This window comes from Heterodontus francisci, chromosome 4 (assembly GCF_036365525.1).
Source record: "Heterodontus francisci isolate sHetFra1 chromosome 4, sHetFra1.hap1, whole genome shotgun sequence".
In the NCBI taxonomy this organism is placed as follows: Eukaryota; Metazoa; Chordata; class Chondrichthyes; order Heterodontiformes; family Heterodontidae; genus Heterodontus; species Heterodontus francisci.
Genome location: NC_090374.1, coordinates 42,934,078 through 43,078,256, shown reverse-complemented (window position 1 = coordinate 43,078,256; position 144,179 = coordinate 42,934,078). Strand labels below are relative to the sequence as shown.

Below are 144,179 nucleotides of genomic sequence, written 5' to 3'. Positions count from 1 at the left end.
ACTTCCTGAGAAGCAGGCACACACCTGCAGGTGGTCACATACCAGTTGAAAGTTGATTGTATGGAAGCCCTTCCTGTTGATGAAAGCGGTTGGATGTTTCATGGGGACCTTGATGGCCACATCCGTACAACCAATTACACCTTACATCTATTTATTTACTTATTTTATTTAGAGATACAGCACTGAAACAGGCCCTTCGGCCCACTTAGTCTGTGCCAACCAACAACCACCCTTTTATACTAATCCTACATTAATCCCATATTCCCTATTACATCCCCACCATTCTCCTACCACCTACCTGCACTAGGGGCAATTTACAATGGCCAATTTACCTATCAACCTGCAAATCTTTGGCTGTGGGAGGAAACTGGAGCACCCGACGGAAACCCACGTGGTCACAGGGAGAACTCGCAAACTCCGCACAGGCAGTACCCAGAACTGAACCCGGGTCGCTGGAGCTGTGGTGCTAACCGCTGTGCCACTGTGACACCCAAAATCCAGTTATCACCCCAAATCCGATAGTCCTCTCAGCCTGACTGTCAGGGTCTGCTAGTCCCTCACATAGTTCCCGACCCTCTTGAACATTGGTCACCTCCTTGATGCAGCGCTGTGTTGCGGCCTGGAAGACCCCACACATGGCCTCAGTGGATCCCTGGAAAGATCCCAAGGCATAAATGCTGAGCACCACGGTTATCTTTAGGGCCACAGGCATAGGGTAACCACCAATTCCCATTGGTCACAAATCATCCTGCAGAAGGCTGCACAGGTCTGTGATAACCTCCTTGGACAGGCATAGCCTTCGCTGACAGTGTCACTCGGACATCTGCAGGTAGATAACACAAATCCTGTAGACTCTCTTGCGTACTTGGGTCCTTCTTGGTCTTGCCGGCTGTTGCTGTTCACGTCTTGGAGCTTCAGGCTGAGGCGTTGCTGCCTCTTGGGCCCGCCTCCATTGGAGGCACCTCAACACGCCAAGGGGATCCAGAAAGACAGGATGAATGAGACCCATGGAAAGTGCCCTGGGTCCTTCAGCTCCCTTCTGATGCAGAGATGAGCCTGACTAGCCAAATATCTTTGTAAATCTTTGCTCGTCTGGGTCCTGCTGTGGCTCAAGAGTACAGGTTACTGGTGGTCTATCATTTGTGTGAGACATCGCACACATAAAAACATCATTTATGATACCCTCTAATGGCCCCCCAACACACACAACCGATATGCTTGCAGAGCTCCCCACAATCACAGAACCCCCTTGCAGAGCTCTCCCTATTCACCCCCCACTGTACTGCTCCGCCTTATTCACCCCCCCTTGCAGAGTTCCCCCCATTCACACATCCCCCTTGCAGAGCTTCCCCAATTCACACATCCCCTTTACAGAGCTCCCCCCATTCACACATCCCCCTTGCAGAGCTTCCCCAATTCACACATCCCCTTTACAGAGCTCCCCCCATTCACACATCCCCCTTGCAGAGCTTCCCCCATTCACACATCCCCCTTGCAGAGATCCCCCCATTCACGCATTCCCCTTGCAGAGTTCCCCTCATTCACACATCCCCCTTGCAGAGCTCCCCCCGTACACAGAACACCATTGAACGCTCCCACCCCACCCCCCACTTCCCTATGTTGCTATGGTCAGATCACCTTCCCTTTCACTGCACCAAGGCGTCTTGCCGCAATGCTGCTAGCTTTTCAGAGTGGCGAAACTGGAGGCACGTGATTGCCACATGTCACCCACAAAATTGTGGGGCATTCATTGAATCGCAGACATTCAAATTAATGCAAAACAGCATTTCAGGCATTTAAATTACGATACCATTGCGTTGGGGCATCAGTATGACCACAGTACTTCCCTGCCACTGATATAAACGGAACACTGCAGCACCAGGTTTCGAGGTGGACAACTTCACACAATTCTCCATCCGCCCCAGCATTTATTACACACCCCTAATTGCCCTTGAGAAGGTGGTGATGAGCTGCCTTCTTGAACCACTGCAGTCCATGTGGGGTAGAGACACCAACATTGCTGTTAGGGAGGGAGTTCCAGGATTTTGACCCAGTGACAGTGTTATGCTAGACCCCCATCTGCCAAAAATGAGGCATATTAATTTCGCCATATGGACATTAAATTTCAAACTGTTGCTGAAGTGAAGAAAGGACTAGTTTAAAAAATCACCAGGTCCTTGGCTGGAAAAACATTTTTTGCGTACAAACAGCCAGTGCTTGAAAGGACAAAGGGGCTATTCCCTGCTCCTATGTAACCCACAATGGACTCTGAGCAGCAGGTATTGTGTGTAAGAAGAGACATTCCAGTGTCTGCTAACTCCAGAGAATCCAAAAACAGATGTGGTCAGACCAGCTGGTCACATGACTAACCTGCTTGGCAACCTGTTTTTTTTTCTGAATTGTACAAACAGTTTGAACTTAGAGTGTCTGTTTACTCCTGGACTGAAAAGACCTCTCCTGGCTGGCTCGCCACAACCTCTCCTGTCTGTTCCCATCTCTTTCTCACGGAACTCCAAATCCACTGAAGACACATGAACCCCAAGAGAGAAAAGTCTCCTACAGTGAACAAGGTTTAAGAAGAATACTGGGCCCCAATGAAAAGCAAGATCTGCCTACAATCAAGGACTCTACAGTAAGCTCGAAGAACCGTAACAAAAACCCTCTTCAGAGATTGCCTCAAACTTTTCCACTTTATTCCTTCTGCTCTGTTCTGTCTCTATCTGCATGTGTGTATCGCGTATGCATGCTAGCATGGGCGCATCGTGTATCCATAGGTGCTAACAGAATTAGAGTTTAAGTTTAATAAATTTCAATCTTTCTTCTTTCAACCTAAGAAAACCTGTTTGTGCTTGTTTCTTCACCTTACAATTGGAAAGCAGTGAACAAGTATTCACCAAGGGGGAACTAAAAACACAGTGTGTTTAAACTGAATCCCTGTTTTGGTAAGACCAGGTGAAGGCTGAGAGGGAACCCTGGACACCTTTCTCACCTGGTCGTAACAACAGAGAAGGAACGGCGATATAGTTCTTAGTCAGGATTGTGTGTGGCTTGGAGGGGAACTTGCAGGTTGTGGTGTTCCCACACATCTGCTGCCCTTGTCTTTCGAAGTGGTAGAGGTCGCAGATTTGGAAGATGCTGTCTAAGGAGCCATGATACATTGCTGCAGTACATCTTGTAGATTGTACACTTTACCGCTACAGTGTGCCAGTGATGGAGGGAGTGAATATTTGTAGATGGGGTGCCAGTCAAGCAGGCTGCATAGTCCTGGATGGTTTTGAGCTTCTTGAGTGTTGTTGGAGCTACAGTCATCCAGGCAAGTGGAGAGTATTCCATCTGGCTTGTGCCTTGTAGATGGTGGATAGGCTTTGGGGAGTCAGGAGGTGAGTTACTCGCCGCAGGATTCCTAGCCTCTGACCTGCTCTTGTAGCCACATTATTTATATGGCTATTCCAGTTCAGTTTCTGGTCAATGGCAACCCCCAGGCTGTTGATAGTGGGGGAAACAGCGATTGTATTGCCATTGAATATCAAGGGGAAATGGTTAGATTCTTTCTTGTTGAAGATGGTCATTGCCTGGCACTTGTGTGGCACAAATGTTACTTGCCACTTATCAGCCCAAGCCTGAATATTGTCCAGGTCTTGCTGTATTTCTACATGGACTGTTTCAGTATCTGAGGAGTCGCGAATCATGCTGCACATTGTGCAATCAACAGCGAGCATCCCCACTTCTGACCTTATGATTGAAGGAAGGTTATTGATGAAGCAGCTGCAGATCAATGGCCCTAGGGCACTACCCCGAGGAAGTCCTGCAATGATGTCCTGGAACTGAGATGATTGACCTCCAACAACTACAACCATCTTCCTTTGCGCTAGGCGCGCCTCCAACCAGTGGAGAGTTTTCCCCCTGATTTCCATTGACTCCATCTTTGCTAGAGTTCCTTGATACCATACTCGGTCAAATGCCAAGAGCAGTCACTCTCCCCTCACCTCTTGAGTTCAGCTCTTTTGTCCGTGTTTGAACCAAGGCTGCAATGAGGTCAGGAGCTGATTGACCCTGGCAGAACCCAAACTGACGTCAGTGAGCAGGTTATTGCTAAGCAAGTGCCGCTTGATAGCACTGTCGCCGATGCCTTCCATCACTGATGATTGAGAGTAGACTGATGGGGCGGGTTGGATTTGTCCTGCTTTTTGTGTACAGGGCATACTGGGCAATTTTCCACATTGCTGGGTAGATGCCAATGTTGTGGCTGTACTGGAACAGCTGGGCTCTAGGGGCGCGGCAAGTTCTGGAGCACAGGTCTTCAGTATTATTGCTGGAATGTTGTCAGGGCCATAGCCTTTGCAGTATCCAATGCCTTCAGTCGTTTCTTGATATCATGTGGAATGAATCGAATTGGCTGAAGACTGACATCTGTGATGCTGGGACCTCAAGAGGAGGCCGAGATGGACCATCAACTTGACACCTCTGGCTGAAGATTATTACAAATCTTTCGCACTGATGTGCTGGGCTCCCCCACCATTGAGGATGGGGATATTTGTGGAGCCACCTCCTCCTGTTAGTTGTTTCATTGTCCGCCACCATTCACGGCTGGATGTGCCAGGACTGCAGAGCTTAGATCTGATCCGTTGGTTATGGGATCACTTAGCTCAGTCTATCGCATGCTGCTTATGCAGTTTAGCACAAAAGTAGTCCTGTGCTGTAGCTTCAGCGGGTTGATACCCCATTTTGAGGTATACCTGGTGTTACTCCTGGCATGCCCTCCTGCACTCTTCATTGAACGAGGGTTGGGCCCCCGGCTTGATGGTAATTGTAGAGTGGGGTTATGCCGGGCCATGAGGTTACAGATTGTGGTTGAGTACAATTCTGCTGCTGCTGATGGCCCACAGCGCCTCATGGATGCCCAGTTTTGCATCCTTACCTACCTCATGGGCATGCTTGTGTTTAAACTCATATTTGTGAACTTTTTTCTGTTTTGTCCACTAGAACGTGTCTGTTTCTTTTTGAGCTGTGACTTGCTGTGGCTTCTGACTGCTTCTTCATAACCAGACCATCTGCACAGTCTTGCCCAGTCTTGCCCAATGCCCCTTTAGACCGCATGCCTTGCAGGCATCTCTGAATACAGGACAATTTCTTGGCTGGTGCATCAGACTGCACTTGCTACATGCCTAGCCCTGTCTTGGCTGCCTCGCCTACGGTTGTTGCTGCTCTAAGCGCTTGTCCGCACTGACTGCTTGCAGCTATGGGTTTTTTACTTCCTGCCTTCCTCAAGGAGACCTTCGGTGTCGTATCCTTTTTCTTTATCCAACAGATCTTTTTCAAATGCCCCTATTGGGGTTGATGTAATAACTAGCTCCATGATCCTCTTGGAAAATTCTGCATCTGAAAAATCACACACTTCCCTTTCTCCCAGCAATTGCTGACAAATTGATCAATGGTTTCTTGGGGCTGTTGTCGGTATGCCATCAGCTCCAGTCGATGGAACTGAAATTAACCCTCACCTTCAGTTGGTTTTCTAACATTGTCCAAAGTTTCGATGGATCGTTCTGGTCTGCTTCCGACAGTCCAGAAGTGTTGATGCGATGGAGTTGCCAATCACAATTTTTATCTTAATCGCTTGTTTGTCAAGAGATCTTGAACCTTCCAGTTCATCATTGGGTATTTTGTGGGCATGGCACCAAACGTCCTGTGTACAAGACTTCTCTGTGAAGCTTTCCCGTTTAATTGCTTTTATTTTTAAAAGCTTTCCTTGAAGGAAAAAACAGTGCAGGTTTGCTGTCCCTGTAGCCCTGGACCTCTGCCACACCCTGAGCTCTGTGTCTGCAGCACTGGACCTCTGCCACACCCTGAGCTCTGTGTCTGCAGCACTGGACCTCTGACACACCCTGAGCTCTGTGTCTGCAGCACTGGACCTCTGCCACACCCTGAGCTCTGTGTCTGCAACACTGGACCTCTGCCACACCCTGAGCTCTGTGTCTGCAACACTGGACCTCTGCCACACCCTGAGCTCTGTGTCTGCAGCACTGGACCTCTGCCACACCCTGAGCTCTGTGTCTGCAACACTGGACCTCTGCCACACCCTGAGCTCTGTGTCTGCAACACTGGACCTCTGCCACACCCTGAGCTCTGTGTCTGCAGCACTGGACCTCTGCCACACCCTGAGCTCTGTGTCTGCAGCACAGGCTTTTAGCCTGTGATTGGGGAGACGCCACCCATGAAGTTCTTTTGGCAGGAAAACCACGACACGTCATGGCAGAACCGTACCGCAGCCGCGACTCAAACCGACTCTCTTTCTGTTTTGCAAGGCCGATTCTTCCTGATTACAGCTTTTCCTGCTGGCTACTGTTTGCACAAACTGCCCCCTTCACGTACTCACACTCTCCCGGAGTACTGATTTTTTTGAGGATGGTCTTCAAATCTGACCCTGTGTCGCACTGCCGCCATATCCTTCAACAATCTGTAGTGTTGGTCCAAGCTTTCCACTGGAGAAACTGTCATCCTCACCATCGTGCTGGTGATCTCTGACCCGCATTGAACACCGTTACTGGCACGTTCAGAACTTCTGCATCGCTACTACTCGGTTGTGTTCTTCTGCTACCATATTGTGTTATTGATTTCTCAACACAAACATACCAAACAATCTGAGCCTGAATGGTAATTTGAATGAAGGGTTTTTTATTGCAAAAATAACAGAGTTACAGGAGACCTTTAAGATACAGTTGCTGACTGTTGATGAGCACCACTCCAACTGCTATATCACATGGTGGCTTACATCATTTCCTGTGATGATGTATATGAAACTATTTACATATTCAACAGTATGTTAACTAATACTCAACCAGTTAAAACAACAACACAACAGTTACGAAACGTAGATGTATCTTCCACCTGGAGACTTAAGGCATGAAAAGTACAGAGTGTTTCATCACATACTTGAATGCAGCTGCGTTAGTTGGCTGTTAAACAGACAATGTAATTTTACTGCAGCATAGATTTTATCAGATTAGAGACCGATGTTTGCCAGTCAAGGCAATTAAAGGAGGTTTCTGCATTTCATCAACTGAGAGAATGGTATTACAATGATATAGTAACAAAGATAGAGACAGAAAGAAATTGTGAGCTGTTCCTGTGACTATGTAGCAGCTGAAGTAAAAAGGGAAGCAAAGGTAAAGAGGAATCTGCATTTATAGACATGCAATTAGCTGTGTGCCAGACTTGAGAACACCTTTCTATCAAAACAGATTTTTCAGTTTTCAAAATGTGTAGGCAGTCTGGCCCCCCACACACCCACACACACATCCTCTCTGAACAGCCATATGTCACTGTGGTTAGAGTGGAATTTTGTTATGAGGGGTTACTCAGTCATTTCACTCCTGAAATATTTTTGCAATAAAAGGTGGAGAGACACATTGGAAAGTACTGACTCAAAGATTACAAAGTCCCAAACCTGCTCTGATTCCTCAGTCTCTCCCCATTGCCTGTCTCCCTCCAGCATAAAGAATTAAAATATTTAAGGGGCTGAAAGCTTCAAAACGTTGAATAGAATTACAAAAAAAAAGCACAAAGTAAAGGCCATTTGGTCCAACCAGTCTGTGTTGTTTATGCTCCATGTAAGTAATGGTCCTAATCATATGTGCCTGCAGTTAATGCCCAGAGTTTCGTACCCAGGACATGGCAGCAGTGCTGAAGGAAGTTTAATGACCTCACTCAGGTGGTCAAGGTGAATGAATGTATCTGCTCACCACATATCAGACCCATCACACTGTCCACCTGTCCCACTGCTCAAGGCACCACAACCCCCATCACTCACCCATCAGCACTCCCTAACACTCAGGATTCACCTCTAACATCCTGACACTACACCTCACCTGCACACACCTTACAATGTTGGCAGCCGCACACACACCTCTACATGCCTTCCCAAACTCTCAGCTATTCAGCTATGACAGGCACATCACCCAAGCACAGTGACACACGGTCACTGACATTCTGCCCTCTCTCTTGCATGAGAAGATGACCCACAACATGAGGGAAGGGCAGAGGACCAGAACACCTGCATCCCCTCAGCACTCTTGAGGCGATGGTCCATAGAATCATCGGGACCAATGTCACAGAGTTAGTGGCACCCGGCACTCCTGAGGCCAACAAGGATGATGGCAATTTGCTGCCTTATGGACCTTCTCCACTCAGTCCTCACCCTCATTCTGAAAGGTGCCAAGACTTGGAAACTGCAGATGGAACAACTGTAGACCTTCTGCTTTCCTACCCAATCCCCCCCTTCTTCCCTCACCCCTCCCCTCCCCTTATGCTGTTGTGCTTTCAGATAGTCAACAATTGCCACCTGGCCAGCCACTGCAGCATCCTGAGGAAGGGGGAGAGCAACAGCAGACCTCTGAGGAAGAAGCACCATCACTTGGCTTTATACTCACAGCCACCAGCTCAGATAGTGGCACAGAGGATAATATAGAGTAGGGATAAGCACGTGAAAAGTCACTGGCACCAGTTGGTTGCATCCAGGCCAGGGAGATAGGACAGCTCATGTGCAAACTCCTTGGAGGGCAAGGTCGCAAACCGGTTCTGCTGCAGGGGAGTCAGATTAGGATCTCATTGGGGTGGACTACAGGAGAACACTAATAACAATGCACACTGAAATGCTTGGTGCATTGTCTGACTGCAAGGCCTATCAGATAGCCGACAGTCACTGACTGGGAGCATGGAGTAGTCTAGCTCCACTCTGTTACAGGGCATCTCGCAGAGGTTGGAGCCCATCCTTTCCACCGTGGAAGTGGTGGGCACCTCCATAGCAGCACTTCCAGGCTGAATCATGATGGAGTGTTTGCTGACTGCTGTCTCAGCTTCCACTGCACAGGCTGAGGCCTCTGGATGTCTCAGTGCTGCAGTGGAAGCTCAAACAGAGGTCACAAGATCCCTGGCTGCTGGCATGCAGGCTCAGACTGCTGTCATCATGGGTGCGGATCTCAGTACTCAATACAGGCTCTCACAGAAGTCCAGCAATCTGTGCTCCAGCAAATTACAAGGATTGCTGAAAGGCCGCCCTGTGGGAGTGGCAGTGGCACCTTGGGACTGAAACCTGCTGTCCTCTATCATGATGACAGCATTCGTGCTCCCACCACTGCCACTGTGCCAATACTCATGCTGTTGTCTATCAGCCAGCCATCCCAGGCTGATGCCGCTCATGCTGAGGTGGTGCAGTCCAAATCTGGGCCCAGAGCTGCTCAGGGTGTCCTGCAAGGCCAACTGCAGACTCCCCCAGTGAAAGTCAACTGCCTTCCACAAGCCATACTGAAGCCACTGGGGTAGCACTGCATAGGACCACTAGGCCAGGCAAGGGCACCTGCAAGATAGGTACGAAGGAGATGCATAAGTGTGATTAGTTCTGTTTTTTTTCTATTAGTGATGTTTTGCTGGATAAAGTTATTGAGTGAAGCTTTTTGCTGTTGGCTTTTATTGAATGATGTTGGTCAAGGAAACTTTGTGATGAGGAGTCTGAAATGGTTGTACTGTTTTAGAATGGTGGGTCCATATTAAGGATGGGACATTCATTTCAACTCTCGGTCTGTCCAGTTGCATGTGGTACATGTGGTCTCCTCCCTTCCTCTTCCTCCTCCTCCTCCTCTTCTTCCCGAAGTGTCCACCTGATCCCAGGAGCTAGTGGCTGGGCCTTCAGAATTGCAAGGCGATGGAGGATGCAGAACACCACTATAAACATGGAGACCCTCTCGGGTGTGCACAGTGGGGATCCCCCACTCCCAAACCTGAGCGACATAAGCAGCAAAACCTTTGCTTCAGGCAACTGCTGGCTTGCTCCATGGTGTTGCAGCTGGCTCCATGAATTTTATTGATGACCTCCACCCTCACATGCTGGAATGGTGGAAGAGGGTCATGAGCTATGTGTGTGGGGTGGGGGGTGGGGGGGGTGGGTATCCCCTGTTGAGCAGCCATCCTCCTGTGCATCACGGAGGCCTGAAGATGGTGGATATTACATTCTGGAGCAAGACAAAAGCATCCTGGTGCTGCCAGGATAGCAGGCATTCACCGACATGAATTTCTTGGTCAGGTCGCACACCAGCTGCACATTGACGGATTGGTAGCCCTTGTAGTTGTGGGGAGTCATGTGTGTGCGGGTAATAGCACCCTGTGCTATTGGGAAGCCCACTACCCTGGTGAACCCATGTGCTCTTTCCTCCTGGTGTTTCCCCATCAGCAAGAAGAGGATGAGGTCCCCTCTACTTCTGTACAATGCCCCCGTGACCTCCCTACTGCTTCTGTGCACGACAAATTGTGATATATCATTGATGTCACCTGCTCCCACTGGGAAGTATCCACAGCTGTAGAATGCAAGGGCAATGGTGACCTTCACGGCCACTGGGAGGGCTGTCCTCACCCTGCTTTGAAGCTTTAGGTTGGTGTAAATGAGGTAACACAACTCCGTGATGACCTCCTTCATGAATCATAGCCTCCTCAGGCACTGCCCCGGTTCAGTGCTAAGTAGAAGTGGTGCGCCCAGAGACCCTCTCAGAGTAGGGCTTTCTATGGACAGCTCTTCCTCTCCTCCCTCCTCAATGAGCTTCCCTTCCCTGCCTCCTCCTCTGCCTGTCCTGCTCATGTCGCAGAGCAAGTGGTACTGCAACAACTGCCCCTGTACCTGTGCAAGGCACTGATCTTTCCTCCCTTCCTGTGGTCAGCAAAAGCCTCCAGACTGCTCCAGCAACTCACCACAGTGTTTTCACAAACTTTGCCTCAGCAAAAGTAAGTCAAAAGCACACATCAGACAACATAAAGGACTTATTGCATCAGCCACAACTTGTTTCATGGCCTTTTAAATAGCCCCAGAACAGGGCCCATCTTGCTTCATGGCACTTGTTGTTTCAGGAATGAATAACAAAGACACTTTCTTTGTTGTAATATGAATTACCCAAATTTGGGATTCTGGCATTGCATCAGTCCGTTCATGTCACTGCCATCATGATATCGCACATCCAATGTCTTGGGGTGCACACAAGGACCTACTTGTGTCCGTCACTCCACTTCATTAACTTCATTGCACCGCTTGCAACTGAATTTTGCACCCATGATCTCTGCCTCAATTGTTAACTCTAGTCATGCTATATCTAGCAAAACCCTCTGTAGAAAAAAGGTTACCCCTGCTCTCTGGCCTAAATCGCTTACCACTAACCTTATATCTCATTGTAAACTTACTGAAAACAGTCTGTTCCCATGATCATGTCCCATTCTCTTCATAATTTTAAACATCTCCATCAAATTACACTTTAATTTGCTCTGTTCTAACAAAAATAGCTCCAATCTTCCAAGTATTTCATTGTAAGTGAAACCTCCCAGCAAGGATGTTGGTCCCGTTTCGGTTCAGGTGCAACCCGTCCAACTTGTACAGGTCCCACCTTTGCCCGAAACAGACCCAGTGATCCAGGAAACTAAAGCCCTCCCTCCTGCACCATCTCCACAGCCACGTATTCATCTGCTGTATCCTCCTATTCCCATACTCAATAGCACATGGCACTGGGAGTAATCCAGAGATTACAACCTTTGAGGTCCTGCTTTTTAATCTGCTACCTAGCTCCCTAAATTCTTGTTGCAGGACCTCATCCCTCTTTCTACCTATGTTGTTGGTACCAATGTGTACAATGACCTCTGACTGTTCACCCTCTCCCTTCAGAATGTCCTGCAGCCGGTCTGACCCGAGCACCAGGGAGACAACATACCATCCTGGAGTCTTGTTTGCAGCCACAGAAATGCCTGTCTGTTCCCCTTACGATTGAATCCCCTATCAGAATGGCTCTCCCACTCTTTTTCATCCCCCCCTGTGCAGCAGAGCCATCAGTGATGCCACGAACTTGCCTGTTGCTGCTTTCCCCTGGGAGGCCATCCCCCCCAACAGTATCCAAAGCAGTATAATAAAAAAGCTTGCAATAGCATATTCAGAATAATTTATTAGCTCATCTGTATTAGAAACAATAATGGTCGTAACCATAAAATCTGTTCCTCGAGCCAATCGCATTATCTATAACCATGCCGTAGCTATAAACCCAAACAGGTTTATTTAGAGCAATATGATGTTTTTCATTAAAATAATCATTTGAAACCATCAAGTGCAGCAGAATGTTTAGCCTTTTATCTCAACAATAAAAACACGGCTCATTTTTCTTGACTTAATTTTTTTCAGGCGTTTTTCATGTTAATGCGATCCAACTGGAAAAGGTTGATGGCTGCAAATGAGATGTTAAAAAGCCACAGATTGCAGAGCCCTGCCCTAGTCTCTAGGAAAGAATCCAACCAATCCAAGGACTGGCATTTAGATGGAGCAACACCCCTTTCTTTACTAACAGTGGGTAGAAAGACTTCTTACTTCATTTTGTATCCATTTTCCAACCTCAGAAATTGATCCCCCTAGAATTGAAACAGATTCACCTATTGACAAGAAAAAATAGCTGTGTATCAATTGGCGCACATTGCGGATTTGTGCTGATCCCTATTAGGAAACTTGCCTACTGCATATGAGTCTAGCTACTTTGGCTCTTTGGCAATACAGGCTATAGTACCTCAGTCTCATTTGCTGAAACTGTTCACTACTCCAGGATCATCCTCGACAACAAAGATACCCTCAGCTTCCTTTCGTCAATATCAACAATCTTCTTAAATCTATTTTGATGATGTTCATTGGGGGATATATTTAGGTCAGGGTCACTATAATAACTCCCTAGCCTAGATAATGTGTTCAAGACCTCACCCTCGATTTCCCTCTTGGAAGGTGGAATTACATCCACCACCTCAATCCTGCTCTGATCCTGACTGTTTTCTGAGCCAAAATCATTAAATAGCAGGCTTCTGGCAGAATTTGCACCAGAAAACAGGAGCCCATCAGTGGCCCCAAGCAAAACCTGCATGGCGTTGTAGCTATATTACAGGAGTAAAAGAGCGCCTAAGTCTTCAACTTATCTACCCTTGAAGGCCTCGGACAAGACCAATTTTGGTCAGGATAGTGGAGGTAAATATGTCCCTTCGAGAACTGCTTGAAGCCAAAACATTTTAACTCAGAGGTAAAAAGTGAGCCAAATGTGTGCCAGACACAGATGTATTTATTGTAATTACTTCAATACGAAGCAGTCATTTCCTGTTACTGTGAAAATACTTTGTAGTTTTGCTGAAAATACCCAACCAGCCCGTGCTGGCCAAACTCAAAACATAGTGTCCAACATTAGATGCGATTCTGCGATTGGACAACATTTGCTAAATAAATCACAGTGTGCTAAGGATTACACTGACAACCAATTTAAGATTGTCAGTAGGGCTCGCAGTGTGGCGCATTTGCGCGTACTGGAAGCTACATATATTAATACACAGGGCCCTGTTCTTTGCAAACAGAAAGAATATGTACAAACATTGCACATGTTTCAGCTGAACAAAATAAGTGACAGCCATTCGCTGGTTCATTTCTCAGGGCAATGCCTTGACCAATCAGAGTCGAGCTGCCTGGTTTAAATTTTAAACAAAGCTTGGCAATTAACTGTCAGTCACCGTAAACTGGTGCATTTGCCATGGCGACGCCTCTACCAATCAGAGTTCACTTGCCAACCAATCAGCATTCTCTTCTCATGCAGTATAAGTTGTTGTTTTCCCTTACATTGGTTATTCTTGCGATTGTCCTGATGAGTGTAAGACGAAAAGCTTCGACAGCATGTCTCTGTTTTCAGCAATACTCAAGTTCTGTACTACTAAACGACTTTGTAGTTTCTTTAACATTTTGTCTGTGGAAAAGCTCTAACAGTTCAGCATATGCATTTCAAAACAGAAACACAGCAAAATGCTGAAAGTAATAACTTTTATAACAAGGTGTGGGAAAAATTTGCACAATTTTGCCTTTCAGGAAAACCTTGTTTTCTTGTTAAATTTTGTAGACTGGGCACTAAAAGGGTGCATCAATGTTACTTATATGAAGACAAGCAAAAGAGAGTGTTTAGGAAATAGATTTCTTGAATTCTGTCAAGACATTTTTTGCACAAGAGATCATGGTGTTGGAGTTAATATATTAGCATAGATAGAGGATTGGCTAACTAACAGGAAGCAGAGAGTCAGGATAATGGGTCATTTTCAGGTTGGCAAACTGTAACTAGTGGAATGCCACAGGGATCAGGGCTGGAGCCTCAACAATTTACAATCTGTATTAATGACTTGGATGAAGGGACAGTGTGTATTGTAGCCAAATTTGCTGATGATATAAAGGTAGGTGAGAAAGTAAGTTGTGAGGACACAAAGGGCTGAGTTTTATGAGCCCTCTGGTGCGGAGATTGTGGCGTGGGGCCCGGAAAATACTTCCAGGAGAGGCCCGCCACAACCCCTGATGCCGGGAAGGCCCCGCTGCACTTTACCAGCCGTGGCGAGATCTCGGTGCAGCAACCCCCCGCCCATGGCTCGTCAGCAGGGCCCTCATTTTCATATGCAAATAATAGTGAAATTAAAAAATAATGACCTACCTGGTAGCAACGGCTGTCCCATGTCGACATTCCGGCCGCCGCCCAGAACTCCCGCACCTTCAGAACTCCATTCGGAGTTCCGAGGCATGGCACTGGTGGGGAGTGGGGAGGAGTGAAATCTTCAGGTCGGGGGTTGGGGAGCAGGGAAAACTCTATGGATTGGTGGGGGGGGGATGGTGGGAAGGGGTTGAGGGTTAAAGTTATTAAAGGTCGGGGGAAAGGTCAGGATCTGAATAAAATATTTTTTTGGGGGGGTGGGAGAATGGGCTATTAATGAATAGATTATTCCTTGGGGGTGTGGGTCGGGGAGTGAAGATGTAATGTATAACTTTAATTTCACACTTTCGTTCCCTTTGAAATTCAAAATTCTACTTAGGTCTTGAAGACCTTTAAAAATGGCTCTGGCGCCTGCATAGTGGCACCGGACGCCATTGCCTGGGACGGAGCAGCCGCCCCCTCTACGTCATCAGGAGCAGCCGCTCCATCCCCTCTATTTAAATGAAGCCTCGCGCAAAATATTGAGGGGGCTCAGCGGCGGCTGCTCCACGGGGGTGGGCCGTCAAGATCAGAACGCGTCACCACAATTGGCGGCGTGCTCATAAAATTCAGCCCAAAGTGTCTGCAAAGACATATAGATGGGTTAAGTGAGTGGGCAGATGGAGTATAATGTGGGAAAATGTGAGGTTATCCACTTTGGCAGAAAGACTAGAAAAGCAGAATATTATTTACAGGAGGAAGACTACAGAATGCTGTGGTACAGAGGGATCTGGGTGTCCTTGTACATGTAGGTACAGCAAGTAATTAGGAAGGCAAATGGAATGTTGGGCTTTATTGGAAGGGGACGGAGTATAAAAGTAAGAAAGTCTTGCTACAACTGTACAGCGTGTTGGTGAGAACGCACCTAGAGTACTGCATTACAGTTCTGATCTCCTTATTTAAGGGGGGATATACTTGTATTAGAAGCAGTTCACTAGGATGATTCCTGGGATGAAGGGGTTGTCTTATGAGGAAAGCTAGAACAGGTTGGGCCTACATTTGTTGGAGTTTAGAAGAATGAGAGGTGATATTATTAAAACACATAAGGTTCTGAGATAAAAGCTAAATACTGCAGATGCTGGAAATTTGAAATAAAAGCCAGAAGTGCTGGAATTACTCAGCAGGTCAGGCAGCATCTGTGGAGAGAGAAACAGAGTTAACATTTCAGGTCTGTGACTTTTCATCAGAACTGGCAAAGGTTAAAAAAAAAGGTTTTAAGCAAGTGAAGGGGGGTGGGGGCGGGTGCGTGGGGAAGAGAACAAAGGGGAAGGTGTTTGATAGGGCAGAGGGCAGGAGAGATTAAATAATAAAGCTGTCCTGGGACAAAGGCAAAGAGTGTGTTAATGCTTGTGGTGAAAGACAGAGCATTAATCCAGAGAGAGTGTTCATAGCAGAATAATGAGCAGCTCTGACTACATGTAAAACAGGCACATGGTTAAAAAATAAAATAAAATATTAAAAAGGGCCAGTCATGCTCTGAAGTTATTTAACTCAATGTTCAGTCTGCAAGGTTGTAGAGTGCTTAATCAAAAGATCAGGTGCTGCTCCTCGAGCTTGCATTGATGTTCACTGGAACACTGGAGCAGGCCAAAGACAGAAATGTTGGCATCAGAGCAGGGGGGTGTGTTGAAATGGCAAGCGTCCGGAAGCTCGGGTTATGTTTCCGGACTGAGAGGAGGTGTTCCGCAAAGCAGTCACTCAATCCCACTGTAGACGAGACTGAATTGTGAGCAGTGAATACAGTATACTAAATTGAAAGAAGTACAAGTAAATCACTGCTTCACCTGGAAGGAGTGTTTGAGGCCATGGATGGTGAGGAGAGAAGAGGCAAAAGGGCAGGTATTACACTTCCTGCAATTGCATGGGAAGGTGCTGTGAGAAGGGGACGAGGTGTCGGGGTGATGGAGGCGTGGACCAGGGTGTCGCGGAGGGAACGATCCCTTCGGAATGCTGACAAGGGAGGGGGAGGGAAGATGTGTTCGGTGGTGGCATCACGTTGGAGGTGGCGGAAATGGCGGAGGATAATCCTTTGGATGTGAAGGCTGGTGGGGTGGAAAGTGAAGACAAAGGGAACCCTGTCGCGGTTCTGGGAGGGAGGGGAAGGGGTGAGGGCAGAAGTGTGGGAAATGGGTCGGACCTAGTTGAGGACCCTGTCAACCACAGTGGGGGGGAATCCTCGGTTGAGGAAAAAGGAAGACTTGGCAGAAGCGCTGTTGTGAAAGGTTACATCATCAGAACAGATGCATCGGAGACGGAGAAACTGGGAGAATGGGATGGAGTCCTTACAGAAAACAGGGTGTCTCTTCCCCACACTCCTCCCCACTTCACTTGCTTAAAACCTAATTCTTTTCTAAGCTTTGCCAGCTCTGATGAAAGGTCACAGACCTAAAATGTTAACTCTGTTTCGCTCTTCACAGATACTGCCTGACTTGCTGCGTAATTCCAGCACTTTTTGTTTTTATATAAGATTCTGAGGATGCTTGACAAGGTAGATGCTGAGAAGGTGTTCCCCCTCATGGGGAATCTAGAACTAGGGGGCACAGTTTCAGAATCAGGGGTTGCCCATTTAAGATGAAAATGGGGCGCAATTTCTTCTCTCAGAGGATTATTAATCTTTGGAATTCTCTACCCCAGAAAGCAGTGGAGGTTGCGTCATTGAATATATTCAAGGCTGAGTTAGACAGATTTTGATACGAAAGGGAGTCATGGGTTATGGGGGGAGACGGGGGGAGGGGGTCAGACAGGAAAGTGGAATTAAGGCCACAGTCAGATCAGCCATGATCTTATAGAATGGTGGAACAGGCTGGAGGGACCGAACGGCCTATTCCTGCTCTTATTTCTTATGTTTATGCTCATGTGTTCTCACATGATCTTCATTTTTGAAACACGTTATTAGTTGGGGTCACTTTTTTTAGGCCCTTTTGAGGGTGAATAATCAGGGACAAATCCATTGCCACTCTTAATTATTTCTTTAAATATCTAAGAAAATTTCACCATACCAGTTGTGGCAATTCAGTGTTCCAGAAAACCTAGGAGATGACTGTTGGCAATAACAGTGGACTGATGCATAACACATTCAAAAGACTTTCTTGTGCTCACTATTTTACTGGTTATTTTATTTTAGGGCACTAATCTAAGATAATCACAAAAGGAATTTAAAAGTTTGGGAAAATGTCTTTATGGTTGTTGGTGGTTATGGAGTTCTCTGCCACCGAAGGATCGTTACAATGTCATTGAAGCAGAGTTCATAATTTCAGCAGTTCTGGTGAAAGGTCATCAACCTGCTGTAAACAAGCCATTAGGAAATAGTGACCACAATATGATAGAATTTTACATTAAGTTTGAAAGAGATATAGTTCATTCTGAAACTAGGGTCTTAAATTTGAACAAAGGAAACTATGAGGGTATGAGGGGCAAGTTGGCTATGGTGGAGACGGAGGTGGAGGGGCGACATGATAGAGGTTTACAAAGTTATGAGCGGCATGGACAGAGTGGATAGTCAAAAGTTTTTTCCCAGGGTAGAAGAGTCAGTTACTAGGGGACATAGGTTTAAGGTGCGAGGGGCAAAGTTTAGAGGGGATGTGCGAGGCACGTTTTTTACACAGAGGGTGGTGAGTGCCTGGAACTTGCTGCCAGGGGAGGTGGTGGAAGCAGATACGATAGCGACGTTTAAGAGACATCTTGACAAATATATGAATAGGAAGGGAATAGAGGGATATGGGCCCCGGAAGTGCAGAAGGTGTTAGTTTAGGCAGGCATCAAGATCGGCGCAGGCTTGGAGGGCCGAATGGCCTGTTCCTGTGCTGTACTGTTCTTTGTTCTTTGTTCCCTGGTTTAATTTCCCAAAATACATCACTTCACACTTGTTTGCGTTAAATTCCATTTGCCACTCCCTTGCCCACTTTCCCAGTTGATCTATATCCTGTTGTAACCTTAGACAACCTTCTTCACTGTCCACTATACCACCAATTTTGGTGTCATCTGCAAACTTACTAATCATGCCCCCTACATTCACATCCAAGTCATTAATATATATGCCAAACAACAGAGGGCCCAGCACCGATCCCTGCGGCACACCACTGTTCACCGGCCTCCAATCTGAAAAACAATCCTCCACTACCACCCTCTGCCTCCTATCACCAAGCCAATTTTGTATCCAATTTGCTAGCTCACCCTGGTTCCCATGTGTTTAAACCTTCTGGACCAGCCTATCATGCGGGACCTTGTCAAAGGCCTTGCTAAAGTTCATGTAGATAACATCCATCACCCTGCCCTCGTCAATCCTCTTGGTCACCTCCATTTAAGAAGGGAGCGAGAGAGAAAATGGAAAACTATATTTTGGCGTCAGTTGCAGGGAAAATGTTAGAAGCTATTATAAAGGATGTGATAACTGGCCAAGAAATGTTATGATTAGGCAAAGTCAACATGGATTTATGAAATGGAAATCATGTTTGACAAACCTGTTGGAGTTTTTTGAGGATGTTACTTGTAGCATTGATAAAGGAGAACCAGTGGATGTGGTGTATTTGGATTTTCAGAGGGCTTTTGATAAGGTCCCATACAGGAGGTTACTAAACAAAATTAGAGCACATGGGATTGGGGGTAATATACTGCTATGGATTGAGAATTGCTTGACAGACAGAAAGCAGAGAGTAGGAATAAACATTCTCAGGATGGCTGGCTGTTACTAGTGGGGTACCGCAAGGATCAGTGCTGGGGCCACAGCTGTTCACAATCTAGCTGTGGGGACCAAATGTAATATTTCCAAATTTGCTGATGACACAAAACTAGGTGGGAATGTAAGTTGTGAGGAGGATGCAAGGAGGCTTCAAGGGGAATTGGACAGGCTGGAAAGTGGCACATGGAATATAATGTGAATAAATGTGAAGTGAACCACTTTGCTGGAAGAAAACAGAAAGGTGGAGTATTTCTTAAATGGTGAGAGGTTGGGACATGTTGACATCCAAAGGGACCTGGATATCCTTGTTCATGAGTCACTAAAAGCTGGTGTGCAGGTGCAGCAAGCAATTAAGAAGGCTCATAGTATGTTGACCTTCATTGCAAGGTGTTTTGAGTACAGGAGTAAAGATGTATTGCTGCAATTGTGTAAAGCCTTGGTGGGAGTAGCATAACCACTAGCAGGAACAGCTGGGCTAAATGGCCTGCTTTATGTTCATAGTCCAAAAGAAATGTGCTTCTTTTTCCAGCACCCTCACATCATTCATGTTTTCCCTGAGAGCAGCAATGAACCATCACGAGATAGGGGCAGTAACATCATCCTGACTCTTACAGCTGAGGTGGGTACTAAGTGATTCATTGGCGGTGTTATCAGTACATGCCTTCACTGCAGAACATAAAGCATGCTCAACAGTAATTTCATTGGAGGAGGGAAGCTCTGACACTGATGTTCTTTCCTTATTTCTTTTCATGTAAAACATGCCCTTGAGAAAACAATCCTTGAGACTTAAGGACAGCATTCAAGCAACAGAGGCAGTGCAGGAGAGGACACAAGGATGTGCTGATTCCTGCATCTGAGGTGGGTAATAAGTGCTTCATTGGCGATGTTATCAATTGGTGCCTTCACTGCAGAACTTAAAAAGGTGTGCACAACAGTAATTTCAGTGGATGGAGGGGGGAAACTCTGACACTGATTTGCTTTATTTCTTTTTATGTAAAACATGCCGTCGAGAAAACAATCCTTGAGACTTAAGGGCAGCATTCAGGCAACGAAGGCAACTGGATCATACTGCGGAGCTTGTCACGATGTGGAAAGGAACCTTGCATTTATGGATGAAGTGGGAGTGCACATTGGGATGCGTTTGGGGAACATTCACCAAGAATAGACTGAGCTCAGACTCTTGTGACTTTGCCTTCTTCACATGGACAATACATTAGTGGAGTAGAGAGCCATGCGTTCATTCACCACAAGGCTCTCCAAGAACAATCTCTTTAGTTCTGCAGAGACTCGGCCTGTCTGTCTCACGGGAATGCTGGCGACACAACACTCATGCACAGCAGTGGCTCGAATGTTTAATGCACTTAATAAAATTTCTCAATAATTAAACCTGGAATTGTTGAGGTTTTTGATGCTATTTTCCTGACTTTGCAACTGCACTTCAGATATCCAACTGTGGGGTGGTCCTTGGGAGGGGGGTGGGGGCAGAGGGGGAGGTGGGGGGGGGGGTTAGAGGGAGAGTTGAGGGGGTGGGCGAGAGGGGGAGGTGGGGGGGTAGGGGTAAAGGGGAGTGGGGGGAGAGGGGAAGATGATTGGTGGGGGTGGGGAGGTGGGCGGTGGGGGCAGAGGGGATAGAGGGGAGTGAGGGGGTGGGGGGAGAGGGGGTAGAGGGGAGTGGGGGGGTGGGGGAGGGGGAGTGGGGGAGAGGGGGGTAGAGGGGAGCGGGGGGTAGAGGGGAGCGGGGGGAAGGGGGGCAGGTGGGGGTGGGGGGAGAGGAGGGCTTGTGGGGAGAGGGGTGGGGGGATGGGGGAGAGGGGGTGGGGGTTTGGGGAGAGAGGGGGAGGTGGGGTAGAAGGGAATGAGGAGGGGGGTAGGGGGTTGTGGGGAGAGTGGGTGGGGGGAGAGGGGGGAGGTAGAGGAGTGTGGGGGAGATGGAGGAGGTTGGGGGTGGGAGGTAGAGGGGTGTGGGGGAGAGGTAGAGAGGGGTTGGGGGGGAGAGGGGGTGTGGGGGTGTAGTGGGAGGGAGTTAAATTCAGAAGCGCCTAAAGGGGGGGGGATGCAAAAGGCAGGGGATAGACAGCTGCAATGCCTGAAGTACAGTTGAGAAGTAAGGGAGAAAGCGGCTGGATGGGGGATCTGCAGCTAGAGGGAACGGCTGGATGGAGGGGGCCGGAAGCGAGAGGCCGTAGAGAGCTGCGGGTGTCGCTGGGTGCGGGGACCGGCCGGTATGTCTTTTGCTCTTGCAAGTTTACGGCGCATGCGCAGAAAAACACACTCCTCCTCCCTCCCTCCCCACTCCCCCCCCACCCCACCCCCCCGTCTCCGGCCGCTCCGCTCCCCCACCCCCTGCTCGCTGCTCTCTCCGGCCCACTCCCCTCCATCACCGGCCCGCTCCACTCCGCTCCGCTCCCCCACCCCCCCGGCCCCGCCCCGCTCGTTCGCTCTCTCACTCCGGCCATTGTGTGCTGCCATGTGTTTGTTCGGTTGCCTCCGTCTGATTATTTGAGCAGAGCCATCTTTAGTCCTGGCAACTGCCTAAAGTCACAGACTGTGACGTTTTAGTGGCACATGCTGCATTTGCACATGTGCCACAGCAGCGCCACCTAGCGGTAGCGTTGTCAGCAAATGCAACCTTCAAAGAATGAAAGGTGATCTCATTGAAACTTACAAAATTCTTTACAGGGTATGACAAGGTAGATGTAGATAGCATGATTCTCCTGGCTGGCGAGTCCAGAACCAGGGAACATAGTCTCAGAATAAGGGGTAGGCCATTTAGGACTGAGGTGAGGAGGAATTTCTTTATTCAGAGGGAGGTGAATCTTTGGAATTCTCTTCCCCAGAGGTCTGTGAAAGCTCAATCATTGAGCATATTCAGGACAAAAATTGATAGATTTCTGGATACTTTAACTGTCTTTTTCTCTCTGGTGATCTTTCTGTCTCATTTTGCACTGAACTCTTTCCTGACTGCTTTCTCTGTCTCTATCAGAGTAGTTGAGCCAAATAACATAATGCATTCAAGGGGAAGCTCGATAAGTACATGATGGAGAAAGGAATGGCAGGATATATTGATAGGGTGAGATCAATAAAATGGAAGGAGACGTGTATGGAGCATAAACACCAGCATAGACCTGTGGGGCTGAATGGCCTGTTTCTGTGCTGCAAATTCTATGTAAGGATCTTTTCACCTCTTTTCTCCATGTTTTATCTCTCAGTATACCAAACTGCTTCAATTTGCCATGAATGGACATGTGCTTAAAGAGGCTAGGGCTAAAGGTGTTCACACAGACACCCATTGCAATTCCAGCAGATGTTCACTGGTACAATCACAAACTGAATAGAGCAGGCCCCAGACTTGGGTGTTGCATTTCCTGTCAGGCCTATACGTGCCATTGTGGAGGCCAGTGCAGCTCACATTTTCTTAATCGTTCGGAGGATGTGGGTGCCGCTGGCCAGGCCAGCATTTATTACCCATTCCTAATTGCCCTTGAGAAACTGGTGGTGACCTGCCTTCTTGAACCGCTGCTGTCCATGTGGGGTAGATATACCCACAGTGCTGTTAGGAAGGAAGTTCCAGGATTTTGACCCAGTGACAGTGAAGGAACAGCAATATAGTTCCAAGTCAGGATGGTGTGTGGCTCGCAGGGGAACTTGCAGGTGGTGATGTTCCCAGGCATCTGCTGCCCTTGTCCTTCCAGGTGGTAGAGGTCATGGGTTTGAAAGGTGCTGTCGAAGGAGCCTTGGTGAGTTGCTGCAGTGCATCTTGTATATGGTACACATTGCTGCCACTGTGCATCGGTGATGGAGGGAGTGAGTGTTGAAGGTGGTGGATGGGGTGCCAATCAAGCGGGCTGCTTTGTCATGGATGGTGTCGAGCTTCTTGAGTGTTGTTGGAGCTGCCTCCATCCAGGCAAGTGGAGTGTATTCCATCACACTCCTGACTTCAATAGGCGTATCAGCTACCACTGCAGCACTGGGTCCCTTTCTGTGGCCAGGAGTGGATATGTACTTAAAAAAACAACAGAAGTATGGGAGAAAGGCAGTAGAATGGAACTATAAGTGGCTAGCTCTTCAGAGAACCAGAAGAGATCCAATAGGTCAAATGAACACTTTCTGTGCTGTAATGTTCTATGAGTCCATGACCTAATCTTATCTGAGTGTTCCAGGATTTCTTCCTTGGAATCTGGAATATATCTTGAATGAATTTCATTCAGAGAGCCAGTCATTCTGAAGACAGCAGTGACAGGGCTAATCAGTTAGCTGAGAGTCTCTTGTGCCTAGTAGCAATTGAGACAGTTCATTTTTTCTACTGCCGTGTATCCTGAATGAGATATTTTTAGGCTGATCAGCATATCAACTTGCCTTACATCCAGTAGATTGTGCTTTTCCACGTTGATGTTTATATTTGCAAGTCTGTAAAATAGACTTGTCTTGGCCAGAATATTACATTGGGCGGAGGCCCCTCCCACCAGCTGAAAAGACGGGGGTGTGCCCGCCTCCACTGGGCCTGGGGAGCCACACCAGGATTTTTCGCTCCCCAGGCCCTTAATTGGCCTTGGGCGGGACTTCCACCTCCTTGAGGCAGGAAGTCCCGCCTAATGGAGCTGCTGGCCAATCAGCGGGCCGGCAGTTCTTAGTCCCAGCAGCATCACCGGAAGCAGTGGCCACTGCTGGGACTGCACCCAGCCAACAGAAGCAGGAGGGACGATGGCCCAGGAACCAAGATAAGATTTTGGGGCCTCGCCAGGGAGAATCAGCTGGGCCCCGGCGACACAAGGTGGGGTGCGGGGGGGTGGGGGGGGTCGCTTAGGAATGGCCTGGGACTGGTGGGCAGTTTCTCGCTGCCACCACCCCGCGTAAAATTGCAGCGGGCGCAGGAAGGCATCAGGAATGGCACCCCCTGTCTGCCACTCAATTTTACACCCACCCGCCCCGCCCCTGTCACCAGCCCACTTGTGTGGGGGGCCGTAGCCCTTGTCTCCAGGTTGTTTCTATAATGGAAGGCATTTTTACATGAACATGAGCAGCCTGATTCACAACCCCCTACAAGGTGGACCATTTGACTTCCTTTAGTTTTTCTCCTACCTTTCGACCTCCATGGCTTGGGTGGCCTTACCAGGAGTTCTACGTCCACCAACATTTCTCTCGGGAGTCATGAGCACACATCAAGGTAAAGTATCTTGGGAAAGGCTAATCAGAGGCTTCTGTAATCATTCAGATTTAACACAAGAGAAGCATTTTTGATATTTTGACATTTTGAGAAGAACATCATTGCAGGATATTGCTGCAGGAGTTCCTCAGGGTAGTGTCCTAGGCCCAAACATCTTCAGCTGCTTCATCAATGACCTTCCTTCAATCATAAGGTCAGAAGTGGGGATGTTCGCTGATGATTGCACAATGTTAGGCATCATTCACAACTCCTCAGATACTGAAGCAATCTGTGCCTGCATGCAGCAAGACCTGGACAAAATTCAGGCTTGGGCTGATAAGTGGCAAGTAACATTCGCATCACACAAGTACCAGGCAATGGGCATCTCCAACAAGAGAGAATCTAACCATCTCCCCTTAACATTCAACAACATTACCATTGCTGAATTCCCCACCATCAACTTCCTGGGGGTTACCATTAACCAGTCATATAAATGCTGTGGCTACAAGAGCACATCAGAGGCTTGGAATTCTGCGACAAGTAACTCACCTCCTGTCTCCCCAAAGCCTGTCCATCATCTACAAGGCACAAATCAGGAGTGTGATGGAATACTCTCCACTTGCCTGGATGCGTTCAGCTCCAACAGCACTCAAGAAGTTTGAAACCATCCAGGACGAAGCAGCCCACTTGATTGGCACCCCATTTACCACCTTAAACATTCACTCCCTCCTCCACCAACGCACTCTGACAGCAGTGTGTACCATCTACAAGATGCACTGCAGCAACTTGCCAAAGCTCCTTCGACAGCACCTTCCAAACCCCAACCTCTACATCCTGGAAGGATAAAGGCAGCACATGCATGGGAACAACATCACCTGCAAGTTCCCCTCCAAGCCACACACCATCCTGACTTGGAACTATATCGCCGTTCCTTCACTGTGGCTGGGTCAAAATCCTGGAACTCCCTTCCTAACAGCACTGTTGGTGTACCTACACCCCAAGGACTGCAGCACTCTAAGAAGGCAGCTCACCACTACCTCTCAAGGGCAATTAGGGATGGGAAGCAAATGCTGGCCTAGCCAGCGATATCCAGATCTCAAGAATGAATATTAAAAAAAGTAATTCGGAGTTAGCGTAAAAATAGCATTTGTACCAAGCATTGGTCTTTTACCTGTTTTATTGCACTAAATTTTCTTAGTGAAGTAGAGAGGATTTTAAACTTAATAGTGGGGACAAGGGATCAAATTTGGGAAGATGTGGTAAATCAAAGAGTAGAGACAAGTCAAGAGGGAAAGGTATTAATATGGGAAAAGATAAACAGACTGTGACAGGAAAGGACAGTGATTACAAATCTAAGAGTAAATCAGCAGTCCAGGCTAGACGTTACAAAAATAACAAAAGGATGAAACTAAGGGCTCTGTATCTAAATGCATTTAGCATTCGAAACAAAATGGATGAACTGATAGCTCAAATAGAAATAAATAAGTATGATAGCCATTACAGTCTCATAGCTGCAGGATGACATAGATTGGGACCTGAATAATGAAGGATACATGACATTTAGAAAGGTCAGGAAGCTAGGAAAAGGTGGAGGGGTGGCTCTGTTAATTAATTATGGCATTAGTGCAATAGAGAGGGATGACCTAAGTTCAGGAAACCAGGATATAGAAGCAGTTTAGGTAGAGATGGGAAATAATAAAGGCAAGAAGCCACTTGTGGGCATGGTGTCCAGGCCCCTAACAGTAAGCACAGTAAGGACAGCGTATAAAGGACGAAATAATATGAGCTTGCCTGAAAGGTACGGCAATAATCTTAGAGGATTTTAATCTACCTATAGACTGAAAAAATAAGATGGGCAAAGGTAGCCTATATGAGGAGCTCATAGAATGTTTTTGGGATAGTTTCTTAGAACAGCACATTCTGGAGCCAACCAGAGAGCAGGCTATACTAGACCTGGTATTGTGCACGAGATAGGATTAATTGATGACCTCATAGTGAAGGCGCCCATAGGTAGAGTGATCATAATATGATTGCATTTTACATTCAGTTTGAGGGAGAGAAGAATGGGTCCAAGACTAGTATTTTAAACTTAAATAAGGGTAATTATGAGGGTATGAAAGCAGAGCTAGCTAAAGTGAACTGGTAAATTAGGTTAAGGGATAGATCAATACAGATGCAGTGGCAGACATTTAAGGGGATATTTCAGAATACACAGAATAGATACATTCCAACGAGAAAGAAAAATTCCAAGGGGAGAACCTACTATCCGTGGTTAACTACAAAGGTTAAAGATAGTATCAAACTTAAAGAAAAATTACATAATTTTGCAAAGATGTGTGGCCAGTCAGAAGATTGGAAGAATATGAAAAACAGCAAAGAATGACTGTTACGACCAGGTGAGAAAGGTGTCTAGGAGTCACTTAGCCTTTACCAAGTCTTACTGTAACAGGGTTTGATTTTTAACGCACTGTGTTTTGAGCTCCCCATTGGTGAATCCTTGTTCACCGTTTCCAATTATAAGGCAAAGAAATGAGCACAAACAGGCTTTCTTAGGTTTAAAGAAGAAAAGTGAAATTTATTAAACTTAAACTTAAACTCTAATTCGGTTGACGCCTACTGATACACGATGTGCCCATGCTAGCATGCATACGCAATACACACATGCAAATAGAGACAGAAAAGAGCAGAAGAAAAATAAAGTGGAAAGATTTGAGGCAATCTCTGAAGAGGGGTTTTTGTTACAGTGCTTCAATCTCGCTGTAGTCCTTGATTGAAGATATGGTCTTGCTTTTCACCGGGGCCCAGTATTCTTCTTAAACCTTGTTCACTGTAGGAGACTTCTCTCTCTTGGGGTTCACGTGTCTTCAGTGGGTCTTGGAGTTCCATGAGAAAGAGATGGGAGCAGACAGAAGAGAGGTCTTCTCAGCGCAGGAGCAAACAGCTTTCTGAGTTCAAATTCTCTGTGGTGAGTTAAAAAAAATCTGCAACAGCCAGTTAGTCATGTGACCAGCTGGCCTAATCAGTCCTGGCCCTTATGGATTTTCTTGTCCTAACAGACCTTGGCATGTCTCCTCTACACAAAATACCTGGTGATCAAAGGTTGTGGGTTAAATTGGAGCAGGGAATAACCCTATTGTCCTTTCAAGTACCGTCTGCTAATCTGCAAAAATGTCTTTCCAGTCAGTCGGCAGCCCTTGTAATAGGCCTTCTCTTCTTCCCAGGAACAATTTGAAATGTAATGTCCATGTGGCAAAATTAATATGCCTCATTCTTGGCAGGTGGGGGCCTGCATGACAATGACTAAAAGAATGAAAAGGAGGGAAAAATTAGAGTACGAGAGAAAGCTAGCTAGAAATATAAATCAGATAGTAAGAATTTCTATAGATATTTTAAAAAGAAAAGTTAACGAAGTGCGCATTGGTCCTATAGAAAGTAAGTCTGTGGAATTAATAAGGGAAAATAAGGAGATGGCAGATTAATTGAACAGGTATTTTGCATCGGACTTCACTATAGAGGATACAAGTATCATCCCTAAAATAGCTGTACTTCAGGAAATGGAAGGGAGGGAGGAATGGAAGAAAATTACAATCACCAGAGAAGTGGTACTGAACCAATTGTTGGACCGGCAGGCTGCCAAGTCCCCGGGCCCTGATGGACTTCATCCTAGTGTCCAAAAAGAAGTGGATAGTGAGATAGTTGATTTGTTGGTTTTAATTTTCCAAAATTCCCTAGATTTGGGGAAGGTTCCATTAGATTGGAAAATAGCATTCAAAAATATTCAAAAAGGGAGGAAGACAGAAAGCAAGAAACTACAGGCCAGTTAGCTTAACAACTGTCTTAGGGAAAATGTTAGAAGCTATTATGAAAGACGTTATAGCAGGGCACTTAGAAAAATTCAAAGCAATCAGGCAGAGTCAACATGGTTTTGTGAAAGGGAAATTATGTTTAACCAATTTATTGGAATTATTTGAAGAAGTAACATGTGCTGTGGATAAAGGGGAACTGGTGGATGCACTGTACTTAGATTTCTAGAAGGCATTTGATAAGTTGCACATCAAAGGTTATTGCAGAAAATAAAAGCTCATGGTGTAGGGGGTAACATATTGGCATGAATAGAAGATTGGCTATCAGGAAACAGAGAGTAGTCATAAATGGGTTATTTTCTGGTTGGCAAGATGTAATGAGTGGTGTACCATAGGGATCAGTGCTGGGACCTCAACTTCTTACAATTTATATAAATGATTTGGATGAAGGGACCGAAGATATGGTTGGTAAATTTGCTGATGACACAAAGATAGGTAGGAAAGTAAGTTGTGAAGAAGACATAAGGAGGCTACAAAGGGATTTAGATAGGTTAGGTGAGTGGGTAAAGATCTGGCAAATGTGAAATGGTCTATTTTGTCAGGAGGAATAAAAAAGAAGCATATTATCTAAATGGTGAGAGTTTGCAGAGCCCTGAGATGCAGAGGGATCTGAATGTCCTAGTCCATGAATCGCAAAAGGTTAGTATGCAGGTACAGCAAGTAATTAGGAAAGCTAATAGAACATTATCATTTATTGCGAGGGGAATTGAATACTGAAGTAGGGAGGTTATGTTTCAGCTGTACAGGGCATTGGTGAGACCACATCTGGAGTACTGTGTACAGTATTGGTCTCCTTATTTAAGGAAGGATGTAAATGCATTGGAAGCAGTTCAGAGAAGGTTTACTGGACTAATACCTGGAATGGGCGGATTGTCTTATGATGAAAGGTTGGACAGGTTGGGCTTGTATCCCCTGGAATTTAGAAGAATAAGAGGCGACTTGATTGAAACATATAAGATCCTGAGAGGTCTTGACAGGGTGGATGTGGAAAGGATGTTCCCCCTTGCGGGAGTATCTAGAACTAGGTGTCACTATTTAAAAATAAGGGGTCGCCCATTTAAGACAGAGATGAGGAGAATTTTTTTCTCTGAGGATGAGTCTTTGGAACTCTCTTCCTCAAAAGGCAGAGTCTTTGAATATGTTTACGGCAGAGGTAGATAGATTCCTGATAAGCAAGAGGGTGAAAGGTTATTGGGGGCAGGCAAGGATGTGGAGTGGAGGTTACAATCAGATCAGCCATGATCATATTGAATGGCGGAGCAGGCTCGAGGGGCCGAGTGGCCTACTGCTGCTCCTAGTTCAGATGTTCGTATGAAAAGGAGCCTGAATCTCACAGAACGTATATTCTTCCAACAAGTTGAGAAAATCACTTGGTGACATAAGCATACTAAAAACAGTCTTCGGTTCATTTACATTTTACATTTGCCTGATACTGGGCGATAAAGATGCACTCTGTGTCAGTAGCCAGTGACTATTTTCAAGGAGATATTTCGCATAAAACTCCACAAATGTAATGGTATGGACTTGTAGCTTTGCCAGGTTAATTGATATTGATCATTGATATGAATTGGTTAAGTTTGATTAATTATCTATAAATGTGATCAAAATTCTGAGTATAAATTGTCAGTATGTCAATCTACAGGCAATTTATTTTCTGTTAAACTGGGTTTGAATTTTAGTAACATCAAGCTTCACAGCCAAGAAGCCCTAGGTTAGATATCATATCAACTCCAGTGCAACTGGCAAAATTTTTGTGGTTTGATACAGAATCCTTATGATTAGCAAGTTTAGATTAGAGATACAGCACTGAAACAGGCCCTTCGGCCACCGAGTCTGTGCCGAACATCAACCACCCATTTATACTAATCCTACACTAATCCCATATCCCTACCAAACATCCCCACCTGTCCCTATATTTCCCTACCACCTACCTATACTAGTGACAATTTATAATGGCCAATTTATCTATCAACCTGCAAGTCTTTTGGCTTGTGGGAGGAAACCGGAGCACCCGGAGAAAACCCACGCAGACACAGGGAGAACTTGCAAACTCCACACAGGCAGTACCCGGAATCGAACCCGGGTCCCTGGAGCTGTGAGGCTGCGGTGCTAACCACTGCACCACTGTGCCACCCTTGAGAGAGCAAAAAGTTAGTACTTTGCATTTAGACTTAGAATCAAATCTCAGCACCAGACAGTTGCAACTCAACTCAAAAGGCTTGAGTAATGCACAACAATGATAACAGATATAGCTGACTATCTTTTTTTTTATTAGTTCCTGGGATGTGGGCGTCTTTATTGCCCATTCCTAATTGCCCTTGAGAAGGTAATGGTGAGCTGCCTTATTGAACCACTGCAGTCCTTGGGGTGTAGGTACACCCACAGTGCTGTTAGAAAGGGAGTTCCAGGATTTTGACCCAGCAACAGTGAAGGAAAGGCGATATAGTTCCAAGTCAGGATGGTGTGTGGCTTGGAGGGGAACTTGTAGGTGGTGGTGTTCCCATGCATCTGCTGCCCTTGTCCTTCTAGATGGTAGAGGTCATGGGTTTGGAAGGTGCTGTCAAAGGAGCCTTGGTGAGTTGCTGCAGTGCATCTTGTATATGGTACACACTGCTGCCCCTGTGCGTGAAGGGTGTGAATGTTGAAGGTGGTGGATGGGGTGCCAATCAAGTGGGCTGCATCGTCTGGATGGTGTTGAACTTCTGGAGTGTTGTTGGAATCGTATCCATCCAGGCAAGTGGAGAGTATTCCACCACTCTCCTGACTTGTGCCTTGTAGATGGTGGACAAGCTTTGGAGAGACAGGAGGTGAGTTACGCACTGCAAAAATTCTTAGCTTCTGACCTGCTCTTCGAGATACAGCATTTATGTGGCTGGTCCAGTTCAATTTCTGGTCAATGGTAACCCCCCCAGGATGTCGATAGTGGGGGACTCAGTGATGATAATGCCATTGCACGTCAAGGGGAGATGGATAGTTTCTCTCTTGTTTGAGATGGTCATTGCCTGGCACTTGTACGGCACGAATGTTACTTGCCACTTATCAGCCCAAGCCTGGATGTTGTTTTTCCAGGTCTTGCTGCATATGGACATGGGCTGCTTCAGTATCTGAGGAGTCGTGAATGGTGCTGAACATGGTGCAATGTTCAGTGAACATCCCGACTCCTGACCTTATGATGGAGGGAAGGTCATTGATGAAGCAGCTGAAGATGTTTGGGCCCAGAACACTACCCTGAGGAACTCCTGCAGTGATGTCCTGGGACTGAGATAATTGACCTCCAACAACCACAACTATCTTCCTTTATGACTCCAACTAGTGGAGGGTTTTCCCCCTGATTCCCATTGACTCCAGTTTTGCTAGGGCTCCTTGATGCCATACTTGTTCAAATGCTGCCTTGATGTCAAGGGGAGTCACTCTCACCTCACCTCTGGATTTCAGCTCTTTTGTCCATGTTTGGACCAAGGCTGTAATGAGGTCAGGAGCTGGGTGGCTCTGGCAGAACCCAAACTGAGTGTCAGTGAGCAGATTATTGCTGAACAAGTGCTGCTTGATAGCACTGTCGACAACCTCTTCCATCACTTTGCTGATGATCGAGAGTAGACTGATAGGACGGTAATTGGCCGGGTTGGACATCCTTCTTTTTGTGGATAGGACATACCTGGGCAATTTTTCACATTGCTGGGTAGATGACAGTGTTGTATCTGTACTGGAATATCTTGACTAGGGGCGCAGCAAGGTCTGGAGCACAAGTCTTCAGTACTATTGCTGGAATGTTGTCAGGGCCCATAGCCTTTGCAGTATCCAGTGCTTTCAGCCGTCTCTTGATATCATGTGGAGTGAATCGGATTGGCTGAAGACTGGCTTCCGTGACGTTGGGGACATCAGGAGGATGCCGAGATACACAATGCTTCAGCCTTGTCTTTTGCACCGATGTGCTGGGCTCCTTCATTTTTGAGGATGGGGATATTTGTGGAGCCTCCTCCACCAGTTGGTTGTTTAATTGTCCATCACCATTCACGACTGGATGTGGCAGGACTGCAGAGCTTAGATCTGATCCATTGGTTGTGGGATTGCTTAGCCCTGTCTATTGCATGATGCTTCTGCTATTTGTGTTGTAGCTTCACCAGGCATTTTTAGGTATGCTTGGTGCTGCTCCTGGCATGCCCTCCTGCACTCTTCATTGAACCAGGGTTGGTCCCCCAGCTTGATGGTAATGGTAGAGTGGGGCGTATGTTGGGCCATGAGGTTACAGATTGTGATTGAATACAATTCTGCTGCTGCTGATGGCCCACAGCGCCTCATGGATGCGCAGTTTTGAGTTGCTAGGTCTGTTCGAAATCTATCCCATTTAGCACGGGGTGGTAGTGCCACACAACACGATGGAGGGTATCCTCAATGTGATGATAGGAGTTTGTCTCCACAAGGACTGTGCGATGGCCACTCCTACCAATACTGTTATGGACAGATGCATCTGCGTCAGGTAGATTGGTGAGGATGAGACAAGTAGGTTTTTCCCTCTTGTTGATTCACTCACCCACCACCTGCCGTAGACCCAATCTAGCAGCTATGTCCTTTAGGACTCGGCCATCTCGGTCAGTAGTGGTGCTACTGAGCCACTCTTGGTGATGGACATTGAAGTCCTCCACCCAGTGTACATTTTGTGCTCTTGCTATCCTCAATGCTTTTTCCAATTGGTGTTCAACACGGAAAAGCACGGATTCATCAGCCAAGAGGGGTAATCAGCAGGAGGTTTCCTTGCCCATGTTTGACCTGATGCCATGAGACTGCATGGGGTCTGGAGTCAATGTTGAGGACTCCCAAGGCAACTCCCTCCCGACTGTATACCACTGTGCTGCCACCTCTAAGTCGAACAAAATACAATGGTTCAACCTGGTGGGGGGTTGTCTGTTTATATTTACAGGCAGAAAGGCACAACAGAATTACCGATAAGGGGATGCAAGAGCAGATCGACCTGGGGGTACATGTGCATAAGTCTTTGAAGGTGGCAGGGCAGGTTGAGAGAGCGGTGAATATAGCATACAGTATCCTGGGCTTTATTAATAGGGGCATAGAGTACAAGAGCAAGGAGGTTATATTATACTAGGATAAGACACTAGTTCAGCCTCAGCTGGAGTATTGCCACCAGTTCTGGGCACTGCACTTTAGGAAAGATGTGAAGGCATTGGAGGGAGTACAGAAAAGATTCACAAGACTGGTTCCAGGGATGAGGAACTTCAGGTGTGAAGACAGACTGGGGAAGTTAGGACTGTTTTCCTTGGAGAAAAGAAGGCTGAGAGGAGATTTGATAGAGATATTAAAAATTATGAGGGGTCTGGACAGAGTATATAGGGAAAAACTGTTCCCATTCGTTAAAGGATCGAGAATGAGAGGGCACAGATTTAAAGTGATTGGCAAAAGAACCAAAAACGACATGAGGAACAACTTCTTCATGCAGCGAGTTGTTAAGATCTGGAATGCACTGCCTGAGAGTGTGATGGAGGCAGGTTCAATCGAGGCATTCAAAAGGGAATTAGACTGTTATCTGAAAAGGAAGAATGTGCAGGTTATGGGGAGAAGGCAGGGGAATGGCATTAGATGGATTGCTCATTCGGGGAGCCAGTGCAGACACGATGAGCCAAATGGCCTCCTTCTGCACTGTAACAATTGTGTGATTCTGTGATTCTGTGACTATAGAGTGATGAGAAGTTGGCTTCCAAAAGAAAACTAGGTTACTGACAAAATAGACTCTGGTGACAAATGAAGGAGTCACATTCCAACCAGAAAAAGTTCACCTTAATGTGTTCAGTGGAAAAACACAATGCTGACTTTATGCTAATCCAAGTTAATAACAAAATGTTCTTCATCTCTAACAGTATCAGTGGAAATCCCCAGCGACATCATGAAGCATGATTTAGTGGGGGTGCGTGGTGTCTAAGCAGCCTATAAAGCTAATTGTTCTTCAGCAAGAAGATAAATATTGGTTTCCCTTTTCAATATATTTCAATATGTGGCATAAAGCTCATTAGATCAAAAGATTCCCTTTAACCACTTGCCTTCACTGAGTTAAGCTTCCGTCAGAAAACTAGAATCTGCTTAAATGGTGTGAAGAACAGATGAAGGAAACTATGGTGTGTCATGATGTGGAGGTGCTTAGTATTTCATTCTGAGAACGAAGATATTATCAATTTTTTTAAAATATGGACTTTCCCTGTCACTAGTTTGCAGAACTGCAGTGTTGAATGATCAAACCTTTATCTATGTAGCACCTTTTCATCTACTATAAATGCAAAGAAAAAATTACGTAAGCTTTTACTCTGTAGGTACACCAGGCAGAGAAATTGCTATTGAATCTTAACACATAGGTGTAAATGTATATAATGTTTTAATTCATGTCAAGCATGAAATTTGAACTGAAAAAGAGAGTTATTTAATTTTATCTGTTCTGTGAAACAGGCACTGAAACTTTCTCATAGGTATTAGTACAACCTGACATCTGCGAAGAATTCAATAGATAACATTTATCTTTCATCTAACCTAGAATCAACAAATGAGCATGAACAATCGAACTTCTTCCTTGCTTTTAGTCAGTAGTGCAACCATAAAACCTACCACCGGATAACATGTGTAAAGACTTAGGCCGGAATTATACGCACCCCCCCCCCCCCCCTCCAAAGAGTGGGGTTGGGCAAAAAATGGAGTGGGAGGCTCAGGGGGCCCTTCCCGAACCACTCCTGCCGCCATTTTACGCGGGGCGGCGGAAGTGGGAAACAGTCTGCCCACCCTAGGCCAATCAAGACTCCTAAGTGGTCAGTTAACAGGCACCTAAGGGCCTTCGCCTGCTGCCATGGGGATTTTACCATTGGCAGACATGCGGCCCAGACTGAGAAAAGCCGCCTGTAAAAAGTAGGCAGCCTTCTGATGGCTTGGAGGGGTTGGGGGGGGAGCCTCCTGATCGGGCACCATGTGCCCCATGGAGGGCTGCCCCCGATGCCCCAACCACCCCCAATGCCTAACACGCCCTCTGTCCGCCCCCGCCCCCCAATCGATCCTCCTTGCCTCTTCAGGGCCCGACCGATCATCCTGGGCAAGGCCCCAAAACTTACCTCTTTTCCATCCTCTCTGTCATCTTGATCAGCAGTGGCCACTGCTGGGACTAAGAGCTGCTGGCCTGCTGATTGGCTGGCAGCTCCATTAGGCAGGACTTCCTGCCTCAATGAGGTGGAAGTCCCGCCTAAGACCAATTAAGGGCCTGGGAACCGTAAAATCTGGTCGGGATCCCCAGGCCTGGCGGAGGCGGGATCGCCACCGACTTTTCAGTCAGTGGACGGCTCCCATCCGACAAACACAAAATTCCAGCCTTAAAATTTAAAATTGACCTAGCTAATTAAATAACATTGTAAAATGTAGGTTCTCAGTCTGGGTCCATGTGATCATCCACATTTCTTCAAATCTGGGAAATAATCTGTTCTGAAAGCACAGCATCTTGAGAAATCCATATTCTTTATTATTTTTCTTAACTTACTGACATATATAAATGATAACATCTCAAATGTTAGGACAGTGATTTCCTAGAAGTGTGCATTTCTGCAGGGAGTAAGGATTCTTAGTAGTCCATCTTTGCAGCGGACCTGTGGGACTGAGCCAATTTAGCATTACAATGTCAACCTTCCATTTTTGCACAATCATATTGTTCTTCATCACGGTTTGACGATCACAATTCTCTTGCCATAACATTCTCTGTTGTTGCATACAAACATTTCCTTCTCACTACTTCACTATTGTTCCTATTACAACAATTATTCATTCCTGTCTGGCGCAAAAATAAAACCAGAAAGGTGGCTCAACCGTGGCTTACAAAAGAAATTAGGGATAGTATTAGATCCAAAGAGGAGGCATATAAAATTGCCAGAAAAAGCAGCAAGTCTGAGGATTGGGAGCAGTTTAAAAATCAGCAAAGGATGACAAAGAGGTTGATTAAGCAGGGGAAAATAGAGTCTGACAGTAAACTTGTGTGGAGCATAAAAACTAACTGTAAAAGCTTCTATAATTATCTGATGAGAAAAAGATTAGTGAAGACAAATGTGGGTCCCTTACAGTCAGAAATGGGGGAAATTATAATGGGGAACAAAGAAATGGCAGAACAATTAAACACATACTTTGATTCTGTCTTCACAAAGGAAGACACCTCTCAGAAATGTTAGGGAACCAAAGGTCTAATGAGAGGGAGGAACTGAAGAAAATCAGTATTAGTAAAAAAAAATAGTGGTAGGGAAATTAATGGGATTAAAGGCTGACAAATCCCCAGGGCCAGATAATCTACATCCCAGAGTACTAAAGGAAGCGGCCCTGGAAATAGTGGTTGCATTGGTGCTTATCTTCCAAAATTCTATAGACTCTGGAGCAGTTCCTACAGATTGGAGGGTGGCAAATGTAACCCCCACTATTTAAAAAAGGAGGGAGAAAAAACAGGGAACTACAGACCAGTTAGCCTTACATCAGTAGTGGGGAAAATGCTAGAGTCTATTATAAAAGATGTGATATCAGAACACCTAGAAAGCATAAATGGGATTGGACAAAGTCAGCACGGGTTCACAAAAGGGAAGTCATGCTTAACAAATCTACTGGAGTTTTTTGAGGATGTAGAATAGATAGGGGAGAACCAGTGGATGTGGTGTATTTGGATTTTCAGAAGGGTTTTGATAAGGTCCCATATAAGAGGTTAGTGGGCAAAATTAAAGCACATGGGATTGGGGGTAATATACTGGCATGGATTGAGAATTGGTTGACAGACAGGAAACAGAGAGTATGAATAAATGGGTCTTTTTCCGGGTGGCAGGCAGTGACTAGTGGGGTACCGGAGGGATCAGTGCTTGGGCCCCAGCTATTCACAATATATATTAATGACTTGGGTGAGGGAACTAAATGTAACATTTCCAAGTTTGCAGATGACACAAAGCTGGGGGGGAATGTGAGCTGTCAGGAGTATGCAAAGAGGCTCCAATGTGATTTGGACAAGTTGGGCGAGTGGGAAAATGCATGGCAGATGCAGTCTAACGTGGATAAACAGAAAGGAAGATTATTATCTGAATGGTGATAGATTGGGAAAGGGAGAGGTGCAACAAGACCTGGGTGTCCTTGTACACCAGTCGCTGAAAGCAAGCATTCAGGTGCAGCAAGCAGTTAGGAAGGCAAATGGTATGTTGGCCTTCATTGCAAGAGGATTTGAATACAGGAGCAAGAATGTCTTACTGCAGTTATACAAGGCCTTGTGAGACGACATCTGGAGTACTGTGTGCAGTTTTGGTCTCCTTATCTTAGGAAGGATGTTCTTGACTTGGAGGGAATGCAAAGAAGATTTACTAGGCTGATTCCTGGGATGGCAGGATTGACATATGAGGAGAGATTGGGTTGACTAGGCCTCTATTCACTAGAGTTTAGAAGAATGAGAGGGGATCTCATAGAAACCTATAAAATTCTAACAGGACTAGACAGGCTAGATGCAGGGAGGATGTTCCTGATGGTGGGGAAGTCCAGGACCAGGGGTCACAGTCTCAGGATACGGGGTATGCTATTTAGAACCGAGATGAGAAATTTCTTCACTCAGAGGTTGGTGAACCTGTGGAATTCTCTACCGCAGAAGGCAGTGGAGGCCAAATCATTAAATATATTCAAGAAGGAGATAGATATATTTCTTAATGCCAAAGGGATTAAGGGATATGGGGAGAAAGCAGGAACAGGGTACTGAATTAGACGATGAGCCATGATTATTTTGAATGGCAGAGAAGGCCCGAAGGGCCAAATGGCCTACTCCTGCTCCTATTTTCTATGTTTCAATAATGCAAAGATCAGTAGTACGCCAGAAAATTGGGAAATGCAGAGGATGACTAAAACAAATGGAGAAATTAGAGTATGAGTAAACTAGCAAGAAATATAAAAACAGACAGCAAAAGCTTCCACAAATATATAAAAAGGAAGAGAGTAGCTAAAGCATTGGTCTCTTAGAGGATGAGTCTGGGGAATTAATAATGAGAAACTCAGAAATGGCAGAGACTTTGAGCAAGTATTTTCTATCTATCTTCACAGTAGAAGACACAAAAAGCATCCCAAGAATAGCAGAAAATAGAGGCAAAAGGGAGGAAGAAACCTAAAACAATCACAATGACAAGAGAAAAAGTACTAGGAAAATTAATGTGACTAATGGCTGTCAAGTCCCCTAGACCTGATGGCTTGCATCCTAGGGTCTTAAAAGAAGTGGTTGCACAGATAGTGATGCATTGGTTGCAATCTTCCAAAATTCCCTAGATTCTGGAAAGGTCCCAGTGGATCGAAAAACGTAAATGTAACACCTCTATTCAAGAAAGGGGAGAGACAGATGCAGTAAACTATAGGCCAGTTAGCCGCACATCTGTCATTGGGGAAATGCTGGAATCCATTATTAAGGAAGTAGTAGCAGGTCATTTAGAAAATCATAATGCAATCAGGCGGAGTCAACATGGTTTTATAAAAGGAAAATCATGTTTGACAAATGTATTAAATTTCTTTGAAGATGTAACAAGCAGGGTGGATAAAGGGGAACCAGTAGATGTGGTGTATTTGGATTTCCAAAAGGCATTTGATAAGGTGCCACACAAAATGTTACTATACAAGAGCTCATAGTGTTGGGGATAATATATTCGCATGGATAAAGGATTGGCTAACTAACAGTCGTGAGTCGGTATAAATGGGGCATTTTCAGGTTGGCAAACTGTAACTCGTGGAGTGCCACAGGGATCAGTGCTGGAGCCTCAACTATTTATGATCTATATTAATGAAGGGATTGAGTGTATTGTAGCAAAATTTGTGGAACAACAAAAAACAAAGAAAAGTACACACAGGAACAGGCCATTCGGCCCTCCAAGCCTGCGCTGATCTTGATGCCTGCCTAAACTAAAACCTTCTGCACTTCCGGGGACCGTATCCCTCTATTCCCATCCTATTCATGTATTTGTCAAGATGCCTCTTAAATGTCATTATTGTACCTGCTTTCACCACCTCCCCCGGCAGCAAGTTCCAGGCACTCACCACCCTCTGTGTAAAGAACTTGCCTCGCACATCCCCTCTAAACTTTGCCCCTCTCACCTTAAACCTATGTCCCCTAGTAACTGACTCTTCCACCCTGGGAAAAAGCTTCTGACTATCCACTCTGTCCATGCCGCTCATAACTTTGTAAACCTCTATCATGTCACCCCTCCACCTCCGTCGTTCCATTGAAAACAATCCGAGTTTATCCAACCTCTCCTCATAGTTAATGCCCTCCAGACCAGGCAACATCCTGATAAACCTCTTCTGTGCCCTCTCCAAAGCCTCCACATCCTTCTGGTAGTGTTGCGACCAGAATTGCACGCAATATTCTAAGTGTGGCCTAACTAAAGTTCTGTACAACTGCAGCATCACTTGCCAATTTTTATACTCTATGCCCTGACCGATGAAGGCAAGCATGCCGTATGCCTTCCTGACAACCTTATCCACCTGCGTTGCCACTTTCAGTGACCTGTGGACCTGTACGCCCAGATCTCTCTGCCTGTCAATACTCCTAAGGGTTCTACCATTTACTGTATACTTCCCACCTGTATTAGATCTTCCAAAATGCATTACCTCACATTTGTCCGGATTAAACTCCATCTGCCATTTCTCCGCCCAAGTCTCCAACCGATCTATATCCTGCTGTATCCTCTGACAATCCTCATGGCAACTCCACCAACCTTTGTGTCGTCCGCAAACTTACCAATCAGACCAGCTACATTTTCCTCCAAATCATTTATATATACTACAAAGAGCAAAGGTCCCAGCACTGATCCCTGCGGAACACCACTAGTCACAGCCCTTCATTCAGAAAAGCACCCTTCCACTGCTACCTTCAGTCTTCTAATGACCGAGCCAGTTCTGTATCCATCTTGCCAGCTCACCTCTGATCCCGTGTGACTTCACCTTGTGTACCAGTCTGCCATAAGGGACCTTGTCAAAGGCTTTACTGAAGTCCAAATAGATAACATCCACTGCCCTTCCTTCATCAATCATCGTTGTCACTTCCTCAAAAAACTCAATCAAATTAGTGAGACACGACCTCCCCTTCACAAAACCATGCTGCCTCTCACTAATAAGTTTGTTTGTTTCCAAATGGGAGTAAATCCAGTCCCGAAGAATCCTCTCTAATAATTTCCCTCCCACTGATGTAAGGCTCACCGGCCTATAATTTCCTGGATTATCCTTGCTACCCTTCTTAAACAAAGGAACAACATTGGCTATTCTCCAATCCTCTGGGACCTCACCTGTAGAGGATGCAAAGATTTCTGTCAAGGCCCCAGCAATTTCTTCCCTTGCCTCCCTTAGTATTCTGGGGTAGATTCCCATCAGGCCCTGGGGACTTATCTACCTTAATGCTTTGCAAGACACCCAACACCTCCTCCTTTTTGATAATGAGATGACTGAGACTATCTACACTCCCTTCCCTAGGCTTATCATCCACCAAGTCCTTCTCTTTGGTGAATACTGATGCAAAGTACTCATTTAATACCTCGCCCATTTCCTCTGGCTCCACACATAGATTCCCTTCTCTGTCCTTGAGTGGGCCAACCCTTTCCCTAGTTACCCTCTTGCTCTTTATATATGTATAAAAAGCCTTGGGATTATCCTTAATCCTGCTTGTCAATTACTTTTCATGACCCCTTTTAGCCCTCCTGACTCCTTGCTTAAGTTCCTTTCTACTGTCTTTATATTCCTCAAGGGATTCATCTGTTCCTAGCCTTCCAGCTCTTACGAATGCTTCCTTTTTCTTTTTGACTAGGCTCACAACATCCTGCGTTATCCAAGGTTCCCGAAACTTGCCAAACTTATCCTTCTTCCTCACAGGAACATGCTGGTCCTGGATTCTAATCAACTGACATTTGAAAGACTCCCACATGTCAGATGTTGATTTACCCTCAAACAGCCATCCCCAATCTAAATTCTTCAGTTCCTGCCTAATATTGTTATAATTAGCCTTCCCCCAATTTAGCACCTTCACCCGAGGACTACTCTTATCCTAATCCACAAGTACCTTAAAATTTATGGAATTATGGTCACTGTTCCCGAAATACAAGTTTGCAAAGAGATATATATCGGTTAAGTGTGTGGTCAAAAATCTGGCAGATGGAATATAATATGGGAAAATATGAGGTTGTCCACTTTGGCAGGTAGACTAGAAAAGCAGAATATTACATGTAGAGACTGCAGAATGCTGTGGTGCAGAGGAATCTGGGTGTCCTTGTACATGAAGCACAAAAGGTTAGCATACAGGTAGAGCAAGTAATTAGGAAGGCAAATAGAATGTTGGCCTTTATTACAAGAGGGATGGAGTATACAAGTAGGAAAGTCTTGCTTCAACTGTACAGGGCATTGATGAGACTGCACCTAGAGTACTGCATACAGTTTTGGTCTTACTTAAGGAGGGATATAGTTGCATTGGAAGCAGTTCAGAGAAGGTTCACTGGGCTGAATTTTGAGGAAAAGTTAAGCAGACTGAGCCTATACTCATGAGTTTAGAAAAATGAGAGGTGATCCTATTGAAACAAGATTCTGGGGGAGCTTGACAAGGTAGATGATGTTTCCCATCATGGGGGAATCTAGAAATAGAGGGCACAAATTCAAAATAAGGGGTCTCACTTTTAAGATGGAGATGAGGAGGAATTTCTTCTCTCAAGAGGTTATTAATTTTGGAATTCTCTTCCCCAGAGAGAAGTGGAGACTGGGTCATAGGATCATAGAAAATAGGAGGAGTAGGCATTTGGCCTATCCAGTGTACTTCGCCATTCAAAGAGATCATGGCTGATCATCTACCTCTACACCATTTTCTTCCACAGCCCCCCATATCCCTTGATGTCGTTAGCATTCAGTAATCTCGATTTCTGTCTTGGACATGCTGAATGATTGAGCTTCCACAGCCCTCTTGAGGTAGAGAATTCCACAGATTCACCCTCTGAGTAAAGAAATTCTTCCTAATCTCAGTCCTAAATGGCCTGTCCCTTAATCTGAGACTGTGTCCCCTTGTTCTAGACTCACCAGAGGAAACATCCTATCCACATCCACCCTGTAATAATTTTGTGAGTTTCAATGTGACCACCTCTCATTCTTTGAAACTCTAGAGAATACAGGCACAGTTTATGCAATCTCTCCTCATAACACAATCCCGCCATCCCAGGGATTAGTCTGATGAACTTCTGTTGCACTCCCTCTATGACAAGTATATCCTCCCTTAGATAAGGAGATCAAAACTGTACACAATACTCCAGGTGTGATCTCACCAATGCTTTATACAATTGACACAGTACATCTTTACTCCTGTACACAAATCCCCTTGCAATGAAGGCCAACATACCATTTGCCTTCTTAATTGCTTGCTGCACCTGACTCATGAAAGGTGCCTTTGGACATCAACACTTCCCAACCTCTCCCCATTTAAGAAATAATTTTCTGTTTTTTTCTACCAAAGTGGATCACTTCACACTTATTCACGTTATATTCCATCTGCCATGTTCTTGCCCATTCACTTAGCCTGTTCAAATCCCCTTGAAGCCTCCTTACAACTTACACTCCCTCCTAGTTTTGTGTCACCTACAAATTTGGAAATATTACAATTGGTCCCCATATCCAATTCATTTATATAGATTGTAAACATCGATGGCCCAAGCACTGACCCCTGTGGTACCCCACTAGTAACAGCTTGCCATCCTGAGAATGACCCATTTTTTCCTACTTTTTGCTTTCTGTTAACCAATTCTCAATCCATTGCAGTATATTATCCCCAATCCTACGTGCTCTAATTTTGTTTACTAATCTCCTGTGTGGGACCTTATCAAAAGCCTTCTGTAAATCCAAATACATTTGGTCATTGAATATTTTCAAGGCCGAGTTAGATTTTTGATCGACAAGGGAGTCAAGGGTTATTGGGTGCAAGGCAGGAAAGTGAAGGCCACAATCAGATCAACCATTAACTTATTGAATAGTGGAGCAGGCCCGAATGGCCTATTCCTGCTCCTATTTGTTTTGTTATTATGATGGACTCCTGCACATATTGCTTTCCCAACCCTCTTATTTCCCGATTTCTCTCACTACTCCTTTACTTCTGACTTCTCCCCTTCGCTATACTTACTTGCTACTCAACTTTTTATTATTGGTTTATAGCCAGAGCCACAAACAAACAAGGATATATACATATCTTCTGGAGTTTGCAGAGACCACTAACAGTAATCAAGCTTAACTCTGTGTTGGTTGTGATCAGAAATAAATAATTCAATAAATAAACCATTAGACAAAAGTGCTTTGTTTTTGTCACGGTTCCCATTTTGTTTGTAAGATATTTCCATAACCGATATCATTAGGGAACAGGATTACAAAGACATTGCAGCGCACAGTAATCAAGCTAAGCCATGTCGTCAGATGGAAAACAATAACTGATCAACCAGTTGTCTTTTTATTAATAGTTTAACTATATTTATTAATTTTATAACAATTAAAAAGAAACAGTTATACTAAATAATCACCAGCAATCTGTGACATTTTATAAATTGGGTATCACACAACAATCTTTAGTGCCACAAAGATGACTTCAGTCACATTTTCTGAAATAGACTGTAATTAGCAACTAACCCATTTGCAAGTTTTGTATTATGGTTCTTTTTGTACTATAAACTTTTAATGGAAAATCGCACTTCACAGTTAAACACAACATACAAATAGCATCTTTGCAGACTTTTAGAGCCTTTAAGTGCTAAATATTCCAAAATGTCAGTAAATATTCTATGTACCTCACCCTTCTAACACAAGGCATCTTTCAAAATATAAGCAGTACATAATACAAATGTGAACCACTAGCAAAAGAAAACATTGTTCACTTCTGTGTTATTAGATCAACTAAGAAATAACATTCTGTTGACATGAGGAAAAGGTTACTTTAACTATGGATGGTAATGTGTTAAGTTTGACAAGACTAATTGTTGTGTTAAGTACAGTATACTATGGTACAGTACTTGGACTCGATTATAGGTCTTAGTTTCAGAAAGAAGAGTACAAATCTCCATTTTCTTTAGCAGGAAACCAGTCATGTATGGAAAAGATGTTAACTGATTCCTGCTATATCAAATAAATCCAGCAATAGTTTAAGATAACAAGTATTACTAAGAACTAGTCAAATTACAGGTTCTAAAAGTAGACTGCTTGATTTTAGTTGTACTGTCCTGGGCCATGAAATAGGGTAATTAATGTAGTTCATTTTTTCCCCTTATTAATTAGGTCAATTGCCACTGAAAATAATGGGAATTCATGAAATAGAAATAAGAGCACTATTTTCAGAAAGTGTTCCATTAACTATATATAAATATTCTTCACTACATTGGTGCTCTGGCCTACAAAATTTCAGGGGCTGAGGTAATGCTTTCTGATTTCTTAAATATAATAGGTTAAAATGTAGAATTAGTTTACACCACTGCATCTTTTACCTGTTCAATTTTTATCCCTCTTCTTAAGGTAGTGGCTCATACTATGGTATGGTTTAATGGGCACCAAGAGTCTTCTAGTACTTTGACCCATGTAATTGCTAGACTTGGCTATTGTGGCCAATCCTCATGCATGAGCCTAGATAGCGAGTGTCGGCACTTGCAGACTTATGAGCAACCAAGTCTAATCTTATCCTCATTTAACATTTGCACCTGCTCAATTTCTTCCAAGGATCACTAACAGCAGTTAAAACCAGACATCTTGACTGCTTGTTTCCCTTCCCATAGCACTGATGTCATCTGTCACATCCCAACGACCATCTCACGCCTAATTCAGAATGATCATTGAGCATTGGACCTTCCTGATCAGTGTAGCTTAGCATCACTTCAAGTGATGTACATTTAATCACTAAGTCATTGCAGGAATTCTGTCTACTAAGCTGACAGTGAATCACATCCCCACATGCATAGTTTTTGTACCTTTGTTCACAAACTCTAAATTAGAGTTTATCTGTAATCAGTAAGATACCAGCAAGTAACAGCACCTAGATAGAATAATAATGAATAATGACTTTTTGGTAACATCACTAGGTATTTGATTTGTGTCCCATAAACTAGACAATAAATTAGCAGTGCTGTCAAAGTGAATAAGCCAATCTTTTAATATAATTAGAAAGCCATCCTGGATAAATTGAACAGTGACACTATAATTTCAGTGTAAGTATTGGTACCATTGCAACATTGTGACCTATCACATCATAAACCTCTCCCTCTCTCTGATGCACATACATTGAGAGGTTGATTTCATTTATTTACAAAAGCTTTAAAGTACAAACAGAAAAATACACAGAGAGTGGAATCATCGATTTTATTTCACATGAAAAACTTGCAATCCTCAATAAAATCGTATTCTGTCCAATCATGTATTTTTCTATATTTCAGCTCTCAATATCAATACATCTGCACATGGCCAAGGAGTGTAAGAATTCCAGATGGACAAATGGTTAATAAAATAATCAGAGGGAGTATGACATGGTTCCCTCCATTCATTAACAAAACTATCAAAATAATATACGTACATCTTACAGATTTAACAAAATTCTGTGAAGGCAAATGGGTGTATTGTGTGAGTTTAAAGAAAGTTGTACATATATTTACAGATCCTTCATGACAAAGGCACGACTTTGTCATTTCAGTCTGGGTGACATTACCCATTGTTCCATTCGTTCATTCTATGCTCACTGGTTCATGAATGAACACAGCAATGATTTTCATTACAGATTTCTTCCATTCTGAGTTTTCAAAAATTGAAGCAGTACCCAGTTCTGGAATCCATCAAAGATGTATAATTAGGTTCAGCTGCTAAGGACAGTCTACCTCAGCTAAGGGAACAGACTTGTTCTGCAAGTCATTTAAGTCCATAGATAACGTGTCTGGTTTTGCTTCCATAGATAACGTGTCTGGTTTTGTTTCTGTCGATAACGTGTCTGGTTTTGTTCCATTTTCCTCTTCAGTGATAACTAAAGGGATATCCTCAGACTTGTGTGCTTCTTCCGTATTTTGGTGGATTATGTTATGGTCACCATTTTCTTTAACATTGGCCAAGACTTCACTACTGGTTTCTGTGTTTTCTTTGTTTTTATCACTATTATACTCTTCTTCATTATTGCAGTCTCCTTCCATCTGGAAAAATATTAAATATCAATTAAAGAAACCACAAAAATCACAATTGATAATATTAATCTAAATAAAGTATGTGTGAATACATCATCACAACTTGGCATATAATTAAATATAGACAATACCTTTTAAGTACAAAAGGATAGACATGGGACTAATTGGACAGCTTTCACTATCCACTCAGTCCCATTCCACTGCTGTTACTGGGCTGAATGGCCTCCCTCTATGCTGCAAAAATCCAAAGATGGTTCTAATGCAACCACTGTATGAAGTTGAGTCTCTCTACAAGCCACTCATACATACCCAATGCCTACCACAGAGCAGTAATGGCAATTGCCATTATTGTATGTAAATGAATGTAGACAGGCCCTGTACTAGAACCTCATTGAAGGATCAACTACTGAAGAAGTGGGCCAAGAAGCTATACAACTTGACATGCAGATAACTTAAGTCTTTAAATTCTGCAGCTCCTGTTTTGGTGATGCACTACCATGTAAGCATGCTGTTGGTCAAATCCTGACTTAAAATTTAGGGAAGCAAAATAAAAATTGGCTTCTTAAGGTCAGTAAACATAAGTTGGACTAGGTATTGCTTCGTAATTTTAATGACGCAACCAATCCCTCGATTTTCAAAGAACAGAATCATCGAATTTTCTCCCCAGTTTCCTTGGTTATTGCAGTACCTATGGCAGATGGTCTAACAACAATCCATGCCTACCACTAAGAGGAAGGTGACAGTGCGCTGGAGATGTCAGTCATTTTAGTATTCAGTTCGCCATGGGGAATTACCTGGCCAGTTTGGTTACTAGCATCCATGGTATTAAAAGTAGTTTCATGAATGGAGAAAATTTACTAATAAACCCAGATGCTGCTATCAAATTTAACTGGATAAAAAAAGTCCATAGACCCCAATGTGACAAAACAAAATGGTATGACAACACTGCAACCACAGATTATCCCACTTCCTGCTACTTCTCATAGAAACATACAGCACAGAAACAGGCCCTTCAGCCCACCGTGTCTGCGCTGGCCATCAGGCCGATCTATTCTAATCCCATTTTCCAGCACTTGGCCCGTAGCCTTGTATGCTATGGCGTTTCAAGTGCTCATCTAAATACTTACAATCTTAAATGTTGTGAGGGCTCCTGCCTCTACCACCTCTTCAGGCAGTGTGTTCCAGATTCCAACCACACTCTGGGTGAAAAAAAAATTTCCTCAAATCCCCTCTAAACCTCCTGCCCCTTACCTTAAATCTATGCCCCCTAGTTATTGACACCGCCGCTAAGGGAAAAAGTTTTTTCTTATCTACACCCCTCATAAATTTGTACACCTCAATCATGCCCCCCACCCACCTGGCTCTGCTCCAAGGAAAACAACCCTAGCCTATCCAGTCTCTCTTCATAGCGGAAATACTCCAGCCCAGGCAACTTCCTGGTGAATCTTCTCTGCACCCTCTCCAGTGCAATCACATCCTTCCTATCGTGTGGCAACCAGAACTGTACACAGTATTCCAGCTATGGTCTAACTAGCGGTTTATGCAGCTCCATCATACCTCCCTGCTCTTATATTCTATGCTAATAAAGGCAAGTATCCCATATGCCTTCCTAACCACCTTATCTACCTGTGCTGCTGTCTTCAGCGATCTATGGACACGTATACCAAAGTCCCTCTGTACTTCCTTGGGTCCTACCATCCATTGTATATTCCCTTGCCTTGTTAGTCCTCCCATAATGCATCACCTCGCACTCCTCAGGATTAAGTTCCATTTGACACTGCTCTGCCCATCTTAATCGTCCTGTAATCTAAGGCTTTCCTCCTCACTATTTACAACACCACCAATTTTCATGTTATCTGCGAACTTACTAATCATACCTCCTATATTCACGTTTAAGTCATTAATGTACACGACAAACAGCAAGGGTCCCAGCACCGATCCCTGCGGTACACCATTGGTCACAGCTTCTACTCGCAAAAACAACCCTTGACCATCACCCTCTGCCTCCTGCCACTAAGCCTATTTTGGATCCAATTTGCCAGATGTATTCAAGTGCTATAATTAGAATTATACTTATTTCCTGCAATATACAATTTGAAGCAGTCAGATGGCCTTTTTTATATAAATTATCTAAAACTTAGTTCAGCAAGTCATTTTTAAATTTTCTTAAAGTTACAATTCAAAATAAGCTTCATTACTCAAAGATTTAAAAAAAACTAGCATTTGAATCTAAGACAAACCCATGAGATTCAAAACTGAATACCCTCTTAATATGATGCCCAGTCAGTCCTGGAAAGATGAAAGGCAATTCATGTGACAAAATGAAGTGGTAATGCGCTTTGCAATCGTGTAATAGCTCAAAATAAAAATAAACAAAGATTCAATATTCACATCAGTTGTATAAACGGAATGTCCAATGGGTAGGGCACGTGATTTGTATTCTCAGACCAGCTCTGAAACTGGTAGTTTTACTGCCTCTGGAACTTTTTATGCAAAATTGCAGTATTCAGACAACAAATTGGAGCAAGCGCAACATTTTAATAGAATTACTGTGGAATGCTGCTTTGTGCCAAAGTCAATTGATCTAAAAATGGCTACATCGTGACTGCCTTTGCCACTGGTGAAGAAAGTCACTTAACCCCATTGTGGAGTAAACTGGGTGCTCTTGTATCATTATTTTGCAGATTTGTCCTCCATGAACTCACCCAACAGAAAACTGTCATTTAAAACCTATTTATATCTTAGTGTTATATCTCAAGTCCCAACTATTCAGGATAAGAACAGAAATCTGACTCAGTCTAACAGATCAACCCTGATTCTGATATAGGCTGCATTATATTTTAGGGTTATTTTACAATACAGTATATTGATTATAACCCCCTATATTCATATTCAAGCAAGGGGAATCACATTTAATTCTGCCTGCTAAGTTGTTTTTGATGTAAACCCACAATGTCCATCTATGTTTCTTGAATTCTTTTTAAGTTGCACTTAAAACAATATGTGAGTTACAGTACAGCATTAATTCCAGCAATTTGCTCATTAAATACCACCTTGATATCAGTTTTATCCAGCTTGATTTTGCTGTCTTTGTCCTTGTCTTTCTTCTTCTTGGAAGTAGAATGATCCCGTTTGCTCCTATCTTGGTTCTGGCTGCTTGAATTTTCTCTGTTTTCAACTCTATCCTTGCTGTGTCCTCTTTCTTTGTCTTTTCTTTTCTCTTTCCTACTCCTGACAAAAAAAGGAAAATTATCTATGATCGCATTAACTCTCCATTGGGCAGGGTTTCTGGAATTCTACAGGATAAGAAGGAAGAAATGAACGAACTTGCATTTATATAGCGTCTTTCATGACCTCAGGCCATCCCAAAGCACTCTGTAGTACTTTTCAAGAAGAGTCACTTGTATTATAGGAAATTGTCACAGAACTATTTATTTTCTCCTCTGACTAAAACAGTGTGCCTTTAAGACTGTTTAAAAACAGAGTGCCTTTAAAAATGAAGAGGCACAGTGTGCCAGCTGCACCTGCTACATAGGAAACAGCAGGAGAGTGAGGTCACATGGTGCAATGCTTCAATTTGACTGTGCAGGGTCTGGCTGAAACCAGTTTTGAGACACCAGCGAAGTGTGCTTGCCTTGAAGGAAGAGAATTCTCTCAGCAGAAATTCCACAATGAGCCATAGGCTGTGTTAGTTGCCTAAGAAGGAAAAAAAACCCTTTTGAAGAGAACATTTGTATTGCTGGAGGTGGCAAAATTCCTTTTCTTTACTTCCAACTTAAGAGTCTTTGCTTCAAGATTGACTCTCTTTTCTGGAATTCGCAGTAAAGTTTTGACTGAAATCTACCAATCTTAAAATCCAAACGATAGACCTGTCATTATACTCCATGCTGAAAGAACTGTGTGACGCCTGCTGCAGACAGAGTGCTTTGAAAGCCCATCTATTGAAGGACTGTTTCATTGAATTCGCATGGAGACTCTGAGTGGCATCTGATTGTTCTAATCAGGACACCTCAGCAACCAGGAATGTAACTCACAAAGACTTATAACCCAGTTATTTATTTATTTATTCTTAAGAAACAGCTAATTTTTAACACCATTTTTAAAACCGCTTAACCATTAGTTTTTGAATGTATGTGTGTGAATGGGAAAGTTAGAATAAATAAGTTATAAGGTCTTTAGACATAAATTTACCTTAATAGTGTTTAAGATTTAGTTTATTAATAAATAGTTAATTTGTTGTCTAATGATACCTGGTTTGGTATATGTCATAGAGAGATACAGCACTGAAACAGGCCCTTCGGCCCACTGAGTCCATGCCGACCATCAACCACCCAGTTATACTAATCCTACATTAATCCCATTTTTCCCTCTCACATCCCCACCTTCCCTCAATTCTCCTATGACCTACATACATTGGGGCAATTTTTTTTACAATGGCCAATTTACCTATCAACCCACAATTCTTTGGCACATGGGAGGAAACCAGAGAACCTGGAGGAAACCCACGCGGTCACAGGGAGAACTTGCAAACTCCGCACAGGCAGTACCCAGAACCGAACCCGGGTCGCTGGAGCTGTGAGGCTGCGGTGCTAGCCACTGCGCCGCCGGTTAGGTGGGAAAACTTCAATAATATGCTGCGACCTGTGGAGTGACGGGACTGAGTTGACAGTGCAGTGCTCCTGCCTGGTCGTAACAAAATGCAGCAGCCAATTTGCACACAGCAAGCTCCCACAAACAGAAATGTGTAATAACCAGATAATCTGTTTTAGTAATGAAGGATAAATATTGGCCAGGCCAGAGGAGAACTCCACTACCCCTTAACAAAGAGGGCAGGTGGTTTAGAGGGGATTTAAGGGAAAATGTTTTACCCAGAAGGTGGTTGGAATCTGGAATACACTGCCTGAAGGGGTAGTAGAGGCAGGAACCCTCACAACATTTAAGAAGTATTTAGATGAGCACTTGAAACGCCATATCATACAAGGCTACGGGCCAAATGCTGGAAAATGGGATTAGAATAGATAGGTGCTTGATAGCCAGCATGGACACGATGGGCCTGTTTCTGTGCTGTGTAACTCTATGATTTGATGGCTCTGTATCAATTATCTGTAGGAATTATAGACTTCTCAATAGGATAAATATTTTTAAATTACTGTATAAAAATGCTAAATGGATAGTTTTGTTTAGTCAAGTTTTTTTTAAAAAACTCATTCACGGGACTAGGCCACCATTTATTGCCCATCCCTAACTGCCCTTGAGAAGGTGGTGGTGAACTACCGTCTTGAACCGCTGCAGTCCATGTGAGGTAGGTACACCTACAGTGCTGTACTGAAGGGAGTGCATGTTAAACTGTATAAAAGCAGTTAGTATGAGTACCCATGAGCTGCTTACTGTAATATCACTTCACTTAGCCCAAAGCCAACTGAAAAGCTAATTAGGTAAACAATGGTGTTCTGAATACTAGCAGAGCACAATCTCTCTCAATTTTCGCCTCATTAAACTGTACACATTTCACTTTGCACATTTCAGAACATAATAGGAGCAAGAGTAGATCATTCCGCCCTTCAAACCATTCAGTATGATCATGCCTGACCTTCTACCACAACTCGACCTTCCACCCTATCCCCACATCCTTCAATTTCTTCAGTATTCAAAAATCCATCAATTTCTGACTTGAATATAACTTAGCACCCTTAACATGATAAAACATCCCAAGCTGCCTCACAGGAGCATTATAAAACAAAATAAAGCAAGTTAGAGAGGCAAAGTGGTATAGGGAGGGAATTCAAGAGCTTAGGGCCTGGGCAGCTGACGGCACCAATGGTGCGACCATTAAAACTGAGGATGCTAAAGAGTCCTGAATTAGTTATGCAGACATGTTGGAGGGTTGTGGGGCTGGTAGAGATTAAAGAGATAGGGAGGCGCAAGGCCATGGAGGGATTTGAAAACAATGATGAGAATTTTAAAATCAAGACGTTGCTTGACCAGGAGCCAATTTACGTCAGCAAACACAGGAATGATAGGTGAACGGAACTTGGAGCGAGTTAAGCCACGGGCAGCAGAGTTGAAGGTGACCTCAAGTTTATGGAGGGCAGAATGCGGGTGACCAACAAGGAATGCATTGTAATAGTCAAGTCTAGAGGTAACAAGGGCATGAGGGCTTCAGCAGAAGATGAGCTGAGAAGGGGTGAAGTTGGGCGGTGTGACAGAGGTGGAAATAGGCGGTATTGTTGATGGCACAAATATGTGGTTGAAGATCATCTTGGAGTTAAATATGACACCAAGATTGCAAACAGCCTGTTTTAGTCTTAGACAGTTGCCAGGGAGAGGAATGGAGTTGGTAGTTAGGGAATGGAGTTTGGAGCAGGGCGGAAAACAATGGCTTCAGTCTTCTCAATATTGGAGGAAATTTCTGCTCATCCAGGACTGGATGTCAGATAAACCGTTTGATAATTTAGCAACAGTGGAGGAGTCGAGGGAAATTGTGGTGAGGTAGAGCAGGGTACCGTCAGCGTACACATGAAAACTAACACTGTGTTTTCGAATGATGTCACGGAGGGGCAGCATGTAGATGAAAAATAGGAGGGGCCAAGGATAAATCCTTGAGGGACACCAGAGGTAATGGTGCGGGAACAAGAAGAGAAGCCATTGCAAGTGATACTCTGGATATGATTAGATGGATAAGAATGTAACCAGGTGGACCCAGCTGGACGACCGTGGAGACGGGTTGGAGGAGGATGGTGTGGCCAAGTGTATCAAAGGATGCAGACAGGTCGAGAAGGATAAGGAGGGATAGTTTACCTTTGTCACAGTCACACTGGATGTCACTTGTGAACTTGATAAGAACTGTTTCAGTACTGTGGCAGTGTCGGAAAGCTGATTAGAGGGATTCAAACATGAAGCGCCAGGAAAGTTGGGCACGGATTTGGGAGGCGACAACGTATTTAAGGTCTTTGGAGAACATACGAATTAGGAGCGGGAGTAGGCCACTCGACCCCTCGAGCCTTCTCCGCCATTCAATAAGTTCATGGCTGAACTGATTACTCCACATTTCCACCTACCCCCGATAACCTGCTACCCCCTTGCTTATCAAGAATCTATCTACCTCTGCCTTAAAAATATTCGAAGACTCTGCTTCCACTGCCTTTTGAGGAAGAGAATTCCAAAGACTCACGACCCTCAGAGAAAATATTTTTCCTCATCTTTGTCTTAAATGGGCGACCCCTTATTTTTAAACAGTGACCCCTAGTTAGAGATTCTCCCACAAGGGGAAACATCCTATCCACATCCACCCTGTCAAGACCCCTCAGGATCTTATATGTTTCAATCAAGTCACCTCTTAACTCTTTTAAATTCCAGGTGAGGCTGCAAGGGGTTATAGCCAAATTTAGTGAGTGGACACAAACAAGGCAACTGGAATATATTGTGGGGAACTGTGAAGTTCTGTACTTTGGAAGGAAAAATAGAAAACCAAATATTTTTTACATGGTGAGAGACTGGGAAATGTTGGTATTTAGAGGGACCTCGATTCTTTGAAAAAATTGCATGCCTAAGGATTAATGACAAATACAATTTTGTAGTAGGATACGATCTTGAAGTAGGTTTTTGCTTGTACAAGAAGAGCATATTTCCAACCTCAACTATGCTGCCGGGGGAATCAATGAGTGGAAAGTGCTTTTATACCCAGAGGGAGAAGAAAAACAGCTCTCAAATCACCATACACTACTCCAAAGATGACTGGAAGAAAAAGGGCACTAATTCTACTGCCATCAGCAGGTCTCAGAAGTGTTCTCACCAGACTGTATCACAAAACGTTTGTGGCAGCCTTATCAAATGGAGAGGATAAGCCTCCCTAATTGTCTCTATGGCACAAATCCCCCAATTTTTACTAAAGCCATAAAGGTAAAGAGTCATCTGGATTCTCATGATTTGCTTCTATTTCCCTCAAAATGTTGCAACTGTACGTCAAACTGAGGCTGGAATAAAAAATTGTGAAAAAATTTTAGACTGATGTCTGTGGAAAATTTAAAAGAGAGCTCTATTTTAAAGTTAGGAGTCCTCCCCAAATGGAAGGAACTGTACCAGCAGATGAATAAAATGGTGGCCTGGCACTACACACTGCATTCGTGCTTCGCCATTTTAATTTCTAGGTTTTTCCAGCTGCAAGGCCGAGTCCTGAAGCTGTCAGCAAAAGCAGGCGATACACAAGATCGAGAGCCAGAACAGGCCGAGGTAAGTTAACTTTAACTTTTTTTTTAAGGTTTCCTTGTGGGCCTGAATCAGCAGGACTGTTCTTCCAAGCCCCACAAAGACTCCTTGAGTTTCCCCAAACTCGAACTTCAGTTTCCCTGCCAGCAACCACGATCACCATCGCCTCTCCCTCTTTCCACATACCTTAATGGGGACCGTTTCCTCAGGTCCCCAGAGATGGACAACTGCCATTTCCCACTCCTACCAGCCAGCATGTCATTCCTGTTACTGCTGAGTGGGAGTCAGCATCGTTCATTGTAAATGAGAGTCTGCAGTTAAATGACCCAGGCTGCAAGCTGCTATGTGTCCTCATCAAACAAAGCATGCAACAGCCTACTAATACACTATCTTTAATGTACCAAAGTGTCCCAAAGAATTTCATAGAAAAGGGGAAATAAAAGGGAGTGTAAGAACAGACACAGAGCAACAATGAGAGAACAGTTCGGGAGAAGATGAAAGGTACAGTCAAAGAGGCAGGTTTGAGCAGTCTATTGAAGGTGGGTAAAAGTGCAGGAAGGATGAAAGCCAATGGGAAAAAGTCCAGAGTGCAGGGCTGTGACAGTTCAAGTTTGGACACTGAAGTAAAGCCTGACTACCCGACCCGAACCTAACTAGACCCGACTATGTGTGTCGGGGTCGGGACCAGTCTATATTCCGAGTCCAACATTTGGGCTCGGGTCGGTTCAGGTTGGGTTGGACAATGCTGCTTCCAGGAACTCACGGGTTCGGGCTCACTCATGATTCCCCACAATTCCATCTGTAAGAATAACCTGCTGCCGGAACGGATGTACAGGATCACAAGCATTAACATTTGGACAAGGTAGAGCACAATAACATGTTTGATATCATTAAATTTATTGCGATATTTGGGTCGGGTCCGGCGGGGCGCGATAAAATGTTAAAGGACTCGGGCCCGGGTCAGGTTCGGGTTGGCTGCGGTTGGCTCGGGCCAGGGTCAGGTTTCAATTTTATACTCGAGCAGACCTTTACACGAAAGTGCACTTAGGCTGTTTGATGTTAAAAGCAGTATATAAATGCAAATATTTATATTATGTCGAAAATAAATTATTTTGTTCATTTTGTCATACATAGTGATTTGTTTAAAGTCACCTTCTCGGAGATGGAGATCTGGAAAACCTTCTTTTTGGCGTTCTAGGCCGCCTTCTCGGGGACCGGGACATCCTTCTCGGGGACCGCGACCTCCTTCTCGGCGACCGCGACCTCCTCCTCGGCGACCGCGACCTCCTCCTCGGCGACCGCGACCTCCTCCTCGGCGACCGGGACTTCCTCCTCGGCGACCGGGACTTCCTCCTCGGCGACCGGGACATCCTCCTCGGCGACCGGGACATCCTCCTCGGCGACCGGGACATCCTCCTCGGCGACCGGGACTTCCTCCTCGGCGACCGGGACTTCCTCCTCGGCGACCGGGACATCCTCCTCGGCGACCGGGACATCCTCCTCGGCGACCGGGACATCCTCTTTGGCGACCGGGACTTCCTCTTTGGCGACCGGGACTTCCTCTTCGGCGACCGGGACTTCCTCTTCGGCGATCGGGTCTTCGGCGACCGGGACATCCTTTTCGGCGACCGGGACTTCCTCTTCGGCGACCGGGACTTCCTCTTCGGCGACCGGGACTTCCTCTTCGGCGACCGGGACTTCCTCTTCGGCGACCGGGACTTCCTCTTCGGCGACCGGGACTTCCTCTTCGGTGACCGGGACTTCCGCTTCGGCGACCGGGACTTCCGCTTCGGCGACCGGGACTTCCGCTTCGGCGACCGGGATCTCCTCCTCGGCGACCTGGACCTCCTCCTCGGCGACCGGGACTTCCTCTTCGGCGACCGGGACCTCCTCCTCGGTGAACGGGACCTCCTCCTTGGCGATTTGGATCTTTTTCTTGACAAACTCCTGCTTTTCTTTCGAAATTTTTCTCTGTAAATATAATTAACATAATTTCACATCATGGTCACAACAACTGGTGGAAAGTGACAATGAATAATCCCTGCTCTCACCTTAGTGGCAGTATCACCTCGGCCAGAAGGATGTGGGTTCAAGTCTGACTTCCAGACTTGAGTGCATAAATTAGGCTGAAATTCCAGTGCTTTATTAAAGGAGTGCTGCATTTTCTTTTTAGAAGTACAGTCCTTTAGATGAGACATCTACCCATTAAAAATTCCACAGCACTATCCAAAAAACAAGGGATTCCTTCCTGAACTAACACCGCCAAAATTAAAATAACTGGTCATTCATCCAGTTGCTGTTTTTTATTTCTTACTGTCTCAAATAATCACAACTTCTATTAATATAGCACGTTTAACAAAGGAGACGGTATTTAAAGAGGGCCTTAAATTAGGAGAATTCCAGAGTCTGGGGCCCTGGCAGCTGAAGGTACGGCAGCCAATGGTGGGGTGAAGAGAGGATGTACAAGAGGCCAGAGTCAGAGGAATGAGGAATTTGGGGGTATTGTAAGGTGGAGGTGGTTACAGAGATAGGGAGGTCTGAGGCCATGAAGGGATTTAAACACAAGAATGAGAATTTTAAATTTGAGATATTGGCTGACTGGGCACCCATGAGGATCAGGGAGGTAAAGGAATGATTGGATATGCAGGACTTGGTGCAGGATAGGATACAAGGTGCAGAATTTTGGATGAGCTGAAGTTTACAAGGGGTGGAGGGTGGGAGGCCTGTCAGGAGAGCATTGGAAATTATAGTCTGGAGGTGACAACGACATGCTTTCAGCAGCAAATGGGCTGAGATAGAGGTGGAGGTGGGCGAGATTAATTAAAGTAGAAGTAGACAAGCTTTGTGATCTAGAGGATGTGGCGTTGGAAACTTGGCTCTTGGATGACTAGGACACCAAGGTTGCAAATAGGCTGATTCAGCCCGACACAGCAGTTGGTGAGAGGGATGTAACTGATGGCAAATTTGTGGCGGGGGCTGAAGGCAAAAGCATTAGTCTTTTCAATGTTTAGCTGAAGGAAACTGCAATTCATTCAAGACTGAATATTTCACGTAATTCATTGCAAATTAAGGACTTTGTGAAGTTCCCATGTGAAAGCCGCTATATAAATGCAAATCCAGCTTTCTTGGATAAGTTCTAAAAGTCCAGAAGAAACCAGTAGCCTCAGAGATGCCCAATTTCTGTCCGTCCCAATAGGTAGCACGTGAACTGGGCGAAATTCCAATGCAGTATTTAGGTACTGTTGGCTGCACACCTGACTCATTATGAGATGCAGCGCAATTTTAATGCTCAGCCTGTGATCACGTAAACAGGGGCATGTACTGCACGCTCTGACCACTGCCCACCAGTTTTCAGGTATGATCGAATTTCTAGACCCTCAAGTGCCTTCTGTCTCTTGTACTTGAGTTTTCCTTAAACAGATGTTAAAATGTTGGGAGCATGGACTTCTCTGCAATTGCCATCGAAGCCTGCCTGTGGTCAACAAGCAATTATGCCAATTTATTTCCTTCCCTGAATGGACTTTTTTTGGGAATGCATTGCAATTCTTCTAGTAATTTGGTTGAAAACTGGTGAAAATTGCTCCCAATCAGTGGTTAGTAAAGTTTAAGCCCAAGTCTAACCTTGGAATCCAAGCAGTAACAAGTGCAGTTGATTAATAAATAACTGAGAAAAAAATTGCAGAGGCAAGTGATTTCAAGTGAAATGTAGCCCGAAGAACAGAGTTGGTTGCAAAGCAGTGATACATCAAGTAAATAAATAGCTTAAAAAAAAAGGAAAAAAAATTCTTTTGTAAAAAACCCTCAAATAACTACCTTGTAAGTGACAAGGTTGGTATTACTAAGGTTTTTTAATTAGTGTAATTTAATAATTACTAATTAGAATACTGCTGTGGACAGAGTGAGGCTGTGAGTTGTGTGTGAGGGATTTCACGGACTAGGGGAAAAAGGTGCTCTATGCTGTCTTTTTCTTTTCTGCCTTTTCAGTCGACACGGTACAGGGGAAGAAGCTGACTGGCAAGTAACTGTTAAGTTATTCCATTTATTACGCGAGCAATAATTAGTTTGTAAAGCTAAGTAACGGCAGGGCAGCTCGGCCAAGCAGAATATGCCTCCTGTGGCATGTGGGAAGTCATGGACGTACCATGTGTCCTTGACAAACACATCTGCAGGAAGAACACCGGCTGCAGAAGTTTGAGCTCTGGGTTTCGGAACTCGAGCGGCGGCTAGAGTGACTGTGGCACATGCATGAGGCAGAGAACTACATGGATAGCACGTTTCAGGAGGCAGTCACCTTAAGACAGCACAGGCAGAGAGGGACTGGGTAGCTGCCAGACAGACATGAAGATCAAGGCAGGTAGTGCAGGAGTCCCCGGAGGGCATTCCACTTTCTATGTTCTGAGTACCGATGGGAGAGAGGGTTCCTCTGGAGAGTACAGCAAGGGTCATGACTAGAGCATCATGGGTGGCTCAGCTGTGCAGGGAGGGAGGAGAAAGGACAAGATAGCAATAGTGGTAGGGGATTCTATTGTTAGGGGAACAGTTAGGCATTTCTGTGGTCGCAGACGTGATTCCAGGATGGTATGTTGCCTCCCTGGTGCAAGGGTCATGGATATCACCGAGCGGCTACAAAGCATTCTGGAGGGCGAGGGTGCACAGCCAGAGGTAGTGGTCCACATTGGTACCAATGATATTAGAAGAAAGAGGGATGAGGTCCTGAAGGCTGAGTTCAGGGAGTTAGGAAAGAGATTGGCAAGCAGGACCTCAAAGGTAGTAATCTCCAGATTACTTCCAAGGTCACGTGCCAATGAGAAATAGGAAAATACACCAGATGAATGCATGGCTGGAGAGATGGTGCAGGAGGGAGTGCTTCAGATTTCTGGGGCATTGGGACCGGTTCTGGGGAAATTGGACCCGCACAAGTCTACACCTGAACAGGACTGGGACAAATATCCTTGCAGGAAGGTTTGCTAGTGCTGTTGGGGATGGTTTAAACTAGTTTGGCAGGGGGATGGGAACCTGAGCGCAGTCTTAAATAGGACAATTTCAAGGCAGGGAACAGGAGGCAGAAAATTAGCGAGTGACTCTGAAAGACAGAAGAAGCAAAGGTTAAAAAGTGTGCAGCACAGGAGTTTGGCAGTGTTAAAGGGTATTTATTTAAATGCAAGCAGTATAGTAAATAAAGCCGATGAGCTAAGGGCACAGATAGACATATGACAACATGATATCATTGCTACAATGGAAATTTGTCTTAAAGAGGGGCAAGAATGGCAGCTCAACATCCCTGAATATAGAGTTTTCAGGCAGGATAGAGAGGGGGATAAAAAGGGAGGGGGGTGTAACATTATTAGTTAAGGAATCAATAACAGCTTTGAGGAGGGATTATATGCTAAATGAATCATCAAACGAGGTGAAACGGGTGGAGCTCAGAAATAAAAAAGGGGCAACCAGTACTTGGAGCATACTATAGACCCCCAAATAGTGAGAGGGAGATAGAAGAACAGATATTGAGGCAAATTTCTGAGTGCTAAAACTATAGAGCAATAAGAGTTGGGGATTTCAACTACCCCAATATGAACTGGGATACCAACAGTGTAAAGGGCACAGAGGGGACAAAATTCTTGAAGTGCGTTCAAGAGAACTTTTTTAGCCAGTATGTAACAAGCCCAATGAGAGGGGGCGCAATTCTAGATTTAGTCTTCGGTAATGAAGCTGGGCAAGTGGATGAAGTAACAGTGGGTGACCATTTTGTAGATAATGACCATAATACAGTTAGTTTTAGCATAATCATGGAAAAGGACAAAGATAAAAACAGGAGTAAAAGTTCTAAATTGGGGGAAGGCAAATTTTACGAGACTGAAAAGTGACTTGACAAAAATGGACTGGATACAGCTGCTTGAAAGGCAAACTAGTGGGAGGCATTCAAAAGCAAGTTACTGCAGGCACAGTGTAGGCATGTCCCCACAAAGATAAAGGGTGCTGCCAAATCTAGAGCCCCCTGGTTATCTAGAAGCTTACAGGGTAAGTTAAAGCAGGTCAGAGGCTAGGAATCCTGCGGCGTGTAACTCACCTCCTGACCCCCCCAAAGCCTGTCCACCATCTACAAGGCACAAGTCAGGAGTGTGATGGAATATTCTTCACTTGCCTGGATGGGTGCAGCTCCAACAACACTCAAGAAGCTCGACACCATCCAAGACAAAGCAGCCCGCTTGATTGGCACACCATCCACAAACATTCACTCCCTCCACCACCGACGCACAGTGGCAGCAGCGTGTACCATCTACAAGATGTACTGCAGCAACGCACCAAGGCTCCTTAGACAGCACCTTCCAAACCCTCGACCTCTACCACCTCGAAGGACAAGAGCAGCAGATGCATGGGAACATCACCACCTGCAAGTTCCCGTCCAAGTCACACACCATCCTGACTTGGAACTATATCGTCGTTGCTTCGCTGTCGTTGGGTCAAAATCCTGGAACTCCCTTCCTAACAGCACTGTGGGTGTACCTACCTCACTGGACTGCAGCAGTTCAAGAAGGCAGCTCACCACCACCTTCTCAAGGGCAATTAGGGATGGGCAATAAATGCTGGCATAGCCAGTGACGCCCACTTCCCATGAATGAATAAAAAAAAGAAAGCTTATGACGATCACAAAAATCTTAATACTTTAGAAAGCCTACAGAAGTATAGAACGTGCAGGGGTGAAGTAAAAAACTGAATTAGAAACGCAGAGAGGACATGAAAAATTAGTGGCACGTAAAATCAAGGAAACCCAAAGATGTTTTATCAGTACATTAAGAGCAAGAGGATAACTAAGGAAAGGGTAGGGCCCATCAGAGATGTACAAGGGAACTTATGTGTGAATGCAGAAGATGTGGGCAAGGTTCTTAATGAGTTTCTTTGTCTCTATCTTCACAACGAGAGGGTTGACGCAGACATTGTAGTTCAAGAGGAGGAGTGTGAAATTTTAGATATGATATGCAGAATGAGAGAGGAAGTACTAGAGGGTCTGAAATCCTTGAAAGTGGATAAATTGCCAGGGCCGGATGGATTGCATCCCAGGTTGTTAAAGGAAGCCAGGGAGGACATAGCGGATGTGCTGAGAATCATCTTCAAATCATCACTAGAAATAGGTGAGCCACTAGACGAATGGAGATCTGCGAACATTGCACCATTGTTTAAAAAGGGTGCGAGGGACAGACCAAATAATTATAGGCCGGTCAGTCTGATCTCGGTGGTGGGTAAATTATTAGTATCAATTCTGAGGGACAGGATAAACTGCCACTTAGAAAGGCATGGATTAATCAGGGATAGTCAGCATGGATTTGTTCGGGGAAGGTCAGGTCTTACTAACTTAATTGAGTTTTTTGAGGAAGTAACAAGGAGAATTGATGAGGGTACTACAGTGGATGTGATCTACATGGATTTTAGTAAGGCATTTGACACAGTCCCGCATGGCAGACTGGTCCATAAAATGAAAGCCCATGGGATACAGGGGAATGTGGCAGGTTGGATCCAAAATTGGCTCAGTGACAGGAAACAAGGGTAGTAGTCGACGGATGCTTTTGCGAATGGAAAACTGTTTCTAGTGGCGTTCCACAGGGCTCACTGTTGGGTACTTTGTTGTCTGTGGTATATATTAATGATTTGGACTTAAATGTGGGAGGCATGATTGGGAAATTTGTTGATGGCACAAAAATTGGCCGTGTAGTCGATAGTGAAGAGGATAGCCGTAGACTCCAGAATGATATCAATGGTTCGGTTGAGTGGGTGGAAAAGTGGCAAATGGAATTCAATCCAGAGTGTCGTGGATAGCACTGCAGGCTCAGGCTCCACAGGCAGGAAGGGAATGGGTGACCACCAGGCAGAGGAAGAGGACTAGGCAGACAGTGCAGGAATATCCTGTGGCTATTCCTCGGCAAAACAGATATACTGCTTTGGATACTGTTGGGGGGGGGGGGAATGACCTCTCAGGGGAAAGCAGCAATAGCCCAATTCGCTGCACCACAGTTGGCTTAGATAGGCGTTTCTGTGGCCGCAAATGAGACTCCAGGATGGTATGTTGCCTCCCTGGTGCTAGGGTCAAGCATGTCTCAGAGTGGTTACAGGACATTCTGAAGGGGGAGGGTGAACAGCCAGTGGTGGTGGTACACATTGGTACAAATGACGTAGGTAAAAAAAGGATGAGGTCCTAAAAGCAGAATTTCGGGAGTTAGGAAGTAAGTTGAAAAGTAGGACCTCAAAGGTAGTGATCTCAGGATTACTACCAGTGCCACGTGCTAGTCAGAGTAGAAATAGCACGATATATCGGATGAATACGTGGCTGAAGAGATGGTGTGAGGGGGGGATCAAAGACAAAAACAAAAGACAGTAAGGGGAATAAGAAAAGTGATAGGCACAGAAGTCAAGGGCCAGAATCAAACAGAGCCACAGTGAAAAATAGCGGGAAGGGGACAAGTAATGTTAAAAAGACAAGCCTTAAGGCTTTGTGCCGTAACACGTGGACCATTCACAATAAAGTAGATGAATTAATTGCGCAAATAGATGTAAGCAAGTATGATATAGTCGGGATTACAGAGACATGGCTGCAGGGTGATTAGAGATGAGAAATGAACATCCAGGGGTATTCAGTATTTAGGAAGGACAGACAAAAAGCAAAAGGCGGTGGAGTTGCATTGCTGGTTAAAGAGGAAATTAACGCAATAGCGAGGAAGGATATTAGCTCTGACGATGTGGAATCTGTATGGGTAGAACTGAGAAACACTATGGGGCAAAAAACATTAGTGAGGGTTGTATATAGACCCCCAAACAGTAGTGCTGATGTTGGGAACGGCGTTAAACAGGTAATTAGAGACGCATGCGATAAAGGAACATCTGTTATTATGGGTGAATTTAATATGCATATAGATTGGGCAAATCAAATTCGTCACAATACCGTTGAGGAACCAACTACAGAACAGGCCATCCTAGATTGGGTATTGTGTAATGAGAGAGGAATAATTGACAATCTAGTTGTGCAAGACCCCTTGGGGATGTGTGACCATAATATGATAGAATTCTTCATCAAGATGGAGAGTGACGTAGTTGATTCTGAGACTAGGGTCCTGAATCTTAATAAAGGAAACTACGAAGGTATGAGGCGCGAGTTGGCTATGATGGATTGGGAAATGTTACTTAAAGGGATGACGGTGGATAAGCAACGGCAAACATTCAAAGAGCGCATGGATGAACTACAACAATAGTTTATCCCTGTCTGGCGCAAAAGTAAAACGGGAAAGGTAGCCAAACCATGGCTTACAAGGGAAATTAGAGACAGCATTAGATCCAAGGAAGAAGCATATAAATTCGCCAGAAAAAACAACAGACTGAGGATTGGGAGCAGTTTAGAATTCAGCAAAGGAGGACCAAGGGATTGATTAAGAAGGGGAAAACAGACTATGAGCGTACGCTTGCGGGCAACATAAAAACTGACTGTAAAAGTTTCTATAGGTATGTGAAGAGAAAAAGATTGGTGAAGACAAATGTAGGGTTCTGTCTTCACAAAGGAGGACACAAATATCATACCAGAAATGTTGGGGAACACAGGGTTTAGTGAGAGGGAGGAACTGAAGGAAATCAGTATTAGTAGAGGAATGGTGTTGGGGAAATTGATGGGATTGAAGGCCGATAAATCCCCAGGGCCTGATAATATACATCCCAGAGTACTTAAGGAAGTGGCCCTAGAAATAGTGGATGCATTAGTGGTCATCTTCCAAGATTATATAGACTCTGGAACAGTTCTGACAGATTGGAGGGTAGGTAATGTAACCCCACTATTTAAAAAGGGAGGTAGAGAGAAAACAGAATTATAGGCCAGTCACGGTGACGTCGGTAGTGGGAAAAATTCTAGAGTCCATTATAAAAGCAGAGCACTTGGAGAACGGTGGTAAAATCGGACAGAGTCAGCATGGATTTACGAAAGGGAAATCATGCTTGACAAATCTACTAGAATTCTTCGAGGATGTAACTAGTAGAGTTGATGAGGGGCAGCCAGTGGATGTGGTTTATTTGGAATTTCAGAAGGCTTTCAACAAAGTCCCACATAAGGGATTAGCATGTAAAATTAAAGCGCATGGGATTGGGGGTAGGGTATTGCGATGGAAAGAAAACTGGTTGGCAGACAGGAAACAAAGAGTAGGAATAAACGGGTCTTTTTCCGAATGGCAGGCAGTGACCAGTGGGGTACCGCAGGGTTGGGTGCTCGGACCCCAGCTATTCACAATACATACTAATGATTTAGATGAGGGGACTAAATGTAATATCTTCAAATTTGCAGATGACACAAAACTGGGTGGGAGGGTGAGTTATGAGGAGGATGCAGAGATGCTTCAGGGTGATTTGGACAAGTTAAATGAGTGGGCAAATGCATGGCAGATGCAGTATAATGTGGATAAATGTGAGGTTATCTACTTTGGCAGCAAAAACAGGAAGGCAGATTATTATCTGAACAGCTATAAACTGAGAGAGGGGAATATGCAACGAGACCTGGGTGTTCTCGTGCACCAGTCGCTGAAGGTAAGCATGCAGGTACAACAGGCAGTAAAAAAGGCAAATGGTATGTTGGCCTTCATAGTGAGAAGATTCGAGTACAAGAGCAGGATGTCTTGCTGCAATTATACAGGGCCTTGATGAGGCCACACCTGGAATATTGTGTGCAGTTTTGGTCTCCTTATCTGAGGAAGGATGTTCTTGCTATAGAGGGAGTGCAGCAAAGGTTTACCAGACTGATTCCTGGGATGGCAGGATTGATGTATGAGGAGAGATTGAGTCGGTTAGGATTATATTCGCTGGAGTTCAGAAGAGTGAGGGGGGGATCTTATAAAAACCTATAAAATTCTAACAGGACTTGACAAGGTAGATGCAGGAAGGATGTTCCCGATGGTGGGGGAGTCCAGAACCAGGGGTCATATTCTAAGGATACGGGGCAGGACAGGTAGATAGAGTGGTGAAGGCGGCATATGGAATGCTTTCCTTCATTGGCCAAGGTGCAGAATACAAAAGCAGAGATGTAATGCTGGAACTGACGGGGAGGTGGTGGCGTAGTGGTATTGTCACTGGATTAGTAGCTCAGAAACCCAGGGTATTGCTCTGGGGACATGTGTTCAAATCCCACCACAACAGAAGGTGGAATTTGAATTCAATTAATAAATCTGGAATTAAAAAGCTAGTCCAATGACGGCCATGAAACCATTGTCGATTGTTGTAAAAACCCATCTGGTTCACTAATGTCCTTGAGGGAAGGAAATCTGCTGTCCTTACCTGGTCTGGCCTACATGTGACTCGAGACCCACAGCAATGTGGTGACTCTTACATGCCCTCTGAAATGGCCTAGCAAGCCACTCAGTTGTATCTAACCACTACGAAGTCAATAAAAAGGAATGAAACTGGACGGACCACCCGGCATTGACCTAGGCACCGGAAACGACAACGGCAAACCCAGCCCTGTTGACCCTGCAAAGTCCTCCTTACTAACATCTGGGGGCTTGTGCCAGAGTTGGGAGAGCTGTCCCACAGACTGGTCAAGCAACAGCCTGACATAGTCATAATCACGGAATCATACCTGACAATGTCCCAGACACTGCCATCACCATCCCCAGGTATGTCCTGTCCCACCGGCAGGACAGACCCAGAAGTGGTGGCAGCACAGTGGTATACAATTGGGAGGGAGTTACCCTGGGAGTTCTCAATATCGAGTCCGGACCCCATGAGGTTTCATGGCATCAGGTCAAACATGGACGAGGAAACCTCCTGCTGATTACCACCTACCGCCCTCCCTCAGCTGATGAGTCAGTACTCCTCCATGTTGAATAGCACTTGGAGGAAGCACTGAAGGTGGCAAGGGCACAGAATGTACTCTGGGTGGGGGACATCAATGTCCATCACCAAGAGTGACTCAGTAGCACCACTACTGACCGAGCTGGCCGAGTCCTAAAGGACATAGCGCTAGACTGGGTCTGTGGCAGGTGGTGAGGGAACCAACAAGAGGGAAAAACATACTTGACCTCATCCTCACCAATCTGCCTGCCAAAGATGCATCTGTCCATGGCAGTATTGGTAGGAGTGACCACCGCACAACCCTTGTGGAGATGAAGTCCCACCTTCACACTGAGGATACCCTCCATCATGTTGTGTGGCACTACCATCGTGGTAAATGGGATAGATTGCGAACAGATCAAGCAATGCAAAACTGGGCATCCATGAGGCGCTGTGGGCCATCAGCAGCAGCAGAATTGTACTCAACCACAATCTGTAACCTCATGGCCCAATATATCCCCCACTCTACCATTACTATCAAGCCAGGAGACCAACCCTGGTTCAATGAAGAGTGCAGGAGGGCATGCCAGGAGCAGCACCAGGCATACCTCAAAATGAGGTGTCAACCTGGTGAAGCTACAACACAGGACTATCTGCGTGAAAAACTGCAGAAGCAGCATGCGATAGACTGAGCTAAGCGATCCCATAACCAACGCATCAGATCTAAGCTCTGCAGTCCTGCCATGGATGGTGGTGGACAATTAAACAACTAACTGGAGGAGGTGGCTCCACAAATATCCCCATACTCAATGATGGGGGAGCCCAGCACATCAGTGCGAAAGATAAGGCTGAAGAATTTGCAACAATCTTCAGCCAGAAGTGCCAAGTTGATGATCCATCTCAACCTCCTCCTGAAGTCCCCAGCATCACAGATGCCAGACTTCAGCCAATTCAATTCACTCCGCGTGATATTAAGAAACGACTGAAGGCACTGGATACTGCAAAGGCTATGGGCCCTGACGATCTGTGCTCCAGAACTTGTCGTGCCCCTAGCCAAGCTGTTCCAGTACAGCTACAACACTGGCATCTACCCTGCAATGTGGAAAATTGCCCAGGTATGTCCTGTACACAAAAAGCAGGACAAGTCAAAGCCAACCAATTACCACCCCATCAGCCTACTCTCAATCATCAGTAAAATGATGGAAGGTGTCATCAACAGTTCCATCAAACAGCACTTGTTTAGCAATAACCTGCTCAGTGACGCTCAGTTTGGGTTCCGCCAGGGCCACTCAGCTCCTGACCTCATTACAGCCTTGGTTCAAACATGGACAAAAGAGCTGAACTCGAGGTGAGGTGAGAGTGACTGCCCTTGACATCAAGGCAGCATTTGACCGAGTATGGCATCAAGGAGCACTAGCAAAACTGAAGTCAATGGGAACCAGGGGGAAAACTCTCCACTGGTTGGAGCCATACCTAGCGCAAAGGAAGGTGGTTGTGGTTGTTGGAGGTCAATCATCTGAGCTCCAGGACATCACTGCAGGAGTTCCTCTGGGTAATGTCCTAGGCCCAATCATCTTCAGCTGCTTCATCAATGACCTTCCTTCAATCATAAGGTTAGAAGTGGGAATGTTCGCTGATGATTGCACAATGTTCAGCACCATTTGCAACTCCTCAGATACTGAAGCAGTCCATGTAGAAATGCAGCAGATTCTGGACAATATCCAGGCTTGGGCTGGTAAGTGGCAAGTAACATTCGCGCCACACAAGTGCCAGGCAATGACCATCTCCAACAAGAGAGAATCTAACCATCTTCCCTCGACATTCAATGGCATTACCATTGCTGAATCCCCCACTAACAACATCCTAGGGGCTACTGTTGACCAGAAACTGAACTGGAGTAGCAATATAAATACCGTGGCTACAAGAGGAGGTCAGAGGCTAGGAGTCCTGGGGCGAGTAACTCACCTCCTGACTCCCCAAAGCCTGCCCATCACCTACAAGGCACAACTCAGGAATGTGATTCACTTGCCTGGATGGGTGCAGCTCCACCAACACTCAAGAAGCTCGACACCATCCAGGACGAAGCAGCCCCTTGATTGGCACACCATCCACAAACATTCACTCCCTCCACCACCGACGCACAGTGGCAGCAGTGTGTACCATCTACAAGATGCACTGCAGCAATGCACCAAGGCGCCTCAGGCAGCACCTTCCAAACCCGCGACCTTTACCAACTAGAAGGACAAGGGCAGCAAATGCATGGGAACACCACCACCTGCAAGTTCCCCTCCAAGTCACACACCATCCTGACTTGGAACTATATCGCCGTTCCTTCACTGTCGCTGGGTCAAAATCCTGGAACTCCCTAACAGCACTGTGGGTGTACCTACCCCACATGGACTGCAGCGGTTCAAGAAGGTAGCTCACCACCAACTTCTCAAGAGCAATTAGGGATGGGCAATAAATGCTGGCCTGGCCAGCAACGCCCACAGCCCACAAATGAATAATAAAAAACTGTATAAAATGCTGGTTAGGCCACAGCTGGAGTACTGCGTACAGTTCTGGTCACCACATTACAGGAAGGATATAATTGCTCTGCAGAGAGTACTGAGGAAATTTACATGAATGTTGCCAGGGCTTGAAAGTTGAAGTTGTTTTCCTTCGAACAGAGGAGGCTGAGGGGTGACTTAATTGAGGTGTACAAAATTATGAGGGGGCTAGAGTAGACAGGAAGGACCTATTTCCCCTAGGGAGAGGTCAATTACCAGGGGGCACAGATTTAAGGTGATTAGTAGAAGGATTAGAAAGGATATGAGGAACAACTTTTTCACCCAGAGGGTGGTGGGTGTCTGGAATTTACTGCCAGGAACGATGATTAGGGCAGAAACCCTCAATTCTTTTAAAAAGTAGCTGGACATGCACCTGAAGTGCTATAATCTGCAAGGCTATGGACCAGGTGCTGGAAGGTGGGATTAGATTGAGCAGCTAGTTTTTTCAGCTGACACAGACACGACAGGCTGACTGGCCTCCTTCTGTGCCGTAATTTTTCTATGGTTCTAAGTCAAGTGACAGGTATGTAACTAATCATATAAGTCCCTGTTCCAGCTCTTTGGAGGGGAGTTCCAATTAGTTCCACACCCCTGCTCTTCTCCCAGAGCTCTTCAAATTTTTCCTCTTCAATTTTTTATCCAATTCCCTTTTGAAGGCTGTAAGTGAACCTGCTTCCACCACCCTTTCAGGCAGTCCATTCCATGTCACAACAATTTGCTGCATAAAGACATTTCCACATGTTGCCTCTGATTCTTTTGCCAACTACCTTAAATCTGTGTCCTCTAGTTACTGACCCTTCAGCTACTGGATACAGTTTCTCCTTATTTACTCTATCAAAACCATTCTTCTCTGCTGTAAGGAAAAGAGCCCCAGCATCCCCAGTCTTTCCAAAAAACTGAAGTCCCTCATTGATGGTACTATTTGAGTAAATTGCTTCTCCACCCTCTCTAAGGCCATGACATCATTCCTAATGACTGGTGCTCAGAATTGGACACAGAACTCCAGCGAGGGCTGAAGCATTACTTTTATAAAGGTTTTGCATAATTTCCTTGCTTTTGTACTCTATGGCTGGAATTTTACACCCCTCCCACCAAGCCAGGAGTGGGCGTAAGATCTGATGGGATAGCGGGGACGCAGCGCTTGTCGCCTCCTCGACCCCGCTACTATTTCACCAGTCGTGAGGGAGTGGCAGGCGACCCACCCGCAGCCCAATTGAGGCCCATAAGTGGCCAATTAAGGGCCTCTTCCCACTGCTGCTGGTATTTTACCAGTGGCAGATGGGTACCTCAGCACCTGAGGAGGCTGCTTAGTAATACCTGGAGGCCTCCTTGCGGGCTGAGAGGGGGAATGGCCCCTCCTGATCGGGCACCCCTCCAGCAGCATAGGACTTTCCTGCTGAAACAATCCCCCTTGCCCTGCACTCTGATCCCCTCCCCAGCCCTCACCTGGACCTAACTGATTGTCCCCAGCACGGCCCGACCTCCACTTATCTTTTCCAAGGCCGACGCCCATGTTCCTCTTCTGACTGTGTGCAGTCCCAGCACTGCCCACTGCTCCTGGTGGTGCTGCTTGGACTGAAGAGCTGCTGGCCCTCTGATTGGCCAGCAGCTCTTGGAGGCGGGACTTCTGCCTCAAAGGGCAGGAAGCCCTAACTGCAGTCAATTAAGGGCCTGAGTCACACAAAACAGCAACGTGGCTTGCAGGCCCGGCGGAGGCAGATTCACCTCCAGCTTTCCAGCCAGTGGGCGAGGCACTGCCTCATTCTTAAATTTGGGCCTATGCTTCCAGTTATAAAGCTCAGGTTCCCTTATGCATTTTTAACAGCCTTCTTAACTTTTTTAAAAATTCATTCATGGGATGCGAGTTTCCCTGGCAATATTACCAAAACCTAATTGCCCTCCAGAAGGTGGCAAGCCACCTTCCTGGACCTGTAGTCCATGTGGAAGGACGTTCCAGGATTTTGAGCCAGCGACAGTGAAGAAACGGTGATATATTTCCAAGTCAGGATGCTAAATGACTTGGAGGGCAGCTTGCAGGTGGTGGTGTTCACATGTGTCAATTACCCTTGATCTTCTAGGTAGTAGAAGTCGTGGGTTTGGAAGGTGCTGTCATAAAGAGCAGAGGTCCTAATACCGCTCCCTGGAGAAAACCACTCTATACGTTCTTTCAGTCTGGGAAAAAAAAACATTCACCACTACTCACTGCTTTCTTTTCCTGAGCCAATTTTGCATGCTACTTTTGCTGTCCCTTTTACCCCACGGGCTTCAATTTGCTAACAAGTTTATTATGTGGTACTTTATCAAATACCTTTTTGGAAATACAGACATTAACCGCACTAGCCTCAACTACCTTCTCTGTTACTTCCTCAAAGAAATCAATCAAGCTAATCAAAAACAATTTGCCTTAAACAAATCTGTGCTAACTTTCATTTATTTATGCACAATTTGTCTTGTATTACTGTCTCTAAAGAAGTTTCCTCACCCCTCTTTTGATCAGGGGTATAACATGTGCAAACCTCCAGTCTCTAACATTACTCCCATATCTCGTTAGAACTGGAAGACTGTGGCTAGAGCCTTTGCAATTTCCACCTTTACTATGCAAGTAGGATGCATCCCATCTGGACTGGGTGATTTTTCTATTTTGAGTACTGCCAACCCTTTAAGCACCTCCTCTTTATCCTATCCAATATCTCAAAACAGACCTCAAGCAGTGTCAAGTGAACTTGAATGTGAAAAATCACCTATGATCACCTGGATCAAAGTGTCTATAAATCCTTACTGATGGCAACTTCATTCTTTGTTTTAAAAAAAAAATCAGGCCGCCATTTCAAGACAAATTCTAAAAATATGGGAGCATGTATCTAATTTTCTGAACATAATTAAATGCCTCAGTTTATCTGATACCCTACCTGCTTGAACTCCGAGATCGCCTAGTTATGCTGTTTCTTCCTGGTGGAGTGCAGGACTTCTTTTCTTTCTTCTTCCCATAATCCCCATCTTTGTTTTCTTCTTTCCCTTTACTGTCACTTTCAGTCGTCTTCTCCCTATTAGTGTGTAAGTAATTTGTAAATCACAGAGAACAAGTTCATATTTAAGCAAGCCACAAGATAATGTCGACACCTCTGCCAAAGGTACAAATTTTAACATATTTATTTACTGCCAGTTTTGCTCAACTTTGTGTTTAAGTCATATTAATTTTGTCGAAAGATTTAGCCTCAAGATTTACAATATACAAGAATATTTTGCTTTAATCTATAGTCAACCTTAGTTTTTAACTGAAACCATTAAAATAATTAACTCTTTGATTAAGAAAAACAAGTAAATTCTATTTACAGCTGAGATAAGAGTTTAATATAAGATCCAATTTTCTGCAAGTGTAGAATGACCTTGGCTACATTTGCCTAAAAAGACTTGCACATAGCACCTCATCAGGTTGTTGAAGCATGTCAATGCATTTCACACAATTACATTTCACACAAATGCTGAAGCATTAAATTGAACTCTTCAGTCTTGAAAGGAGGAAAATGAGAGAGGAACTTATATAGTAGATAAGATATCAAGTGAATGGAAAAGATTAACTGGAATATTATTTTGACTTCTAGCACAATTGCAGGACAAGAGGAGATAGGTACAAACTGGCAAAATACAACTGCAGGATTAATACACAAGAACACAAGAAATAGGAGCAGGAGTAGACCATATGGCCCATCGAGCCTGCTCTGCCATTCAAAACGATCATGGCTGATCTTAGGCTTCAACTCCACTTTCCCACCCGCTCACCATATCCCTCGATTCCGAGAGACCTCAAATCTGTCTATCCCAGCCTTAAATGTATTCAATGATACAGCATCCACAACCTTCTGGTGTAGAGAATTCCAAAGATTCATAACCTTCCGAGTGAAGTAATTTCTCCTCATTTCAGTCCTAAATGATCTGCTCCTTATCCTGAGACAGTGCCCTCGGGTTTTAGATACCTCGACCAGCGGAAACAATCTCTCAGCGTCTACACTACCCAGCCTCTTCAGAATCTTGTATGTTTCAATGAGATCATATCCCATTCATCTAAACTCCGGAGAAATATAGGCCCAATTTACACAACCTCTCAATACTAGCAAGCAGTTCTCCCAGGCAGGCTGGTGGAGACAAATATTTTGGAATCATTCATGAGCTAGATTCTGTGATGCAGAGACTGTAGGTTTCTGTGGGATGATAAGCAAGCTGGATCAAATGAGTTATATTAGGGCTAATTTAATTACAAAAATGCAGGTAGAGGGGATATTTGATGGAAGTTTTTAAATTGTGAAGGGATTAGATTCTGTCCAGTGTACAGGTTACTTGAGACGGGTAGAAATGGGGGACTAGGCGGCATGGTTATAAAATAGGTAAGCAGAGTCAGGTTAGATGTTAGGAAGTATTTTTTTTCCACAGAAGAGTCATTGTCTCCTGGATAGTGATGAGTATGGATTATTTGTAGGCCCTCAAAAGGCATCTGGACAATTTCAAGTTATAATAGGTAGTTTGTGGACTGACTGAAAATATAGGGGACTAATGAGTTACCAGTTTCTTGGAGATTGCTTAATTGCTTTAGGGGATCACAGAAACATTTTCCTACATTGGGCTAAGGCATCTTCTGTTTTTCTGCCTCTTCCAGATGATTTGGTCGGGTGCTGGTCAATGGCCTTGGGACAGGCTTGATGGATCAGAGGTCTTTTCCCATTTGTTTTCATATGTTTGAACTAATTTTCATGATCTTCTGAATGGTTGAACATTAGATTCATGGGACCAAAGGATTCTAAGAAAGAGTGGGCGAGCTGGCTGCATAGCCTTCTTTAATTATACCTATCTTTGTACTTTTGAGATGCAGAGACCAGGAAGGTCCTGAGTGATTAATTATTATAAAATATACAGTATCTATATAAAAAGTATTAAATTATCACTGTCAGGACTCTAGTCTACACACATACAGTACAGTACTGTATTTTAAGTAATTTAATATTTTTTATATAAATACTGTATATTTTATAATAATTAATCACTCAGGACCTTCCTGGTCTCTGCATCTCAGCTGCTCACTGGATAAACTTGCAGCAAGTATTTCAACCTGTACAGCAGGAGTCTAGGTAATGTATAATGATATTTTCTGAGCCTTCGGGCAATTGCTGTGCTTATTTTAAGCAATACAGATACTGGTACAGTGTGGCACAACCTGTCTGAGCACATCTTTCTGGGTTTCTGTTCAACTCTTGACCAAACAATCACTGACTTTGTGGCTCCAATCTTCATCTTTTCAAACAACCTTTCAAGGCCAATTAATACTGTGTGTCCCCGACCCGGCCCCGGCCCGACCCGAGCATGAAAGCCGGACCCGGAAGAGCGACCCGACCTGAACCAGACACAAGTCGTTGGGTCCTGTCGGGTTCGGGTCGGGTAGCAGGCCTTTACTGCCCCGATCTCTCATAACCAGCTTCTCTTACGTCTCTCATAGGGCCAGCAGCAAAGGAGCAAGAGGCCAAACAAAGACAACAGATTCCTGAGCAGTCAGATGAAGATAACACCTCACAGCCTGCAATATCTCATCTCTCCTGCATATCCTCCACCAGTGCAGATACTCGGTGGGACCTCACACGTTATGAGAGAGGGTGGCACAGGGTGAAGCGTACCTCCCTCACATCAGAGCTGGAGGATCCGGGAGAGGCAGAGGCAGCTGTGGTCAGTCACCCTCAGAGGATGCAGGACAGGGCAGCAGGGTAGAGATGTAGTGCCTCCAGAATCATAAAACAGACGGCTCTACTAGAGAACCAGAGTGAGATGTGTGTCCACATGTCGGAGTTACCTGAGGCACTGTGGAGTCATGGGATGAGAATGGAGGAGTCCATTTTTTTATTTTTATTTAGAGATACAGCACTGAAACAGGCCCTTCGGCCCACCGAGTCTGTGCCGACCAACAACCACCCATTTATACTAACCCTACAGTAATCCCATATTCCCTACCATCTACCTATACTAGGGGCAATTTATAATGGCCAATTTACCTATCACCTACAAGTCTTTGGCGGTGGGAGGAAACCGGAGCACCCAGAGGAAACCCACGCAGACACAGGGAGAACTTGCAAACTCCACACAGACAGTACCCAGAATTGAACCCGGGTCCCTGGAGCTGTGAGGCTGCGGTGCTAACCACTGCGCCGCCCATAATTCATTTCATGTTCTCCACAATGCCTCAGTGCTTTGAGCGCATGAGCTCCTCCACTGAGAGAGTGGCCAATCTCATGGACAGCCATATGTGGCAGCACTTAGAGTGGATGCAGGAACAGTGCACTGACATCCACGGAATGCATGCTGCAGTCTGTAGCACTGGCCAGTCGAGGTGCAAATGACACAACAAAGCATGGAGCGGATGTCAGTTGCACCCCAGCTGGTGGTTCCTTCCAGCAATCAAGGGCGCCATTAAAGGACTGAGGAGACGACAGATGGTGATGAGGGGGCTACCCCTCACAGGGCTCCGTCATCATCATTCGCTCCTATGACCCCTCCAACTGGCGAAGCATCTGTGGAGTCATGTCCTGTGATAGAGGCTACCCCCCGGCACCTCCACATCGAGGTCAGCCACTACAGGCATCTCACTCCCTGTCAAGAAAACACTAAATGCCAAATGAGAAATATTAATTCATCAGTTGGAAACTTAGACTTTTACTGATGAAAGTGCTACAGTTAACTTCTAAAAAAAGACTGGCAGCGAAGATAGCAACCACAATTTGCATCTGGAACACCTTTGCACATTCCAAGGCCCAACCGGATTCAGAAATCTGAGAAGCCCTGGACCTAGAACAATGGCTTGCTCTAAGTAATTAAATTACCTGGGATTGCTTCATTAGCACGGCAGTCAAGGCAATTCCGACACACTGACTTTGAAAGAGTCTGTGGAACCAATTCTGAACCTTGTATCTCATTAGAAGGTTCCAGAGAATACCCTGAAGCAATGTGACTATCTGTTCATCTCTGAAAAAATTAGGAGCTTTGTTACACAAAAAAGAGACTAGCATTAACTGAGACTGCAGCAGCAGAAAAGGCTGTTTGCCTCCCTTTCTCTCTCCAGAAAACATCAAGCTTGAAAACTGTCTGCGACTGTGGACCCTCCAAGCCTACAGACTGCTACAGCCAGAGACCAAGGGAAGAGAGCCACCTACAAGTCTGCCTCCAAGAAAACCCTGAGCAAAGCGGACCAGGCACAAAGTGCATTTTGACCAGCCAAAGACTACAAGAATACAACTCCAGCCGGAAGATCACCGAATCATCCAACCCCAGATTGTGTATTTAACTTTTTCTTATTCTGGACTTTAATCCAACCAAAAAACCTACTTTCCACTCTGTAATCTATTTGTGTGTGTGTGATCCTCGTGTGAATGTGTGCGTGAAGGTGTAGCATATTTTATATTATGTTTCGATTGAGTTTAGCTTGTTGAGTATAATAAACTTACCTCTTCCTTGTTTATACTGAAGGAAACCTGTTTGATTAGTTCTTTCATGATCACACTAAAGGTAAAAGGTAAAACGCTCACTGAGGGGGTAAGCACAAACACTGTTTAATAAAGGATTAAACCCTGTTAGTCAAAAAAGAGAAAGGGCAAGAGGGGCGACTGTGACCCCCTCCTAAGCTGGTTGTCACGTTCCCAGACAGGCAGTAGCTAGCAGTCTGCCTCCACCTCATCCTCAGCCACAGAGGCAGAAGCTTGTAGGAGTGGCTGTGAATGCAGGTCACCACATCAGCAATATCACTTTGTTGGTCACTTCGGTGTTTCTGATGTAAATAATAGTGAAATGTTAAGCAATAAAGCACCGGGAACGTTGTTGCAGTAACTTGTGTGTTTCCATTTTATGTTGGCGAAATGCAGGAAAATGGGAAGTGAGCATTGGACTGTGCTGTAAGATTGTGTATGATGGAGAGTCTGAAGCCTTGCTGCCTCTCTTTCCTTACCCCTTCGACCCCATTGCCCAAGGATCTGGCTCTGCTCTAGCAGATGCTGCTCCTCATCACTGGTCAGAGCAAGCTCAGAGAAGCTTGATCCCATTTCCTCTAATGTCCTTCCTTTGGCAATGGCATGTGGAGTCTTCCTGAACCTCCTTCCACCATCTTGAACCTGAGACCTGTTAGCAGAAGGAGCCATCCCCCACCTCCTTCCCCAATCCCAGCAGCCCCAAAATGCCCTGGTCAAGAGTGCAGAGATATGAAAGGTAATTCTTCTCACTGAGCACAACTGGCTGCCTGTGAATGAGGGCCTTCTGAGCCTTCCCTGTTCAAAGCTGTCTCTTACTTCTGCGTTGGCGTTCCAACTCGCTCCCCACTGACTCCTCCTCCCTGTTGTGGTTCTGACGGTACATTGAACCCACAACTTGGAAAGAAAATCAAAAACTGGTCCTGAACAAGCTGACAAAAAGCTCGTTAACAGGCTTAAGTGGCCATTTGCACAGAGTTGGCAGGTTGGCTCTTCTGGCTCCCGCCACTATCTTTTAAACTCAGGGCATGCTGGTTTCACGTCGGGAAACTGGAATGCCGACTCAAGGGGTGGATTTAAATAACCAACCTCCCCTTTTCCCACCCTCACCAAAGAATAAAAATCCCACCCTTACTGTCAAGACATACAGACAAAGACCATTTGGATCTAGTACCAGAGGGTGATGCTACTTTGATCAATAAAATCACTTAGGTGCACTGCTTGAAAACATTAAAAAAATACTTGGTACAATTAACATTTGAGAACTGCTAATCCAGGGTGGGTAACTGTTTGGGTAGGCAGTATATCAGGAGTGCCCCACCAAATACTGGTGCTTCTGCATGTCCTTGTGGCAGTCATTTATATGGAGCAGAAATACTTCTGATATTGTTGGAGGCTCTCTTTTGGATGCTGGGCTAGTAAGATCAGGAACAATTCAGGTCTTGCAGCATAATTATAGAGGCAAATAACAGCAAAACCCCATGGTTTTGGGAGAGGGAGAGTATCTCAATTTTAAGCAGGTAATGGGTCAAGGATTTTATTTGGACACCTTTTGATGAATATTGGTTACATTTTTAATTTAATTAAAGTGCGGCACAAGCGGAGAATTGTGTATTGGTAGTCTTCATTTTTGTTTAAAGGTTCGGTCCCTGTGAATGAAGTTGTGCTGCTTTGATATAGCTGGAATGGTAGCAGAACCCTAAGCAGCAGTCCAGACACCTATGCAGTCGGCCTTGCCATTGTGCCAAATAAGAGGCGGAACACATGTAGCAGAGTATTGGACTAACTTGTGAGTCTTCTTGTTTCATTCCAGGTGGTATGGAGCAGTTCTACAGTTAAGGGATGGAGGGCTTCCTATTTTGCAGTAAGGACACAGTTGCCAATGGCTTTGGAGAAGCCCAAACAAATGACTTCAGAAGTTGTCAAGGAGAGTAACACCCTCCAAAGAAGCCGTGACACAAAAGTGGAAGGTTGGCATAGTACTAAAAATGGCCTTCATCATTAAGTATAAAGTACTAACAGCTTTCTGCAACAGGTGGTGTAGTGGTAATGTTACTGGACAAGTAATCCAGAAGCCTGAGGTAATGCCTGAGGGACACAGGTTCAAATCCCATCACGACAGCTGGTGGAATTTAAGTTTAATTTTTAAAAATCTAGAATTAAAAACTAGTCTCAGTAATGGTGCCATGAAACTATCATCGATTGTCATTAAAAACCCATCTGGTTCACTAATGTCCTTTAGGGAAGGAAATCTGCCGTCCTTACCTGGTCTAGCTACATGTGACCAGACACACAGCAATGTGGTTGACTCTTAACTGCCCTCTGAAACGGCCTAGCAAGCCACTCAGATGTAAGGGCAATTAGGAATGGACAACAATCCCACGAAAGAATAAAAACAAAGTAAAACCATTTTAATTTAATAAAAGTAAAAATAAAGACAATGCCAGCCTTTTTAAAGACAGACAGCATCAACATTGCAGCTCAGGTAGGTGCAGCACCAGTTTTGTTTTGGAAGCAATTTACTTATGAACTGCTAGAGTGGGAAATATAAGTACACAGGCCTATAATACTCATCATCACGCGATTCACACTGGTGCACCATCTTCAGGCTAAGTCAGATGGAACCACTTGAAAAACCGTACAAGAAGTTCAGCTGTAATGCTATTCAAGTGCAAGACAGAAGCAAAGCAACAGCACCTATTAACATGCTCAATGAGGTGTTCTTGCCAACAGACTATGGATAGGACACATTTGTCAGATGCTGTTTGGGCACCAAATCAGGAGTATCAAATTGAAGTCATAGTCCAGGAAAGAAAAAGTTGGAATTCTAAGTCATTAAATTTAAAACCATAATGGAAGTTTACCTTGATGGGGAACAACTCTGCGATCGGCATTTGTCTTTTGATTGTGAACGCTTTTTGTGAGGACTCTTGGAATCACACCTGTCCTTATGCCTCGAGGGAGATCTGTGTTGCGATCTACTCCTGGAGCATCTGAAGAATAAAGCCGGAAATAAAGGTTTTTTTGGTGACAGCACAATTAAAAAGAGGTTCAAAACTAAAGTACATGCAGCATTTTTGAAAAACAGAAAATATTAGTTAACTAGTCTTATAACCACTTTGAAGTAAAACGAAACACCATTTTTCTTTTAAAGTGCTGTAGTGTAGGCTGAAAATCCCAGTTTAAAAAAAATCTGTTTATGATGAAACAACCGAGTACAGTAATTGTCAGCATTCCAGTCATTAAATAGAATGCTACAGAAAGAACAACACCCTCCCTACCAGCTCCCTCACATTGAGCAATATGGGCATGGTATATCACAATGTCCAGTTACCTTGAGTCCATATCCAAAATATGGTATTTTAGTGTCGACTAAGTGATACTGACTAGGGAATTAATATTTCAGCTGTCACAACAAACCTCAGTGCTTCTAGTGTGAAAGAGGAAATATCAGCCAAATTCAGGCTTCCAACTGCCATCAGTAACCACTGCTGGAAAATGCATACTTAGATTTGGGTAACAATAAGATTGGGATTGGCTGTAATGTCCACCCTACAGTGGAACACTCTGCTCACACTCACTGTTTAGACTCAGGTGACGAATGGGCACTAAGGTGAGATACTGCATCTTATACCCCTGTATGAATTAGCATATTCATGAAAGAAAATCAAAGGAGACTGTCAAACATTATATCCTGAGCGCCAGGGCCTGATTCAGAATGAAGTTCAGATTGAATAAATGGGGTGGCCCAGTTTACACTACAGACTCTCAGCAAGAACAGATCAATAAACATGATGATACTTTTTCTCTTTACATTAGGATAAAACAGCCAATGGATGACATTAATTGAATTTGATGAGCAGAAAAGGAGGACCGGGCTTAAAAATGAAGAGAAAAAGCTGCAAATCAAGTAAAATCATAAGAAATAGGAGCAGGAGTAAGTCAATCGGTCCCTCGAGCCTGCTCCGCCGTTCAATAAGATCACTGATGACCTGATTGTGGCCTTAAGCATTCAACAATAACTTGCTTTTATATAGCACCTTTAATGTGGTAAAATATCCCAAAGTGCTTCACAGGAGCATTATCAGACAAAATTTGACACCGAGAGCCACATAAGGAGATATTAGGACAGGTGGTCAAAGAGGTCGTTTTTAAAGGCGCACCTTTAAGGAGGAGAGGGAGGGAGACGGAGAGGTTTCCAGAGCTTGTGCCCTACATCGCCAAAGGCATGGCCACCAATGGTGGGAGTATGAAAGGGGATGTGCAAGAGGCCAGGACTGGAGGAGTATAGAGATCTTGGAGAGTTGTAGAGCTGTACCTTTGGTACAGTCAAATCTAGAGGTAACAGATGAGGGTGTCAGCAGTTGATATGCTATGATGAGGCGGAGACAGGTGATGTTACAGAGGTATAAGTAGGTGAGCTTGTTGATGGTGGGGTTGGAAGCTCATCTCAGAATCAGCCTGCATACATGTTCCTGTGTGAGATCTTTCCTATCTCAGGGTCAGCAGCATGCATACATATCCCTGCATGAGACCTTTCTTAGCACTCATAATTTGCTGCAGTTTGATGGTATGAAAAGATAGACAATGTGAGAAAGAGTTCTGCTATACTAGTACAGCAGAGTTTCAGTATTTCAGACTGAGATTGAGGTATGCCGTTGCAGCAATATATGGGTGCTGTAATTGTTATCTGACAGTGCCTTTCCCGTCATGATCACTAGATGAAGAGTGAAAAAACAGACCACCTTTTAATGTCACAAATAAACAAAATTGTCTACAGCACTGCCAAAATTTTAGAGAGGAACCTGTTGCCCATTGGTGGAAAAAAAAGACTAGTAAATTTTGCACAGACATGGTCAGTCTGCCCAATACACAATGCTCCTCCCGATAAAGGATTGTTGGATCTGCACTCCCATTGCGAAGGGCTCCAAAAATATTTACCCGTAGAAATTTGAACAATCCTAAAAAAAGAACTGACAGGTGTGAAAATCATATAAACTGTCACAAAATCTGGACTCCAATCATATCAATAAATCAGACCCTTTTTCCAAAGCACGCGAATTTAAATGTTACAACTGCACTGTTTAGGATTAAATTATTTTAATGTTTACGTTCTTAAATTAGCTTGTAATCTGGCTAATGCTAAGTAGATATTTTTGGCATGCTGTGAACTTTGCTCAAACACTAAATGGTTTTATTTATTAGCGCTAAGTGTTTCAGCATGTTTTGCACACTGCAAATTTACCAAAATATTTAAGTGATTTAAGATCCAAGCAGTAAGTTCCCGGCAAATTAAAAACGGAAGCAGTATTATACACGAGAAATGCATATATGGCTTTGGTTGAAATGTGACAAGGGCTTTAATTTCCTAAGGTCACAAGTCAATACATAAATGTAGGCATGGTCTCAGACTGATACTGACTAAGATTGTATCAAGTTCAAGGATTTGAATGAAAATCCATTATTACACTCAGTGAAAATCTTTAGAACTGTTGTAACAAGTTTTCCAGGACAGAATAGACACACATTGCAACAATGCCAATTTCTAGTAGGCGTTTAAAAAAAAAAAATTTCCTCTGAAAATTCCGTCTGCCAAAGGACATGTTCAAAATGACCAAATCTGGTGAAAACCTAAGTTTTCTAATTACTTAAGTTGTTGTATTTAACATTTACTGGGTCATGCTTCTTCAATGATCAAACTCCATTCATGCCTCTGCCAATGTTAAAATTTCAGCAACAATGGGCTGGATTTTACCGTAGGCGGACAGGACTTAGCCACCAACGTGGCGAACCCGCTTCTGCCTAGCCCGGGGATCCGACCCACATTAAACGGGTCCCCGGGCTTTAATTGTCCCGAGGCGGGACCTCCACCCGCTTAAGGGAGGAGGTCCCGCCTCAGTGAGCTGCCGCCACTGCTGCCCAGCTGATGCCATGGAGCCAGGAGACCAGTTAAGTTGGGCCGGCCTCGCTGGCGGGGGGGGGGGGGGGGGAATGGCTGGTGATCGGTCGTGGCGGTGAGGCAAGGGTAGTCGTTTGGGGGAGGGGAGGCATCTTGGGTCCCGGGGGTGGGTTGGGAGGCGGTCCTCAACATAGAAAATAGCAGTAGGAGTAGGCCTTTCGGGCCTGCCCTGCCATTCAAAAATGATCATGGCTGATCGTCTAATTCAGTACCCTGTTCCCGCTTTCTCCCCATATCCCTTGGTCCCTTTGGCATTAAAAAATATATCTATCTCCTTCTTGAATATATTTAATGACAGCCTCCACTGCCTTCTGCGGTAGAGAATTCCACAGGTTCACCACTCTCTGAGTGAAGAAATTTCTCTTCATCTCGGTTCTAAATGGCATACCCCATATCCTGAGACTGTGACCCCTGGTTCTGGACTCCCCAGCCATAGGGAACATCCTCCCTGCAGCTAGCCTGTCTAGTCCTGTTAGAATTTTATAGATTTCTATAATCAGCCTAGTAAATCTTCTTTGCACCCCTCCATAGCAAGAACATCCTTCCTCAGATAAGGAGACTAAAACTGCACATGTGGTCTCACCAAGGCTCTGTATAACTGCAGTACGACAGCCTTGCTCCTGTACTCAAATCCTCTTGCAATGAAGGCCAACATACCATTCGCCTTCATAACTGCTTGCTACACCTGAATGCTTGCTTTCAGCAACTGGTGTACAATGACACCCAGGTCTCATTGCACCTCCCCTTTTCCCAATCTATCACCATTCAGATAATAATCTGCCCTTCTGTTTTTACAATCAAAGTGGATAACCTCACATTTATCCACATTATACCTCATCTGCTATGCATTTGCCCACTCACCCAACTTGTCCAAATCACATTGGAGCTTCTTTGCATACTCCTCACAGCTCACATTCCCACCCCCCCCCCCACAGCTTTGTGTCGTCTGCAAACTTGGAAATGTTACATTTAGTTCCCTCACCCAAGTCATTAATATATATTGTGAATAGCTGGGGCCCAAGCACTGATCCCTGCGGTATCCCACTAGTCACTGCCTGCCACCCAGAAAAAGACCGGTTTATTCATACTCTCTGTTTCCTGTCTGTCAACCAATTCTCAATCCAAGCCAGTATATTACCCCCAATCCCATGTGCTTTAATTTTGCCCACTAACCTCTTATGTGGGACCTTATCAAAAGCCTTATGGGCGGCACAATGGTGCAGTGGTTAGCACCGCAGCCTCACAGCTCCAGGGACCCGGGTTTGATTCTGGGTACTGCCTGTGCGGAGTTTGCAAGTTCTCCCTGTGTCTGCGTGGGTTTTCGCCGGGTGCTCCGGTTTCCTCCCACATCCAAAGACTTGCAGGTGATAGGTAAATTGGCCGTTGTAAATTGCCCCTAGTGTAGGGAGGTGACAGGGAATATGGGATTACTGTAGGGTTAGTATAAATGGGTGGTTGTTGGTCGGCACAGACTCGGTGGGCCGAAAGGCCTGTTTCAGTGCTGTATCTCTAAATAAATAAAATAAAATCCAAATACACCACATCCACTGGTTCTCCCTTATCTATTTTACTAGTTACATCCTCAAAAAACTCCAGTAGATTTGTTAACCATGACTTCCCTTTCAAAAACCCATGTGACTTTTCCCAATCCCATTTATGCTTTCTAGGTATTCTGCTATCACATCCTTTATAATAGATTCTAGCATTTTCCCCACCACTGATGTAAGGCTAACTGGTCTGTAGTTCCCTATTTTTTCTCTCCCTCCATTTTTTAATAGTGGGGTTACATTTGCCACCCTCCAATCTGTAGGAACTGCTCCAGAGCATTATGCAAGACGACCCCCAATGCATCCACTATTTCCAGGGCCACTTCCTTTAGTATTCTGGGATGTAGATTATCAGGCCCAAGGGATTTTTCAGCCTTTAACCCCATTAATTTCCCTAACACTATATTTTTTTACTAATACCGATACCCTGTGCCCAACTGCCATGGAACCCCCCGGCGAGCGGAAGGGTCGGTGGCTATCACTGGGTGGCCTTTCATTTCCCCAGCATGCCCGCTTGCCACGGGTAAAATACCTGTGGAAGCGGTCGAGGGCCATTAAGTGACCACTTAAGGGCCTTGATTGGCCTCGGGTGGGCCATTTCACTCCCCCCTCCCCCACCCGACCGCCGTAAAGTTGGCCGGAGGCGGAAGCGGGACGACACCCAATGTGTCACACAGCCGCACAACAATGAGTCCTTAGAAATTTCCTCCCACTTATCAACCAGAGGAAGGAGGGAAAAACAGACATGCAATGTCTGGTCATAATAGCAGTATGGCTGAGTTCAGGAATTAAGGAGAAATGGGATAATGAACTCTTTCCACTGATACTTCACTAAGCTATCACCTAACATTTCATTCGGACCTTCAAATATAATGTGTCCATTTTCAATTGAAACTAGGTCAAGCACTTATGTCCATTAATTAAAATCTAGTAATGTGGTTAATTTGTCCTGTTTAATGTTATAATTGTCAAGTTTGAGTTCATAGGCAGACTACTGGAGTTGTCACGTAAAGCTGTCTAAAATTAGCCCGGAAAGGGCAGGTGAGAAAAGGGAGCATAAATATATAGCTTTTGCCAATGACCATCATGTATAATACTTCCATAACAATGTATTACAATTTCAATAGGCTATAACATACTTTTCAGGAAGTTCTAGTTTTTTTACTTAAAAATATTTTAACTTTTGGAAATGATCAGATAGCAGAATTAGCCTTTACTGCTACAGTTACAAAGATTCTTTGACTGAACAATTCTGTCTGCAAACCCGAAAGAAATCTGTACAAGTAAATAAAATAACATTTTTTTTTAACAGTTACAATAATCAAAATTCTTTGAAATCCGAACTAACAGCAACTTTCGACCCATGCAGTTGGAGGTATTATAGGTGTTACTAATTACTCCACAGTACAGTAGAACTTGCCATAGGAGAAGCTGAAAAAAACCAGGGGTGTCACTAGACTTGTTGCTCACCACATCCAAACAGTATGAGGTGGAAAAAAAAGCAAATGCGATGCTCGGTTATATTGCTAAATCAGTTGAGTTCAAACCCCTCAGAAGTCATGTTGAGGCTGTTGTGGTGACCAGAAGAGTACTCAGTGTTCTCGCTGCCAAAGTACTAAATGCATTTTTGGTCTCCATGAATTAAGGGACCATCCAAGCCCCAGAGACAATGCAAAGGAAAGCAATGGGACGTATCTCAATGCCAAGCATATTATCTAGGGCAAATGCTTTGATAAGCCAGAGTTCTTCAGCTCAAAAAGAGACGTTTCAGAATGAACCTGATATGGGTATGGCAGCCTTGTATGGCACTGGATCAGCAACCCAAATGTTGAGAGTTCAAATTCCTCCAAGTTGTGAAATAGAATTGAATATTTAACTTGTTCAATAATGAGCTTCAGAGGCTAGAATTTGTTGATGCTACATGGTCTGACCTACGTGACCTCAGTACTAAACCTATTCTTAATGCCTGATAGGCAATAAATGCTGCCTTGACATTGTCACCCACATTTGAAGAACAAATCATGAAAATAATACTTAATATGACTGGAAAAAGTGAACCCAAATCAATATTTACATATACCAGGACAAGAAACCATCAGTTCACATTTGTGAAGCAGAGGTTTAGAACAGAATTGAATACATAGACAGAAGTATTTGCTTACAGAGGTTGCTCAACAGCAGGGAAGGTGGTTGAAGGCAGGTTACTGGACTAATTTAAAGAAGCAGCTAAATGCTCCAATAGGAAAACAGGAGGATTGTTATTCCAGAAGAATGAAATCAAGTGTACCACTGGGCCTTCTTCATTGTGACGTAAAGCCTGGCTCAGGAATAAAATTAAAACCCGACCTGACAACAGCCAACCCAAACCCGACCCGATTCCTTCAATTTTTTTTTAAATGCCCGACCTGACCGGAAAATAACAAACATATTAATGAAACAGGAAAAAATTGTACATTAAAATGAAAACAATACGAAACAAAACAGTAAAGTCCAGCCCAACCCGACCCTGAATGCTGGACGCAGAATACAGACCTGACCCCGCACATGTAGTTGGGTTTGGTTGGGTTTGGGTCAGGTAGCCAGGCTGTATTGTGATGTCTCTAAAATCTCTAACGTTAACACCGACAAACAGGATTTTCAAAATAAATCAAATCTTATAGATATAATTGGTTTCACATAAAAACAAACAGTAGCTACATTTTTAATAACCACCAACCAAAATAAAGTGGTATATTAGTATTTTTTCTATTTCACATCTAATAACATATTTGTGGTAGAAACAAAATATTTGCTCGTAAGTCACTGAAAATGGAATTTATCCCAGTTATGAGCAGTGCATTCGCAATACACACAAGAGATATTTGGTGCTCATTCCTAAGGAAATACAAGAGAGAGAGAGAGAGAGAGAGAGACAGACAGACACAGATAGACTATTTTCACTATTAATCTTACCCTTCCACAAAAACCGCACAATCCATCTCACCATGGACTCCAACCTTCCCATCCAGTCACCCAAAATATAGCTCCTAATAAAACAAAACCTCCTTAACTCTTAGAAAACATGCAGGAAAATTCCACAACCTCCATCTCCACTATTCAAACCAAGCCAGCCAATCTCCAACTGACACTTCCATGCTCCTTGCAGCCTAAGAATTACATTTCACAAACATTTGAACATCTTCATTCATACTTCTGTCCATAACATTCAACAATAGCAATAATTTTGTGGGACAAATTCCATATTCAATGGCTTGCTGCTGAAACTCCTTTATAAACCGTTCACTAATATTGACAAATGTATTTCAGTTATTTATCTTCTTATACCAGACTCTTCTACATTCTTCTTCTTTGTTATTTTAAGGCTACGTTAAAAACTTAGACATTAAAATTACGATCAAAGGAATTTGGAAGTAAGTTTCAAACAGTTCAGTTATGTCACTCTTACTGTGGCTAATTCAAGATCTTGAAAAGAAAGACAAGCAAAAACCTGTAATTTCTCTCACATGTATCATCAGATCAGCCATTCTGAGTTCATGGAGGTAGCCTGCATAACGCCATCGTACTCACTGAGTATCATGTTTCAGCAAGTTACTTCCAGCTGCAGTTAGGGGAAAGAAAATACCACAAAATGGCAGGCTAATTTATTATTTACCAATTAGAGGTATGCTGCACAAAACAGATTTTTAACTTCTTTACTTTTGTTAAATGCAAACCTTTATTCAGGGTTCATCACAGAAAAGTCAATGAGAAATATTAGGCGGTATTCATTAAATATAATATTCAAGTTTTGTAAAGGGAGCAGGAAGGGTTGTTTCTTTCAATGTCAAATATTAAAAAATCTACTTAGATGATATCAAAAACCAAAATGATATAGACAAGTTTTGAAATTCATTACAACAGTCATTTTTTCAGGAGAGTATCTATGTGGATTAGATCAGTCTACATACTCAAATTGGGACAAAGATTTAACTACTAAAAAGGGTTACTGTAGGAGGAAGCATTAATAAGAATTATTAATAATATATAGCTACATGGTAACCGGGAACTAGTCAGATGCAAGTAGCAAGTATGCCATTTCCCAGCCTTGCCCAGCACTCTGCTTGCTTTATAAGACCTGGCTCATTGCTCCCCCGTGTAAACCATTCAGCCTAAAAAAAATGAAACAAGCACTATGAAAATAATAGAAACAGTTTTTAATATGTTGAATGTCTGACATAAGGTGATTACTTATGGACTCATCAGAATGTGTAATATGTTAATCCTATCCCTTTATCTCAGAATGAATCAAAAAACATTAAAATAAGTGTTTGCGATGAATGATGTCCAACTATTTCATTCCAACTACACTACGGTGCAAGATCTGATTAAATTGAACCCTAGCTGATTTAGGTTTCAGCCCACTGAAAACTGCCATTAAATTATTATTTGAAGATTATGTTTTCACAATTTCACAGAGCCCACAACTCTAAACTCACCAGAGAACTACCATATCAGTGGCCAGTGTCACAGTGTTGAATGCTGATCAGCAACCTTTCGACTCCTGAATGCTGATTAGGAGGAATCTGAATCCAATGCATAGCTTCACGTGAAATGTCAATAAACATTTGTGCTAAACCACTTCACATAATTATAAAAGCTTTCAGAAACTGACATCAATACCCATGTCAAGTGCTTAAGCAACACAAATTCTATAAAGCTGCACTCTTTTATACGATCTCTTGAAGTTGTATTTTTGCTTCTCCTCCTCAGATAACTATAGCATAGTACTTATGATTGTACTGTCAATTCCAATAGAACTGTCAATGTTTGGTCAACCAAAGTTTTCAAATCTTTGCAAGTCATTTGCACTTTTTTGGTGAAACTATGGGCTGAAATTTATCAGCCCCTCGATGTCGGGGGTCATGGCCCGTAAAATTCTGCCGGGAGAGGCCTGCCTCGACTCTCGACGTGAGAAGGCCCTGCTGCATTTTATCGGTGGCAGTGAGGCTTCGGGGTGGCACCCCCGCCTCTCGACAGCCGGGCCTTCATTATCGTATTGTAATGAATGCAAACACATGGTAAACAACTTACCTACACCAGGCAACCTTCCCACGGCGATATTCCGGCCTGTGGACGGAGGTCCCGTGCCTTCCGATCCCTGTTTGGGGATTCAAGGTGAGACACTTGTGGGGAGGGCGGACGTGTTTAATTTTCAGGTCGGCGGGGGGGAGCAGGAAAAACATTTTTATTGGCTGTGAGGATGGTGGGAAGGGATTGAAGGGCAAAAGTGACTAGGTTGTGGGGGTGGGGGAAGAGAGAAGTTCAGGTTGGTAATAAATTGTCTACATATTTGCCAATAAAAAAAACATTGGGCGGGTGGGGTTGGGAAAGGGCCTCCAGTTTTTAATTATTTTTTAAATGGAAATGCACAATAATATGGCTTTAAAAATCTAATTTGTTCCTAAGGGCTTGAAGCCCTTTAAAAATGGAGCCGGCGCCTGCGCAACATTGGGAGTGGCCGCTCCTCCTCCTCCAGTTAAATGAGTCCCCACGTGAAATATCCCGGGGGCTCAGCGACGGTGCTTCCGTGTCTGAAGGCCGCCAACTTCAAAGCGCACTGCCATAATGTGCGGTGCCCCAATAAAATTCAGCCCCATGCGTTATTGTACCATTATATTTGCTTTTCTAAAACTAGTCTCAAATTAATATGGCTGCGTTTGCTGACAACGCAACCACTAGGTGACGCTGTACTGGCACATGCGCAAATGCAGCCTGTTCCACGAAAACGTCATAGTCTGTGACATTCAGGCAGCTGCCAGGACTAGAGATGGCGCTGCTCAAATAATCAAACAAAGGAAACGTAAACCCATGGCAGCACACAATGGCAGGAGCGCGCGGACGGGGGTGAAGAGAGAGCGAGCGAGCGGGCCGGGAAGAGAGCGAGCTGGGGGGTGGGGGGCGGAGCAGAGGGGAGAGAAAGCGGGCGGGGTGGGGGGGAGAAAGTGAGTGAGGTGGGGGGGCGAGGAGAGCGCACCCACCGCTACCAAGGTCTTAGGCCGCACTCTCCCCGCTTACCCGGGTTACGCAATGACATCATCTGAAAAAGCGCCAACCAGTCCTGGCATTGCGGAACACAGCGCGCACACAGACAGCAGGAGCCCATTTGCACATGTGCGCAGCTTGGCACAGTATGATGACGTTAGCGGCTGGATGCGTGGTCAAGAATCACTTTGAATTAATATTGTAATTGCAATAAAGCCTAAATTTGAATTTAAGCAAGCTTTTACATCTCGATGTGTAGTTACTTTTAAGTAGTTTGAGAATTAAATATACATCCCACTTTGTATACGTAAAAGGTGTAGATCGAGAATTGCAATAAAATGGCACAATGCAGGATGTGACAGCTAGAAAAAGAGCTGATAATAAGTGATTGCCACATAAGAAAATCAAACATCGTCTTCATTTTTCTAGGTTACTACATTTAGAAATTACCAGTTTTAACAGGGGATTTATTTGATTTTAACAAACATCTGCATACATACAGATGATAAAATAACCTAAAGAAACATGAAACCCTTAGTCTACATAGCTGAGGTAAACATTCTCTGTTTAATGCCTCACCTTTGTTTTGAACTGGAACGTGATCTTTTCTTTCGAGATCGGGAATAGGATCGGGATCTTCTGTTTTTCTCATCACTTTCTTTTTCCACCACTTGAATAAGTAAATTTAAAACAAATGATGGGTAATAACCAGTAAGTTATACCGAATTACATAGCATGTACAACACAGAAATAAGTCACTGTGGCTAGAAAATTACAAATATATATCCCACTTTAAATACGTAAGAGTGTAGAGCAGGAATTGTAATAAAATGTCACAGTACTGCATTTTGAAATTAATTTAAATAAATACCAGTGTGGTGAGAGTGACTGCCCTTGACATCATGGCAGCATTTGACTGAGTGTGGCATCAAGGAGCCCTAGCAAAACCAAAGTCAATGGGAATCGGGGTAGGAGGGTGGGGGGTACGGTGGGGAGACGTAAGCCTCCACTGGTTGGAGTCATACCTAGTACAAAGGAGGATGGTTGTGATTGTTGGAGGCCAATGATCTGAGCCCCAGGACAGTGCTTCAAGAGTTCCTCAGGGTACTGCCAGGGTAGCCCAAACCATCTTCAGCTGCTTCATCAGTGACCTTCCCTCCAACATAAGGTCAGATGTAGGATGTTCATTGATGATTGCACAGTATTCTGTACCATTCACAACTTCTCAGATACTGAAGGAGTCTGTGCCCACATGAAGCAAGACCTGGACAACATTTAGGCTTGGGCTGATAAATGGCAAGAAACATTTGCGCCACACAACTGCCACTCAATGACCATCTCCCCATGACATTTAACAGCATTACTATCACTGAATCCCTCACAATCCACATCCTGAGGGAGGTGCCATTGACCAGAAACTTACCTGGACCAGTCAAATAAATAGTGTGGCTACAAGAGCAGGTGAAGAGGCTGGAAATTCTGCAGTGAGTAACTGACCTCCTGACTCCCAAAATCCTGTCCACGATCTACAAGGCCCAAGTCAGGAGTGTGATGGACGACTCTCCAATTGCCTGGATTAGTATAGCTCCAACAACACTAAAGAAGCTCGACATCATCCAAGACACAGCAGTCCGCTTCATCGACATGCCATCCACCACCGATGCACAGTGACAGCAGTGTGTACCATATACAAGATGCACTGCCAAGGCTTCTTCGACAGCACCTTCCGAATCTGCTACCTCTACCACCTAAAAGGACAAAGGCAGCAGATGCATGGGAACACCACCACCTGCAAGTTGACCTCCAAGACACCACCCTGACTTCACAAAAATCACAGAATTATTACAGCACAGGAGGCCATTTGGCTCGTCATATCTGCACTGGCTCTCCGAAAGAGCAATTTACCTAGTGCCACTCCCGCGCCTTCTCCCCGTAGCCCTGCACATTCTTTCTTTTCAGATAACAATCCAATTCCCTCTTGAATGCCTCAATTGAACCTGCCTCCACCACACTCTCAGGCAGTACATTCCCGATTCTAACCGCTGCATTCCAGACCCTAACCACTCGCTGTGAGAAGAAGACTTTCCTCATGACACAATTGCTTCTTTTGCCAATTAGATTAAATCTGTGCCCTTTTGTTCTCAATCCTTCCACCACTGGGAACAGTTTTTTCCTATTTACTCTGTCCAGACCCCTCATGATTTTGAACACCTCTATCAAATCTCCTCTCAACCTTCTCTTTTCCAAGGAAAACAGTCCCAACTTCTCCAATCTATGCACGTAACTCAAGTTCCTCATCCCTGGAACTATTCTCGTGAATCTATTTTGCACTCTCTCAAATGCCTTCATAACTTACCTAAAATGTGGTGCACAGAACTGGACGCAATACTACAATTGAGGCCGAACCAGTATTCTTTACAAGTTCAACACAACTTCCTTGCTTTTGTATTCTATGTCCCTATTAATGAAACCTAGGATGCTGTAGTATGCTCTATTAACTACACTCTCAACCTGTCCTGCCACCTTCAATGATTTATGCACATATACACCCAGGTCCCTCTGCTCCTGCACCCCCTTTAGAATTGCATCCTTTATTTTATATTGACTTTCTGCATTCTTCCTACCAAAATGAATCGCTTCACACTTCTCTGCATTAAATTTTACCTGCCACTTGTCCACCCATTCCACCAACCTGTCTTCGTCCTTTTCAATTTCTACACTATCCTCCGCACAGCTCACAAAATTTCCAAGTTTCATATCATCCGCAAATTTTGAAATTGTGCCTTGTACACCAGGGTCTAGGTCATTAATATACATCAGGAACAGCAAAGGTCCTAACACTGGCCCCTGGAAAACTCCACTACAAACTTTTCTCCAGTCCGAAGAACATCCATTAACCACTACTCTGTTTCCTGTCACTCAGCCAATTACATTTCCATGTTGCTAGTGCCCCTTCTGTAACTTTTGCAATTCCCCAGTCCGCTGGCACCACCCCTGAATCTAAGGAAGAGTGGAAAATTATAGCCAATGCCTCTGCAATTCCCACTCTCACTTCCCTCAGTATCCTTGGATGCACCTCATCCGGTCCTGATTGCTTGGAAGTCCGAAAGGACATAGCTGCTAGACTGGTTATGCGGCAGGTGGTGAGGGAACCAACAAGAGGGAAAAACATACTTGACCTCGTCCTCACCAATCTGCCTGCCAAAGATGCATCTGTCCATGACAGTATTGGTAGGAGTGACCACCGCACAGTCCTTGTGGAGACCAAGTCCCTCCTTCCCATTGAAAATACCCTCCTTTGTGTTGTGTGGCACTACCACTGTGCTAAATGGGATAGATTTCGAACAGACCTAGCAATGCAAAACTGGGCATCCATGAGGCGCTGTGGGCCATCAGCAGCAGCAGAATTGTACTCAACCACAACCTGTAACCTCATGGCCCGGCATATCCCCCACTCTACCATTACCATCAAGCCAGGAGACCAACCCTGGTTCAATGAAGAGTGCAGGAGGGCATATCAAGAGCAGCACCAGGCATACCTCAAAATGAGGTGTCAACCCAGTGAAGCAACAACACAGGACTATCTGTGTACCAAACTGCGTAAGCAGCATGCGATAGACAGAGCTAAGCGATCCCATAACCAACGCATCAGATCTAAGCTCTGCAGTCCTGCCATGTCCAGCCGTGCATGGTGGTGGACAATTAAACAACTAACTGGCGGAGGTGGCTCCACAAATATTCCCATCCTCAATGATGGGTGAGCCCAGCACATTAGTGCAAAAGATAAGGCTGAAGCATTTGCAACAATCTTCAGCCAGACGTGCCAAGTTGATGATCCATCTCAACCTCCTCCTGAAGTCCCCAGCATCAGAGATGCCAGACTTCAGCCAATTCGATTCACTTCGCGTGATATCAAGAAACAACTGAAGGCACTGGATACTGCAAAGGCTATGGGCCCTGACAATATTCCGGGAACTTGCCACGCCCCTAGCCAAGCTGTTCCAGTACAGCTACAACACTGGCAACTACCCTGCAATATGGAAAATTGCCCAGGTACATCCTGTACACAAAAAGCAGGGCAAGTCCAACCCGGTCAATTACCGCCCCATCAGCTTCCCCTTAATCATCAGTAAACTGAAGGAAGCTGTCATCAACAGTGCCATCAAGCGGCACTTGCTTAGCAATAACCTTCTCAGTGACGCTCAGTTTGGGTTCCGCCAGGGCCACTCAGCTCCTGACCTCATTACAGCCTTGGTTCAAACATGGACAAAAGAGCAGAACTCAAGAGGTGAGGTGAGAGTGACTGCCCTTGACATCAAGGCAGCATTTGACCGAGTATGGCATCAAGGAGCCCCAGCAAAACTGAGGTCAATGGGAATCAGGGGGAAAACTCTCCGCTGGTTGGTCATACCTAGCGCAGAGGAAGATGGTTGTGGTTGTTGGAGGTCAATCACCTGAGCTCCAGGACATCATCACTGCAGGAGTTCCTCAGGGTAGTATCCTAGGCCCAACCATCTTCAGCTGCTTCGTCAATGACCTTCCTTCAATCATTAGGTCAGAAGTGGGGATGTTCGCTGATGATTGCACAATGTTCAGCATCATTCACAACTCCTCAGATACTGAAGCAGTCCGTGTAGAAATGCATCAAGACTTGGACAATATCCAGGCTTGGGCTGATAAGTGGCAAGTAACATTCGCGCGACACAAGTGCCAGGCAATGACCATCTCCAACAAGAGAGAATCTAACCATTTCGCTATGACATTCAATGGCATTACCATCACTGAATCCCCCACTATCAACATCCTAGGGGCTACCATTGACCAGAAACTGAACTGAGGTAGCCATATAAATACCATGGCTACAAGAGCAGGTCAGAGGCTAGGAGTCCTGCGGCAAGTAACTCACCTCCTGACTCCCCAAAGCCTGTCCACCATCTAAAAGACACAAGTCAGGAATGTGATGGAATACTCTCCATTTGCCTGGATGGGTGCAGCTCCAACAACACTCAACAAGCTCGACACAATCCAGGACAAAGCAGCCCGCTTGATTGGCACCCCATCTACAATATTCACTCCCTCCACCACCAACGCACAGTGGCAGCAGTGTGTACCATCTACAAGGTGCACTGCAGCAACACACCAAGGCTGCTTAGACAGCACCTTCCAAACCCGCGACCTCTTACCAACTAGAAGGACAAAGGCAGCAAATGCATGGGAACACCACTATCTGCAAGTTCCCCTCCAAGTCACACACCATCCTGACTTGGAACTATATCGCCATTCCTTTACTGTCGCTGGGTCAAAATCCTGGAACTCCCTTCCTAACAGCACTGTGGGTGTTCAAGAAGGCAGCTCACCACCACCTTCTCAAGGGCAATTAGGGATGGGCAATAAATGCTGGCCTGGCCAGCGACGCCCACATCCCATGAATGAATTTTAAAAAACTCACCGTTCATTTAATGTCACTGGGCCAAAAACCTGGCACTGCCTTCCTAATAGCACTGTGGGCGTAACTGCACCACATGGACTGCAGAGGTACAAAGCGGCAGTTCATCACCACCTGCTCAAGTGTAATTCGGAATGGACAATTGTAAAGACAAAAACCAGAACTTCATCAGGTCTCTTTTGTGATTAGATTTAATTTATATTCTTCCTCAATAAATTAAACTGACAATTTGTCTTTCTTCAAATAGTGAAAAACTTTATTTTAAAATGAAAATACCCACATGCAGATTGCCGAACTATTAAATACACTCATGACACTCCTCATAATTGCCTCACTTTGGGGCATTCAATTGACAAATTTACCCTAAGGGCTTATTTTAACTTCCAGCAATAGCGGGAAAAAAACCTTAAGTGGCTATAGTTTTTTTAAAAATAAGTATTTGTAGGGAACAGGAGAGTAAATGAATTATACAAATATAATAATGCAATTTAAAATTGCACATCAGCTTTAAGTGTAATTTTGGTCTGGAGTTCTAACTGAATACTAAAGAGTCATTGAAAGATAATTAAGTAAATATGTGGTAAATGACTGGTGAGAAGAAAATGTTTAACGTCAAATATCTATCATGAAAATCTGAGATTTATTTCTTTACACTCTTATTTATTATACCTGGTTCAATAACTGCTGATATAAAGGACTGGGCTTCTCTCACTCTCTTCATCACTTCTTCAAGCTCTTTGGCAGCTGCCTGTGGTGTCATCTCAGGAGGCTTCACAATCGCATTATTAGAATGATTGATTCTAAATATTAAAAATACAAAAAAAATCCTTTCAAGCACATTCAGAGATTCAAAGTCCTTCCTGGAAAAGTCATAGATGGAAATTACTGGCCTAAAAGTCATCCTATCAATTCACAATACAGAAAATTTCCAAATTTTGCTGATCTTTTCTGATTTAACACAGAACATAAGTTTCATAATCATCTTCCTTTTACCAAAACTTATAAAGAACAGGGACACATTTTCCCCTGTGTGATTGGATGCTTTGACGATGTGCAACAAAGTAATTTATATGGGTAAATTGAAAATGCACCTGGGGCACAACCCAATGATTGTCCTTTTCTGGAATCTTCCTTTAATATCACAAGGGGTCATTTTCCCAGCACCTGGGAGGGGGGTTTGGAAATGGAGTAGCCATGAAAATGGCTCCCCAATGTGTTCCAGCCTCCTTGCGTTTTTACTGGAAGCGGCTTCACAGCAGTGATGGAAACCCGCCCACCAGCGGCGGAAAGCTAATTAAGGTAATTATGGAGGCAATTAGCGGGCATTTTTGAAAGGCTATGGAATTCTGCCAGCAGCACACGACGGACCTCTACTGTGTCTGCAGCTCTTATAACTGGACAATGCTCCTGGAGGTGGCTTATTAATTGGCGTCCTCCAGGAAGATTGTGCCCAAGGTCCCGCCATGTGCAGGTCCTTGTTTGGGAGCTGGAAATCAGCCTGATGTCAGGTTCACAACTCGAACGGGAAAACTCAGGTCATAATGTTCACTGAGCATATAACCAATTCTATAAAAGACTGCAAACATTTATTTTCCCAAAGCTAAGACCCAGAAATTATGTTTCAAAAGCAGCCAATATGCTCCTGCCCCTGTTTCTGGGCAGAAGACAACCAGGTGATTCAAATGACCTGACCTACCAAATAAAAGTATGGTCACTTTCAATACACTGCATCAGTCCAGCACTTGGGCATAGGAGGGAATGAATTAAATTTCAGTGTGTATTTCCTTCCAGGGTATTCTGTACTAGGTTTTTGAAGAAAATTTAGGGATAGAGTGATGTAGAACAAGGTGGCATTCTAAGACTGAAAACATGAAAAATGGCGCTTACCAATTCACATGCCAGAGATGTAGAATAATTTCACTAATTCAGTGGGAAACCTTGCTTGACAGGATTGGTGCGACATCTCCAAACCATCCTGAGCAAGGCTGCTGCTGGGAGTACAGGATTTTCCCTGCAGTATCAGCTTGGCAGTCTTGCACCTGACTCAGAGGTTGTGGGTTCAAGTGCAACGACACGATGACATTCCAATGCAGCAACAAGAGACTGCTGCATTGTTGAAAATGATGCCCATCAGTCGAGATATTAAATCAACACTAGGGTCTGCCTGTTCAGGTGTATCTTAAAGAACTATAAAGGTGTATGTTAAAAAGAACAGGGAATTCTCCCAATGTCCTGGCTAACTTTGATCCATCAACTAACATCACCCAAAGCAGATTACTTGTTTATCTCAACACAGCCTGTGGGATCACGTTGTCCACAAAATGGTGGATACATTTCCCATTGTAATATCAGTCACAACAATTCAAAGCAATGTACTTTCAGATGTTGTTGCAGTTAGAAAGTTTTATAAAAATACAATTTTAGAATCAACTAAAGGAAAGCTCATAAAATCAGATTAAGATCTGTAAAGTTATCCCTATTTTTGCTAAGGACATCAGAAAGATTACACGAGGGCTAGTAAAACAGTCAAAATGTTCACAAAATGCTTTCCCAGAGATCCTGGAATAAACTCCAATCCGGCTGTCCATTATACCCCTGCCTGATTTTCTTCTCCATTGAAGTCAAGCCACCCATTTTACGCCCCTGCCAAAGTTGAATTTTACTTCTGCAGAGTTTACACACTGTGGCAGTTTCCTTTCAATAACTGCCAATTGGTCCTTAGTTCTACCTTTCTATTTGTCCTGAATCCTGCTCATCATTTGCAAACTATAAGACATACCCAGATCAGTTCCATCTCATACAAATGTACATGGCAACAATTAAATATTTTAAAAATGTATAGTTCTATAAAAGAAACTTAATAAAATAGCACTCTGCAGCAATAAATAAATCTATGCCATAACAGAGGTACCTGCACAAGCACAACAGGAACATAACAGCAGGAGTAGGCCATTCAGCCCATTGAGCCTGCCCTGCTATTCAATATGATCGTGGCTGATCATCCATTTCAATGCCTTTTTCCCCACACTATCCCCATATCCCCTGATGTCATTTGAATTTAGAAATCTGTCAATCTCTGCTTTAAACATACCCAATGACTGAGCTTCCACAGCCCTCTGGCATAGAGAACTCCAAAGATTCACAACCCTCTGAGTAAAGAAATTTCTCCTCATCTCTGTCCTAAGTGGCTTCCCCCTTATTTTGAAATTCTGTCCCCTGGTTTTAGACTCCCCAACCAGGGGAAACATCTTAGCTGCATCTACTCTCTCTATCCTTTTAAGTATTTTGTAGGCTTCAATGACATCACCTCTCATTCTTCGAAACTCTAGAGAATACAGGCCCAGTTTCCCCAATCTCTCTTCATAGGACAGTCCTGTCATCCTGGGAACAAGTCTGGTGAACCTCCGTTGCACTCCCTCATTGGCAATAACATCCTTCCTAAGGTAAGGGGATTAAAACTGCACACATCCTCCAAGTGCGGTCTAACCAGGGTTCGATACAACTGAAGCAAGACTTCAATACTCTTGTACTCAAATTATCTTGCGATAAAGACTAACCATTAGCCTTCCCAATAGCTTGCTGCACCTGCATGCTAGCTTTCAGTGACTTATTGACAAGGACAACCAGGTCCCTTTGTACATCTACACTTTCTAATCTCTTACCATTTAAAAAATATTCTACACATCTATTTCTCCTACCAAAGTGGATAACTTCACGTTTGTCCACATTATATTCCATCTGCCATGTTCTTGCCCACTCACTAAGTCTGTCCAAATCCCCTTGAAGCTGCTTTGCATCTTCCTCACAACACACATTCCCACCTAGTTTTGTGTCATCCGCGAACTTGGAAATACTACATTTGGTCCCCACATGCAAATCATTGATATATATTGTGAACAGCTGGGGCCCAAGCACTGATCCCTGTGGTACCCCACTGGTCACAGCTTGCCAATGCAAGAATGACCCATGTATTCCTACTTTCTGTTTTCTGCCTGTTAACCAATCCTTAATCCATACCAGTATATTACCTCCTATCCCACGTGCTTTAATTTTGCTAACCAACCTCCTGTCGGGGATTTTATCAAAAGCCTTCAGAAAATCCAAGTATACCATGTCCACCGACTGCGCTTTATCAATTCTGTTAGTAACATCCTCAAAAAACTCCAACAGGTTCGTTAAACATGATTTCCCATCCATAAATCTATGTTGACTATGCCCAATCAGATCATTATTATCCAAGTGTCCATTTATCACATCCTTTCGAATAGATTCTAGCATTTTCCCAACGACTGATGTAAGGCTAACAGGTCTGTAATTCCATTTTCTCTCTCCCTCCCTTCTTAAATAGTTGGGTGACATTTGCGACCTTCCAATCTGCAGGAACCGCTCCAGAATCTATAGAATTACGGAAGATGCATCCACTATCTCCATAGCTACCTCTTTCAACACTTTGGGATGTAGAATATCAGGTCCTGGGGACTTATCAGCCTTCAGCCCCATTAATTTCTCCAATACAACCTTCTTACTAGTACTAATTTCCTTCAATTCCTCATTCCCCCTAATCCCTTGGATCTCTAATTCTGGGAGATTTCTTGTATCTTCCTCAGTGAAGACAAACACAAAGTAATCATTTAGCTTCTCTGCCATTTCTCTATTTCCCATTATAAATTCTCCTGACTCTGCCTGTAATGGACCCATATTTGTCTTAGCCAAACATTTCCTTTTTAAGTACCTGTAGAAGCTTTTACAGTTCATTCTTATATTTTTTGCTAGCTTACTTTCATATTCTATTCTTCCTTTCTTTATCAGCTTCTTCGTCCTCCTTTGCTGTTTTCTAAAATCCTCCCAATCCTCAGGTTTACTATTTCTGGCAACTTTATAGGTCTTTTTTTTAAATCTTATATAATCTTAAACTTCCTTTGTTATCCACGGTTGACTGCCTTTACTTTTGGGGTTTTTGTGCTTTTAAGGAATGTATAGTTGCTGTAAACTATGTAATATTTCTTTAAAGACTATCCATTGCCTATGTACTGTCATACCTTTTAATGAATTTTCCCAATCCACCTCAGCCAATTTGTCCCTCATACCTTCATAATTTCCTTTGTTCAAATTTAACACCCTAGCTTCAGATTGAACTACCTCACTTTCAAACATAATGTAAAATTCTATCATATTATGGTCACTCATGCCTAAAGGTTCTTTTACAACAAGATTATTAATTAGCCCTTTCTAATTACATAAAACTAGATCTAAAATTGCCTGTTCTCTAGTTGGTTCTACATACTGCTCCAGAAAACCATTTCTAACACATTCCAGAAACTCGTTTGCCATAGCATTAGTGGTCATTAGGTTTACCCAGTCTATATGCTGATTGAAGTCACCCATGTTTAGTGTATTACCCATGCCACATGCTTCTCTAATCTCCTGATTAATACCATGCCCCACACTAACACTACTGTTTGGTGGCCTATAAACAACTCCTACCAATGTTTGCTGCCCCTTGCTGTTTCTTAGCTCCACCCAAACAGATTCCACATTTTGTTCTTCTGATCTGAGATCCTCCCTTACTAATGTACTGATCCCATCCCTTATTATCAGCGCAACACCACCTCCTTTTCCTTTTTGCCAGTCCTTCCTAAATGTCGAATATTCTTGAATATTCAGTTCCGAGTCTTGGTCACCCTGTAGCCACGTTTCCTTAATGGCAATTAGATCATGCCCATTTACCTCTATTTGGGCCTTTAAATCATCTACCTTGTTGCGAATGCTGCATGCATGCAGGTAGAGTGCCCTTAACCACTGAAAAAGTAAGCCTTCTAGGCTTTAGTTGTATTAGTTTTCGACAGTAATCATTGAGGAGATTCATCTTAGGTTTTAAACTTTATGATGGAATGAACTGTTAATACTTTTGTTTCCTGTTTGTCAGGTGTAGCATCTTTTCACTTTGTGAGAGCAATTCCCAGGTCTACTGGTTTGGCCAATGTCTGTGAGCTATTTTATTTGAAATCTAATATCCTATAACACATCAAAGGATGAAAATGATATATCAGGGAGGAGCAGCTTAAAAAAAACATCAAATGGCAAGTTCACGGACAGCCATTATAGTTTGATGATCTTTTTCTGGATCTATAACACACACTTTAAGTAAATGGCTGGTTACTGTTTAAATCAATAATCTAAACAAGTGAAAACCTACTTTAAAGGCCTGTCCCCGAACATGGCACCATTGAAGGCCAAGGCTCGTAATACAGAAGACTGCTCAGCAAATTCCACAAAGGCAAATCTGGTTGGCTGCGTCTCATCTCCTGCCATACGTACAAACTTCACCTCACCCACCTGGCTGAAAAATTCTAGTAGCTGGTCTGCTGTTGTAGTCTTTAAAGAAAAATAAAGGTAAGATAATTACTGTCACTATTAAAGAGAACAATGCACCCATTGTTATTCATAATGCTGTGCAATAATCCTGCAATTCTAGTATGGAGCATTCTTCAACTTTACCACAGGTCAGAAAGCTGACACGCAAGTACTGCAGCCATCGACCCTGTGTTCACTTTTAGATAGATTTCGACAAACAGAGTTTTTAAAAAATAAAGTTCTTATAAAGACAGGAGCTTGAGGGGCAAGTGGATCTGGAGAGGGAATATAGGAATAAAGAAGGGCGGTGTACAAGAAGTCAGAGTCAGAAGAACAGAGGAAGGTTGTAGGACTGAAGGAGGTTACTCAGACTGACAAAGGGTGGGAAACGGTGTTCCACAAGGCTCGGTGCTAGGCCCACTGTCACTCAGCACTCAAGTAAACAATTTGGACTCAAAAATCAAACTACAATTTCAAAATATGCAGAAGACACCAACTGTTTTGGGGGAGGGTGGGGTGTAGTTAATAAAGAGAAGGACTGCAACAAAATACAGGAAGACATTAATAAGCTTGCAGAATGGTTCTGTAATTAGCAAATGAATTTTAATATAGATAACTATGATGTGGTACATTTTCGTGGAAGAATATACTCCTTGGAAAATAAGTATTTCAATGGAACTGGGGGATCCGTGGCACAGAGGCACAAATTAATAAAAGTAATAGCACAGGTTAATAGTGCCATGAAAAAAGTAAAGAAAGCACTGGGGTTCATTTCTAGAAGGATCAAACTGAAAAACAGAGAAGTTAAACTTATACACACTTGCAATACTGTGAACTGTTCTGGTCATCGTATTATAGAAAGGATATTGAGGCACTGTACAACATGCAGAGAAAGGTTTACAAGAACGATACCAGAACTGAGAGGTTATACCCACCAGGAAACATTGAACAGACTGAGACCCTTTTCTCTAGAAAAGGGAAGACTGAGGGGTGAGCAGAGACATCGTTAAGATTATGAAAGGTTCTGATCGGGTAGGCATAGAGATGATGTTTCCACTTGAGGGGCAAACCAGAACTAGAGTCCATAAATATAAGATAGTCACTAATAAATCCAATAGGGAATTCAGGTGAAAATTCTTTATTAAGTTAGAATGTGGACCTTGCTACCACAAGGAGTAGTTGAGGCAACTACCATAGATGCATTTAAGGGGGAGCTAAATAAACACATATTAGAAAAAGGAACAGAAAGATATCTTGATGGGTTACAACAACCTATATTTATATAGCACTTTTAACCTAATAAAATGTCCCAAGGTGCTTCACAGAAGCATTATAAAACAAAATACGACACCAAGTCACATAAGGGGATATTAGGTCAGAGGACCAAAAGCTTAGTCAAAGAGGTAGTTTTAAGGAGTTTCTTAAAGGAGGAAAGCATGGTAGAGAGGCAGAGAGATCTAGGAAGAGCATTCCAGAGCTTAGAGCCTAGGCAACTGAAGGTGTGGCCACCAATGGGGGATTGATTAAAATCGGGGATGCTCAAGAGGCTAGAATTAGGAGTGCAGATATCTCAGAAGGTTGTGGAGCTGGAGGAGATTACAGAGATAGGAAGGAATTTGAAAACAAGGATGAGAATTTTAAAATCAAGACATCGCTTTACCGGGAGCCAATGTAGGTCAGCAAGCACAGGGGTGATAGGTGGTCAGGCAGCAGAGTTTTCAATGACCTTGGTTCATAGAGGAGTGCATGGGAATAGTCAAGTCTAAAAGTAATGAAGGCATGAATGATGGTTTCAGCAGCAGATGAGCTGAGACGGGGCAAAGTTTGGAGATGTTATGGGTTAGATGAAAAGGAAGAATGTGCAGGGTTATGGGGAGAAGGCAGGGGAATAGAACTAATGGAGTTGCTCTTTCAGAGAGCCGGTGCAGACATGACTGGCCGAATGGCCTCCGTCTGCGCTGTTTCAATTCTGTGATTCTGTGACGAAGGAGGGTGAGAGGAGGCTCGTATGAAGCATAAACACGGGCATGAACCTGCTGAGCCAAATGACCCATTTCTGTGCTGTAAATACTATGTAATAAGTACGCACAAGGCCATTAAAGGATTTAAATGCCCATTTGTCGCATATACAGCCGATTTCTCAGATGTTCCACGAAGGTATATCTGTACTGATAATTGGAGACTTCAACATCACCTTCTCAAGGACAGTTAGGGATGGGCAACAAATGCTGGCCTTGCCAGTGACACTCACATCCCGTGAACAAATAAAGAAAAATTACTGGGTGCTTGTGGTAGGATGTTTATTAATAGAATTATCGAATTCTGCTTAGTTTGACAGAAGCTCAACTTTGCGTCTCTTTCCAGTCCTGATAACGTAAGAACATAAGAAGTTGGTGCAGAGGTAGGCCATAATCGCTAATGTGGAAATATTAGCTGAAGAGTACTACAGCCTATTGAATCATGGAAAGTTACAGCACAGAACAGGCATTTGGTTCATCAAGTGTTTGTTGGTACCTTTCTCCACGAGATAGACAGAGTGGAGAAGCTAGGTTCTTCTCATTAAGAGAAGCAGATTTAACAGAGGTGTTCAAAATCATGAGGGGTCTAGACAAAGTAGACAGAAACTGTTCCCATTGGTTGAAGAGTAGATAATTGGAGGACACAGATTTAAAGTGAGTGGCAAAAGAACCAAGGGTGACATGAGGAAAAACATTTTGATGCAGCGAGTGGTTAGCATCTGGAATGAAGTGCCCAAAAGGGTGGTGAAGGCAGATTCAATCGTGGCTTTCAAAAGGGAAAATATTTGCAGAGTTGTGAGGAAAGGGTGAGGGAGTAGCAGTTGGCATCCTTCCATCTATAAAAGATGATGGGCACGCAGCAAACAATCCACCTTGGTGGGATGTCTCCTCTTGGTGCACCTTTGCTGATGGCTGTGAATGCCAATCCTTGAGAGGCAGGTTCTGCCCACAAGCACCGCACATGAAGTGGAGCCATCAAACTGTACAGTTCAGTGCATGTTGTCATGGAAGGAGCGGATGAGGCTAGGGACCTTCAATGGACAGCCAACTTTTCCCAAAATCTTGAAGAGCCCTGCTCTGCTGATGGTGTTGAATGCCTTAGTGAGATCTACAACAGTGAAGTAAAGGGGTATACTCTGTTCCCTAAAATAAAAGCAAAATACTGCGGATGCTGGAAATCTGAAATAAAAACAAGAAATGCTGGAACCACTCAGCAGGTCTAGCAGCATCTGTGAAAAGAGAAGCAGAGTTAACGTTTCGGGTGACCCGAAACGTTAACTCTGCTTCTCTTTTCACAGATGCTGCCAGACCTGCTGAGTGGTTCCAGCATTTCTTGTTCTTGTACTCTGATCCCTACACAGGCGGGCGAGTGAAACTCACTAAACTGCTCTTGCAGAGCCAGCACAGGCTTAACAGGGTAAATGGCCTCCTTCTGCGCTGTTCTGGCCTGCTACTTCTAAGGTTCTTTGCCATATAACTGAACTCTCACCTCTTCCACTACTCCCTGTTGAAGTCCTCTCAATTTGGCTTCTAGTACTCACCAGTGATACCCTGTGTGACTATAACCACATCTTGTTGTTTCTCCTTGACCATTCTTCAGCTTTCAACACTGTTGACAACTCCAATCTTACCCAGTGTCAACCTGTATGCACCATTCTTTTGTGGTTCAATTTTGCCCTGTACCAACACATTTACTCATCTTTTCAAAAACTTTGTCTTCCTCTGCCCCATTATGGCAACCCACGGTGTGCCCCAGAACTTCCTTTCTGGTTCTCTCCCATTCATTACTTACATGCAACCCATCAGTGACATCAACTGCAAGTATGATGTCGCCTACCATTTGTATACGGTTGACACCTAATTCCATATTTCCATTGAATCCAGGGCTGTTGCTATACTATGTGATTACCTTTTTGACATCAAGTCCTAGATGAGTTGTCACTTCCTGCAACTCAATGTTAGTAGAACTTAATTAATCCTGCTCAGTTCGAGTCAGCGGCTGCATGAATCAAATGCTGTACCCACCTCCTACCAGGCTCCTTGCTCAGGCTGAGGTCAGTAGATTGCAATTTCCTCGGTTTGATCCCAAGCTAAACTTTCTATCCCACATCTGGTACACTCTCAAGAGTCCTTTCCTCCAACTCCAAGACTAACGTACCCTCAAATTTTTTTGGTAGTACACAGCCTATTCGTTTAAGTGCACAGGCCCTCTAAATTCTTCTGCGCAGCTGCGCACAAATGGTAACTGAACAGGGCCGACTTGTGCACGGCCTATGTGGGAACTTTTAAGTTGCTCAGTGACCGTGCAGCCTAGAGGGAACACTGTTGCCCACTAATGTTAAGAGTTTATCCCATTCATTTCTAAAATCCTAATCCATACCTTCAGCACTTAAACAATCAACTTTCCAAATAGCCATATTTTCTACTTCTGCCCTTCAGACTGCGGCTATCCCAGAACACAATGGCCTGAGACATCTCCCACATACCAATCGCCTTCACTTTCACCCAAGTTCACCAGCATCCTAGCCAAAGTGAATATTGTTTTAAATTCTATCATCCCTCACCCTATTTGGGTCCTTTTCTACAGCTGTGCACCCCAGTCCAAATGTACTACTCCTGACTCGAGATTACTGCTTATCCCTCAAAGACATAACTTTCAATCCTCTTGCAAAATGGGACTCTATTTTGTCAACTCTCTTCTCACCTTCAACAGCTGTCCAAAAATTTCTCTATAACTATGCCTTTAGACTGCCTCCTCCAAATCCCTACACCATAATTGCTCCCCCTTGTAAAGTGCTCTCATATATCCCTGTTTAAATGCAGTCTTAAAATAATGAAGCATTCTCAATTCACATAACTTAAGGGAATATTGGCCCGGACTTTTCATTCAGTGATGAAGCAGTGGCAGTTGCTGCTGACCACAAAGAAAGCTGCCAATAAAGATGTAGCGATCTCTGTGGCACAAACTTCCCCTTCCTTGACGGCAGTTTAAATCTGGTGCCAAGTCACAAAATCTTGAGGCGTGCAGCAGAAGTGATGTCAGCAAACAGGGTAAACAGGCAATCATGCTGAAGTATTCTCACAGACAGAAAACCAGAAAGTCAAAAAAGCACTGAATCCCCTTGCCTTTAATTTAAAATTTCAGATAGGAAAATAAATGAAGAATAATAAATAATAAATGATGAATTAATATTGAAGCTAAAATAGACACTGTTTTTGTTTTAACACATGGAATTATCATAATGAGGAAATTTGACATTCCACAAATACAAAATTAGCTTTTCAGAGTTAGCGAGGATGTTTAGAACTAATTATGAAGTTAGTATGTTGTTAAAAACCCAGTCACACCTCATTCAACAAAGTACAAGTTTATCAATGGGTTTTTACAGTGAGACTAACCACGTCAGAGTGGAAGTTCTTGTCACTGCAAAGATTTTCCACTGATTGCAGTCTGAGGAGAACTCAACATCGCAATCACTGGAGAAGCGTAGAAACCACTGACAGCAAATTCTGGATTTCTGCACTATTTTGCACATGTGCGATCTCCCGAAGTTGCTGTCAGTTTCGGTGGAGTAATAACGGTGAACACTGACAGTTTCGCTGTCATCAGCACCACAAATTCTGGGCCAATGTGAAATCAAGCTTTGGTATACATGATTTCAGTATAGATGTCAAAGCAATTGTACCAGTTTATTTAAACTCTCTAGAAGAATTATTTTTAAGAGGCAGGGAAGAATTTAAAAGTTTTACCAACATAAATCATTTGAACAAGTTACCTGTGAATTCAGGTTTCCAACATAAATGGTTCTTCTGATTTCTTCAATCTTGGAAGGATCCACATTTCCCATTGTTGGAGGTTGAGAGCTTATTCCTAATGCTGTCAGAGTAGGATCGAGTCCAGCTTGTATTGCTCCCAGTGTACTAAAAGGGACAGAAGCAACAACAGCTCCCATTGTATTCACAACTGCATCGACTGTAGTAATCTGTCAAATAAAAAAATAACTTGAGAATTAGTCAAAGTTTTTAAAGTGAACTAAACCATTTCTTTTGAAAGATAACAATTCCCTTCCAAAACATGCTGCACCCACCTACCATTCTGAACATACATCTGAACTTACAAGTGAAAATGAACACCGAACTAAACAAGGAGATTATTAGGAGGGATGATCGTAAGCTTGCTAAAAGTTGAATGAAAGCCTTAAAATCAGAGAGGGAGATGGAGGGGTTTAGGCAGGGAATTCTAGAGCATTGACCAATGATGGGGTGAAGGGAAGGGGGATATACTTATGTTCCTCAGTCCGCTGGTTCAAATTCTCATTTGTTCAGCATCAGATACTGTTCTGTTTCACCACACAATGGCTGCATTTCCCATTCCAATTCAGCCACTGGCTGCCAATTCCTTTGCTTCCAATGCTCACTGTCCTTCCCCCTCACAAACTGCCCTTACCCCTTTAACAAGTTTAACACTGAATTTTACAAAACCTGCCCAGCCATCCAACTTCAGCTCTAATTGCAAGTATTATACCTGTTGATTATATGTTTATGCTTCCACTAAACTGTAATATAAATATCAAAGAATGTTTTACAGGCACTCCCAAGCTTCAAAACGTTACTTACAGAAGCAAGAGGATTTGAAGTAGGGACTGGGAGCAACCCTGCACCAGGTATCAATCCTGTAGAAGTGGCAGGAGCCAAAAGGGACAAGGCTTTGGATTCATCTGGGATTTTACCTGTGAAAGAAACAAAACAATTACTTAGGATAATGGAATCAGATAAAAATGAGTTTTTTCCCCATCTCAATAGCACAGATTGACTAATCTGAGAGCTCACTTCTAGATCCTTCCAAAAACATACAAACATAAAGATGTCTTTTTAACCTACTCTGTAATAAAATTAAAATAAAAATGCAAAACTGTCAAAACTGTAAGCAACCATATATTACAGGAAAACTTGTTTTAATAATTAAAAATGTAGACAATAATTTAACACTTTGAGCTATGGTCACCTGTACTTGAAACTTATTGGTCATGTACCATACGATATCAAGCATGGACGCTTTCCCCAGGCGATCACTCTCAGTGTTCGAAAGTTGTGTTACACACGACAACCGTTCATGTTGGCTGCATCACTACTAGCACACAGAACATCAGATACAGAAAAGAAGAACATTTTTTAAAATTCTTTTTTTAGTCCCCAATAAAATGACATAGCCAAAATCGAAGAACTGATTTTTTAAAAAATTAAAAACCAGTTAAACAGTCGCGGCAAGACACCATAATTGTTTACTTATGAGATTATAATGTTTCATGTAATTCAATTTGTCCTGAATACCATGATAATTTACAGCTCTAAAATTTCACATCTGTTTACCGTGCCTGTGTCACAATATATATGTGCATAAGCACAAATGATTTTACAGTCAACTGGTCACCAGTTACTGTGCTATAAAATGGGGTGGCCAGCTAGAAGCTCAATTCACATGCAGCCTACTGTGGCTGAAGTGCAGCTTTGATAATCAGTTACTTAAATGCTATGCCCATACGCAACAGAATGGGCAGTCCTTCCTCCATCCTGACCCAGGTAACCTATATAATTGGAATTAGTTGACTCCCAGAGGACTGACTGGAGCCTAGTTTCCATGTCTAGTTGCTAAGATAGAACTGTGTTCCTTTAAGGTTGCTGCTAAATTATCCTCTGTGGAAAAGTGATATAACTAGGCATATACTGAATTAAGCTTCTGTAGATCAGCGACTGCTTGCACTTCTGAGACCCCTGCCTGTAGGTAGAAGTCAGGTTACCAAGATCAGAAAGATCATCAGGAAAAAATTGGCTCTCTGTCTTAATACTTTTGACAATTTTGAGGTGCGACAGACACGAGCTAAACACAAGACTTTTACAATCCTATGATAATTAATTCTATTCATAAACTAATTAATTTCATCCAGCATAGGTGTTGCAATACAAAGCTTTTGAACAACTGAACAGTTCCAACTGACAAAGGGGAGATGGTGGTGGTGACACTTTCGGTTCTACAAGCTTCTGCAGCAAAGAAGCCAAATCTGGTACTGATTCAGCTGTGCCCTGCTCAGGTTATTGAGACTTAATTGCTGCTATTAACTGTGAAAAAGAGAGAAATGCAAGTAAGAGGGCAAGCGAAAGGAAGAGAGAAATGAGGAATACCGAGAAAGGAAACGAACATGAGAGAGAGAGTGGTGTGTGAGTGAATGAATGAGTGAGTGAGAGAATGAGAGAGAGAACTGAGAGGCAGGCAGAGGCAAAATGACAGGATTGATAAGTGTTGGAAAGCAACGAGCAAAATGGAGTGAAAGAGAATAGTAAGGGGAGAACAGAATGGGATATTGAATGAATGAGAGGGCAATGCAGATTTCAACTAAATAGTTAGAAGTATGTCAAATCATACTGCAGGAATATTTGGTATGTTGCACATGCAGCTAAAGGGTAAATGTGTTGTTAATAAACTGGTTCATGATTTTTCCATGTCTATTGTATAGAGGGCTATTATGGTCTAAATTTCGTATAGAGAACTCATTTACAGTGAGACTATCAGAGGTTATTAGTTTTTAAATTACATTTTGTACTAATAAAGGAGCCTCAAATTTAGTTTTATGTTTCTGGAGCTACAAAACATTGGCTACCCTGGTTATAAATCATTCTGATGCTTCATTGAATCCAATAATAAGAATGCTTATGCTGTAGCCCCAGTATTTATGGAGAGGGTGCAGGGGAGGCCAAAGAACCTGGCAAGATGAAGAATGTGGATATCCTGCTGAACTTAACTGCAGGACCAGTTTCTTCCCAACAGCCAGCCAAATGCATAGCCTGGCTAGTAGCCAGGAGGGAAAGCTAGCTGCAGGAGGCCACAGCCAGGTATTCCTGGGGACAGTGTACAGCAATCAGGAAGGGGTCAGGCCGAAGGTCAGTTGGCGATCAGGAGAAGCCACGATCGAAAGAGGGGAGGCCGAAGGCTTCCTTGAGAGGCCAGAGGAAGCACTCCCGCTCCCTGTCCCACAGGAGTGCTGAAAAAGGCAATTAATCTTGTGGATTCAGCATTTCCCTTTTCCCATTTACTGCCAGGTTTCTTGACCCCTGTGAAACCACACAGCAACAATGAATTTTAAACTGGGCTCCCAATTACACTGTGGGAGTCCAATTTAAACATGCTAACAAGTGTGCCACCTCTCCACAGCAGGACACTCAGGCATCAAGGAATCCACCACCTTAAAAATGGCAATGGGCGCATGCATCACAGAAGGGGTTAATACCAAGGCCTGTGATTCTGTTGCTCACAATATGACAGCATGGTGATGTTTCTGCTCCCCAGTCCTGAACATCAAAGATGACAACAGAAAGCTTGTCATAACTTTTTGCATTTAAGTGTTACTTTTGTCAGTAGTGATAGTAAAATATTCAGAACCTGTTTTAAGAGTTCAATTTTATCAGATACTACAGTCATCTGTAATAACCCAACTTGCTTTTGGTGATCTGGGAGGCATTTTGCAGAGTTTTCCATAAATTTGCCCAAAGCTTATTTTGCCTTTCTCAAGAGATTGTTTGACTGAGGGTGGGTGTAGATAAGCAGATGGCACATTAAGGCTGCATCATGTCTGTAATGCATCAGGCTGGATGGAACCAGCTGATTTTTTTCATATGTTATGTAAAAAGCACTCCAAATTATTGATGCCACCTTTTGGTTACTGGGCTTACTGTGAGCAGCAACGCCATGTATGAATTTAGGTAAACAAGACATACGAGTTAACCGCAAAGTACATTTTGGGAGATAGTAATTTAATACAATAGCTGGAGCCTGATTATTTGTACGTTTTGTAGTTAACTCGTATGTCTTGTATTAAATTACTATCTCCCAAAATGTACTTTGCGGTTATCACTGAAATTGTAATTACTTCAGAATTTTAAAACATGAAAAGATGTTTTCACTTATTAGTTCAACCTAACTCAACTACTTTCTAAAAACAATCAGTAAAAGAGATAGCTTAATGAGCAAATGCACCATGCGATTTGGTAATCATGCAGGTTTAATTTCTGGTTTGTGCTGACCACAAGTAGGCCAGAACTAGGAGAGGGTACTGCAACTTGGCACTGTACCCTTTGAATAGTGGAGAAGGAAATTAGGTAGGGATCACACTTCTGATCACTGTGGTCTGTGCTTGAAACCATACACGTGTGGATGCTGGGTGAGGATAAAATTCAGCTCTGCTGTATTATTCTCCCATAGTTGAACAGACAACTGACACTTCTAATGAAAGGTCATCAACCTGAAACATTAACTCTGTTTCTCTCTTCACAGGTGCTGCCTCTCCTGCTGAGTATTTCCAGTAATTTCTGTTTTTATTAGACAGGTGATGTTTGTTGTCAGAACACACATAAAAAACGTGAGCTTTTGAGTAAGGCGCGAAAGGGCTATTTGGGACCCAAGGATACAGCACTAGCATATGCCACCGCCTACATGTTGGAAAAAAATTGTCAAAACTTAGGTTAAAAAAAAGAAATGTACAGTTTTAGGCAGATAGAACGACGCTTCCAAATACCCGTGCCATATTTGAGAACTATATCAATTATTCCTATATAAAAGGATATTACCATACCACTATTGTTTATGTGCAAGAATTTCTATCTGCTTTAACACTCATATTTGAGAACCATATCAATTATTACTATATAAAAGGATATCACCATACCACTAGTGATTATGTGCAAGAATTTCTATGTGCTTTAACACTCAATTAGTATCTTAAATGACTGGTGAAAAAATTACAAAGTTTTTTGTTTTGGAAATGGTGAAGATCATGCAGTCCACTGCACTTTACTACTATCAGATGCATGCTTTGTTTTGTACCACACAATGCACTTATTTTAATAATGGTGGGGGAGGAGGGTGGAGAAAAATCAATACTTTATACTTTGAGACTTTTGAATGCATAGAGTATAGCCAGTGTTGCTGTCACTACATGTAACACAGGCAAGAAATCAGATTCATATTATATTATTTACTGCACATAATATAGTTCAAAGACTACATATTAAAAACACCACTGCTTTTCAATCATGGAGTAAAATTGTACAACACCAAACTAGAAAATGGATGTGTGGTATAAAACGGATATAATTATTTGTTTTGGCCACTATTCATTATCTATATAACGTAATTACATTGTTTCTAAAAACTTTTCTTGTTACATACACAAATACGCACAAACACATAGCTGTCATTTACTAAGATAGAAAAAGAGATTTCACTGCAGCAATCACAGTAAATGTAATGGAACCAAGAGAATTGCATCATATATCAATTGAAATTTTCAATGCCATACAAAAAGCTCTCAAATAACTGTTGTAAATAAACTCGTGGTTTTAAACATTATACTATGGTAATAATGCTAATTCTTAAGTAACATTGGTATAAATTTATCTTGGCATTTTAAAACAAAGTGATATAATTAAACGCTACCATATCTAAAAAGAAATCCACTCCCCAATACACACACACACACACACACAGACACACACATCAGGAACGGATTTATTAAACAGTATTTTAGTTAGAGAACATTTACAAACAACACAGTACAAAAACAGAAAGGTTAAAATGCTTAAAGAGATGTATACAAGGGACAAATAAAAAAAATAAAGACAGGGTATCCATCTTGGAAGATGTCGACGGGCAGTCTCCAGTCATTATTCCCCCCGTGAAGGTTTTGCTTGGTGTCAGCATTAGTGGCATGGCAAACAATGCCTACAGTAGGCAAGTGCACAGGTCTGCCTTCGCCAGTCTAGTCATCTACTAATGCACACACATCACAGAGAAAACATACAAAACCAAATTAATATTGGTACTGGGATTCCATCGACCATTAAATATGGTTAATAAAGAAAAACCTTAAATTAATTAGGACATATTTCAAATTACTTGAGAACATGATATACCTGCAGGAAAAGAACCAGCCACTGTTTTGGCTTATATTCAAGATAATTCAGCCACTTGTACTTAACAATCTCATTAATACTGAATCAGCTTTTAGAATTGGAATATAACAGTTGCCAACATAAATAAATTAAAGCAATTAAAAGATGGCTCAGACAACTTAATAGTGCAGATATTAGATTTTACATGTCTGTACTTTGCATAAAAACTTGTTCGTTCCTACAAGATTGCAAATTCCATTATTAAAATGGCACATAAAGTCACAATCTATAAATTTTAATATGTAAAGGCCAAAACATGCATATTTCAAACAAGAGATATAGCAAGAAATAAAGTTTTAATAAGTTATGTTTAATGTAAATTCAAAATATGCATTCTAAAGTAAACCTCTATCTGCCATGACATCTTTCTCAGTTCACACAATATCAGAACAGCACTGTATTAACAGTTAGCTGCCCAAAGTAATTATGTGTATGATAAAGTAACTCCACAGAATACATTTTCAAAGCCATGCCTTAAAAATGTTTATCATACCAGTGAATTTCAAGTTAAAAATAAAGGATGTGAGAACAAGGTCCAACATTATAAATTCTGGTGTGGGGTTTCTACTGGAAAACTTTGTAATGGATTCAATTACATTTAGGTTTTAAAGGATGAAGTCAGTATGGAACAATGCCGTGGAAACACATTATCGAATTTCAGTAGGGTATTAAAAATTCCTACCTGTAATCTTAAATCCTGACTACAATAGCTGATATATCTTCTACAGTCAGTTAACAAGATCTATTAGCACTATTTGTAATTCAAAATATCAGTATGGAAAAATGCCAATATTTTTAATGTTACTCAAATATAAAATATAATTTATATGTTCAAAATAGCTCGTTACTGTTTTCCGTAGCTCTTTTTAATATGGGTACCTAAATTTGTGTGTGCTAATTCTGGGATCCCATGTGTGTCAGAGATCAGAGCTACAATGGAGTTAAGACCCTTTCCCTGTGCACGCTCCATTCAAGCACTGCTTCCTCACTGGGAGCACATCAGCTCCGTTGTAGTTTCAAGACCACACTGACAACTAATCAGCCTTAAAAATATTTGCTCAGAGTAGATTTTCCACAATAAAACAAATCAGAAAATTAAACGACAGTTTTGTTCCAAAACTGGTTTACTGGGACAAAATTAAGATATTGGCCCAGAATTTGCAGTTACAATGACTTCATAACTGTCAGCACTCGCCATCAATACTGTGTAAAACTGACAGCAACTTCTGGTGTCCGCACATGCGCAGTTAAATCTGGAAGTTGTTGTCAGTGATAACCTGCTCCTCCACAAGGTGTGCAGTTGCAGTCTTCACAGATGCAATCAACACAGAACCAGTAAAGTGGCGTGAACTTCAACTTTTTACGCACTATTTTCACTGTAAAAAACATTGAAAATGTTAAGCCTTGTTGAATGAGGTGTAACTGAATTTTTATGAAGATAAAATTACTGCTGAATGACCTTTCTGGTTCTGAAAAACTAATTTTACTAAGTGTGGACTGTCATTCCCTCACAGTAACATTTAAAAATTCCATCATTTTTTGATTTAAAAAAAATGATAATATTCCATCTTTTACCTTAACTCTATGGATATGTCACAATCATTATTTAACTTGCTAGTAAATGATTAAAAAGTGAATCATAATCAGTGGTTTTTACTTTCTGGTTTGCTGTCTGTCAAAACTCTTTAATCTGATTGGCCAATCAGCCTGCTTGATGTTTCACTGTTGCTGGATGCCAAAGATCCCCTAAAGATGCCACCTGATTAAAAGTCATGTTGGAATAGGAGAAATCGATCCCATGGAGCCCGCTAAATCTTTGTAGGCAGCTTTAATTAAGGTCAGCGGCGAGCACCATCCTTTCGCCACTGACTGCAAAATCCAGGCCAATGTTTTTTGTATATTTTATGCTGTATTTATGAAATCTTGCAATATTACTTTCCAGCTTGCTTAATACAAAGGATGTAAGGCAAAACTGGGTATATTCAAATTAATAAAAATTGGTATCATTAGTATCTGTAAATTTTTAAATTAATATTGCTTTAGTATTAAATGTCCTGCATAATTTTACTAACCCAGAATAAATTGCATCGAAGCCTTCCTTCTAAAAAAAAGTTTAATATATGTAGTTATGTCTTGCATCAACCACTTCACTTTAGTCATTGAGTTTCTGGTCGCACTATCATCTGTTGCACACTGGCCTGCCAACGAATCTTGTGCTACACTGTACAAACTTTTGTGTAGTTTGACACAGCCCAATTGGCAAGGCACTCCCTATTGCAAAATGCTTTAGCAAGAATAAAATCAGTAGGTGATTTAGATTTCAGCAAAGGACAAGATAAATACCAAAGTTAACTGATGCACACAAAAAAATTGAAGTTCCACGATGCAATATTAGTAATGAATGCATTAATACTTGTATGTGAAATTCATCTGCCTGCTATTTTAACTTAACTGTGAACCTATGTAAAATAACTTGTCAAAATAATGGGGCGTATTAATTACTAATACTGCATTGTACAATTTCTAACCCAAGCCTCCTTTTATATTTGCATCTGTTTCCCTTGTTCCACAACATCAATGAGGAGGTGTTGTGTTTTGCCCGTCATGAATTTTTGAACGTGCTTTTAATGCAAATTCAGAGTTCCACAAAACAGACACACTGCTTAACACAGTAATACACATATTACATCAGAAAATGGAATAATCTGTGTTAAATACAATAAAGGCCACTGTCCACCTTCAAACATCCCTAGAAACCCTTTCTTTTGGCTAAAAAGTGGATGTATAATTAATATAATTGCCAGAGAGCTGATGAATTTGCAACAAAACCTTAAATACCTACCTTCATTGAAGGGTACAACTATCAGGCCTCTGTCTATAAAAACCACGTTTGTTAGATGCTGGGCCACACCAACACTCACAGGATCGTGATATTTAATGTAACATACCCTTGACGAAACTGGGATAGGCGAATTGCTGCAAGAAAGATGTCAGAATAAGTTTGTTAGGTTTAAGTTACAATGATGCCACAACATATTCTTCAAATTACAGTAAGATCTTCCATTTCTATAGCACTCATCAATTATAGTGAAACACATCTCAAGACACTTTTTTACAAGGTACTGGACACTAAGCAAGGAGAAAGGGAAATGTGTGATTAGGAGAGGGCTGAAAGGAAGTTGGTAAGGTACAGTTGTTGAGACAGGAGCTCCAGAGAGTTGGGCCAAAGTAGCTTTTTAGAAAATTCATTCTTGGGATACACGCATCACTGGCAAAGCCAGCGTTTTCTGCCAGACTCCAGTTGCCCAGAGGTGTCGGTGGGCTGCCTTCTTGGACCACGGGTAATGGCTGATACAACTGAATGGTTTGCTAGGCTACTTCAGAGGGCAATTAAGTCAACTACATTGATGTGAGATGTGAGATCAGGCTGGGTAAGGTGGGAGGGTCTCCTTCCTTAAAGGACTTTAATGAACCAGTTGGTCAAACTTCCATGGTAGGATTTGAACTCAGGTTCTTTGTATTATACAGTAATATAATCACTACACCACCATACCTAGGAAATGGAGTGGCTAGAAAAGTAGAGCATGAAACAAAGTAGGATAGTGTCAGAAGAGTAGAGTGCTGGTACAGAGACCTACGGCTGGAGACGATGTTGAGGTATTGGAGCAGTTTTTTGTCAGCTCAAGCAGCATATTTCTAGGCTATATGAAATATTTGTTAGCCCTTAATATTCACTTTAACTTCTAAGTTCTAAAGAGATTTGTAAGGAAATACTATTTACCTATGGAAAGACTGGAGGAGCTGACATTGTTCTCCTTGGAGCGGGTTGAGAGGAGATATGATGGAAGTGTTTAAAATCATGAAGGGTTTAGATATAATAATTAGAGAGAAATGGTTTCCAATGGCTGAAGAGTTGTTAACCAGAGGGCACATATTTAAGGTGGTTGGCAAAAGAACCAGGTGCAACATAAGGGAAAGCTTTTTTTTAAGCACGAGTGGTAAGGATTTGGAACGCACTGCCTGATTGGGTGATGGAAATAGATTCAATAATGGCCTTCAAAAAATAATTGGATAAATACTAGGAGAAAAAGTTGTGGTATATGGGGACTAACTGGATTGATTCATAAATTCATAAAACCTACATATTTATTTCACTTGAAATGAATGAATTTGACTAATTCATACAGAGACTCCGGTATAGACTTAATGCGTCTAAAAAGACATTTTAGCTTGCAAACAGAAATTGTTGTTATTTCTCATATCTACAATCAAAGTACAGAACTTAGCTACCCATATAATTTTTAAAAATTTAAGTTTACTTGTAGTGACAAAATTACATTTTATGCTCTTTTTTCGAAATTGTATTTCAATCTAAGTACAATGAGTTCTCAAAACAAAACGTGACAGACATTTTACAACAATTTGCAGCCAAACAGTGCCTTTAACATAATAAAACACCCCAAGATACTTCATGGGAGCACAATCAGATAAAAATTCACACCATGCCGAAGGAGACATTAGCTCAGGTGATCCAAAGATTGAACCAGAGGTAGTTTTTAAAGAGCTTCTTAAAGGAGAGAGGTGCAGAGACAAGAGGGGTTTAGGAAAGACTTCATGAGCTCAGGCCTAGGCAACTGAAGGCATTGCCATTAAATGTGGGGCAAAGGAAGTCGGGAATTCACAAGAGGCCAAGGGCTGGAGATTATAGAGATAGGGAGGGACAAGATCATTGAGGGATTTGAACATGATGATGACAAGTTCAAACTCGAGGTAAAGAGGGGGAGGAACTTCTGAAAGGTGTTCAAAAAACATCCTTGACTAGTATGTTCATGGCCCGACCAGAAGGAGATATTGCTGGATCTGGTCCTGGGGAATGAGGTGGGCCAAGTGAACCAAGTGCTTGCAGAAGAGCACGGAACAGCTAAAGTAGAACTTCTAAATTGGAAGAGGGTTAACTTCAACAGGACAAGAGGGGATCTAGCAGGGTAAAATAGAACCAAAGACCGACAGTAACAAAGGAGATGTTTCAGAAAAAGGCTAGGTACATTCCAACGAGCGAAAGATAGGGGAATAAAAGCCAGGGCTCCTTGGATGATGAGGAAGATACAGAATATGAAGAAACAAATAAAGTATGTATGATGCATGTCAGGTGAATTATTCAAGAGAGTACCAGGCCAAACACAATATGTTGAGAGTCATAATGGGGAAGTGAAGAAGAAAATAAGACTAGCAAAGAAAGAACATGAAAACAGAATGGTATTGACATAAAAGGGAACCCAAAAATCTTCTACTGGCATGTAAATAGTAAGCGGATAGTAAGAGGCAGGGTGGGGTCTACTAGAAACTACGAGGGTGATATGTATTTCAAAGCACAGGACAAGGCTAGAATACTTGATGAGTACCTTGTATCGGTGCTTACTAAGGCAGGTGACGCTGACAAAATATCAGCAAAAGTGGAGATGGTAGAGATAATAGATGGGGTGTAAATTGATGGGCAGGATGTATGGAAATACTGGCTATTCTTAGAATGGTCCAAAAGGAAGTGGGAGTGGAGATAGCGGAAGGACTTGCCATAATCTTCGCTACACAAGGGGAGGTGGCACAGGATTAGAGAGTGGCAAATATGACACCCTTATTCAAGAAAGGGTTTAAGAACAGTACTAGTAACCACAGGCCAGTAAGTTTAACATTTGTAGTGGAGAAAATTTTAGAAATCTCAGTGATGAGTAAATTATTAGGATCAATTCTGAGGGACAGGATAAACTGCCACTTAGAAAGGCATGGATTAGTCAGGGAGAGTCAACATGGATTTGATAAGGGAAGGTCATGGCTTACTAACAACTGAGTTTTTTGAGGAAGTAACAAGGAGGATTGATGAAGGTAGTGCAGTGGATGTGGTCTACATGGATTTTAGGAAGGCATTTGATAAGGTCCCGCATGGCAGACTAGTCAGTAAACTGAAATCCCATGGGTTACAGGGGAACGTGGCAGATTGGATCCAAAATTGGCTCAGTGACAGGAAACAAAGTGTAGTAGTTGACGGATGTTTTTGCGAATGGAAAGCGGTTTCCAGTGGCGTCCCACAGGGCTCAGTGTTGGGTCCCTTGCTGTTTGTGGTACATATTAATGATTTGGACTTAAATGTGGGAGGCATGATTGGGAAATCTGCTGATAACACAAAAATTGGCTGTGTAGTTGATAGTGAAGAGGATAGCTGACAACTCCAGAATGATATCAATGGTTTGGTTGAGTGGGCGGAAAAGTGGCAAATGGAATTCAATCCAGAGACATGTGAACAAATGAATTTGGGGAAGGCAAACAAAGTGAGGGAATACACAATAAACAGGAGGATTTTGAGAGGGATGGAAGAAGTGAGAGATCTTGGAGTGCCTGAAGGTGGCAGGACAGGGTAGAGAAAGTGGTGAAGAAGGCATAAGGAATGCTTTCCTTTATTGGTCAAGGTATGGAATACAAAAGCAGGGATGTAATACTGGAACTGTATAAAGCACTGGTTAGGCCACAGCTGGAATACTGCGTACAGTTCTGGTCACCACATTACAGGAAGGACATAATTGCTCTGGAGAGAGTACAGAGGAGATTTACAAGAATGTTGCCAGGGCTTGAAAGCTGCAGCTATGAGGAAAGATTGGATCAGCTAGGGTTGTTTTCCTTAGAACAAAGGAAGCTGAAGGGTGACTTAATTGAGGTGTACAAAATTATGAGAGGCCTAGATAGGGTAGACAGGAAGGACCAGTTTCCCCTAGTGGAAAGGTCAATTATGGGGGCACAGATTTAAGGTGATTGGTCGAAGGATTAGAGGGGACATGAAGAAAAACTTTTTCATCCAGAGGGTTGTGAGTGTCTAGAATTCACTGCAAAGAACCGTGGTGGAGCCAGAAACCCTCGACTCTTTTAAAAAGGTATCTGGACATGCACCTTCTGTGCTGTAACCTGCAAGGCTACGGACCAGATGCTGGAAGGTGGGATTGGGCAGCTAGTTTTTTCGGCTGGCACAGACACGATGGGCACCTTCTGTGCTGTAATTTTTCTATGGTTCTAAACAATAATCGGGGGGAAAATTAACAGGCACTTGGAGAGGTTTGAGTTAATTAAGGACAGCTAGCAAGGATTTGCAAAAGGCAGATCATGCTTGACAAATTTAACAGAATTTTTTGATGATGTAATAGAGAAGGTTCATGGAAGGAATGCAATAGATACTGTCCATATGGATTTTATGAAAGCATTTGACAACGTTCCCCATAAAATGTTGGGTTAACTAAATTGAGACTCATGGAATAGGAGGGTCAAATGCCAGCTTGGATAAAAAAAATTGGCTTAAGGAGAGAAAACAGGAAGTCGTGATGTCTTTTTCAGAATGGTGGATGGTCGAGTGGTGCTCCCCAAAGTTCAGTGCTTGGACCACTCTTCTTTTTTTCTTTTGGGCCTCCTTATCTCGAGAGACAATGGATACGCGCCTGGAGTGGTGCTCCCCAAAGTTCAGTGCTTGGACCACTGCGTTTTTAAAAAGATATATGACTTGGATATTAGAATACAGAGTAAAATTTCAAAATATGGAGGTGCAGCAGACAGTGAGGATGATACAAATCGACTGCAACAGGATATAGATAGGCTAGCAGAATGGGCAGTTAAGTGGCAAATAGAATTTATTGCAAATTTTAGCAGAAAATGGGAAGAAGCAATATAAACTTAATGGCACAGTGACGGAGGGACCTGGGGGTTCATGTGCACAGATCCTTAAAAGCAGCAGGACATATTGAGAGAGTGATTAGCAAAGCATAAGAGATCTTGGGCTTCATAAATATAGAGGTATCGAGTACAAAAGCAAGGAAGTTATGCTGAACCTTTATCAAGCTTTGGTTAGGCCACGTCCAGTGCTGGTCACCACACTTTAGAAAGGATGTGAGGGTCCTCGAGAAGGTGCAGAGGAGATTTAACAGCATAGTTCCAGGGATGAGGGAATTTAGTGATAAGGTTAGGTTGGAGAGGCTGGAGCAAAGGAGATTGAAGGGAGATTTGGTGGAGGTGTACAAGATTTAGTTATTTAGAGATACAGCACTAAAACAGGCCCTTCGGCCCACCACGTCTGTGCCAACCAACAACCACCCATTTATACTAATCCTACCTTAATCCCAAATTCCCTACCACATCCCCACCATTCTCCTACCACCTACCTACACTAGGGGCAATTTACAATGGCCAATTTATCTAACAACCTGCAAGTCTTTGGCTGTGGGAGGAAACCGGAGCACCCGGCGGAAACCCACTCGGTCACAGGGAGAACTTGCAAACTCCGCGCAGGCAGTACCCAGAACTGAACCCGGGTCGCTGGAGCTGTGAGGCTGCGGTGCTAACCACTGCGCCCCCCAATGACAGATTTAAATAAGGTAGACAAAGAACAGCTGTTCCCATTAATAGGACTAGAGGACAGAGATTTTAGGCAAGAGGTATTTGTGGGGGGGGGGGGGGTGATGTATGGAAGAATTTTTTTCATGCAGCGAGTAGTAATGGCCTGGAATTAGCTGCCTACGAAGGCGGTGAAAGTGGAGATGATGAATGCTTTCAAAAGGAAACTGGATGGGCACTTGAGGGAAATAAACTTGCAGGACTAGGGGATAGATCAGGGGAATGGGAATGACTAGACTGCTCTACAGAGAGCTAGCATAGACACAACAGGTCAAATGGCCTCCTTCTATGCTATAATGACTGTAAGGCGTTACTGGACCAGGAGCAACGTAGGTCAGTGATGCGTGAACAAATTACAACATAGGCGGAAGAGTTTTGGATGAAATGAAGTTTCTGGAGGATGGAAGATGGGAAGCTGGCCAAGAAAGACTCGGAGTAATTGAATCTAGGGGTTACAAAAGCTGCGGTTTCAGCAGCAAATGGACTGAGGCAGAGGTGGCGACATTTTAAAAAATTCTTTCACAGGATGCGAGTGTCACTGGCTATGCCAGCATTTATTACCCATCCCGAACTGCCCTAGAGAAGGTGGTAATGAGCAGCCTTCTTGAACCGCTGCAGTCCATGTGTGTAGGTATACCCACAGTGCTCGTCGGAAGGGAGTTCCAGGATTCTGACCCAGGGACAGTGTATTACAGACATGGAGAGCATATTGGGTTGGAAGGCCAGCTCAGGGTCAAATGCAACACTGAGGTTGCAAACATTCTGGTTCACCTGAGACAGTGGCCAGGTAATGGGGTTTGTGGTGAGGGCCGAAGACGATGGCTTTGGTCGTCTCAAGAGTTAATTGAAGGAAATTTCTGCTCACCCAGTACTGGATAATGGACAAGCAGCATGACCACACAACAATACAGAGGCAGTGAAGAGGTTGAGGTACTGCAGAAGTATAGCTGGATGTTGTCAGCATACATGTGAAACCTGACATGTTTTCAGATAATATTGCTGAGAGGCAACATGTGTATGATGAGTAGGAGAATCCCAGAGGAGCGGGAAGATAAGCCATTGCAGGAGTTCCTCTGGCTACATAAGAATGGAACCAGGCAAGGGCAGTGCCATTCAGCTGGACAACAGAGGAAAGGCATTGAAGGAGGATGGTGTGTTCACCTATATCAAAGGCTGTAGACAGGTTGAGAAAGTTGTGGGGAACTGTGCACCATGGTCACAATCACAGAGTAAGTCTTTTGTGGCTTTGATTAGGACCGTTTCTGTGCTGTGGCACGGCAGAAACCCAATTGGAGAGGTACAAACATGGAGGTGCAGGGAAAGATGGGCATGGATTTGAGGGGTGACAACAGTTCAGGACACTGGAGAGAAAATGGAGTTTGGAGATGGGGGCAGTAGTGCGTAAAGATTTTTTTTTGAGGAGGGAATTGATGATGGCAGATTTGACAAGAGGGAGACAGCATCAGAAAAAAAGGAACCTTTGCAATACCAGCTAGGTAGGGTTTAGGATAGGAAGTTGGGTGGTCAGCAGTTTAGTGGGAACAGGGTTGAGATATAGGAGGTTGGTCTCATGGACAAAATGAGCTCAGTGAAGGCCTGAGGGGAGATAGGAGAAGTGAGTTATCTTTGCACGCCATGATGAGCAGTTTTGGCAGAGAGGAGCACAACCTGATGATGCTTGATGTGGTCTGGGCAGATCTGGCAACGATTGGCTAAACCAGTTGTCTGCCACAACCATCCGCATCCCTTGGTCTTAAGGGAGCAGAGATGAGGACCATACTGGGGAAACCGCCAGGGTGTAAAGGCCTGCTACCCGACCCGAACCTGACATGTGTCGAGTTCGGGTCACTCTTCCGGGTCCAGCTTTCAGGCTCAGCTCGGGCCGGACACCCACAGTGCTACCTTTTGCTCTGCTGGGAGGAAAAGAGTTGAGTAAGTAAGTGTCAAAATTTGAAAAGCCTGTCTGAGCTGGGAGTCCAGAACGTCAACTAGAGAAACACTCATCCTGATTCCACAGACTCTGCCTCTGCGCAGTGAGCGTCTCTATGACGTCATCGTGCTCATGCTGCAGCTTCCTTCCATTCCGTCCATCCAAAAGTGTTAAGTACAGTGAGTGCACTATGGATGTAAAACGAATGCTGTCAACTGGAGAAAGTGAACATTCCGGTGGTCGGGTCGGGTGCGGGAAAAAATGTAAGGACTCAAGCCGGGTCGGGCTCGGGTCCAATGTGGTTCTGGTCGGGGTTTTTTTCCAGACCCGAGCAGGCTTTACCAGGGTGCACGAGAGTAAAGGTTCTACTGGTGCAAGGGTATCAAAGAAGGGAGGTGAGGGAGTGATTTCACAGATTGATAGCATTATGGCAAACGGAGGGCCGAAGGCATAGCAATTGAGAATGTGAATTGTTAGTAACTTATGGAGAACATTTTCAATGACAGAGGTTGGAAGTGGTGAGCGATACAAGCAAGTTTTATTACGTTGAATTTGCTTTATCAATGTAAGTTGTTGTCGAACTCCTTTGCTGTTGTGCATGGACAGTCAAGGCCAAGTATATTCTCCAGATGAAGTGGGGTTAGAGGGAAGAATATAATTGGACCAGAGAACACAGACGTAATTCAGTGTCTATTTTAAAGTCATATAATCTGTTCTTATTTTTATATACAACTTTGATTTCATATTACTGTTAGAAAGTTGGGAGTGAATTTAGGATACATTTCTACATGTAATGGGTGGTAGAAATCTGGAACTGTGTCACAAACAACAATTGATAAATCAGTTGTTAATTTCAAATCCAAGATGGTCAATTTTTTTAACCAAAGGTATTAATGGATTTGGAGCAAAGGGAGTATACAGTTAGGTTGCATATCAGTCATGATTTCATTGTACAGCAGAACAAGCTCATGGGACTAAATGGCCTACTGCTGTTCCTATGTTACAAACAAGTCACAGCTTATATATTTCATCAATAAAGATTAAAGTAAAAGCTTCAGTGCTTGTTTTTTGGCCAAATATACCAGAAGAGCAGTATGTGAAAGATCAAATGTGTAACACATGCCCATGTATTTTTTTTATTTTAATAGCTGATAATGTTATTGAATCATAGAATGGTTACAGCACAGGAGAAGTCTTTTGACCCATTGTGGCCTTGCCAGCTCTGAGAGATACTCAGCTCACCCCATTCCCCTGCCTTTTCCCTGTAGCCCTGCAAATTTCTCTCTTCAGATGCTTATCCAATTCCCTTTTGAAAGCCATGGTTGAATCTACCTCCACCACGCTCTCAAGCAGTTAACACCCATGGTAAAAGTGCCATGGCATCTTTTACGCCATCCGAGGGGGCAGTTGAGCCTTTTCAAAGTCTCATCCGAAAAGCCTTGATAACATCCATATCTTTAACAATGATTTAAGATGACTTTCTATACCTCACCAAACACCACCACTCCAACTTTCAATGCTCACTTGGGAGTTACCAGATGGGTGACAGACACCTGCGACACGATCCCAGGAATCTTTTCCAGAGTGACATTTTTGCGGGTTGATAGCAATTTCAAGTTTACAGTTACAACAGTTTCTGGCAATTTGCAGATAAAGTTGATAACCGGTGTAAAGATAATTTAATTTTCTATAATAATTTTTCTGGATAAAGATGGACTATTAGAATTAGAACATTACAGCGCAGTACAGGCCCTTCGGCCCTCGATGTTGCGCCGACCTGTGAAACCATCTGACCTACACTATTCCATTTTCATCCATATGTCTATCCAATGACCACTTAAATGCCCTTAAAGTTGGCGAGTCTACTACTGTTGCAGGCAGGGCATTCCACGCTCCTACTACTCTCTGAGTAAAGAAACTACCTCTGACATCTGTCCTATATCTATCACCCCTCAACTTAAAGCTATGTCCCCTCGTGTTTGCCATCACTATCCACCCTATCTAACCCTCTGATTATCTTGTATGTCTCTATTAAGTCACCTCTCCTCCTCCTTCTCTCCAACGAAAACAACCTCAAGTCCCTCAGCCTTTCCTCGTAAGACCTTCCCTCCATACCAGGCAACATCCTAGTAAATCTCCTCTGCACCCTTTCCATAGCTTCCACATCCTTCCTATAATTAGATTAGAGATACAGCACTGAAACAGGCCCTTCGGCCCACCGAGTCTGTGCCAAACATCAGCCACCCATTTATACTAATCCTACACTAATCCCATATTCCTACCAAACATCCCCACCTGTTCCTATATTTCCCTACCACCTACCTATACTAGTGACAATTTATAATGGCCAATTTACCCATCAACCTGCAAGTCTTTTGGCTTGTGGGAGGAAACCGGAGCACCCGGAGAAAACCCACGCAGACACAGGGAGAACTTGCAAACTCCACACAGGCAGTACCAGGAATCGATAATGCGGTGACCAGAACTGCACGCAATACTCCAGGTGCGGTCTAACCAGAGTTTTGTCCAGCTGCAGCATGACCTCGTGGCTCCGAAACTCGATCCCCCTACTAATAAAAGCTAACACACCATATGCCTTCTTAACAGCCCTATTAACCTGGGTAGCAACCTTCAGGGATTTATGCACCTGGACACCAAGATCTCTCTGTTCATCTACACTACCAAGAATCTTCCCATTAGCCCAGTACTCTGCATTTCTGTTACTCCTTCCAAAGTGAATCACCTCGCACTTTTCCGCATTAAACTCCATTTAATTTTAAAAGTCACATTTTCAAGGTTTTCACTCACTATATTTAATAACTTCATAACCAATTAATAAAAACCTAGTTTTTGAGAATTATGTATTAATTTGAAGTAGTTTTCACTGATCAATGCCTGAATTGAATATCTGGATACACACTAAGCAGTCTGTTTATATTCTGTTTGAGTTTTTAATGAATGCTGTCTGCAGAAACAAAAGCAGTGAAATCATACGAGGACTAGGAATGAGTTGTGGAAACAGAGATGGATCAAAAGCCCATATAAATATACATTTTATTTTCAAAAATGCAGCACAAAACAGGTTTTCACGGAAATAACAGATTCAACCACTCAACAGCCCTTTCAGCTGGATGACAAATTAACACACAAAAGTAATCACGGGGTCCTTTTGACATTGTTTGGTGGGGGGGGGGGGCTGAGACAGTTTTTAGCAATCTGAAAACCACAAAAATGGTTTACTACATGTAACCCTCTTGCCACCGTTCCAACACATTCAATAATTTTTTTTATTAAGATCATAGTACTAGGAAATTAAACAGCATGGAGGATTCAAAGCAAGAAGTGACTTAAAAAATACATTCACAGGATGTCGATGTCAATGGCAAGGCAAGCATTTATTGCCCATCCCAAACTTCCCTGGAGAAACTGGTGGTGAGCTGCCTTCTTAAACTGCTGCAATCTGTGGTGAAAGTATTCTCAGTGTTTTTAGGTAGGGTGTTCCAGGATTTTGACCCAGTGCCATCGATGGAACAGCGAAATATTTCCAAGTCAGGATGGTGTGCGACTTGGAAGGGAACTTGCAGATGCTGGTTTATCCATGTGCCTGCTGCCTTTCTTCTAGGCAGTAGAGGTGCTGTCAAAGAAGCCTCAGCGAGTTGCTGCAGTGCAAATTACAGATGGTAAACACTGTAGCCACTGTACGTCAGTGACTGTTTAAGGTGGTGGATGGGGTGCTTGCTAATCAATTGAGCTATTTTGTTCTGGATGTTGTTGAGCTTCTTGAGTGTTGTTGGAGCTGCACTCATCCAGGCAAGTGGGTAGTATTCCATCTTGACTTGTGCCTTGTAGATAGCGGTCAGGCTTTGGAGAGCCAGGAGGTGAGTTATTCACCATAAAGTACACAACTTCTGACCTGCTCTAGTTATGTGCTGGTCCAGTTAAGTTGCTGGTCAGTGGTGACTCCTGGATGTTGATGGTAGGAGATTCAACAATGACTGCCATTGAATGTCAAGGGTAAGTGGTTAGATTTCTCTTGTTGAAGATGGTCATTGCCTGGCACTTGGGCGGCACAAATGTTATTTGACACTTAGCAGCCCTATGCTGGCCAAGTTTTGCTGCATGCAGGCATGAACTGCTTCAGGGGACCAAATAATTCAAGCGCACTGTTATATAAGCTGCACTACATATTCGCTCAGATTGAGCATCAAGGGTCGCTCCCCTCAGTGGATCCCATTTGATCTGGACCTTCATTGACCAAATATTTTGTTATGATCGTATGACTCATGGTGTAACAATAAAACCTTTCATTGCAGGTACAGGATTTTGTGATCACACAGATATCCCAATGACTGTTAAATACCCTGCTGAGGTCAAAGATCAGTCACGATCTTAATGATTGGTGGCGTATGGCCCACTCCCGCTTCTAATTCTATGTTCTCTGGTGAGATGTGGACAACTTTAAACCAACAAAGTGATTTACTTCACATAATTTAAACGGAGTTCGTTTTCAAAGAGGAGTGAATTTTCACCGGCGAGCGGAAAATAGACAGTAGCGCATCAGCCGTTGGTTTTAGAAACGGTCTCATTTTCCTTTGCACCGTGAAACAGCAATTGGGCAGGAAGGGAAACAGGTGGCACACATGCCTGACGGTAAAAGGAAGGGAAAATTTACCCCCAACGAGTTGCAGACATACCCTATCGCTCACTGTATCAATAAGAAATTACGAATGCCTTTGGCACGAGTATCTTTCTTTCTACTAATGAACATCACCGAGTAACTGGCAATGAGTTGGGGTGCGGTGGGGGAGGCACGCTGGCGGTTTTTAAAAAAAAATGATCAGGAGCCTGGAAAAGAGGCAAGAAAAGAGAAAGGAAGGGATGGACACGCCGAGCCTGAGATCGGCTCTCCTCCACCTCCCGGACCCCGCTCTGCCATCAAGCAACTACCAAACACAGAGAGCCGAAATGGTGGTGGTGCTGAGGAGGGAGGAGCCAAGTTCGGCGCCAACAGCAAAGCTGCGCAACAACCGCCGTAAAATGGCGGCAGCGCTGGGACCGGGGAGGAAGAGCAGACTAGACCGGACCGCCCGCCGCTTCACCCCGCTCCGACTGACCGTCGGCCCGGCTCACCCCACCCTCCCGGCTCCAGCCCGCTCGCTCACTTACTCGGAAGGGAAGACGCGAAACTGCTCGATCTCTCCCAGGAAGCTGAAGAGCGTCGTCAGCTGCTCGCTGCTGGCCACCGGGGAGATGTTGGTGACCTGGACGACGGATGTGGACATGATGCGGCCGGAGAGTCCCTGAGGGAGGCTGCACACTACACTACCTGCGGATGTTTGTTTCTCTGAGTGTGTATCTGTCTGTTTCGCTCACTTTTACACCATTCCCCCCCTCCCCGGTTGGCCGGCTTTTGTCTCTCTAATCTTTTTCCTTTTCTCTCCCCCGCTCTGCAGCGCGAGCGTCACACTAGGCCCGTTTCCCAGCAGCCTTTGCAACGCAGTGTGCTTGACTGCCCGCCAGCTCCGCCCCTTCAGTGCAGCGAGTGATTGGCAGCCCGCCGGCTCCGCCCCCTTGGCGCAGCGAGTGATTGACAGCCCGCCAGCTGCGCTCCTTCCGTGCAGCGAGTGATTGACAACTCGCCACCTCCGCCGCCTCAGCGCAGTGAGTGATCGACCGCCCGCCAGCTCCGCCCCCTCAGTTCACTAACTGCCTCTCAACTGTTTCTCTCTCAGGCTTCAGGAGAGATTCATCCATTTTACAATAAACACCACTTGTACATTAGATTTCATTACTTTTGCTATTACTTCTTGTCTTTCTTTTGGGCCTCCTTATCTCGAGAGACAATGGATAAGCGCCTGGAGGTGGTCAGTGGTTTGTGAAGCAGCGCCTGGAGTGGCTATAAAGCCCAATTCTAGAGTGACAGGCTGTTCCACAGGTGCTGCAGAGAAATTTGTTTGTCGGGGCTGTTACACAGTTGGCTCTCCCCTTGCGCCTCTGTCTTTTTTCCTGCCAACTACTAAGTCTCTTCAACTCGCCACATTTTAGCCCTGTCTTTATGGCTGCCCGCCAGCTCTTGCGAACGCTGGCAACTGACTCCCACAACTTGTGATCAATGTCACAGGATTTCATGTCGCGTTTGCAGACGTCTTTAAAGCGGAGACATGGACGGCCAGTGGGTCTGATACCAGTGGCGAGCTCGCTGTACAATGTGTCTTTGGGGATCCTGCCATCTTCCATGTGGCTCACATGGCCAAGCCATCTCAAGCGCTGCTGACTCAGTAGTGTGCACTGTACTGCTAATTGAGATGCTCAGCTCCTTCAAATCTGCCGTCATCACCCATTCAATAAACCAACCCTTGACCCTCCGTCCTTGTAAACTACCACCCCATTTTCACTCCTGTCCTTGAACTTGTCACCTCCCAAATCAGTGCCAATCTTTCAGGGAACTCCATTTTTGAATCCCTCCAATCAGGTTTTTGCTCTGGCCACAGTAGTGAAACAGTTTTTTACCAAAGACATCCTCTGTGACAATAACAAAAATCTCCTTGTCGTCCTTGATTTGACCGCAGCCTTTGAAACAGTTGACCACACCATACTCCTCCAGTGCCTCTCTATTGTTGTCCAGCTGGGTAGAACTGGTCTTGTAATATAAAAATAAAATACTGCAGATGCTGGAAATCTGAAATAAAAACAAAAAGTGCTGGAAATACTTGGCAGGTCTGGCAGTATCTGTGGAGAGAGAAACAGTTAACATTTCAGGTCAGTGACCTTTCATCAGAACTGGTAAAGGTCAGAAATGTAATAGGTTTTAAGTAAATAAAGCAGGGTTGAGGGAAAGGAGAACAAAAGGGGAGGTGTTGATAGGACAGAGGGTCGGAGAGATTAAGGAGGTCATGGGGCAAAGGCAAAGAGTGTGTTAATGGTGTGGCAAAAGACAAAGCATTAGTGCAGAGAGGGTGTTAAATGACAGAATAATGAACTGCCCTGGCTAAAAGCACAAACATGAAAAAAAGAGTGGGCAGGCACATGGTAATCAAAAATGAATGATGAAACAAACTAAAATAAAAATAAAAAGAGGCCAGTCATGCTCTGAAATTATTGAATTCCATGTTCAGACTGGTAGGCTGTAGCGTGCCTAAATGGTAAATGAGGTGCTGTTCCTCGAGCTGGCGTTGATATTCACTGTTACGCTCCTGTCAAAGCCCCCAGTCAAAATATACGACTCTGATTGTGGTGGGACCAACGCACTGTTAATTCAATCCCGTTGCTCCACAGATCGGCTAACATATCATTTAAACTTTCCAAATTAAAGACCCAGACAAATTGTACCTTCTATTAACCCCGAAATGAGGCGACCCAACCAGGTGTCTTTAAATTAATAAATTAACTCTTTAATTAGAAAAACTAAATTCTTAAACACTCTGAAGATATGAACATTTAAATTAGAAAAAAATAGAGTCCTTGCAAATTTACAGTCCAATGTTGCTTGAAGTCCTCACAGAATGTTGCAGCAAATTTACAGTCTGGTGTTGCTTGAAGTCCTCACAGGATGTTGCTTTCCTTCTCCAGCAAATTTCAACAATTAACAACTTACAAACACTTTCAACAGAATCAATCTGACTCGAGAGTTTTTGAGGGATAAAAGATTGTCACAGTCTAACTTCCCTTTCTTCAATTTATAGGAAGAATGTGATTGCACTGGAGAGGGTGCAGAGGAGATTCACCAGGATGTTGCCTGGGCTGGAGCATTTCAGTTATGAAGAGAGACTGGATGGGCAAGGGTTGTTTTCCTTGGAGCGGAGAAGGCTGAGGGGGGACATGATTGAGGTGTACAAAATTATGAGGGGCATTGATAGGAAGGAACTTTTTCCCTTAGCGAAGGGGTCAGTAACCAGAGGGCATAGATTTAAGGCAAGGGGCAGGAGGTTTAGAGGGGAGTTGAGGAAATTTTTTTTCACCCAGAGGGTGGTTGGAATCTGGAATGCATTGCCTGGAGGAGTGGTAGAGGCAAGAACCCTCACAACATTTAAGAAGTATTTAGATGAGCACTTGAAGCATCATAGCATACAAGGATACGGGCCAAGTGCTGGAAAATGGGATTAGATTGTATGGGTGCTTGATGTTCTGCTCAGACACGTTGGGCTGAAGGGCCTGTTTCTGTGCTGTAAAATTCTATGACTCTAAATTACCAGAGATCTCTGTTTTGGCTTGTTGTTTTAGAATTTTGAGATAATAATTAAACAGACTAAATTCCTATTCCTTCAGTTTAAATGGTTGAGAGCTCTTTTTCCAGGCTCTGACACCACAGCTGTGTCCTCTGAGTGTTCTGTTAGAACAAACTGTCTCCACTAAAAGCCAGTTCTAAACTGAATTGTAACAAATGTATCGCATCAGACTCACTCCCAGTGGCTATATGTATGGTAACGAGAATCCACCCTTTGAATCGCAGTCTCCAAATGGCTGTTCCTAACGGCAACCGAAAATGCACCTTTCTATAACTCCTGAGGCTTGCCGGCTCTTAAAGCAACACTGATCCCTTGCAAGCCTTAAAGGCAAACCGCATATTCCTGAAAAAAACTACAGGACCATGACAACTGGAACACGGCAGCAGGCCAAAGACAGAAATGTGGGCATGAGAAGCAGGGGGACGTGTTGAAATAGCAAGCAGCAGGAAGCTTGGGGTCATGTTTTCGGACAGAGTGGAGATATTCCGCAAAGCGGGCACCCAAGTACAAGTAAATCACTGTTTCACCTGAAAGGAGTGTTTGGGGCCTTGCATAGTGAGGAGAGATGAAGTAAAAGGGCAGGTATTACACCTCCTGCGATTGCATCGGTAAGGTGCTGTGAGAAGGGGACAAGATGTCGGGGTAATGGAGGAGTGGACCAGGATGTCCCGGAGGGAATGATCCCTTCGGAATGCTGAAGGGAGGGGAAGATGCTTTTGGTGGTGGCATCACGCTGGAGGTGGCGGGAATGGCGGAGGATGATCCTTTGGATGTGGAGGCTGGTGGGGTGGAAAGTGAGGACAAGGGGAACCCTATCGCGGTTTTGGGAGGGAGGGGAAAGGGTGAGGGCAGAAGTGTGGGAAATGGGCCGGACACAGTTGAGGGTCCTGTCAACCACAGTGAGGGGAATTCTCGGTTGAGGAAAAAGGAAGACATATCAGAAGCGCTGTTGTGGAAGGTTGCATCATCAGAGCAGATGCACAGTGATGGAGAAACTGGGAAAAAGGAATGGAGTCCTTACAGGAGGCAGGGTGTGAAGAAGTGTAGTCGTGGTAGCTGTGGGAGTCAGTGAATACGAGTGGACAGCCTATCACCAAAGATGGAGACAGAGAAGTCGAGGAAGGGAAGTGTCAGAGATGGACCATGTAAAGGTGAGAGAAGGGTGGAAATTGGAAGCAAAGTTGATAAAGTTTTCCAGTTCGAGGCGGGAGCAGGAAAGGGCACCGATACAATTATCAATGTACCAGAAAAAGAACTGCTCTTGCCTGGTTCCATTCTTAGTTATCTAACCATATCCAGAGGACCATTTGCAATGGCTTTTCTTCCTGCTCCTGCATTATTACTTCTGGAGATCCCAAGGATCTATCCTTGGCCCTCTCCTATTCCTCATGTACATACTGCCCCTGGGTGACAGCATCCCAATGCACAGCATTAACTTTCACATGTAGGCCCATGAAATTCAGGTCTACCTCACCACCACCTCTTTCGACTCCTCCACTGTTGCTAAATTATCAGACTGCTTTTCCGATATCCAGTACTGGATAAGCAGAGATTTTGTCCAATTAAATATTGGGAAGAGTGAAGCCATCGTTTTCGGCCCCGCTCCAAATTCCGTTCCCTAACTACCAACTCCATGCTTCTTCCTGGAAACTGTATGACACTAAACCAGACTGTTCACAACCTTGGTGTCATATTTGATCTCGAGATGAGCTCGTTGCCACATACTCGCACCATCACTAAGAATGCCTACAATTGCAACTCCATAACATCACCCGACTTCGCCCCTGCCTTGACTCACCTGCTGCTGAAACCCTCATCCATGTCTTTATTATCTCTAACCTTGCCTGTTCCAATGCACTCCTGGCTGGTCTCCTGCATTCTACCCTCTGTAAAGTTGAGGTCATCCAAAACTCTGCTGCCTGTTGTCTAACTTGCGCCAAGTCCCGTTTGCCACCACCCCTGTGCTCACTAACTTAGATTGGCTCCCAGTTAACCAAGGTCTTGATTTTAAAACTCTCACCATTGTTTTCAAATCCATTCCTGTCCTCATCCCTCCATATCTCTGTAATCTCCTCCAACCCCACAACCTGGTTGGAGTCATACCTAGCACAATGGAAAATATCTAAGCCTCAGGACATCACTGCAGGAGTTCCTCAGGGAAGTATCCTGGATCCAGCCATCTTCAGCTGCTTCATCAATGACCTTCCCGCCATCATAAGGCCAGGAGAGGGATGTTCGCTCATAATTGCAGAGTGTTCAGTACTATTTACAAATCCTCAGCTACTGAAGCAGTCCGTGTCCATATGTAGCAAGAGCTGGACAACATTCAGACTTGGGCTAGTAAGTGACAAGTAACATACACGCCACACAAGTTCTGGTCAACGACCATCTCCAACAATATAGAATCAAACCTCCCCTTGACATTCAACAGCATTACCATCACTGAATCCCCCACCATCAACATGCTGGGGGTTACCATTGACCAGAAACTGAACTGGACCAGCCATATAAATACTGCCAAGCCTGCCATACTCTCAGCACTACATGAACTGCTATGCCTGTGCTGGGATGAGGGAGCAGTACCTCAGGACATGCGCGATGCCAATATCATCACCCTCTATAAAAACAAAGGTGACCGCGGTGACTGCAACAACTACCGTGGAATCTCCCTGCTCAGCATAGTGGGGAAAGTCTTTGCTCGAGTCGCTCTAAACAGGCTCCAGAAGCTAGCCGAGCGCGTCTACCCTGAGGCACAGTGTGGCTTTCGTGCAGGGAGATCGACCTTTGACATGCTGTTCTCCCTTCGTCAGATACAGGAGAAATGCCGCGAACAACAGATGCCCCTCTACATTGCTTTCATTGATCACACCAAAGCCTTTGACCTCGTCAGCAGACGTGGTCTCTTCAGACTACTAGAAAAGATTGGCTGTCCACCAAATCTACTAAGTATCATCACCTCATTCCATGACAATATGAAAGGCACAATTCAACATGGTGGCTCATCAGACCCCTTTCCTATCCTGAGTGGCGTGAAACAGGGCTGTGTTCTTGCACCCACACTTTTTGGGATTTTCTTCTCCCTGCTGCTTTCACATGCGTTCAAGTCTTCTGAAGAAGGAATTTTCCTCCACACAAGATCAGGGGGCAGGTTGTTCAACCTTGCCCGTCTAAGAGCGAAGTCCAAAGTACGGAAAGTCCTCATCAGGGAACTCCTCTTTGCTGACGATGCTGCTTAAACATCTCACACTGAAGAGTGCCTGCAGAGTCTCATCGACAGGTTTGCGGCTGCCTGCAATGAATTTGGCCTAACCATCAGCCTCAAGAAAACGAACATCATGGGGCAGGACGTCAGAAATGCTCCATCCATCAATATTGGCGACCACGCTCTGGAAGTGGTTCAAGAGTTCACCTACCTAGGCTCAACTATCACCAGTAACCTGTCTCTAGATGCAGAAATCAACAAGCGCATGGGAAAGGCTTCCACTGCTACGTCCAGACTGGCCAAGAGAGTGTGGGAAAATGGCGCACTGACATGGAACACAAAAGTCCGAGTGTATCAAGCCTGTGTCCTCAGTACCCTGCTCTATGGCAGCGAGGCCTGGACAACGTATGTCAGCCAAGAGCGACGTCTCAATTTATTCCATCTTCGCTGCCTCCGGAGAATACTTGGCATCAGGTGGCAGGACCGTATCTCCAACACAGAAGTCCTCGAGGCGGCCAACATCCCCAGCTTATACACACTACTGAGTCAGCGGCGCTTGAGATGGCTTGGCCATGTGAGCAACATGGAAGATGGCAGGATCCCCAAAGACACATTGTACAGCGAGCTCGCCGCTGGTATCAGACCCACCAGCCGTCCATGTTTCCGCTTTAAAGACGTCTGCAAACGCGACATGAAGTCCTGTGACATTGATCACAAGTCGTGGGAGTCAGTTGCCAGCGTTTGCCAGAGCTGGCGGGCAACCATAAAGGCGGGGCTAAAGTGTGGCGAGTTGAAGAGACTTAGCAGTTGGCAGGAAAAAAGACAGAAGCGCAAGGGGAGAGCCAACTGTGTAACAGCCCCGACAAACAAATTTTTCTGCAGCACCTGTGGAAGAGCCTGTCACTCTAGAATTGGCCTTTATCGCCACTCCAGGTGCCGCTTCACAAACCACTGACCACCTCCAGGCACTTACCCATTGTCTCTCGAGATAAGGAGGCCAAAGAAGAATATGCTGGGGGTTACCATTGACCAGAAACTGAACTGGACCAGCCATATAAATACTGTGCCTACAAGAGCAGGTCAGAGGCTGGTATTCTCCAGCAAATAACTCACCTGACTCCCCAAAATCTGTCCACCATCTACAAGGCACAATTCAGGTGTGTGATGGAATACTCTCCATTTGCCTGGTTGAGTGCAGCTCCAAAAACACTGAAGAAGCTTGACACCATCCATGACAAAGCAGCCCGCTTGATCAGCACCCATCCACCACGTTAAACATTCACTCTTTCCACTAGCGGCGCACGGTGGCAACAGTGTGTACCATATACAAGATGCACTGCAGCAACTTGCTAAGCTTCCTTCGACAGCACCTTCGAAACCTGTGACTACCAACTAGAAGGACAAGAGCAGCAGAAGCATGAGAATGCCATCACCTGCAAGTTCCCCTCCAAGCCACAAAGAACCCTGACTTGGAACTATATTGCCTTTTTTTCACTATCGCTGGATCAAAATCCTGGAACTCTCTCGCCCTAGCAGTTCTGAAGTGTACCTACACCAGATGGCTCATCACCACCTTCTCAAGGGCAATTAAGGATAGGCAACAAATGCTCAAAAAATAATAAAAATAAAACCCTTAGATAACTGCAGTCATTTAATTCTGGCCTCTTGAACATCCCAATTTTAATCGCGCCACCATTGATGGCCGTGCTTTCAGTTGTCTAAGCCCTAAGCTTTGCAATTCCCTCTCTACCTCCTTTTCCTCCTTTAAGACACTGTTACGACCTCAGTGAGACCATTAACATTAAAACATGAGATATGAACCCCCCCCATCCCAGACCAATTTAAAGAATTACATGACAAGATTTCATGTTTTAAGACTTTTATTATAAAAACTAAACTAAAACAAATCCAACTTAACCAAATAGAACTTTGTAAGTAGCTGATACCCCAGATTACAAAGAAAGGCATTTTCTTTACTTATTCAAACACTTGAAAATCTCACATCACACTTATACATTACACAGTCTTTTTTGATGGCAAAATCCTTTGTGGTTAAAAGTCCCAAAATCCTCCCAGTCACAATGGGATGGATCTCCTTGATCTTTTCAAAAATCAACATCCTTTTCGCTCACCTCTGAGCATTTCTGTCCTGTACGTCTGTGAATAAGGCGATTCTTGGTGATCCTGCTGGTCTTCTACTTCTCTACTAGCTTCAATTTTCAAGACAGGTTCACATCTTCACAGCCTTTTACTGCAGGCTTCTGAGAGCAGGTGTCACCTCTCTCTCTCAAGGCTGCAACTGCTGGTTGTCTTCCTTACAGCCTGGTCTGAGGTTGCTTTCTTACAGCCTGCCTGCCTTCAGAAAATCTTAAATTTATCTGGACTCAAAGGTCAAAAGCTTATTGTCCTGTTCCAATATGCAAAGTTCAGATGTCTGAACATACGAATTAGGAGCAGGAGTAGGTCACTCGGCCCTTCGAGCCTGCTCCGCCATTCAATAAGTTCATGGCTGAACTGATTACTCCACATTTCCACCTACCCCTGATAACCTTCCAGCCCCTTGCTTATCAAGAATCTATCTACTTTTGCCTTAAAAATATTCAAAGACTCTGCTTCCACTGCCTTTTGAGGAAGAGTGTTCCAAAGAGAAAAAATTTCTCCTCATCTCTGCCTTATTTTTAAACAGACCTCTAGTTCTAGATTCTCCCACAAGAGGAAACATCCTTTCCACGTACACCCTGTTAAGACCCCTCAGAATCTTATATTTTTCAATCAAGTCGCCTCTTACTCTTCTAAACTCCAGCTACAAGCCTAACCTATCCAACTACTCCTCATAAGACACCCCACCCATTCCAGGTATTGGTCTGGTAAACCTTCACTGAACTGCTTCAAATGCATTTACATCCTTCCTTAAACAAGGAGACCAATACTGTACAGAGTACTCCAGATGTGGTCTCACCAATGCCCTGTATAACTGAAGCATAACCTCCCTACTTCAGTATTCAATTCCCCTCGCAATAAATGATAATGTTCTATTAGCTTTCTTAATTACGTGCTGTACCTGCATACTAACCTTTTGCGATTCATGCACTAGGACACCCAGATCCCTCTGCACCTCAGAGCTCTGCAATCTCTCATAATTTAGATAATATGCTTCCTTTTTATTCTTCCTGCCAAAATGGACAATTTCACATTTTCCCACATTATACTCCATTTGCCAGATCTTCGTTCACTCACTTGACCTATCTATATCCCTTTGTAGCCTCCTTATGTCCTCTTCACAACTTACTTTCCTACCTATGTTTGTGTCATCAGCAAATTTAGCAATCATACCTTCGGCTCCTTCATCCATGTCACTTATTTAAGTTGTTAAAAGTTGAGGTCCCAGCATTGATCCCTGCGGCACACCACTCGTTACGTCTTGCCAACCGGAAAATGACCCATTTATGTCTACTCTCTGTTTCCTGTTAGCTAGCCAATCCTCTATCCATGCCAATATGTTACCCACTACACTATGGGTTTTTATTTTCTGCAATAACCTTTGATGTGGCACCTTATCAAATGCCTTCTGGAAATCTAAGTACAGTACATCCACCAGTTCCCCTTTATCCACAGCACATGTTACTTCTTCAAAGAACTCCCAATAAATTGGTTAAACATGATTTCCCTTTCACAAAACTATGTTGACTCCACCTTGAATTTTTCTAAGTGCATTGCTATAAAGTCTTTAATAATAGCTTCTAACATTTTCCCGATGACAGATGTTAAGCTAGCTGGCCTGTAGCTTCTTGCTTTTTGTCTCCCTTTTTGAATAAAGGAGTTACATTCGCTATTTTCCAATCTAACGGAACCTTCCCCGAATCTAGGGAATTTTGGAAAATTAAAACTAACGCATCAACTATCTCACTATCCACTTCTTTTAACACCCTAGGATGAAGTCCATCAGGATCCGGAGACTTGTCAGCCTGCCGGTCCAACAATTTGTTCAGTACCACTCTCCTGGTGATTGTAATTTTCTCAAGTTCCTCCCTCCCTTCCATTTCCTGAAGTACAGCTAATACTGGGATGTTACTTGTATCCTCAATAGTGAAGACGGATGCAAAATATCTGTTCAGTTCATCTACCATCTCCTTATTATCCATTATTAATTCCCCAGACTCATTTTCTATAGGACCAACGCTCACTTTGTTAACTATTTTCTTTTTTAAAGAGAAACTCCTACTATCTGTCTTTATATTTCTAGCTAGCTTTCTCTCGTACTCTAATTTTACCTTCCTTTTCAATCCTTTAAGTCATACTTGGCTTTTTTTATATTCTGTCCAATCTTCTGACCTGCCTCCCATCTTTGTGCAATAATAGGCTTTTTCTTTAAGTTTGATACTATCTTTAACTGTTTTAGTTAACTACGGATGGCAGGCCCACCCTTGGAATTTTTCTTTCTCGTTGAAATGTATCTATTCTGTGTATTTTGAAATATCCCCTTAAATGTCTGCCACTGCATCTCTATTGACCTATCCCTTAACCTGATTTGCCAGTTCACTTTAGCTACCTCTGCTTTCATGCCCTCATAATTGCCCTTATTTAAGTTTAAAATACTAGTCCATGACCCACTCTTCTCTCCCTCAAACTAAATGTAAAATTCAATCATATTATGATCGCTGTTACCTAGGGGCGTCTTAACTGTGAGGTCATTAAGTTTTAGAGAGTCATAGAGAGATACAGCACCAAAACAGGCCATTAATCCTATCTCATTGCACAATACCAGGTCTAGTATAGCCTGCTCTCTGGTTGGCTCCAGAATGTACTGTTCCAAGAAATTATCCCAAAAACATTTTATGTACTTCTCATCTAGGCTACCTCTGCCCGTCTGAATCTTCCAGTCTATATGTAGGTTAAAATCCCCCATAATTATCACTGTACCTTTCTGACAAGCTGCCATTATTTCTTCCTTTATACCCCATACTACAGTGTGGTTAATGTTAGGTGGCCTATACACCACTCCCACAAGTGACTTCTTGCCTTTATGATTTCTCATCTCTACATCCTGGTCTCCTAAACTTAGGTCATCCCTCTCTATTGCGCTAATACCATCATTAATTAACAGAGCTACCCCTCCATCTTTTCCTAGCTTCCTGTCCTTCCTAAATGCCATGTACCCTTCAATATTCAGGTCCCAAGCCATGTCATCCTTTAGCCATGTCTCTGTAATGGCTATCAAATCCCACTTATTTCTACTTGCGCTCTCATTTCATCTGTTTTGTTTTGAATGCTACGTGCATTCAGATACAGAGCCTTTAAGTTTTGTCCTTTTATTATTTTTGTAACCTCTAGCCTTTATCTGTTGATTTACTCTTAGATTTATATGCTCTGTCCCTTCCTGTCACAGTCTGTTTATCATTTCCCATATTAATACCTTTCTTTCTTGCCTTGTCTCTACTCCTTGATTTACCATATCTTCCTAAATTTGATCCCTTGCTCCACTATTCAGTTTAGAATCCTCTCTGCTTCCCTAATTATGCGGCTCGCTGGAACAAAGGGCCCAGCATGGTTCAAGTGTATACCGTCCCAACGATACAGCCACCACTTTCCCCAGTACTGCTGCCAGTGCCCCACGAACCAGAACTCATTTCTACGACACCAGTCTTTGAGCCACGCATTAATTTCTGTAATCTTATTTGCTCTTTGCCAATTTGCACGTGACTCAGGTAATAATCCAGATATTACTACGTTTGAGGTTCTGCTTCTTAATTTGGTGCCTAGTTCCTCAAACTGACTATGCAGAACCACTTTCCTTGTCCTGCCTAGGTTGTTGGTACCTACGTGACCACAACGACTGGATCCTCCCCCTCCCACTGTAAGTTCCTCTCCTGCCCTGAGCAAATGTCCCAAACCCTGGCACCGGGCAGGCAACACTTACTACAGACATGTTTGCCCTGAATCACACTGGCATCCAGGAGCTCCCACATGCTCCAGCCATGATAAATCACCTGTCTTCCCATTCTTAACGTGTTTTAATTAACCACTTAATTATTTTACTCAATTATTTATTTTATTTTCCTTTTTTAATATATTTTATTAAGCTTACCACTAGTTCCTTCACTATTTTAAACATTAGGATTAGAATGGACCTTAATCACTTACCTGATACTCACCAAACAGGGAGCTTCTTCCCAACGACCGATGTTAGGCTGACTGGCATATAGTTTCCTGCTTTTTGTCTCCCTCCCTTCTTGAACAGGGGCATCACATTAACAGTTTTCCAATCCACTGGGACCCTCCCGGAATCCAGTGAATTCTGGAATATTTTGACCAATACCTCCACTATCTCTGCAGCCACTTCCTTTAAAACCCTTGGATGTAAGCCATCAGGCCCTGGTGACTTGTCTGCCTTTAGTCCCATTAGTTTGTCAAATACTTTGTCCCTCGGGATAGAGACTGTTACAAGATCTTTCCTCCCATTAGCTCCTTGCTTATTTGATATCTGTGGGATGTTTATAGTGTCCTCCACCGTGAAGACCGATGCCAAATATTGGTTTAAATTATCTGCCATTTCCCTGTTCCCCGTTATCAATTCTCCAGTCGCATCCTCCAAGGGTCCCATGCTCACTTTAGCTACACTTTTTATATACCCGTAGAAGCTCTTGCTGTTTATATTTATATTTCTTGCCAATTTACTTTTATAATCAATTTTCTCCCTCTTTATTAGCTTTTTAGTCATCAGCTGCTGGTTCCTAAGAAAATTCCCAATCCTCTGGCCTACCACTAGTTTTCGCCACTTTGTATGCCTTAGTTTTTGACTGGATACTCTCCTTGACCACCTTTGTTAACCACGGGTGGTCCATCCTTCTCTTCGAGTCCTTTTTGAACGGGATAAATTTTTGCTGAGTATTATGAAATATCTGCTTAAATGTTTGCCACTGCTCATCCACTGACCTTCCCCTTAGTCTATTTTCCCAGCCCGCTTTAGACAACTCTTTCTTCATACCTCTGTAATTTCCTTTAAGTTGAGGACACTGGTTTGAGACCCGAGTTGCTCGCCTTCAAACTGAATTTGAAATTCTACCATGTTGTGATTGCTACCCCCTAGAGGATCCTTAACTACAATATCTCTTATTAATCCTACCTCATTACACATTACTAGATCTAAAATGGCCTGTTCCCGGGTAGGTTCTGCAATGTGTGCTCTAAGTAACAATCCCTGATACACTCTACAAATTCGTCTTCCATGTTACCTCTGCCAATCTGATTTGTCCAGTCAATATGCAGATTAAAATCACCCATGACAATCGTAGCGCCCTTCTTACACGCCTCCATTATTGCCCGATTTATAGTGAGGCAACTCTTTGGGCGCCCATAGATGACTCCCACCTGTGACTTCTCCTTGTCATGGTGCTGTAGTTTTTATTCGGAATATGCGGTTTGCCTTTAAGGCTTGCAAGGGATCAGTCTTGCTATAGGAAGGTGCATTTTCATTGCCTTAGGAGGCCATTTGGAGACTGCAATTCAAAGGGTGCATTCTCGATACCATGGAAACAGCCACTGGGAGTGAGCCTGATGCGATACATTTGTTACAATTCAGTTTGAACACAGACAGAGGACACAGCGGTGATGAGCACATCTGAAAAAGAGCTCTCTACCATTTAAACTGAAGGAAGAGGATTTTAGTCTGGTTATTATCTCTCAAAATTCTAAAACATCAAGCAAAGACAGAGATCTCTGGTAATTTAAACTGAAGAAAGGGAAGTTAGACTGGGACAATCTTTTATCCCTTAAAAACTCTAAAGTCAGATTGAGTCCATTGAAAGTGTTTGCGAGTCATTAATTGTTGAAATTCGCTGCAGAAGGAAAGCATCACCGACTGAAGTTAGACGACGGACTGTTCTACTGTGGAAGAACCTTTTTTCCCGCATCAGACGACTGTGAGGACTTCAAGAACCTCGGCCTGTAAATTTGCGAGGACTCAAATTTTTTCTATTTTAAATGTTGTTTATATCTTCATAGTGTTTAAGAATTTAGTTCTTTTAGTTAAAGAGTTAATTTGTTGATTTAAAGACACCTGGTTTGGTTAGCCTCATTCAGGGGGTTAATAGATGGTACAATTTGGTGGGTCTTTCTTTAATTTGGAACGTTGTTAAATGATATGTTAATTAAATCCCGTCGTTCCACAGATCAGTTAACAGTGCGTTGGTCCCACCACAATCACAATCGTATATTTTGATTGGGGCTTTGACAGGAGCAGTCGGTTGTAACACCCTTGCTATTCCTTATTTCCACCCAAACTGATTCCACATCACGATCTATTGCACCTATATCACTACTCACCACCGCACTGATACCTTCCTTTATTAATAAAGTTACTCCATCTCCTTTTAAAGGCCAGCTCGGGTCTGCAAAAAAAAACCTGACCCGAGTCCGACAGAACCACATCCGACCCGGCCCAAGTCCTTCCATTTTTTCACGCGCCCAACCTGACCCGACCATCAGTTAACTTACCTTCCGTTTTTCACGTAGTTATTTTAAGCTTATGCAGATCAGCAACAAACAAAACCATCTTTCTAGTCAAAAAATGACATTAACAGTGGAGCCACTTACCTGTTTTAGAGCATGT

At 43.7% G+C, this 144,179-nt stretch overlaps 1 protein-coding gene and 1 long non-coding RNA gene across 4 annotated transcripts; one reads left to right on the top strand and one right to left on the bottom strand.

Moving 5' to 3' along the window:
* Positions 1 to 45,699: 45,699 nt before the first annotated feature.
* Positions 45,700 to 129,653, bottom strand: srek1 (splicing regulatory glutamine/lysine-rich protein 1). Of its 3 annotated transcripts, none has more exons than XM_068029429.1 (12): positions 129,311 to 129,653; positions 116,633 to 116,766; positions 108,406 to 108,518; positions 107,565 to 107,771; positions 101,613 to 101,791; positions 96,086 to 96,216; positions 90,550 to 90,640; positions 79,308 to 79,436; positions 71,860 to 71,994; positions 55,764 to 56,582; positions 49,460 to 49,637; positions 45,700 to 46,415 (listed from the first exon to the last, which is right to left on the bottom strand). In XM_068029429.1, exons 1-12 carry the CDS (start codon positions 129,424 to 129,426, stop codon positions 46,095 to 46,097), a joined length of 2,553 nt encoding a protein of 850 aa, XP_067885530.1. In that variant the 5' UTR covers positions 129,427 to 129,653; the 3' UTR covers positions 45,700 to 46,094. The 3 variants fall into 3 exon arrangements, with proteins under 3 accessions (XP_067885530.1, XP_067885531.1, XP_067885532.1); XM_068029430.1 differs by lacking the exon at positions 129,311 to 129,653 and adding an exon at positions 108,794 to 108,919 and having other exon boundaries at positions 116,633 to 116,723; XM_068029431.1 differs by lacking the exon at positions 129,311 to 129,653 and adding an exon at positions 108,794 to 108,916 and having other exon boundaries at positions 116,633 to 116,722.
* LOC137368989 (uncharacterized) lies at positions 128,647 to 129,925 on the top strand. The gene is made up of 2 exons (XR_010974849.1): positions 128,647 to 129,492; positions 129,598 to 129,925. It is a non-coding gene; the product is annotated as an uncharacterized lncRNA (long non-coding RNA).
* Positions 129,926 to 144,179: the final 14,254 nt, after the last annotated feature.

Excerpts from the sequence above, each read along its gene's own strand:
- srek1 (XM_068029429.1), bottom strand. The coding sequence starts at position 129,426 with ATGTCCACATCCGTCGTCCAGGTCACCAACATCTCCCCGGTGGCCAGC. Across the intron at positions 101,792-107,564 it reads TTGGAAACCTGAATTCACAG|ACTACAACAGCAGACCAGCT; the intron begins GTAACTTGTTCA and ends TTTTCTTTAAAG. Across the intron at positions 56,583-71,859 it reads CGATCTCGGAGTTCAAGCAG|AGAAAAATTTCGAAAGAAAA; the intron begins GTAGGGTATCAG and ends TTATATTTACAG.